The 144179-nt window shown below is 38.8% G+C and overlaps 4 protein-coding genes across 4 annotated transcripts; 2 read left to right on the plus strand and 2 right to left on the minus strand.

The window, feature by feature from the left end:
* The first annotated feature begins 35782 nt into the window (after positions 1 to 35782).
* Positions 35783 to 52317, plus strand: LOC131252996 (ras-related protein RABE1c). The gene is made up of 8 exons (XM_058253809.1): positions 35783 to 36061; positions 48985 to 49057; positions 49441 to 49541; positions 49965 to 50030; positions 50140 to 50237; positions 50752 to 50814; positions 50900 to 50992; positions 52025 to 52317. The coding sequence occupies exons 1-8, from the start codon at positions 35989 to 35991 to the stop codon at positions 52103 to 52105; spliced, it is 648 nt and encodes a 215-aa protein (XP_058109792.1). The 5' UTR covers positions 35783 to 35988; the 3' UTR covers positions 52106 to 52317.
* Positions 52318 to 64012: 11695 nt separating this feature from the next.
* Positions 64013 to 90025, plus strand: LOC131252997 (uncharacterized). The gene is made up of 8 exons (XM_058253811.1): positions 64013 to 65940; positions 67144 to 67370; positions 67461 to 67793; positions 75444 to 75690; positions 78771 to 78899; positions 78981 to 79196; positions 87412 to 87535; positions 89446 to 90025. Exons 1-8 carry the CDS (start codon positions 64360 to 64362, stop codon positions 89682 to 89684), a joined length of 3096 nt encoding a protein of 1031 aa, XP_058109794.1. The 5' UTR covers positions 64013 to 64359; the 3' UTR covers positions 89685 to 90025.
* A 9046-nt stretch (positions 90026 to 99071) lies between these two features.
* Positions 99072 to 99759, minus strand: LOC131252998 (zinc finger protein ZAT11-like). Its single transcript, XM_058253812.1, has one exon. The coding sequence runs from the start codon at positions 99669 to 99671 to the stop codon at positions 99183 to 99185; it is 489 nt and encodes a 162-aa protein (XP_058109795.1). The 5' UTR covers positions 99672 to 99759; the 3' UTR covers positions 99072 to 99182.
* Positions 99760 to 111178: 11419 nt separating this feature from the next.
* On the minus strand, positions 111179 to 111866 carry LOC131252999 (zinc finger protein ZAT11-like). The gene has a single exon (XM_058253813.1). The coding sequence runs from the start codon at positions 111776 to 111778 to the stop codon at positions 111290 to 111292; it is 489 nt and encodes a 162-aa protein (XP_058109796.1). The 5' UTR covers positions 111779 to 111866; the 3' UTR covers positions 111179 to 111289.
* Between the last annotated feature and the right edge of the window lie 32313 nt (positions 111867 to 144179).

The raw sequence follows: 144179 nt of genomic DNA on the forward strand, positions 1-144179 counted from the left end.
TCAGCTTTTTTTCAGATCGTTTTAGAGCACGATCCAAAAAAGGTGGACTATAATCTAGGAAACAGTGGTGATTGAACACCCTACCATTAAAAACTTCTTAGGGACCAAATCAATGTTAACGTAGGTTTAATTTGCCATCTAATTTGTTGATAAGTTTATATAAGCCCGGATGAAGGGAAAAAACAAATATCAACTTGATCTAAAACTTTTGTTGCCCATTAATGGTCAATCACTATTGTTTCCCATGGTGTGGTCCACTTGATAATTCGATTTGCTTCATTTTTTACATAATACCATAAAATGATATGGGAAAAGGGAAGGACATGGTGGATACAAAATACACATATCAAGGTGGCCACCATGGTCAAGGTCGCACGGTCATGGGTGAGGTCAGGGTCGCACCTAATCCGCTCCCTTGGTGCATCACATTGGTCTAGAGAAGAAAACTGGAAGTATTGACATGTGGAACTTTTGTGGACCCTATCATAATGTACATATAAGATCCACATAGTCCATCCATTTTTCCATACTATTATAGGGAATTGGACAAAAAATGAGGCAAATCCAAGGCTCAAGTAGGCCACACTACATAAACAGTGGGTATTGGACGCCTATTGTTGAAAACTTCTCGAGGTCAAAGTCCAAAAAGGCTCTGATCAAGCTGATATTTGTGTTTTCCCTTCATCTAGGTCTATAGGATCTTATGAAGAGGTTAGATGGAAAATAAACCTTACAGTGGACTTTAGGAAGGTTTCAACGGTAGTAGTTTAATCCCTGCTACTTTCTGTGGCGTGGTCCACTTGAGCTTTGGATATGCCTCATTTTTGGGCTCATGCTCTAAAATGATCTGTAAAAATTGATGGATGGTGTGGATCTAAAATATAAATCATCGACACCCTAATCCATAGCTCAAGTGGTAGACTGAGCGAAAGATACCTCGTTTCAACACTGAGGTCTTGGCATCGATCCCTGGTGGGGCTGGCTAATAGTGAAGTGTGAACTGACAGTGGGGTGTACTAACAAGCTAATAGAAAAAAAATAATAAATATATCATTGTAAGTTCAAACACTACAAGTCATGATGTGTAGCAGGCAATCTATTTGGGAGAGAGATATCTGGCGTATCTTGTTACCCGGAGTCATGGACGATGACGTGAAACAACGAGAAGCCATGGCACTTAATTTTCTTATGCCTTCAACATAGATGATCCGCACTCATTATAATTTTATTATACTTTAGTTGTGGTTTACCAGAGATTTAGATCAGCTTAATTTTTTGGATAACATCATTAAATGATCTACACAAAAAAATAAAATAAAATTGGATGGGCATTGTGGATATGAAACACATTTATCAAGGTGAGCCCACTAAAGGCCACACCAAATCTATTTGGATCTGCTTAATTTTTTGTAGGAAATCCGCGTCCAGCCATCCATCGATTCCGCTTCCAGATAACATTTTAGTAGAACTTACTCCTACGAAGTGACATCACTAAGTAATATGAGCCCCATTATGATGTATGGGTTGTATCTATACCGTCCATCCATTTGGAAAGATCATTTTAGAGCATGAGCCAACCTAACTAGCTCAACCGATCTCACTTGGGTTGGGCTTGCTTGGAGAATTCCCAACTTGAGGTGAGGTTGGGTTGGGTTAGGTTTCACGCTGTGAAAATCGACACCTGAGTATGGAGACTCTGATCCCAAATTCCTGGGTGTGAACCTACCAAAAATGCACGTGGGTGAGTTCTCACGTGCCCGAGTAGACCAGTTAATGTTCACCAATCAGAGTGGTTTTAAATCAAGGACATTAAAAGTTAAGTACAGATAATTAAGCCCAGAAACAGATGAATAGTATTTAAAATGTACAATTCCAAGAGTGGTGTCTATCCAAATGAGGATTATATAATCCACAATATACATACCCAAAATGATTAAAGTGTAAACTTTTCAATTTTGGCTCAATCCTCTAAAACATAATGACGGTGGTGTAATTCGATCTAAGCCTACCCCTCTTAGATCTCGAAAAAAACTGCATCAACAACGTCTCTTGGTTGATGTTTAAAACACTGTCCTAGGTGGGAGTGAGTAACTAACTCAGCGGTTTCATTAGTTATACGTTACACATGTTATTGACTCAAGTAGCACAGGTAATGATAAATCAGGTAAACAAACACTTCCTAAATACTCTTTTTAAATGCACGAATGAGATTATGAAATGATGCATGGGCCTTACAACCCTGCACTCCCTCACAAACGACTTCAATACCTATTTCACAAATACTAACACTCCCTCATTACGTGACTTCAATGCCAAACCCCAACAGCCTAATCTAGTGCAATGTGATTGATATGTATGATTAACCAAGTGATTATTAATCCTAGTTCATCCAGCGATAAAGTTAGGATACCAACATTATATCACGAGTCCTTATACAGATCACATGGCTCGTAACAGCACATAGTGACTCTTCACTAGTGTCCTTTGATTCAAATGTAAGTATCACCCGTTATATTTCACAAATCAATAATTCTAAATGTATCGCATGTTATCCAAAAGCATGAGAATAAAACCGGGATGGGTCGTCACCCAAACACTTTGTATAATCACACAGTTCTGAGGTGCGGGGTTGTCACATAAAACCAAATCACTACAAGAAATGGCTCGTCACCCAATTCTATTCACGTCCAAGTCGTTCGAACGATACTCTGACATGGAACCATCGGCTATGTAATTTGATAGGGGTTGTTCGAACAATAATTTATCACCTCAATTAGTGCTCACTGGTCATTACGGGGAGACTCGTCACCCTAGCATAGGTAGATAGCTCGGACACAGTGTCTCATACCACTATACTGGCTCATGAGTCTTAGTGGGATTGTATCGCACTAACAGTTATGAATGGACTCATCCACTGGGAACGTGATATCTTATATTCAAATTAGTCGTGTTATACAATATGAACATACATGATCGGTCGGCCTTTAGACTAATTTGATTGAACCGAGATAATCCTGACGCAATTAACATTTGGTGCAAGCATTTCGCGTAATCCAATTACTGTTGGTCATCCGTGTTCAACCCAGGTCGATCGAACAAGCTTAAGGTGACCGACTTAACTCGGGCCACCTCTTATTTCAGGTGGTTAGTCGACCGTCCTAATATCGTAAGTAATTTTAAACATCACTACGAATTAGCTATTCGTCATATAGTCATAGCGAGATTTCATATGAAGTATAAATTTAATGACACTACTACTTAGGCATCTCATCAAATATATGAGTATCAATATAAGCAACACACTCACTTGAGTATTTTATCAAACATGCAACCATCAATGAAACCACACATTTACCTAAGCATTTCATCAAACATATGAGCATTAATATAATAACACATTCAATCACTTTGGTATTTTATCACACATGTGAGCATCCATAAACAAGCAATAACACATTAAAAATCAATCGAAATGTGAACATCTTAGTATACACCAAGTTATCTAGAAATAATAAATCATTAACTAGGACCCTTAAGGGTCAATAAATGACAATCTAGGAATAATGATCTGCACCTTTAAGAAGGAATCTCCGATTTCGAGCTCTTATGGTTAGGGATTTGGGGGAAAATGATTCCTACACCAATTTCAAAGCAATTAGGTGAGATTCATGCAATTCAACTTAGAAAAACCTAGGTTGGAAAGTAGGGTTTATTTTTTATCTCTCGATCATGAGTGGGATAAATTACGCAGAAGAAAATAGTTAAGGCTAGGGCTTGATCAAAGGGAATTCATCAAGAACACTACAAGATTTTCCTCACAAGATCTCCCTCATTCTCTCATTCTCTATTTCTCTCTTTCTCTCTTTCTTTACGGGGCAAAGTTTGGATGAGAGCAAGGGTTTTCGTTATATTAGCCCTATGGGAGGGTATTTATAACCTTTGGGGTCCACTATGGGGTGTAGGGGTTGATTATCCATTGAGGATAGTTGACCCTAGTGAGGATCTACGTATGGATGCGATCGGCTCGCCATTTGGATGTGCCGATTGACGAGTATGATCAGAAGTCAGTTTGACGGTTGCCAATTGTCAATTAGGGATGTGGCTGTACAAATATGTGTGAGATATTAGCTTGGGTTGTTGTCCTAAATTTAGTCACGATCTAACCGCCCAAAAGCCACAACTTGGGTAAAGATCAGATACAAATAATTAACTTAAGTTCTTAATAGACTTTAAAGGTATTCACACATATCATACACTTACCTTACGAGTCCAAGTTGAGCGATTCGAGACAAGATCTCAACTTAATGTTCCGTAATGGATGCCAAGCCTGTTGAGACGAACGTCTTTCTATAGTCTCTTGTTTTATGGCCTACTAACGAGTAGTTTAGAGATTGTTCGGATAATCAGGGCATTTCTCAAATGAATTAGGTAGCGAGATTTCTCATGCGCAATGATTAGGGTTTGGATTAGCTAAGTTTATGGTGTAGCCTATTCACAATCACTGAAAATGACTATTTGATCCTAATCACTCTAAACTATTCGTTCTTAGGCTAAAAGGGTAATTGGGTCAGTTTGCTTTGTTAATTAAGATTTGACCCCTAGTTTTTCAACTTTTGGTAGGTCTTTATTTAGTTGTGATTGTCTTGATTAGTTAGTGATAGGTTGACTAGATTTGGGCCCTAGATGAACAAAACACGAGGCCAAATTCGATGTTTAAGTGATCGGGCAGATTCGTTGGCTCCCTATGGTTGATTGATCGGATTTGTGCGGTTCTTTATCGGTACCACCCACGTATAGACTCACCTCGAGTGTTAAGGGTCAGTCAGTGACAACGTGAGCTAATTATAATGAAAGTTTTCAACAGTTTCTGAAAATTGAAAATAGCAAAATTTTGGGACGTTACATTAGGGTTGGGGTACAAAAACCTTGGGTTAGGTTAAGGTTGAGCACCAACCTACCCGACTTTCAGCCCTGAGCTAGTATACACTTTGTGGGGGGTCAAATTTGTACATTAGTCACATTTACCCAAGTTAGAATGACTCGGTGACTCAGTTAGATGATATGTTTAGAAACACTAATAAATTGATTTAAACAAGTCAACAAGTTTAACAATGAATAGAATGACTCGGTGACTCATTTAGATGATATGTTTAGAAACAAGAATTAATTGATTTAAATGAGTCAACAAGTTTAGCAATGAATTTTTATAATTAATTTTTAAATTTTTTTTTAGTAGTCTAAGTATGAATAGGCATGAGGGGCATCCTTTCTACAAACTGAGCAACATGTGGGGAGAACATGTATGAAATCCACCCCATCCATCAGGTGCATTGGCTTATATTCACCATACAACTCAAAAAATTAAACTACTTAAAAACTCATGTAGGACACACTGTAGGGAAGAGTTGTGATGACCATTAGTGGAGTGTAGGGCTGTAACGCCCCAAAAATCGGGGGTCTAGCAGAAGCTCAAGTCCCGAGTTCCAACGCATCACTTATGCAATATAGATAATGATGATTAAATGTTGTCCATATTAGTATATTAAACATGAGTGAAATTATACTAAAGCAGCATATTATACTCCAGAGATAATTACGTTAAGCAAGCGGAAGACTGAGATAAGTATAAAATGTATAGAAGTGTTTCTCAATTCCCAGACTATAAATGTATTAATAGGCTGAATATATACATGTGTTGATCCAAAATTTACAAAATACATAATGTGAAAGTCCAACTAGATCATATAATCACTGTGATCCCATCGATCAGTACATGGTCTACATGGACCTGCCTGATAGCTGAACGTAGGAGAATTCCTCCTCCTCGTTTATGAATTCCAAATCAGCAGCACAGGCATCGTCACCACCTGCATCTACAACAAAGTTTGGTTGGTGTTTTAAAACACCGTCCTAGAGTGGGAGTGAGTGATCAACTCAGTGGAGCTATAAGGCAAAGGTTAACTTGTTATCAATTTAGTCAAGCAGCAATGATAAATCAGTACAACACTCATGTCCTAAGTACTATTGTTAATACAAGAATGATATGCTATAATGATACATGCCCTCGCCTGCACTCCCTCAGTGACACCATCTGACAGTCATATATGCTACTCTTATTGTGATCTTCCTCGCCAAAGGCACATGCAATGCAATGCATGCTTGTGTTAGCCGAGTTCTTAATTACGCTTATCCATACAACAGATTCGGGAAGCTAAGGTACTTCCTTTTATATCATTTATCCAAACAATGATTCATTTAGGGTCGTCAATCCTAGTTAATCACATACGATAGGCAAGTTATAGGGCAACATCACCCTTGATTTGAAAAGCAGTGGATAAGCAAGTTCAGGTCGTACAGGAGGCTCGTCACCTCGGCACATGCCTAGTTTATACTCGAGGTCACTACGGGAAGGCTCGTCACCTTAGTGTAAGCCGACAGCTCAAATACAATGTCCCATACCACCGTATTCGACTCACAAGTTTGGGTTGGTCACTGGTCACTACGAGGAGGCTCGTCACCCTAGCGTAGGCCGACAGCTCAACCACGATGTCCCATAACACCATGCCCGGCTCATGAGTCTTAGTGAATCAGTACCATGGTTGAAACGGGCTTTACATTGGTAAGTGGTATCTTAAATTCAAGCAGTAACGTCCATACATGGTAAACATACATTAGGCCAATCAGGTTATTTGACAAGTTCGATTGGTACGAGCGCACGCTGAATTAATCGACGTGTAGTGCATAAGCACTCCATGTGGCCTAACCACTGTCGATAATCGTCACGCGACCCAAATTCCTCGAATATATCCAGTGTAGCGAAACTAATTCGGTCACTCGATCAGAAACCGTCACCGATTGCCTGGACTACGTATTAGTCCCAATCATACTCAAATACAATAGGTATTCATATATGATAGTCAAAAATAATATTTAATAGTAAATTCAAATATAAATCTCATTAAGCATTTTAACAAACACATAGTGAGCATATTATCATACATATGTATTTCATCGTTAAATCACGTAGTAGAAAGGTAGATTACATGAAGGAAACTGTAACTATAGATAAGGTGATTGAGAATCCTATCTCAACACTCTTATTAAATGTAATACATCAAACCATTTCTCATTCAGGTATTTTATCAAACACTTAGACTACTCATTATTACATACATGAAGTAAATCAGTTATAACATATATTGGGGTAGATCCTTTCACAAAGGAGTTGTCATACGTGCAACGAATATGAATTCTAGATTAATAGTCATGAGAAGCATAAATCATAATTTCTTATTCATTCAAACATTTCAACAAACACATGGAATGCATTTTAGTGTTCAACTTAGTTTACACATACATGATATATCGAAAACGTCATAATTAAGACCACATGGTAGCAATCAAGTCAGACATAAATCATTGCTGACATTGAAAGCCTTGAAAACCATAACCTAAACATTTGTAGTCCGCACCTTTCGTCGATACGTTCATTACGAGCTTGGTTCGTACGTCACGTCATTGTTTATGGCATGACGACTACCTAAACATTGAAATAGGTTAGCTATTTCACCTATTTCTCTATTTGAATTTCTAAAACAGATTAGGGTTAGGATTTCTTATCCAAAAATGGAGTTGGATTTAACGATGTTGCGACACGAAAGAGGTGATTCGGTACGTGGAGTAGTGAGAATGAATCCCAGCAACAATCCACAGATCTCTCACACTTCTCTCCCTCTTTTCTCTCTTCTTTCTCCTGGGGTTAGAGAATTCGTATGTAGTGAGAGAGGGGTGTGTTAAGGTCCTTATATAGGCCCAGAACTGATGCCAATGTCCCCAGGGCTATGATATACTTAGGGTATAGCCAAAGGATGGCTGTTTTGGGCCAATGGAGCTCATCTGGAGGTCCATTGCTCGCATACGGTCTGAAAAAAGTTTCTTGACCATGGATCTGCGCCAGGTTAAGATTTCAGTCTGATCGGATTAGTGGATCGATCATGGAGGACCCGTTTCAGTTTAATAGTCATCGTCACTCGATTAGGGCCACAACTATACCAATGGGTGCAGGAAAATTTTCTTAATCCAAGGGTGTAGTTGGGTCAAAATTTGATGGTCTGAAATCTTAAATTTGGCCTACAAGCGAACGGCCCAATTCACTTAAGTTTGAGTTCATTTCCTGAGGATTTCGCGTTTCTTACACGCTTCGCTCCAGGCTCAAGTTGTGCATTTCTGGATACTATCTGGGTTTGATTCTCGCAGTGTCTGTCAAGCCCAATAAGGCAGTCATAACCTTATAGTTTTGTGGTAATCGGACTTTTGACGCACGGTCCTTGTCTGATACGGAGTTTCAATATGCTCCTGAGAGCAACTGGGTTTTGAGATTGATCTTAAGTTTCTAGGTAATGTTGGGTTTGTGATTCTAATGGTTTTGGGTCTTGCAATTCGTATAGATAGTGATTCAAGATAATTCACCGATTAATTTAATTTATTACTTAATTAATTTTTGTCTAATTTCTAAAGGATCCACTCATTAAGGATTTCTGCTTGAGGTGATACTCGAGTCTTTGTACGGATTTTTTCAAGATGTTACAGGGGCCCGCCGTTGTTCGTATATGCCTACAATTCACTCATCAAATGAAAATAACTGAGGTGAAATAAAGTACCAGAGATCACACTATTCTGAAAATCATGTGGGCTACACAGGTGAATTTAGAGGTTTTATGAATGATTTTACATTGTTTCCTTTATAAGGCCAGTGTGATTTTGGACCAGTATGATATTAGGATTAAGGCTAAATGTTAGGTGGCTCACTTGATGGACAACATGGATCTCATGCACACGAAAGTCATTCATCCCACAAAAATGATGGGCCATGCCCTCCCTTGTAAGTCATGGATTATATAGTCAAACCTACACGATCCTCGGCAATGGTTTGGTGATGTGGCAAGGTGTGATTGGTGAAGACTTATGACATCATAGATGGGTTGTACTTGAAGTTGTTTAATACTCTGATATGTTAAGTGCTCAAAGCTTGTTTGGTATTTCGAGGTGTTTTAGCTACATCCCAATCAAGACTACTATCTAAATGTCCAAGCAAGATAAGTATTCAATGACCATACATACTAACCCCCAGACAGAGCTAATTGAAGATGTGATTATTATGCCATCTCCATGAGACAGAAGGTTCTTGTAGTCCTAGCTGACTGTCTTATGTCCATTGCTTGGTAAGTAGCACATGAACTCAAAAAGTCAGTGCTCATTCAAACATTTAATTCATTTACATAAAATTACATATATATTTTCTCATATAATGTAATGACATAAAATCAACTATATAAGAGGTCTTAACACTCAAGAGAGTTATAAATAACGGCTACATGCCTAGACTTCTCGTTATATGACCATGAGCCTATGCCAGACAGACATAACCATGGGGAACTTGTCTTTCATGTTGCTATAGTCAAAAACAATTCTGTGATGCACCACATTGACAACATTATATTATTTAAATCAAAGATTGATACCTCTCATTAGTCGATAATGAAGAAAATCATAGATGACTTGTGAACACCTCATTGGCTGATCATTGATCTTTTTAGTGTTACTCTACTACGTGAAAAAGGTACAAATTCAATGGTCCATAACCGTCAACTTTCAGATAAGTCGTGGACATGGGCTTTAAGGGCCGTTGAAAATATTGATGTCGAAAACCAAATTCAACGGCTCAAACCGACTTAAGGGTGCACTTGAGGCATCAATTAAGAGTTTTGTCAAAGAAAAACAATTCATTGCTACATAACCGACGATAAAACCATTAATTATTTCTTCGTTTTGAGGGAAACATCAAATAAGATCGTCAACGAGAGACAAATTTGACAATAGAAGAAGTCGTTCTTGGCCCATTATTCAACGGCTCAAAACCGTTGTTCTAGGCTTTATTATTATTATTATTTTGTATTCGACGACAAATACTGTCGAATTGTTTTGGATATAGAAAAAAAAGAACTAAATTTTAATGAATTTGGAGCCTCTGGGCTATGGCTATGCCGTACATTTAATAAACATATCTTATATTATCTAAAATAAATATAGTCCACGAAACACGTGATCAACATATTGTATACAATCTAAAATCATTATAATCCATTATTTTTTATTTTCAAATCAAATAAAATACAATAAAATTAAAGTATATTTCAGTTATTCCAATCCAGACACATTTTATACAATTTATAAATAACTATAATCCAATGCATTCCAATTCCTCCCATTTATTTCCATTCAATCATAATATTTTGATTTCAAATGCATTTCATTTACTCCCATCCAAACACAATTAAGAGAGCTATTAACTCTCATCCACAATCCACCTAACACTTGATAAATATATTTTATACAATCTAAAATCACTATAAGTTACTATTTTTTCATTTTTAAATCAAATAAAATACAATACAATTAAAGTACACTTCATTTACTCTCATCCAAACACATTTTATTCAACGTACAAATAACTACAATTCAATGCATTTCAATTTCTCCCATTTATTTTGCATCCAATCAGAATATTTTTATTTCAAATGCATTCCATTTACTCCCATTCAAACACAATTAAGAAAGCCATTTAGCCATATCCACAATCTACCATACACTTAATAAACACATTTTATATAATCTAAAATCATTATAATCCATTATTTTTTCATTTTCAAATCAAATCAAATCAAATCAAATACAATACAATTAAAGTTCATTTCATTTACTCTCATCCAAACACATTTTATACAATTTAGAAAGAATTATAATCCAATACATTCCAATTCCTCCCATTTACTTCCATCCAATCAAAATATTTTGATATCAAATGCATTTCATTTACTCCCATCCAAGCATAATTACTAAAGTAATATTTTACTCGCAATTTATTTACCTCCAATTCTATTTTCCATTTACCTACATTTATAAGCTCCTAGACAAGCCTTAAAATGCAAGGTAAATGAATAATTTTTACCATTTCTAGGTGTTTGTTTTGAAAGGAATTATGGTTCGTAAATCACGAGTCAAATATACTTGTGAAAGAATGAGGTAAAGTAATATATAATAACTATATTTTTATCTTACAAAACTACCATTTTTAGGGTGATTTCAAGGTAAATTAAACAATATAATAAAATCATCATTACAGTCAAATGCATGTGACATAATAACCAAATTACAAAAGTAAATAATTATGGCCCATTTACAATCAGTTATGCTTCTAACAGGAAAATTAAACACGCCCTTAGTCCAATGATAAGAATGAGAATGCTCGAGTAATTACAATTTTATCATTTTCACAAATTAATTAATGTAATTTAATCCAAATAGTGCATCCAAATACAATCAAAAAAATAATTGATTTCACTGTAACTAGTTCATAGTAAAGGTTTTGAGTTTTATTTTTTTTAATTTGATCGAACTCTCCATAACCAATGGGATAATTGCCTACATACTAATCACTATGATAAGACCAAGTCATTGTATTTCATCATTTTCTTTTCCAGACATGCCTCCAGGTTTTGCAACAACCGATTCAAAGCTAGTTACAGTTGATGGCGATAGTGGATTTGCAGTGGAAGATATCAATCATCTTTCAGTGAGTGAATGAATGATAAGCACCATTATCATTCAGGCCATCAACGGAAGATAATTGACGTCATCAACTGCACATTTGCCATCAAAATAAACTGTAAGACGCGTAATTTTACATGATGAACAGTAAAAGAATAATGCAAACATTTTATATTTAGAGCATTAAGATCCTCAAGAATACGTCTCATTCTAGTCAAATATTCAATAAAAAGAATAACTCAAGTAAATAAAAATTCATGAACACAATGTTTCAATAAAAATAATAGAAAGATAAAATCATATGCACTTTTCCAATTACATTGAGTAGGATGTAGCTTGAATATGAGTCATTGATTGTCATTGGATCTTGACTGTTGCCACTGGTCTCATAATTTAACGTACTAGCTGCCCTGCGCGACGGGCCCCTCCACAGGTCACCGCGTACGGCATGAATCCCACCAAGATCGAACTGATATTTATGTTTTCCCTTCATATATATTTGTTTGACCCTATGAACAAGTTGCATAGGTAATATTATCACTAATGCTTTATAACTTATTATTAAGGCATAGACTACTATTTCAACTAGTTCATAGCGAGCGTTTTAGTTTTTTATTTTAATTGAAATTTTGACTAATAAGAGAGTTGCCTACTTACTTATCATCATTATAAGATCATGTCACAGTAGTTCATCTCTTTTTCCTATATGACAACATAAAATTGCATTCAAGTGTGAATAGTTCTATGATCTTGTCAACTAGTATTAATAATAGAGATACTAAATTTCAGTTATATGTTGTTTTGGATTGAAAAATAATTGAACAGCATAATTAAGCGAAGAATGAAATTTTAGTACATTTAGCTAATTCACTAGTGGATAATGTAATATAGAAGACCTTTTGATTTATATATAAGAAATATTTTTGATATGTATAGTAAAACAATTTGAGGTAAATGTTAAAAATAAAGTATAAAAAAAGATAGATTTTTTCATAATATGTAATTAGAATAAATTAGAAGTATTATGAAAATAAATTTATGAGGAGCACACTACGTTATAGCGTGGTATGGATACTTTGTAAGGCCCACCATGATGTATCTTTTATCCATGTCATGCATACATTTGTCCATCTCATTTAGGGCATGAGTCCAAAATTGAAGCATACCCATAGCTCAAGTGGAACACACCATATGAAACAATGAGGATAATGATGTCCACCATTGAAACTTTCCAAGGGTCCATTGTGATGTTTGTTTTCCATCCAACTTGTTCAAAAGGTTAAAAAGACATGGATAAAGGAAAAACAATGATATCCTCTTGATTCAAAAGTTCTGTGGCCCTGAAGAAGTTTCCAATGGTACGCATTCAATTCCCATTGTTTCCTGTGGTGTGGTCCACCTGAGCTTCGGATACTCTTCAATTTTGGTCCTGTGCTTTAAAATGAGCTGGAAAAATGTATAGATGTAACACCCCGAATTTTCGTTATTTTAGGTTTGCCAAAAATTCTTAATTTTTTTTATATAACTAGCCACGTCATCACTTACGGACCATTAACGCTCGAGGTGAGCATATACGTGGCTGGTACCGATATAGAACCGTACAAATAAGATTGATCAACCGCAGGAAACCAATAAACTCAACCGATCACTTGAACATCAAGTTTAGACTCATGATTATTCACATAGGGCCCAAATCTAACCGACCCATTGCTAACTAATCAAGACAATCATAACTAAATTAAAGATCTAACCGAAGTCGAGTCAGATAAGGCCCGGATCTTGACTAATAGACCAAATCAACCTCGTTACTCTTTTAGCCTAAAACCAACGGTTTAGAGTAATCATGACCAAATCTCTACTTTCACTAATTATAAATGGGCCACACTATGAACATAATTAATCGAAATCCTAATGATTGCCCACGAGAAATCTCAATATCTAATTCATTCTAAAAATGCCCCGATTTTTCGAATAAGCTCTAAACCACTCGTTAGGGGGGCCACTAGTTCCAAAACTATACAATAATATCCATCTTACTGTGCTCGACGTCCATCGTGGGAGTCAGACCTAAGTAGTGTCTAGAACTACTCAACTTGAGCCGGTGGACGAGTGTATAAGAAGTACAAATACCCTAAAGGAAGAATCTGGAACTTAAGTGAATTGGGTCATCCACTCTTATGCAAAGTTGAGAATTTTGAACCGTCGGTTTATGACTAAACTTCACATGTAGAGTAAGGATATTTTCCTACTCATATCCGTATAGCCGCGGCCCCAATCGACCATATGTGACCGTTGAACAGACTTTTAATCATATCTGTCGATCGGTGCATCCAAATGGCAGGCCGATCATATCCATACGTAGATCATCATTAAGGTTAACTATCTTACGGTGTATATTGATATGTACACCCTATAGTGGGCCCTAGAGGTTAGAAAGACCCTCCCATAGGGCTAGTATAGTAAAAACCTAGCCCTCAGGGCCATTTACACCAAATCTGATACCATATAAGGGCTTTATTTGGGCACCCCCTCCTCCCATACGAATTTCAACAAGAGAAAAAGGGAGAAAGGAAGAAGAGAAAGAGGAGAAAAGAGGAGAAAGAGAGAGGGAGAGCTTGGAAGCATGAAGGTTTGTGCACTTTCACCCTCTTATCTCCTCTATAGCAACATTGTCCTTTATTGATGTCGATTCGGTGACGATTGAATGTAAGTATTAAGTTATATTTGTAGGTTTAGGCCTTGTATTTAATTCCTTCAAATTCTTATAAGCTTGTATGCTTATTTAGGTTCTCGATGATCTTTCCCTAACGGCCAAACCTTATGAACTCCGTGAAATGGGGCGAAACATCATCATGTGCGGACTATTATCCTTAGGTGACTAAGTACCAATTTTAAGACAAATTTAATGATTGTGAATGTTAGAGTGATGTGCATGAGTGACTTAGGGAAACTCTAGCTAGGAACCTACACGTTAAGTTCACCAGCTTGCTTGCAATGATGAATTTTTGTTTAATTAGTCTTCAACATGTTTGGGCATAAAATTGGTGTTGCATGTTCTTCATCACATCTGATTTTTACATTATCTTCCCTATAGCATGTATGATTGTATTATTTCTTGTTATATTTTTGTACTATGAGAGAGGTGTTGTCCTTGGAATCTTAGGTAATCAGTAATCCAACACCACACACACACACATCTAACTTGTGATATTAAGAGTAGTTGTATTCATTTTAACAACATAAAATCTTATGCTAGATGTATTGTTCGCATGATTCTACCTATACTAGAAGATGAACTCATAATTACTAGAAGTGTTATTGAATGCAACCCATTTTTTACGTTGGTTAGAGAATCGAGATTTGTAAAGGTAATTCTGTTGGTTGGACCATCCTGTGACTAAACTGACAGATTTGGACGGATGCGAATGGGCGACAGTAGTGGGGCTACATGGGCTGCTTGTAACGCACGACATCGGTCGCAAGCAGCCCATGTAGTCCCACTAATGTTGCCCATTCGGGATCCACCCAAATCAGTCAGTCCAGTCACAGGATGGTCCCACCAATGGAACCACTTTCACAAATCTCGGTTCTCTGACCAATCCAGAAAATGGGTTGCATTCAATAACACTTCTAGCAATTATGAGTTCATCTTCTAGTACAGGTAAAATCATGCATACAATACGTCTAGCATAAGATTTTAAGTTGTTAAAATAAATACAACTACTCTTCATATCACAAGTTAGATGTGTATATGTGGTGTTGGATCACCTAAGAGTCCAAGGACAACACCTCTCTCATAGTACAAAAATACAACAAGAAATAATGCAATCATACATGGTATAGGGAAGATCATGCAAAAATTAGATGTGATGAAGAATATGCAACACCAATTTCATGCCCAAACATGTTGAAGACTAATTAAATAAAAATTCATCATTACAAGCAAGTTGGTGAACCTAATGTGTAGGTTCCTAGCTATAGTTTCCTTAAATCACTCATGCACATCACTTTAACATTCACAATTATTAAATTTATCCTAAAATTGGTACTTAGCTACCTAAGGATAATAGTCCGCACCTTATGATGTTTCGCCCCATTTCACGGAGTTCGTAAGGTTTGAGTGTTGGGGAAAGATTGTCGAGAACCTAAGTAAGCATACAAGCTTGTAAGAATTGAAAGAAATTAAACACAAGATTTAAACCTACAAACATAACTTAATACTCACCTTCAATCGTCGCCGAATTGATACCAATGAAGGGCAATGTTGCTATAGAGGAGATAAGAGGGTGAAGGTGCACAAACTCTCATGCTTGCAAGCTCTCCCTCTCTCTTTCTCCTCTTTTCTCCTCTTTCTCTTCTTCCTTTCTCCATTTTTCTTGTTGAAATTCGTATGGGAGGAGGGAGTGCCCAAATGAAGCCCTTATATAGTGCGAGACTTGGTGTAAATGGCCCCAAGGGCTAGGTTTTTGCTATAGTAGCCCTATGGGAGGGTCTTTCTAACCTCTAAGGCCCACTATAAGGTGTACATATTGATATACACTGTAGGATAGTTAGCCTTAATGATATCTACTTATGGATATGATCGGCCCGCCATTTGGATGCGCCGATTGACAAATATGATTAGAAGTCTGTTCAACAGTCACTGATAGTCGATCGGAGCAGCGACTATGCGGATATGAGCAGAGAAATATCATTACTCTACATGTGAAGTTTGGTCATAAACCGACAGTCTGAAATTCTCAACTTTGTATAAGAGTGGACGACCCAATTCACTTAAGTTTCAGTTTCTTCCTTTAGGGCATTTACACTTCTTATGCACTCGTCCATCGGCTCAAGTTGAGCGGTTTTGGACACTACCCAGGTCCGACTCTTGCGATGGACGTCGAGCCCAGTAAGACGGACATTATTCTATAGTTTTAGATCTAGTGGCCTCCTAACAAGTGGTATAGAGCTTGTTCGAAAAATCAGAGTATTTCTGGAATGAATTAGGTATTAAGATTTCTCATGGGCAATGATTATGGTTTGGATTAACTATGTTCATATTATGACCCATTTATAACTAGTGAAAGTGAAGATTTGGTCATGATTACTCTAAACCGTCGGTTTTAGGCTAAAAGAGTAACGGGGTTGATTTAGTCTATTAGTCAAGATCCGGGCCTTATCTAACTTAGCTTCGATTAGATCTTTAATTTAGTTATGATTGTCTTGATTAGTTAGCGATTGATCGGTTAGATTTGGGCCTTATGTGAATAAATCATGGGGCTAAACTTGATGTTCAAATGATCGGTTGGGTTCATTGGTTTCCTACGGTTGATCAATCTTTTAAAAATATTTTTTAAAGGATTTTTGCAAACCTAAAATAGCAAAAATTCAAGGTGTTATAATAGATGGTTTGGATAAAATATATAAATCACAATAAGGCCCATAGAGTATCCACACCACATTATAGGGTGGTGAGCTCCTCACTATATATTTCACGTCCCGTCATCATAGGCGAGGGAAGTACTCAATCTTCATTTGAGAGTCTATAGACCTGAGACCCAATCACACAAGGAATATATGTGGGGGGGGGGGGGGTGGGGTTCTTACTTACGCATAGCCGTAATTTAAATATTACTCGTCGCCCTTTAATTCGCACACCAACTTACATAAATCAGTGCATATTAAACTAAATTGCACCTCCTTTGTGACACTACGCATTAGTTCAGTAGTATACAAGTTGAAAATTCTCGTCAGATGTAAGACACACTCTGTTCCCCATGTATCATGTTTGATATTAAACTTGCAAAAAATGCTATAACTAAAACCAATTATTAACTATTACTAATGATAGAGTTGTTGAATTTCACTTATGTGTCGTTTTGGATTGAAGAGAAATTGAATTACACAATCAAGTGAAGAACAAAGTTTTAGTGTATTTAACTAATTTACTAATGGAAAATGCAATATCGAAGATCTTCTTATTCATATGGAAAGATTTTCAGTATTTGTAGTAAGTCAATTTAGGGTAAATATTATAAATAATGTATGAAAAATGTTAGATTTCTCAGTCCTAGTATGTAATTTAAATAAATTAGAGGTATCATTGTAGACACTCTATCCTGCGCGAGATAACCAATTGTAGTAAGATCCAAATCGTTGATGACTTCCTAAAGCTTGCATCTATCAACCCTTAAAAGCCCAAACTAAGCCCAAATCTAGGTCCCAAAATTAAGCCTAAAACTAAGCCCAATTTCAAGCCAAGTCTTAAACCTAAGCCCACTCCTAAGTTTAAGTCAAGAACTAAGCTAAATACAATCAAATTCGGGCTAAATGCAAACCAAATCCAAGTTAAATTCAACTTGAATTTAGGCCTAAAATACAAGCCCATACCTTGTAGGACCCACTTATAGTCTAAGTTCGATGTGTGCCTTTGATGAGAAAAATAGGAGTAATTCATGATGTGGACGGCATGATGTGCCACTCGCCATATGAATCGCCTCGAAAATTCATTGTGGGTTAGGTGAAGGAGGGAAAAAGCAAACCTCATCTTGGGAGTCCCCCTTGGGGTAAAATAACCCATTTTCCCCTGGTCTTTTCCAAAATTATGCCTTTTGCCATCTAATCCAACCAATCATAATGTGCTATGTGGCACACCCTTCTTAATAGCCAATCAAAACCCCTTAAGCCTCGATTTACCCCCAAACTTCACACAAATCACCACTATCCCACCATTTTCACTTATAAATATCCATTCACTTTTTCATTTCAACACACAATAATACCAAGATGAGAGGAAGGAGATGGCTCTTACTCACATCCAAGCCACTTTTCTAGCCTAGCCCAAAAGTCTAGCCCCTATCTAAGCCCTGACCTACCCTATCTAGCTCATCCAAACCATCCAAATCTTTTAACCTAATTTAGTCAATCTAAACCGCTCATCCAAAGCTTAGCTCATATTTAAGTTAATATACTCTATGTAAAAACCATCATCTAACCTATACGAGTCATCTCAACGATCTAGATTTTGTGGAGTAGGGTTGGGGTTGAAGATACCTGACCATCTCTTTTATGAAGAGTATCAGGTCTCTTCTTTCCTCTCCCACATCTCTGTTTTGACGGCCATCTAACGTTGTTCATTTACTACTTTCTTTACTTCGCTTATAATTAGTCACAACACTTATTTTCTCTTTAACTCCCCTGCTTCTTTAGTATGTTCAAGCGTATACTTTAGGGCTCACTAGTTTACCAAGGTCTCGCTACATAAAAAACTCAATAGGCTAGATCTTTCCTTTCTTACTATCATAAATAAGACATTAAATTTTCACCACTCTTACCAATTCTAGTGTATGCTTTGTGGCTTATCAATTTTCTAAATTTCCTCCATCAAAAACTCGATTTGACTGGATTTCGATCGCTTCTCTAAGTAGGTGAGTCTGGGTGGAGAGGTTTTTTTATTTTTATTTTATTTTATCGATCGCTAGAAATAGGCATTGTTGTAAGAACCTGAACTTTCCAATGCACAGGTATCGAAAGTCTGTAGGTTTTTAAAATTTTAAATTTTATACTTATATGTATGAAATTTCATAATGACGAATGCCTGATGCCGTAGAAAATCATGTACACAACCTTCATTTTTGGGAATTAGGTGGATTGACCTATATCATTTTTTAACATTGAAAGAAGTATGAGCAATTTAACTAAAGTGGTAATTTTGGTATAAAAAAATATGAAAATGCTCCTAAACATTATATCACAAATTTTAGTCTATCAGGTAGTCCGATTTCCAAACTATCCATAGGAATTATGTAGAATAGTTAGAAAAATAATCTTATATGGTCAAAACGGTAAGTCAATCACATGATCATAGTAAACTAGAACATAATACCTTTGTAGTCGTCAATTAAAAAAGGTAGCCGTGAAAGTAAACTGACCAAAATACTCATCATGTTGTTAAACCCTTAACCCATTGTTAAAATTCTATTTTAATGTGTGTTAATATGATTCCTAAAGTAACCTAACGGTTCACATCCACCTACACCTAGAATTGATAAATTAACTATTTTCGATGATCCGATCATGACCAAACTTTAGACTTAAGTTATCGGGCATATTTTAGCTGTACAAAATAAACCTCTATGTTTATAACATTTTGAAAATACCTAAACTAACAAAATAGTCATAGATTATTTATTTTATATTGCATAATTATGAAACTAATTTTACAAGATTCGAGATAATGGACTTTATTTAACGAAAGGCTTGGATGATACCATTCTTAACTCGATTTCGATGATTAATATGAGAACTTCACTTATTGCTCAAAAGACCCGTAGTTAGAAATATCATAATCTAATTCTAACTAAGGGATTAATTGGAAGATTGTGATGAGAGTAAACGGCTTACATAGTTGTGTTTGAATTGGAGTAAATGAAATGCATTTGAAATAAAAAGATTCTATTTGAATGAGAGTAAATAGGAGGAATTAGAATGCATTTGAATTTTTTAATATATTCACATGAATATATGTGATATCCCAAATCAGCTTTAATATCGTAACTTAGTGTACATATGCGATATTTAATAGAATTATGGTAGTAAGCCCATTAAAATATATACTTTAATTAGCCAAAAATGAGGAAATTTTGAGCCTCAGATAGGCCACAAACGAAACAATCACAAACAAGTAACTTGCCAACGTTTCTTTGCCCTTCCATTTAGATGACCATCCTTTGGATGGTTTGGATCATTCTTTTAGTGTGATTTTAGTGATGTAGCCGGTATATGGATTGTTTCGGAGTTTCATTAGTGTGACATGTGTATGTTGGAAATGTGCATAAAGACACATTTGTTTACATGTACGACTCTCCAATGGAGCCCCAAAAAAGCATTCATCCCATTTACTTCCAAATCTTCTCTTTTAGAGAGAATTTCATTTATATACACATTTACTTCCATTTCATTTTATTTACATGAATATACTTCCATCAAAACACATCTCAAATACCACTTACCTCAATTTATGCCCAATTCCACAACTTACCCTCCATTTACTCCCATCTAAACAGCTTATAAGAAACTTGAGCTTTAAGTAACTTGAAATGAGACATTGAGTTTATGCTTTTTCTGATATTGCATGGTGGGATAGAGTTTACCACGATACATGAGGAAGCTTGATAGATGTATAGAATTATGGCCAAGTCCTAGAGTGGGGTGATTAGGACCAACTTAAAAATCTACAACTAAACTACAATTGTCTAATTAATATAATTTACCAATTAAACTAAGAAAAATTAACACCAAGGCTTCCTAGCCAAAGTGGGTCCAATCGTAGCAAATAGAATGATAAATAAAGCCGTATTGCTACGGTTTTAGAAATCATATTGAGGATTTTCACAAACCCTAATTACAGATAGTCTGTGATATGGCGATCCTGAACCCTGATCGTGTTCAATCCTGATTCTAATCAGCTTTAGCTGTAACCATTGTTCCCAGAGGCCGATCTTTCATTGTCTATGGAGGCTATATTATGGGGTGGAGATGATGGCAGCAACGCTATCATCGGCCGTTGACTCGAATCGGACCCAAAGTTAATTGTAACGATGACCATTGATGACAACTGTAACCCTTTGACAATACAGATTAAAAATCTATCAACGTCTAATAGTCATGGCTGTTAACACAAACCCACATTCTATCTTGCGCAGTAGCGGCCGTCTCTTCTTATTCTCTTCTCCGTTTCTAATATCCCAATGGTAGAGGTATGAATCGTCATTATCATTGACAACCATTAATGACAACAACGAACCCATCTCGGAATGTAGAGGAAGAATGGAGAAGAGCATGGTCAGGGGTTGTCATGTGACAACTGATTTGGGTGACAGTGATGTCCATCATCCCCACATGAAATCTGGTGATGGTGTCGAGGGAGGAAGCCTGTATGGTGGTTGTTTTCTATCGAGATAATCTTTGTTAAGGCTGATGCATGGAGATGCAAATGATGGCTGTTAGGGTTCTCAACCATATCATAGAGCGGAGAGGCGGCTAAGGTTTGGCAGCAAACAGGCTTTGGTTGTTGGGCTTGTCTATTGGATCTAGTGCCTGGATTTCATATTGGATTTGCTTGTTTTTCCATCTTAGGCATGGTTTCCTAGCCTATTATAGGTTGATAACGGCCCGCTATGGGGCTGCTTACTATTTTCTACAGGCTGGTTTGGGTCTGTTTATTGGTTATTTGGAATGGGCTGAACCATGAGTCAGTTTCTAATATTTTTTGGTCCATTATTAGCAAATTATGGCCTGCTTTCGAGGGCTATCTGATGATCATATCCACACTTAAGTGTTTGGACTAAGTTTTGGGCCTTGATCTGGGTCACCTTCATACTCACTCTAGGCCCAAGTCATGAGTCCTAATGTTTTATTACTTCTTGGGACCTTTAGGGGTCCACTTTGGGTACTTGGTCTCATTGTCCAAAATGATGATCTAAACCATTGAATCAAAATACTTGGGCCATTTCAATACAAATGAAACCTAAATGAATTAATTGATAGTTAGAAGGCTACACTTATTAAATAGCGCTAGTAATTTAGTTAATATGGTTACATATATTATTTAGTTTAGATTTCACATGAACTAAAGCCATTATTCATTATTCCAGGCTTATATTAAGAAGTTAACCATTAAGAATTTAATCCAACCATCACTTTATAATATATTGGAGCCTATGGGCGGTCAACATCAACCATATTTTGGGCCAAATAAGAACTTTTGTAGAATGGTTTGTTGTAGGAAAGCCCATGTAGCAGTCCTTGAGTTTGGGAGTGGGGTTAGAGCTGGTTGTGTTAACCACCAAAGTTACCTCGTTTGGCAAAATATTTTTACTCTCATACTTTAGTATATGGAATTCAGTAGCCTTCCTTTATAAGATTGCATTAAGTCAAGTTCCTATCCATAGTGGATATTGGTCATAATAAAGAAGTGTCATCGTTTGTTAGGATCCAAGCAGGATAAAGTGTGTAATACCTCGAGCTTTTCACTACTCGAGTATTGAAAGTTCTCGAGTGTTACCATTAAATTTAACTTATAATGTGCATGTGTATAATACCAATTTAACCAATCCTAACCTTACATCTAAATGACCGTTGAGAATAATCTTCATCCATTGTTTAAGTCATCTGACCATTGATTTTAAGATAAAATTATCGTATATCCAAGTATTCTCACTTGTCCATCATAACCGACTGTTCAGTCAACTATTCACCACTGGCAAAGATATCTGACCGTCCACTTTGAGTTTGGACCACCCAATCATAGTAAACTACCTACCTGATCTTTGCATCCACTCGTATACGTATCGAATTAAGATTTTGATTATTGATCTTGTTCACCACCTATAAGTATACTTAACCTACCATCAGAACTACAATATGAGGAACTTACACATGTGAACGAGTCACTTGAATTTAACGGTATATTTGTTTTACCTCTTGATCACTCCAAAAACTCACCTGTGTTCATTCATTTATGAAACTGACCATATATCCACCTGCATACATGGTTAGAGTACTAATCATCAAGTTTTATTATTTTTAACATGTTATCTGACCATCCATTATGTTGTTTGATATATGTACCTTCACTTAATTATTTTGGAGAATAAATCTTTATTCATAATGATTTTGATACAAGTTATTTTGTAAAGATTGCTTAAAAATATGCTTCTAACCATGTAGAACCATTAGATTTCTAAAACTTTCACATCAACAATAATTACGAAAATACTATTAACATAGACCCTTGAATTCTAGATCACGTGATTCTCATGATCCGTTTGATGTGAAATTTTATACCATATTTATGTATCATAAATTAACCATACATGTCGAATTTCAACCATTGGATCATTGTAAAAGTGGCTCAATTGATAATTCAGCCCCTTAATAATTGATTTGGTGTCCATTGAATGAGGAAAGCTCGTGGGTAGTTGTAGTAAGATATTTTTCTTTATATGAACGACTTGAATTGTCCATCATATAGACCAAGTGTGAAATATGAAGTCCCCACTTTGGTAGGCTTTTCGCTGGATGCGAAGTTCTCCTTTTGAAGCTTACCAATTCTCTATAAACTTGGATCTTCTGATATACCCACTTTCCACCGTCCATCACAATTCAAACTTGGACCACACTTTGGCCTCATGTGACTAAAAGATCATACAAAATTTAGACCTCGATCTGTAATCCTACACCGTTGAATGTTGAAGCCAGTTTCTTTCTTTTGGCACAACAGGTGAAATTTCAGATTTAGACTCTTCGTACCTTGATCAACAATCAAACTCTGTCCAATCGTTCGCCTATCTTGACTGCACATCTTCCTCAAAATTGGATCCTGATCATTAAGCATGGACTGTTAATTGAGATCAAGTCTATTTTGAGCGTCCGCTAGGAGAACTTTCAAGATAAGCCCCCGATTAACTCCATATTCACAATCATGGCCTAACAGGACCCTCCAAAATTGATGAATGAAGTGGATCTCTCAAAACTCATCACAGTGGACCCCACTTGGCCACTGCAATCAAACTAGAAGTGGGTGGCTTTCGCAAGTGGGAATAAAGGAGTTTTCAAACTAGAAACTTTCTGTTTCCACTCCCGCCCGAGAAACACGAGTTCGAGGGGAACTTCTCCACTAAGAACTGTCAGTTTTGGGATCCTATATTGAATCCAAGCCGTCCAATCCTCCTTGAAGAATTTTTCGATGCTTCTTAACAAGAATAGGAGACAAGAGAAGTGAGATAATCCCGAGGCCTTTCAGTTTTTCCCAAAGCTAAGACGCACCTCACGAGCTTTCTTTCGCAACAACCATTGACTGAACCTGTTGGACCTTAGATTTTCAATGACCACAAGCCTTCATGCATCTATCTGAACCATCCATAACGATCACCTCAAAGGAAGATGTTCTGAAATGAAACCTGCCATTAAAATAACGGTTGTTTTCCTCATTTGAGTGCTGACCATCAATCACTAAAGTTGCTTTATTCCAAGATCAAATCCATACATTAGATGGCCATCTAAATGTCCCCATTTTCCTAGAGTACTAAGCTAAACCAATCAACCATCTACACCATGATTGATCGATGTTTCTCTTCACGCATGTCGAGTGCCCATGAGATACTTCCGCACGCTGCACAATTGGAGTCGGAAACTCTCTCCAATATGGAAACCTTGTCCAGAAACCCTATATAAATGCCTCTTTTATAGAATTTCCAGCCACAACAAAATCGAGAGAGAGAGAAAGAGAGAGAGAGATGTGGCGAGAGGAAACGATGTGGGTCCGATCACCGATTCACCAAGTCACAAGTGGTATTCAAGATTCAATTTTTTAGTAGATCTAAATCCTCAGCTTTAATCTGTAGTTGTTGATAGGAATTTAGTTGAGGTATTAAGCTTAAATTACATCTATAGATTGTAGGACTAAGTCGAACCGAGTTGACTCAGCAAGTGCATACGTTGGATTGTGGGTTTGTTTGGTTTAATAATAAACACTAAAACAATGTAAATGCTGTCTATATTCCATCTAAATTTAAGTTTTCTTATATAAGTGTAATAATAGGATAAAGATAAATTAAGATCCCAAAGTAGCTTTAGCTTAAGTTTTGACCTTAGCCGTCTATTGTATGTTGTGCTACAATCTAACAGTATAATCCATGTAATGTGATGATCTAACCATATGAATCATGTCAATTATACTAGAGTTAGGTACGATAAAGTGTGATCGAGTTTAAGAGGTGAGGGTTTTTCCTTTAAATTTTACAATAATTTGAGTTAATTATCTTATTCTTACATGCTTCGAATTTTATTATTGTGAATCATCACCTTATGCATGACTGCTACATAATTCTAATTATCACATTATTACCTTGTCACGTAAGTATAATGTTGAAAATCCTACTTCTAGCGATCGGTATGATATCGTGGATGTAATGCGTTTCAGGAAGCGACCTTCTTGGTCAACACGTAATCCCGTGGGTTGGGTAGTGGTGCACAATCGATGTAAGCAAATCGTCATGCGTGTTACATCATTTAGCGAGATTGGATGTGGCAAATAGTCATTTCATGAACAAATCGTGTCACGTAAATCTTCCAATCGCATTATTGTGTCGCCTTGAGATGTTCACATAAATCTACATTATCGTTGGACACACTGAAGAATCTCCATAGTATGGGATGCGGGGCGAGCCGAATATCTTTAAACTATTTCCGACATTGTGATGATTGCTGAGTGTGATTGACTGCATATACTTTGCTAGGCATGCATTTCATATAGAATGGTTACGCATACTGCTACCACTTGTATTTGTGGAGTATGAGATGTATTAGAATACTTCTTTTATTCTTATGAATCACTTTAATCATTGTAAACTTTAAAGGACAACTACCATAATGAGTAGGGCATTGACCCTCTCCAACTAGACAGATGTTGCCGGCAAATTACAACTTGATGTAATGGACGACGACCTTTCTGTGGAAGACAAGTTCGAATAGAGAAAAAGAATAGTGCACGATTACTTTTATTGATTTTCCGTTGCAAACTTTGATGATGTAATAAGCTCTCATTGAGAGGGCATTTGATGATTTGTTAAGTTCTTTTACTCTAATGGAATAATGAATATAGTTGATTTTATTCTCGTGAATGGTTACATTCATGAATGTAACTGGATGTGATTTAAAAAAATAATGTGTGATTTTGAAGCATCCAAGTTCTATATTATTAACACCTAAAATTCTCAAGTACGAGTATTTACTCGAGCCGTGAAAATTTGAGATGTTACAAAATGATTGGTGATGGTGATATAAGTGTGAGAGATTCATTTTACCCAAAGGTGATGAGCGTCTTAAATTTATTTTACAAGTATCAGTCAGCTTTATGTTCGGTAAAGCCTCTTGTATGTTGTAATTTCACCCAAAGAAGGAGTCGCGATGTTATGATGAGATTTTGCCAAAATTTATTGATTATGGCCTATCATCATTCTGAGTCATTTGATTGAAGGTCTCAATCAATCGAATGTTAATACATTATAATATTTGTGGTCACATTCATGTAGTAGTATGTGGGGATTTATTTATTTATTAATGTCAGTGTTCTGCTTTTATGTCCAACTATTATTGTTTCCAATGTTTCAAATTAATTCAATTTTATTCCTTTGCTTACTAGGTTAAACTATCCAAAATGGAAGTCATATGTTGAAATAGTCATAGGATGCATGGACTTGAATCTGGCCTTCGAGGAAGCCGAGCCTCCCATTCCATCTGACTCCGATACGGAATTAAAAGAAAAGACTTACTACAAGACCTGAACTAAGTCAAATAAGATGTGTCTCAAGATTGTAAAGAAATCGATTTCTAAGACCATACAGGATGTCATGCCCAACACCGAGAAAGCTAAAGAGTTCTTGATCGAAATAGGAAATCGATTCATGAAATCAGATAAAGCTAAGCTGAGTTTTCTCTTGTACAAGCTGACTCAAGCCACCTATAATAGTCAGGAAAATATCAGCGAGTACATCAATGGATTGTCTGATGTGGTGGCTAAAATCCGCACATTGGGCCTTAAGATTGAGAATGAATTTCTCATTTTTTTAAATTCTGAACTCCCTACCTCCACAGTTCGGTCAATTACAAGTCAACTATGACACCTTAAAGGAAAAGTGGACATTAAATGAAGTAATATCTCAGTGCGTTCAGGAGGAAGAGAGACTCAGAAGGTTGAACAAGACACGGAGTGCACACCTAGTGACATATGATCAAGGATGAAAGGGAAATAAGAAAATGAAGTGCAATTCAGGAAAGTGTTCTACAAGTCCTATGGGTGGCAATCAACCTAACTTCGAGAGAAAAATAAAAAATAAAAAGTGGGGTCCTAAAAATGAGTCTATCCACCAAGAGTCTATAGATATATCAGTTAAATTAGATTCAAAACAGACTAAAACTTGCTTCTCACTCTTAGAAACGAGACATTCTTTAAATTCTGCACAATCCTCTTTCTGATGACCAGGGTTCTTACAGAAGAAGCAGCCATTTTTAGGACCCCACTTTTTATTTTTTATTTTTCTCTCGAAGTTAGGTTGAGAAGCAAGTTTTAGTCTGTTTTGAATCTAATTTAACTGATATATCTATAGACTCTTGGTGGATAGACTCTAATGCAACTATTCACATATATAATTTCATGCAGTATATGCTCCAAAGCTAAACGTTAACTTTTGCAGAAAAATCAGTTTACACGAGAAACAACATTATAGTAAACGTGGAAGCTGTTGGAGTATGTGGGCTTACGTTATCGTCAGGATACTTTCCTGATCTAGTAGATACTGTTTGTGTACCTTTTATAAGGCACAATTTGGTTTCTGTTTCTTGTTTAGACAAATATGGTTATGAGTTTAAATTTAGAAATAAAAAATTAAGTATTTTCTATGATTCAGTTGTAATTGATTCTAGTACTTTAGTTAATAATCTTTATCAGCTAAATTTGAATGTTTCACATGTTTACAACATTAACTCATTATATGGAAACACTAAAGGCATAAAACGAAGTTTGGACTGTGAAAATTTCTCAATGCTATGGTATATGCGATTAGGCCACATTTCTCGTGAGAGATTAAAAAGGATTGTGTATAAAGAAATTCTTCACTCTCTATACTTCTCAGACTCAGGGGTTTATATAGGTTGCATTAAAGGTAAATAGACTAGAACCAGGAAAAAGGGTGCCACTGGGAACGTAGGACTCTTGGAAGTGATTCATACAAACATTTGAAGACCATTTCCCACAATATCTTGAAATGAGCAAAAATATTTTATCACTTTTATAGATGACTACTATCGTTACGGATACTTATACCTTATTAACAACAAATTAAATGCCTTGGATATATTTAATATCTATACGGCTGAAGTCGAAAATCAACTCAGTGAAAAGATCAAAGTTGTCATATCTGATCGTGGTGAAGAGTACTACGGAAGGTATGACAAATTTGGGCATAATCCAGGATCATTCGCTGGATACCTATAAGATCATGGGATCGTCGCCCAGTATACCATGCTTAGTACTCAAGAGCACAACGGTATTGCGGAAAGGTGTAATCATATCCTAAAGGACACAATGCAGTTTATGATTAGTAATTCAACGTTATCAGAATCTTTATAGGGGTGATGCATTGAAAGCAACTATGTGTATCTTAAATAGAGTCCTAAGTAAGGTTTTAATGAAAACTCCATAGAATTGTAAATAGGGTAAAAGCCTATTTTACAACACTTTCATATATGGGGTTGTCCAGCAGAAGCCAAACCATATTACCCACATGAAAGAAAGCTTGACCCTATAATGGTAAGTTACTTATTTATTGGATACCCAGAAAGATCCAAGGGATTCAAATTTTGTTGTACATACTATTTCATGATAGTTATTGAGATTACAAATGCTATGATTATTAAGAACACTAAAGATAGTGAGAACACGAACTTAATAAATATTATATATGAGGAAGAGCAGATTATGATTTCTACCACAATCATTTAAAGTAGTATGGTCGTCCATCCAGCAGCGGACCCTGAGATCCTTATGGATGACCATGCAAAGCCTCAAATACAACCCACTGATGAGGAAATAGAAAACCCAATTCAGAATAATGAGCCATTAAGATGATCATATAAAGAGAGAAGATCTGCGATTCCAGATGACTATATCGTCTATTTGCATGAGCATGAATTTAACTTTAGGGTTGAAAATGATCCTGTATCTTTTTCATAGGTCGAACAAAGTGTGAATTTTTCTCATTGGTTCGATGTTATGAATGATGTATTGATATTTATGAGGGACAACAAAGTCTATGACCTTATTGAATTGCCTAGAGGGATTAGGCAGATTGGTTACAAGTGGCTGTTCAAAATTAAACGGAACTTTAAGAACAATATTGAAATATATAAAGTCGGACTAGTTCTAAAGGGTTTTAGTAAGCGTGAGGGCATTGACTTTAATGAAACTTTCTCACTTGTCCAAGAAAGACTCCTTTAGGATCATTATGGCTTTTGTGACTCATATGAATTTAGAGCTACATCAAATGGACATGAAAATTGCTTTTCTCAGTGGAGATCTAAGTGAGAACGTATATATATTACAACCATAAAGTTTCAAAGCTAAATGCTCAAAACATCTAGTCTGCAAGCTTGAGAAGTCCATTTATGGGTTGAAACAGGTATCATAACAACGGTACTGAAAGTTTCATGAAGTTGTTTCCTCATATGGTTTCCTCATATGTTTCATTGAAAGCACTGCGGATTGAGTGTATATATGTGAAAGTCAGTGGGAGTAAATTTATTATTTTAGTCTTATATGTTGATGATATTTTGTTAGACAATAGTGATATTGGACTATTGTGCGAGACTAAGAAATTTCTATCTCCAAACTCTGAGATGAAAGATATTGGTGATGCATCATCCGTCACCGACATTCAGATTAATCGGGATATATCACGTGGACTGATTGGCCTGTCATAGAAGACATATATTGATAGGGTTCTCGAAAGCTTTAACATTAATGGTTATGCTCCTGGCCAAGCACCTGTTGTAAAAGATGACTGGTTTGGCCAATTTAAGTGTCATAAGAATGACCCAGAAAAGGACAAGACGAAGGATATTCCATATGCATTAGTAGTAGGGAGCATCATGTATGCTCAGGTCAATACACATTCAAATATTGCCTCCACGGTTGGAATGTTAGGCAGGTACCATAAAAATTCAGGAATGAATCATTGGATAGTTGTTAAGAAAGTGTTGCGCTACCTGCAAATGACAAAGAACTTCATACTCACATATATGAGATATGACCGTTTGGAGCTAGTTAGATTTACAGATGCAAATTTTGCAAGCTATCTCGACAGCAAAAAGACCACGTTAGGCTACATATTCATGATAGTTGGTGGAGTTGTATCACTGAAGAGTGTGAAACAATCGATCACAACGTCTTCCACTATGGAAGCAGAATATGTAACTTGTCATGAAGCCATGAGTCAAGCAATTTAGCTTTAGAGTTTTTCTTTGGTTTACGCGTTGCGTAGATGATCTTGCAACCATTGAAAATACATTATGATAGTTCAACCGCAATTAACTTCTCCAACAATAATAAGCATTCATCGAGGTCAAATCATATTATCATTAAGTACCTTATTGTGAAGGAGAGAGTTCAAACTTGTCAAGTATCTGTAGAACTCATCGGCAATAGGCAGATGATAACATATTCTCTCACTAAAGGCCTTTCTATCATGCTCGTTAAGGAACATATGACGTCTATGCGAGTTATAGATCCCAATGATGTATTTGAGTAGTGAGAGTTTTCATTTTTAATTCGATTATATACATACATTTTAGAGATCTCTTTTAGATGCATCGGTGATTTCGTTATTTAATTTATATCTCGCTTCTCATTCAGTGTGCACATTCAGTTTTGAGTAAGCAAGACTTTGATTTATGTTTTGGAGACACGTTTAGTAGGACCACTTGAAAATAGGCACGTATGATCACATTAGACGTGTAATCTTCATACCACACCTCAAATTCTTGATTCGTGTCATTAAGACTATTGGTATTCCTGACCGTGATTCGCCGCACTTCGAAAAATATAAATGTTGTGTTGACCATGATTCAGTATCAGCAGTTTTGATGGACTGGATCTGACAAGCGTTGCTCATAATTATCTAATGGTGCTGTTTTGAAATTTAGTAGGGCGTTCATTAAGAACTTTCAAAAGAAATGTATTTTATAAAATATTTTTAACAAATGAAATAAAATGTTTTCTTTTCTTTTGTATATCCATATAGCTCAAGTGGGAGAATATAAGACTCCATTAGGTGGGCCACACATGATCAACGGTTTAGATCTGACTATTGGATTATTTAGAATGAGTGATTTAGAGAGCCCCACTTCAGTTGTGATCGTTGCAAATAGGTTTGGGGCAGGATGCTTGAACCGTGGTCCTTATACATGGTTCTTAAGCTGGATATGAAAACCTATGGTGTTGTGACCCTAGAGGGGACAAGTGTGATGGGTAAGCTTCTCCTGCCATTTTTCATATAAATACATGTTTTGGTCCCCTCACCCACACATGAGAAAAAACCCTAGTCTCAATGAGAAGTTCTCTTAAGGGTGTAAGGTACAAAAGACTAATATCCTTTCTTGGTGATATTGCAGCATTGTGAATGTTTTCTCAATCAGGTATACCTTTAAGATTTTAACGTAGAATATTCATTATTGATGCATAGACAATCTGTTAATTCTGCAATATTATGATAATACAAAATGAGAAAAAATGACTATATATGTGCGCACGCACACACACACATATATATGTATGTGTGTTATTTTTAAATAAAATTATAGTTAAAAAAAATCAATTAAGATGATTAAAATTCTATATGTATATAAGTCATAAAACAATAGATTAATATTATCTTCGTTTCTCTTAAATCCTTCATTTTCGAGTATTCCCTATAAAAATTGATCATTCTCTAATAAATCTTCCATCATCTACTCAATTGTATCAATGGCAATGACCATCAATCTCTAATTTTAAATCATTCTCATATGATTTTTTTTTAAAGAATAAAACACATTTAAAAATATTTTAAATTTATTTTACCCAAGAAATTACTTTTTTTCCCCCTACCTTTTGAAATATATGAAGTTTTAAATGTTTAGTCAATTGTATGAGTTTTAAAATATGGGCTTGTAGTTCAATTTATATCAGCCTTGCCTGATGATGAATGACCAATTTGGCCCATAGGCATGGTTGAATTGTCGAGTGAGTCACCGTTCAATGAAAAGAATGAACAATTAAAGGTGATTGCAACCAATTTTCATTTAACATACACAGCTGTAATGATTTAATTGAATATTGGCCATGTTTCAATCACCTAAGTTGTTTATATACATGATAAAGATTTCTTGGATTATTCTATATCTTTAATTTATTTTGCTTTTTGCCTTATAGGGGTAGGCGTGGCCTTGCATAACACTAGGGCTTAGAGACCAAAGTTTGAGGAGGGCAGTACATAACATTGACAACCATAATGATAGACATGCTCACTAGCTTTTGTATATTTTAAAAGTTTACTAGCACGACAAATGCAAAGGAAGAATGCGTTGGCAAATATCAAATATCCTTATTAAATAATTTATATTTATTTATATTATCTATATTAAGGACATGACAAGCACGTGGAGATAAGAAGATTGAGAAAGATTCTGTTAGATGAAAAGTCCACGAGATAAAAGGGTGTGCGGGCTACATGCAAAGAAAATAGAGATTATGTAGACTATATGCAAAGAGAGTATTTATGTGCTCTCTTTTGTGGATAATGTTATCGGTAAAAATAGACTGACTAAAGAGAAGAGGTCAGCTCGGACATTTCTGCGGGACACGAGGTCAGCCAATGCTGGTCATGGCCAATAAGCTCCACAATGGGCTAGGAAGAGAGGACGGTTATCTACTACATATGAATGTAGATCGGCAAGTAAGCAAGTTGGCAGGTCGACCATCTACCCAATGACAGGGGGAGGCTCGTAGCTCATCTGAGTATCCAGGTCAGCCAAGACCATCTCAGACCCTCAGGACAGGTCGACAAACTACACACAAGAAAGGTCGACAGGCTATTCCCAGGAGAGGTCGACAGACTACACTCATGTCAGGTCGGATACTACCCCCAGGTTAGGCCAACAAATTACCCCCAGGACAGGTCAACAAACTACTCCCAGGAAAGGTCGTTAGACTACACCCAGGTCAGGTCGACAGACTAACCCCAGGAAAGGTCGACAGACTACACTTAGGTCAGGTCGACAAACTACCCTCAGGAAAGGTCAGCAGACACCCCTGGAAAAGGTCTGTAGACTACACCCAGGAAAGGTCGACAGACTACACTCAGGTCAGGTCGGCATACTACCCTTAGGTCTACCCCCATGTCAGGTTGCCAGACTACACCCAGGTTAAGTCGGCAGACTACACCCAGGTCAGGTAGACATACTACCCCCAGGTCAAGTCAGCCAAAAACCACCTCAACCTCATACTGTACATCTCCGCTGTTTCCGAATAAACAATCTTATCTAAGAAAGATCCGCCTGAGATCTTCTCTAAAGATCTCGGAGGATATTCGCGACACGCTCAGGATCCCGAGATCTTCACCAAGGATTTTGAGAGATTCCTCCACGTGTTCAGGATCCAAATCCCTCTACAGTACGTCCCTACTAAACAGGGAGATTCCTCTACGCCACCACCTCTCCTCAACTATAAATAGGAGCATCTCTAACAGTGAAAGGTACACAAACTATCTTACCCAAAACCCCTTAATACTACAAGACCCAGATTCCTAGCCAGGCTTTGGCATCAGAGCTCTAGCCAGGGTCTCCTTTGTCTTCTTACCGTGCAGGTACTCATAAGTCCAAAGAGGGTGGACCAGATTTTTGCATCAACAGAAAAAATCTAAGACATGGACTGTTTTTCACAGATAAAATTTGAGCCCCTGTTATTGGCCCACTTTTAAATTACCAATATACTCATGTCTTTAATCAAATGATTTTCATTTCCTTTAATTATTCAAAGCCAAATGCGGAGAAAAATGTCTCCATTGACATTATAAATAGCATTTATATAATGCCCAAAAAGAGGCCTCAATGGTCATAAGTGGGTCATACCTTTACATAAAATTCTGTATAAATTTGTAATTAACTTTAGTCATTCATTTCTTTGACAAATGTGTAAAATGCCATATGATTATCTCACCGAGCATTATGAGAGAGTTTGCCTATTAATCAATTGATAATAGGATCATATATCATCCAGTTTTTTTTTTTCATGTGCACTTGAGTAAGTCCACGTGGCATTACTTGAGAGTAGAGAGTGGATACAATTGCATGGTGACCACAACACTACATAGCTACTACATGGTGTTAGAATTCTTTCAAGCTCACATTGATGTATGTGTTTTATCCATGCCATTTATCTGTTTGCCCTCTCATTTTAGGGCATGAGCCCAAAATTAAAGCATATTCAAAGCTTAAATAGAGTGCATGAAAGTTGATGTTTGTGCTTTCCCTTCATGCAGGTTTGTATGATCTTGTGAATAGGTTGGATGACAAATAAGCATCACTGTGGATTGTACCAATGTTTCAACGGTGGACATCATTATCCCTAATATTTTTGGTGGTGTGGTTCACTCAAGCTTTAAATATGCCTTAAAATGAAATGGCAAAATGGATGAACGATGAGGAAAAAACACATGCATCACTCCGGTGCCCATAAAGTCCTGACATTACATAGTTATATGGTGTTAGGGTTGCTACACAATCCAAATTGCTTAGAGAGTTAAGGATGTGGATCATGTACTCCCTGGCCTTAGCCGATATCAGCATAGGCACGGCATGGTGGGATTCCATTCGTCAAGAAGCCATTATTAGAAGTAAGGCCAATGCAAAACATGTTTGAAAGTTACACGGTAGATTATGTATTTGGTATACCCCATTTGTTAGCTAATGAAATCCTACCATGTCATACAAGTGTTGACATCAGCAAAGCCATGGATTATGTAGCTAGGAACTAACCATACTCTGTTGGGCCAATATGTTATATATGCTTTTTGTGCATGACATCCATCCATTCTCGTGGCTCATTTTAAGGCATGAACATAAGACTGGAGCATATCTAAAGGTCAAGTGAACCTCTTCACCGAAAACAATGGGAAAAATGATGTCTCCGTGGAAACCTTTTTAAGATCTACTGTGTGATATTTATTGGCCATGTAACCTATTAATAAAGTCAAAAAGACCTCGAGGAAGGGAAAACACTGATATCAGCTTGATCCAAAACTTATGTATCTTAGGAAGCTTTCAACGATAAGCATTTTATTCCTATGCTGTGGTCTACTCAGGTTTCGGACACTTCAATTTTGGGCTCGTACCCAAGTGAGTCGGAATTAAAAAAAAAAAAGAAGAAAAAAACAGACATCCAGGATAAAAATACATACATCACGGTGGGCCCTACAGAGTAACATACCATATCTTTTCCTGCAGAACCCGCGTACGGTCGGCAGAGGTAATGGCAGTACCCAGTCGTCATCCAAGAGAGTCTAGATGCCCAAGACCCAATCATACAAGTAATACGCGTAGAGAGAAAGGAAGAAAGGGTCGTCGTACTCACGCGTAGTTGTAATTTAAATATATAGACATTGCCCTCCAATCCACGTATGTAAAAACGGTGCGTACGGAACTAAAGTGCTCCTCCCTCCCCTTCAACGCATCTTAGGTCGGACTGAGGAGATAACCGATCTAGGCCAGCTTTTCTTCTTTTCCTTTTCCTTCTTCCTTCTCTTCATGGCCGCTCCTCCTGCTAGGGCTCGAGCCGATTACGATTACCTCATCAAACTCCTCCTGATCGGCGACAGCGGTAAGCGATCCGATCTACAATCATTCCCATGATTCTTTTTCCCGATCACCATCTCTCTCTCTCTCTCCTTTTTTTTTTTTTTTTTTGATTGTTTTGCGGTAGGTGCATTTGATTGATCCGAGGATGAATGCATTTTTTCATGATGAAAGAAGGAAACTGATCCGAATTTTGTATGATTTGATTTGGAAAATAATGGTTTTGGTCTGATATTCTTTGCAAAGATGGAAAATCCACAGCTGAATCGAAACTACGAATGTAGAGATCTGAGTATGGTTTTGAGCGTATTTCGATAGATCACCGTTTAGGACTTCTTCTTTTGTGATTTATTTCAATTCTGATTGATTTGTGCTTCGATCTGTCAGATCTGTTGTAAGGACCGCTTGGATCTGCCTGATCTGCAATTGGTCAACTTGTGGTGCCATATGTTGACCGTCTGATGGATGAGTAACCTAGATGCATTAATTCTCCACCGTACATATGGCTATATGTGGTGATTGGAACCATAAAACAGCGGGTTCGATCATGGTAGGACGGCTGCAGGTGCGGTTCTGATCACCACACTAGATGGATAATGTAGATTGGGAGGAAGGAGAAATTGCGTTGAAGTTGCAAAACAATTAAGCAGTCCTTTAAAAAAAAATAAAAATTACAGAAGGCTTAAAAACTGATTTCTCTGACTCAAGGTTTGAATTTAGTTGAGCTGTACTTAATAGATTATGGTTGAATGACATTCATTTTGACTGTATTGGAGAAGATATACAATGCACTAATAAAGACTATATTGTATGTGATAGAGAAATCAATTTTAAATCTAACAATAGAAAGAGACGGGTAATTTGTGTTATATTCTTACAAGACGGCAGGCAAGGTTGAGATTTGAGAAATTCAAGAAGAATGGAAAAATTATAAATTTAGATGATGGGCAAATCTATGAATTTGTATGTGACCTACAATGGATATGTAATGATTCGCAATGACAAGAAGTGAACATAAAAATCAAATGTTTCAATTTGTGTTAAAAAATAGTATTTTTTATTTTTTTTTTGAAAGATACTGATTTTAAAAAGGACAAAAGGCAAAAAACAAGGAAAAACAACAGAAGGAAAAACAGAAAAATACTACTACAAGACAGCCAACGCTAAGGAGCACCCTCAATACAAATTTTGACCCTGAGAATCACCCAATGCTTAGAATTCTTCTAATGGCCAGTCTATGAATTTATACGTTACATACAATAGACATGTAACAATTCACAACAGTGTGTCTGAAATTTGAATGTGTTATATTCTCACAAGTGAGGGGGAAGAAATGGAGATGTGCCTTTGGGGTTTTATGTGATTGTTGTGTGCTACTCAAACTGAAAGGGAAATTTTATAGGATGGCTATAAGACCAGCCATGCTTTATGGGACAAAATTTTGGGCAGTTAAGGAACATGTTCATTGGATTAGTGTAGCTGAAATGAGAATGTTGAGATAAATGAGTGACAAGACAAGGAAGTATAGAACTAGAAATGAATACATTCGAGAGAATTTAGGAGTTGCACCAAAGTTAATAAGATAAGGGAAGGTAGACTTAAATGGTTTGGTGATGTGCAATGGAGACCAAGAACGCCACTGGCTAGGACTGAGTTGGCACAAGTTGAAGGCTCTAAAGGGGCAAGGGGAGGGCCCAAAAGGTCATGGGTGGAGGTAGTATTATAAAAGACTTGATGACCTATAATCTAACTGTAGTTATGATCCTTGATAGAGTGGAATGGCGGAAAAGGATTCATGTATCCAACCCCAATTAGTTGGTAGAATGCTTAGACCGATGATGATGATGTTTCTTACAAGATGACAACCAAGGTTTAGAAACTCAAGAAGAATAGAAAAATAATAAAATTACATAATGGGCAAATCTAGAAATTTATATATTACCTACAATGAACATCAAGGATTTAGTATCGATTTTGGAGTACGACTTATCTGGTACGTAAACCAGTACAACTCTCCGAAACCAAGTATGACTTATCATCCGAAACTGGATGAATCACTTCACCATTACAAAAATAAATAAATAACTTACAAAATGGTGGCGACTCTTCAGCCATGCAGATGGTATAGTTGTAAGGCCATGCAAACCATCCAGATCCCTGACCTTATTATGGTTGGCATATAACCTAAAAATTACATAGAGAAGATACTTTTTCAACATCTTCTTTTTAGTTCGAATTTGGACCAGTCAATAAGTCTCTATTTTTATTTTAACCATCCATTTGATAGTGCCATTAATGGATGGGTAGGATTGCTTAATTATCGTGATTAAAGATATGCTTCATCTACCATTACGATTTGGTTGGTTTGTATAGTTGGATGACTTGGACATCAATGCCACGTGTGATGTGAGGAGAATGAGTTGCCTCCATTTTCAAAGCGGTGCTTAAAGTAACATAGAAGAAACTCCATACCTTCTTTGATAAGCCAACTCACGAGAGAGGCTTGTTACCAAAGCGCCTTGACTTGCCCAAATACGGGGCAAGTTGGACCGAGTCAGGTTTTTTTTTTTTTTTTTTTTGGGGGGGGGGGGACCAGTAGAACTCATTCCAAGTCATATCAGATAATTTTTCGACAATGACGGACATGTAATAAAGATTCACGATGATGAGAAATAAACAATAATCAAATGTTTGAATTATAGTGAACCATTAAATGTCTGTTGTAGGTGACAAAAATCTGTAGATATACCTGTTGTAATTTTATGGGGCAATTCGTTCCAGTTCACACAGAAACCAGTACAACTCATTCCGAGTCATATCAGATAATTTTTCGACAATGACGGACATGTAATAATGATTCACGATGATGAGAAATAAACAATAATCAAATGTTTGAATTAGGTTTTGAAAAAGAATAAAATTACAACAGGTATGTCTACAGATTTTTGTCACCTACAACAGACATTTAATGGTTCACTATAATGGTAAGTTTGAATTTGTGTTATGTCCTTACAAGATGATAGACAAGGCTAAGAATTCAAGATGAAAAGAAAAATAACAAAATTAGATGATGGGAAAATCTACAAGTTTATATGTTACCTACAACGAAAATGTAACAGCCACTGTATCTAACGGCCCAATTTTTTTATAAAAGGAAAAAATCCTGAAAATTATTGGTAAACTAAAAATTTGAGGATCTCTAAAATGTATTCTTTTTGGTTTTTGGCATATATTTGATGGTGTAATGGGCCATTCTTTGGTAAGCATGCTATCTATCGGGAACAGCTTGACCTACTAAAAGGAATAGGGCCTAAAGATACAAAAATCAAGTCTGATTTGGTGGATTGGGGCCCTTTACATATAATACAACAAAAAGAAGATGGAATAATGAAAAAAAGGGCCCTTTCCATACAAATTCAACAAAAAGAAGATGGAAAAATGAAAAAAAGTGATGGTTTACTTCTTCAATATTTCCTAAAATTGTCCACCCCGTTCTGATTCATCGAATCCTACTCAAATTTGTGTTTTGATCCTCAAAATGTGACTTTATCTAGTTGATGACAATTAGTTTTTAAAGCTTCAGCCAACGTTGAAATGAAAGAAGAAGTGGAAAAACAAGATAAAATTTGATATTAAAATTTCCAAATGGGCCCTTTATGGCTGTGTTGACTTGTAACAGGTCGTAATGTGCCGATACGGTCCGTGTCAGCTGATACATGCCAATACAACCTTTTTTCATTTTAATTTTTATAATGGACTGATTCGCCCTTCATGTCACATGATGGGGGTGACTGGTTCCTTTATGCATCAGCCGATGAGAGTATGTAACTGTTTTTGAATACCATGTGGTGGTGCGAGGTGATATGAAGGCTTGTTACCTACCAATGATAGGGCCTTTGATAGGAATGATCGATGGGACAAGAGTTTTAAATTTTTGTAATGGACTGATTCACCCTTTATGTCACATAATGGGGGTTGCTGTTTCCTTTACGTTTCAGCCGATATGAGTAACTGTTTTTGAATACCATGTGGTGGTGTGAGGTGATATGAAGGCTTTTTTAACCTACCCTAGCATAGGGCCTTAGATAGGAATGATTGACGGAACAGGAGTTTTAAACATGATCCCAAATAGCTAGGAGAAAGGTGTTGTCTTTAGGCCCTTCAACTCTAATCAACCGTCTTCAATCTTTGTTGCCAATGACCAAAATGTCTCAAAATGCTTTCCATCATTTTATCTTTTATTGTGTCCACTCAGCTGCTTTGGAGGACCTCATTTAATTTTTATCCTTTCTTGTCATCTTATTCATCCATCTCAACATCCTTAGCAATACACTCCGCTCACGCTGCCTTCTTATTGCCCCAGCATTCTTTCCCATATAGCATATCTGGTTGAGTAGCTGTCTTATAAAATCTTCCAAAGTTTCATAGGCATGTGGTGATCACACAACGCTCTTGAGGCTATCTCCTCTTCATCAACCCTGCTGTAGTTTTATATCATCAATCTCCTCACCGTTTTCATTAATAGAGCCATGATAACCAAAACATCACTTCAAGAAATATCTTGGCCATCGATTTTGACTAATGCATTGCCTCTATATTGTTCTTACTTAAGTTGCATTCTAAATGTGGTTCTGCTAATTTTTAAGCCTCAAGAGTCTAGAGCCTTCCTCCAAAGCTCCAATTTAGCATTTGCCCCTTCTATTCTTGTCAACCAACGTTGTTATCTGCAATCAATATACACCGAAAGGACCTCATCCTGGACATTAGCAAATAATTAATCTATAACAAATTCAAAAAGGTAAGGGCTTTATGTTGACCCCTAATGAAGACCTAATGCTACTAAAAATTCATTCCTCTCTCTCTCTCATAGTGGTACCCTTGCATGGTGGCCTCTCTCTCTCTCTCTCTCTCTCTCTCTCTCTCGTAGTGGTACCCTTGCCGGTGGTACCCCACCAGTTCTTTATCCTATGCTTTTGTCATATCTATAAAAATCACGTGTAGGTTTTCCTTGTTATCTCCATACTTTTCCACCAATTGTTTAAGTAGAAAAATAGTTTTAATTGTTAATCTTCTTGGTTTAAAGGCAAACTGGTTTTCTGATATCCATTGTTCTTGTCTTAATCTTTGTTCCGCTGCCTTGCCCCATACCTTTATAGTGTGACTTATAAATTTGATCCCTTGGTCATTAGTGCAATTTTGTGAATCTCCTTTCTTCTTGTAAATAGGTGTAACAATGCTTCGCCTCACGCATTAAGCTTTTTTTTTTTTCTTGGAAGATTATTCAACATTTTTGTTGTCCGCAAAACTTATCGAAAAGACTAGTTAACTAAACCGATCTGATGTCTCTCTTTACCTCCCCCACTTCTATAGTTATATCCTTTGTTTTCATGGCGTTTCCTTTCCTCACGCTTCTTAAGGCTACCTTTACTTCCCTTACAAATATATGATAATACACATGTACTACCAACCCCCCAGCTTCAGTGGCCCCTTGTTTATCATCATTTACTCACATCTTCATTCACTTGTTAAGGCTACCTCTGCTTCCCAAACAATAATACACATGTACTGCCAAACCCCCCCGCCAAGCTTCAGATCCCACTGTCTATGATGCAGGGGCATTTTCACACTGGGCACGAGTGGGGTGGCCTGTGGGATGCAAGGGCACACTTGGGGTGGGCGGCCTGCAAAACCCATAGTTTTGGGGCCCGTGTGAGGCGAAACCCATGGATTTGGGGTCTACGAGGGGGCGAAATCCATGGATTTGAGGCTCACGAGGAGGGTTCGGCCGAGGACCTAACCTATGAATTTAGGGCCTAGGCATGAGATAAAGGGATTAATTTATCATGCTCTATCAGTTCAAACTTTTAGAGCAAGTGGTTAATTGTCCTGCATCAAATTGGTATCAGAGTGGAAGGTCTCGTGTTCGAGACTCCTCACCGGAGGTAATTAATGCGGGGGCATTTTCACACCAGGCTTGAGTGGGGTGGCCTTTGGGATGCAGGGGCACACTCGGGGTGGGCGGCCCGCAGAACCCATGGATTTGGGGGCTGTGTGAGGTGGAACCCATGAATTTGGGGCCTATGAGGGGGCGGAACCCATGGATTTGGGGCTCACGAGGAGGGTTCGGCTGAGGACCTAATCCATGGATTTGGGGCCTGGGCTATGAGATAAAGGGATTAATTCGCCATTCTCTATCAGTTCGAGCTTTTAAATCCAGTGGTTAATTGTCCTGCATCAGTCTATCATCATGGCCTCACCCCATCATCATTCTATTACATATGTAATTGGGCTCTTTATTTCTCCATCTTCTATGAAGACCTTCGATCCTCAACTTTGATGTATCTAATGTGTAATATGTTCAACTTCCCTTTTCCCTTTTGCTAGTTTGTAGATATCTTTTTTCCTTCTACAATGCTTAAGTTATCATACAATTTATAGCCTTGCTGCTTCCTTTTTATTATTTTTATATGCTTCGAGGCACTTCTCAAAAAGTCTAGAGCTTTTCTAAGTGCACGTGTGTGCTAAAGCTCATGTACACACCACACATGTGCCAACATGGCACCAATCCATCCATCAGGTGGGTCCGACCTTCTACACGTTTTCCCCAAAATAAATCTGGTTAGGTGGATGGATTAGAAAACTTCAGCCATGTTGATTCTCAGAACTGTGGCCCACATAACCAGTGGATCAACCTGATTCTTGGGCTAGGGCATTGATATAGTGGTTCCTTTCGAATGGATGGATTGGATCTCGGACCCATTGTGTTATGCTGGCACATTTGTGGCATGTACATGGGCTTTATTGCACATGTGTGTACACTTAGCAAAGCTCAAAATTTATATGCTTCTAGGCTTTCCACATTTCTACTTGTCATTCTTTATAATTGGACCTATTTTTGCTAATTGCCTTTTGTACCCCATCTCCCTTCCCCTTACAATGTTTATTTATGTATTCTTTCTTGCCTTTAGATTTCTCAACCATTTCTTTCAACACTCTTTTTATAGAGTAAGCCCTCTTTGTATTCACCAACTCCGTACTCTTACACGACAAATTCCCCACATTCCAAGTTGAGGTTCAAATTATCCTCCTACAGAATTGCTTTTTCACCCAAAAAGAGTCTGGTGTATAAATCCTTACCTACTTTCCATAACAATTGAGGATTTCTTTGGTGCATCGCTTATGGGAATGCTCTACCTAACCTTTGCACACTTTCACCACAACCGGGTTTACGAATTGTGGCGTGTTGCTTCCTGGGTAATGCCTTAAGACACCATACCTTCCACGACAACCAGGTTACAAACTGTGACACATCGTTTTCGGGGAACACTTGAGCTTGATCATGATTCAAAATGGCACATACACACATGTTTGATATTTTGGTTTCACAGTGTTGGCGCTGCCGCAAATTATGGTTGTGCTAAGCAAAATAGGGTCCACTGTGATGTGTGCATGATATCCACTATGATGTATGCATGACATCTACTCCGATCATTAAATGCACCCTCCTCATGTTTGGCCAGGAGTTCAAAATTGGGCTGATAAAAAACTGGCAGGCCACACCACTTGGAACAGTTGTGAAGGGAAGGGATACCTATCCACAAAAACCTTTCGGAATATGTGCGAGTCCCACTGCAGTGTCTATGTTCCATCCAATCCATTCATCAGACATGCCCTACCAAGATAGAGGGACATGCTAAAATCAGGTCATTTCAAAATTAATTTGGGCCACAACATATGAATTTAGAGGTTTTAGGCATGATTTTACATTGTTCCCTATTTTGTGGCCTGTCTAAATTTTGGATTGGCCAAATTTTTTGGCTTACAGTGAATAGGAGTGCTCGACATGATGACAGAGTGGATTTCATACACACATCATGGTGAGGCCCATACAACTCGACACTATGTTGGGGCTGATCTTTTGGATGGGTTGGACATTGTATACAAATGGCATTTTTGGGCGTATAAGTTCGTTGGATTGTAGAACAAATTTAAGGAAGCCATTTGTTTCAAATGCGGAGATGGGTGGAGGATTAGGATATAGGTTGATCATCGATTGGGTTGGAGACTGGCCTTCAGGAGTTTCCGAGACTAGCGGATCTTGCTCTAGACAGGGGCATATTGGTGTCTTGTTGCTTCTTGTCAGATGTGGGAGTTTGGTTCCCCCTGAGTGTAGAAGGCATCTAGCGGATGGGGACAATGGAGGAGCTTGCTCGGTAATTGGCTAAGCTCTAAGATGTTAGGCCGGGTTTTGGGGTGAGGTATGTTATGGTGTGTTCCAAGGCAAAAACTGGCTGATTTTCCATCGAATTGTCTCCTCGCTTGGTGAGTGAGAAGTGTGGGGCCACATTTGCTGTATGCACCTTCCAAAAATGCAGTCTGCGCTTGGCTAGCTGGCAGAAAACCGAGTTCTCACAATCGACAACCTGCAGAAAAGAGCAATAGCGTTCCTCGATTGTTTTATTATGTGGAACACAGAAGATGCAAGATACTTTCATGGCCAACATCTTCTCGTCTGATCGGGACGTCAGCATTACTACCATGTTTGAAGAAAAACCTTTTGAGTTGCTATTGCTGCACATGCATCCTTTTAAGGTTCAGTAGGCCAGCCCCGCATGCACCATCTTCAGCTTTTGCATGCTCCTTTACACGCAACGTATCCCAACCTGGCATGTGTAAGCCACATCTGAGTGGTAAAAATGCTGGGTCGCACCGTAAAGATGACTTTGTCCAAAAATCAGGCTGGTCAATTCATCAGGTAGGCAATCCTTTTTTCACCGTGGACAGTACAGAGGGCCTTGGCAATGTTTCATGTTCAATGTTGTTCACATGTGGTCTACCTGATTAATGGACCAACCTGAAGTTTGCACCAAGCCATCTCAATGATATGGCCTATCCCATGCAGTGCTGTCTCCAACGCGAGCCAGGTTGGCACATCTGCTGCATGTAAGGATGCACATGCAAGTGTGCATGTGGAGCTAGCAGACCTCAAAATCTTTATTTAGGTGATCAAGTGGAAGGGGCCAACACTAGAGAAATTGATGATATAAGCTTTGCTATATAGAAAACGACGTAATAGAAATCGGGTAGAGATAGTGGTAGATAAAGATTTAAAGGACAAAGTTGTAGATGTTAAGAGAGTAGGTGGTAGGATTTTATTAGTAAAACTTGTGTTAGGAGAGGAGATAATCAATCTCGTTTCAAAAAAGAGAGAGGAGATAATCAATCTTATTAGTGCATATGCGCTACGGGTAGGGTTAGGATAGAATCAAGAGACAATTTTGGAAGGAGGATACGGATGTATTAATGCAAGAAATTCCGAATGAAGAGGATATTTGTAGGAGGAGACTTAAATGGTCATGTTGGAAAAGAAAGTAGAATATATGAGAGGATATACATGGATGATATGGCTTTGGGAGAAGATATGAGAGGATATGCACGGAGGTTATGGCTTTGGGAGAAGATATGAGAGGATATACATGGAGGATATGGCTTTGGGAGAAGAAATGAGATGGAGAAGCTATCCTTGATTTCGTTGTGGCATACAATCTAGTTCTAGCAAACTCATACTTTAAAAAGAGAGATGAACGTTTAATAACTTTTAAAAGTGAGTCATATACAAGTCAAATAGTTTTTTTTTTTATGTACTTAGGAAGACAAAATGATCAATTTTTAAGGACAACAAGGTGATACCTGGAGAGAGTTTGACCGCATTACATAGGTTAATGGTTATTGATGTTTACATTAAGAAATGGAAGAATGGGAATGAAATCAATAGGTGTCGAAAGACTAGTTAGTGGAATTTAAAAGAAGAGAAAACAATGTTATTTATAAATAAATTGATGGAATAAAGAAAGTAGAATGTCGAAGAAAAAGTAAACATTATGTGGAATGAGATGGCTAAGTACATTAGGAAAGTGGGCAAAAGTTGTTTTAGGAGTATCTAAGAGGGAAAAACCATCATACAAGGAAACTTGATGGTGGAATGATGATGTACAGAAAGCTATTATGAGAAACGTGCATGTTTTAAGGCCTGCTAAGGGACTAGAAACAATGAAAATCTTGAACAATATAGAAATGGTAAAAAGATTGCTAAGAAAGTAGTAATTAAGGTTAAACTTAAGGCTTATGATGATCTTTACAATAGATTGGGGACAAAGAAGGTGAGAAAGTTGTCTTCAAACTCATAAAAATGACAGAGAGGAAGAGTAAGGACCTAGATCATGTTAGATGCATTAAGTGTGATGATCAGAGGTTACTAGTTAAGGACAATGAAATGAATAAAGGTGGAGAAACTATTTTTAGAACTTGTCAAGTGGCAATCACTTAGAGAGCTTAGAGATAGAAGGAACCTAATGCAGGGGTATTTTCACATGGGACTCGAGTGGGGTGGCCTGTGTGAAGCGAGGGCACACTCGGGGTGGGCGACTCATGTGAGGCGGGACCCATGTGAAGTGGGGCCTACGAGGGGGGTTCGACCGAGGGCCTGACCTGGGTTATGAGATAAAGGGATTGATTCTCTATACTTAATCAGTTTGAGCTTTTAGAGCAATTGGTTAGTTGTCCTGTGCCCACGGTGGTATCAAAGCAGGAGGTCTCGTGTTCGAGATTCCTCATCGTGGGTGATTAATGCAGGGGCATTTTCATACCAGGCTCGAGTGGGGTGGCTAGTGTGAAGTGGGGGCACACTCAAGGTGGGTGGCCCGTGTGAGGTGGGACCCAGGTCAGGTGGGGCCCATGAGGGGGGTTCGGCCGAGGGCCTGGCCCAGGCTATGAGATAAAAGGATTGATTCGCCAGGCTCTATTAGTTCGAGCTTTAAGAGCAAGTGGTTAGTTGTCTCGCGTCAGAACCATAAACTCAAATGATGTCGGAGTCCATAGATACTTTTGTAGGATTAGGATATGTGAAGTGAAAGAAAACTTGAGAATGGTGAAAACATGAAAGGCCCTTGGACTATATGGTATACCAATAGAGGTTTAAAAGCGTATGGGAAATACTGGGCTATTTTGGTTGACAAAATTGTTCAACAAGATTGTAAGATTGAAGAAAATTTTAGATGAATGGAAGAAAAGTACCGTTGTACCTATTTATAAGAATAAATGAGACATACAGAGTTGCACTTACCATTGTTGTCAAATGTGATCGCATATGCGCGTACTGTGGATCGAATCGCATATGCCATGATGGCATATGCGATCCTGGCAAGTATGCCATTGCATACTTTTGTATGCGATAAATATGCGATCGCATATGTGAGTATGCGATTGCATATTGCATATGTGATCGCATATTTCCTAATAATCAGAGTGGAAGCAATTTTTTATTTTTTATTTTTTCAATTTGGAGAACTTTTGCCTATAAATAGGACACTCATATCCCCTCCATTTTCACTATTCTCTACTCCAAAGCTCCAAATCTATTACTCTCTCTCTTACTCTAATCTCTCTACAATTACTTCAAGTATGTTTATTTTTTTATTTTATAAGTTGTGCTTACTCTTTGTAAATTAAGTTGTAAGTTATAACTTGTAAGTTGTTTCAAGTTATCCATTTATCAATAAAATTTCTTTGCTCAAAGTTTATAATAATTAGTTCTCTTTTAATGTAGCTTGATTGTTTTGTTAAAAATTATATAATATCATATAAGTAATTAAATATATAACTTAATGAAACACTCAAACTATAATGAAATAAGTAAAATAACTCAATCCAATCATGTGTACTAATTAGGCAAGTTTTTCCTATTTTTCTAGATTTTTTTTCATTTTTTTCATTTTTTATTATTTTATAAAAAATATGCCATGGCATATGCGATTCTGCGATCGCATATGCGAACAGCATATGCTGATCGCATACAATGGCATATGCGATTTGACAACATTGGCACTTACTATTATGGGATTAAACTTATGAACCATACTATGAAACTTTGGGAACCAATGATTGGGCAAAGACTAAGGCACGGGACAAATGCATTTGAAAATCAGTTTGGTTTCATGTTAGGGAGGTCCACCACTAAAGTTATTTTCCTATTAGACAATTAATGGAGAAACATAGGGAGAGTACCCCCATTAGTTGAGAGAAGGCTTACATGATGATGATGATGATGATGTTACCTCCCATGCCCCTAGAGCCACTGGATAAGAATTGTTGTATGTTACTAAGAAAAAAAATTGTATGGTAAACTCAGATGAACCCTTGCCACTTCCCTTTGTTTACTACTTCATGCTGGACTTAATCATCCCTTGGATGGGACCCACTATCGTCAAAATATAGTATTTGAGTTAGAAACACTGAAATTGTTATAGAACCTAGAAGTGAGGCTGAGGGACATATGTACGGCGGTACTAAATTCATCTCTAGTGTAAATAACGGGAATCGCTTTGGACAATTTTGCCCATGCAGTTGGTTAAGAGGGTAAACTTTTTATAAAAATGTAGTTGCTTGGCTGGGAACGATTGAGATTTTATCACACAAGGGACGACATAACTTGCACCCTCTTCCTTTCACTTCTTTTAGTTCTTATAGCCAGGTACTACTTCTCTTAATTAGATGCAAGAAGCATTTAATTAAGGGATACTATGAGATAAAGACTCTGTGGAGCCCACCTTGATGTCAGTGTGACATTTGCTATGTACATCTATTATGTTGGATAATGTTAGGATGCCAACTCAATAACTATGCGGGTCCGGGGCTCAAATGGGCTATTGCAAGGGAGACAGTGGAGCACACATGCGCGACATGCACCTTTGTGTAGCCCCACCGTCCCTCCACCTCTCTTTCCCCTCCGACTCTCTCTTTTCGGTTTTTGTATCTATCCCACCTTTCGCCATGTGTGTGTATGTGCCATACCCCTAGTGATTTGTGATGGCAATTCGATAAGTTTGTAATAAACCATAGGAAAGTGTATGTTACCAAAATCAGGGATTTTTATATGATTTACTTTTGCAGGTGTTGGTAAGAGTTGCCTTCTTTTGCGCTTCTCAGATGGATCCTTCACAACCAGCTTTATCACTACAATTGGGTGTGTAATCTTCAGTCCTAGATCTTTTACAACTAGTTTCTCTGCAGCGTGTTTGCCTAAACCCAAACATAGTCTAATTACTGAAAGTGGGGCCCAGGTCTCCACGAAATTATTTATTTGTTAATTGTTATTATTATCATTTTTAGTTTTTTGGTGGTAAGAAGCGCTGAAAACGAGGTTGGTTTTGTTTTGTCTGAGCGACAAAAAACCCATCTTGTTTGGGTGGCTTGTTCCCATGAATGAAAAAAGAAGAAGAAAAGATGTGAAGGTGTGGCCACGTTTTGCCAGTGAGCATGAGCTACCAAGTGTAATTTTTACTGAGTGTGAACAGGCCCTTAATTTTGCTTATGGTTTGCTGACCTCTTGCATCTTTCTGTATGCAGCATTGATTTTAAGATAAGAACCATTGAGCTTGATGGCAAACGTATCAAGCTGCAAATTTGGGATACAGCTGGTCAGGAGCGGTTCAGAACGATCACAACAGGTGGACTGCTTACTTCTCTAGAAGAAATATCAAGCTTACTTGGATCCTACTCTTCCAAGATGCATTAATGTGGCATATGCTTATGATCCAGGCTGTGCATTTGGGGGGCTCCTCCATGTGCATCTAGTGGCCTAAAAGTCTGCCTGGTCCCACTTGTCAGGTGGCCACACATGTACAGAAACATGGGTGTTTAAACAGGGTTGAACGAAGTCCACATTTTGACTTACATGTCCCCCACCCAATGACCAGACCAGCCTATTTGTTAAGAGCCTGGATCTCTCACATATTAACATCTTTGGGGAGAGAAATAAAAATAAAAATCCTAGTTGTAAGATGTTGGCCTTTCCCCGTGTTTTCGTCTTTTCACTGGCTAGAGAGTTGTCCTTTATTCATGATTTTTTTTTCTGAATCACTTGTCTGCAGCTTACTACCGAGGTGCCATGGGCATTCTGCTGGTTTATGATGTTACTGACGAGTCATCTTTTAACAGTATTCACTTCTTCCTCTTACCGTTTGAAGTTTAGACAGCCAGGCGTATCCTTTTTCTTGTTTTCCTTTCTCCTAATCTTCTTCAAGCTGACTCATCTTGCCTGTGTAGACATAAGAAACTGGATCAGGAACATTGAACAGCATGCGTCTGACAACGTCAACAAGATATTGGTGGGGAACAAGGCAGATATGGATGAAAGCAAGAGGGTGGGTTCTAATGGGCCTCACCTCACTGAAATATTTTCTCTATTTGAGGTTTGCTTGAATGCATCCAATAATACTTCGGGACTTTTTCATTGGAATCGGGTTCTTTTCAATGACCAAAATCGTTTAAGTAATAGGGCTCCCCTTGGATGGTGGATGCCTGAAAATTTTATCATATCGAATATTTCAACCCTTTGATTAGACAAAGCTCATGGTGACTGTCCATTTCCAAATCAAAGGAGCCAAGTTTCAAATGGTTGAAGCAATCCATCTTAAGAGATCTTAAGAGATTTTATTTGTTGTCTATTCACCATACAAGTTGAGGCTCATCGTATAAATGGTTTGGATCATTGGAAGACAATCCAAATTGAAATGATAAAGTGCCGACGTATCACATTGTGCTACGTCAGGACGTATTTGAACTAACCTCTATTTTCCCCCTTCTGTGCTTGTGAGTTTCCGTGTTTTTTAAAAATTTCTTCCTTCCCATTTAAATGAGAGTGGGCCTCTTTTACAGGCTGTGCCTACAGCGAAGGGGCAAGCTCTCGCTGATGAGTATGGCATCAAATTTTTTGAGACTGTAAGGATTATCATACATGCTGAAATTTCTTTGTTTGAAATAGCTAGCTCTTGCTTCTTATGCTGAAATTTTTTTCATGTTGCAGAGCGCAAAGACAAATTTGAATGTGGAGCAGGTTTTCTTTTCAATAGCAAGAGATATAAAGCAAAGGCTTGCGGAAACCGATTCCAAAGCTGAGGTATGTGTCCCCTTTTGGCCTTGAATATCATTTGCTTTTGCCCCTCTCTTTTCTTTGAGGAAATATACTTGTTGTCCAGCCTGAACTAGCAGTGTTTTAGTTTTGGACGGGCCTTCAGTACAGGTGCTCCCGCCTTTTGGTCATCTTGGCCATTCTTCTGATGGGTCCCACACTCCCACTAGGGATGACTGGTGCTGTGAAGAAGACCCCCTGTGTCAAGAAATCCTAGTCATCGGATTGTTGGCCTGCAACCAGGACTGTCAACGGGTACAACTTGTGGGTACCTGATGGACCTGACCCAATGTTAACCCGTCTGGATCCAATTTCTCAGACTTGCTTAGTAATCATGTCAGGTTTGGGTTTGCCATTTGGTGACTTAGTCCCAGTAGAAAAAGCAGGTCTAGTCATGCTCTGGTCCACCATCTTCGACCCCGATTAGAAATTGGGTTGGGTTGGGTCTAGTTAATTTTATATAGTAATATTATATTTTAAATATATATGAATTATTCTAGCAACTGAATGACGTTTTCCAATCCACAGCACCTCACATGTCTGTGCCATCCAATCTGTACATTTAAGTGGGCTGACCCAGTGAATGTCCTTATTTGACGTGGGCACCACCTGAACCTGACTTGAAACCAAGGTCCAAAGGCCTGACTGATACTTGAAACCCTATCATATCTGGGTCCAGCCTAAGGAGGAGGGGGAAAAAAACAAAACCCAGACCCAAAAGGACTCAACCCGGCAAGACCTGAATCTGATGAAACTGGGTCTGGGACACTAGGACCCAACCTGTTGATTTTCCCAACCTGTTGACAGCCCTACCTGCAACTCTTTTTGGTCCATTGCCCACATCCTCTGTGGCCCCCCTGGGATATATGAGCTGGATCGCTGAATGGTGGGCCCCACCTGTATGGAATGCGAGCCTGGATAAAAACCCCATTAGTTAAAGCCAAGCATCATATGATGCCACTTTTTCCCTTTCCCTTGTCTTCTTGAGCACTAAAGAATTGCATTGTCACATGGTTGCAGGCTCCAACAATTAAGATTAACAAACCAGACCAGGCAGCTGCTGACGGTAAAGCCCCTGAAAGATCCGCTTGCTGCGGGTAATCTGTAGCAAGAGAAGGGCAGTGCTAGAGATGACTCTGTTGGGAACTAATTGTTTGATTCCAGACAGTGATATGATGATGTTGGTGGGTCTTTTGTATTTTTTTTTTCTTCCTTTATCATTCTTTGGAACTACTTGTCTAGTGTGAAATTTTAGATTTGAGGAATTTATATTATATAATGATGATAACAGTCTTGTGCTTTGGATCACATAACCCTGAAGCTGATTGATGACCCAAAAATCAGTCGGATCTGCACTCTTTATGTTGAACGCTAGAAGCCTCTTTCTTCTTCTTTTCCTGTAGGTTGTTTTAGGGTATTTTTCAGCAGGGCTGCAACTTGGTTTCAGGTCAACCTGAACCCAACTGACCCAACCCGAGTACAGATCGGGTAGTCAGGGTCCTTGGGTTGGGTTAGCGTTCGAAAACACCCACTCGATTTGAATTGGGTTGGGTTGGGTTGACTAAAATTCAGGTCAGTTTGGGAATAATAACATGTATTTGGGTTAGGTTGAGTCAGTTTAGGCTGAGAGTAGAGGAATTCAGGTTGGAATTCGATTGGGGGTTGGGTCCTCTTCAGGTTGGGTCAGGGTTGGTTTGACCATCTACCCAACCCAACCCAACCCACCTGAGTTGTACCCATATTTTCCAGTGCATCTTTTCATCGCTAGCTACCATTTAGGAGTTTGGATGGAATCATGTCAAACACGGACACATGCACGCACACAGGGGCCACATGATAGCCTGCCAGATGAATGGTTGGAAATATACATGAGATGGTTTTGGAGGGTGAATCCCATCTATGGAGTAGCCCACCAGAACCGTTGGTTCTTATATGTGCACGCCGCTTAGCAAATTCTTCAAGGTAGGAAACAGAAGAAGAGATGGTAAGAATTGACAAACTGCATGGTTTGCTTGTCATGCAAACCAGGTAAACAGCAACTCTTTTGTGATATAAGGCAGCATGGCCCGCAACTGATTTCGAACAGTCTGGTTAATGGTGTTCGGGAAGAGGGATTTTCATCCTTGCCAAGTGACATGCAAGGCTACCTTCATCCTCACGTGGTAACATGCAAACCTAGGGGGAGAAATAAAAAACAAAAGAAAAGAAAAAGATTCTTCCTTTCTTAGGCTGCTTTTGGCTTTGGCCACCAAAAAAAAAAAAGAAAAAAAAAAAAGGAAAAAACAAAAAGGAGAAGAGATATTTTGTTATTTAAATGATTATTTCTCCATAGAATTTTTGATAGTCATGAAAATTATGCTCATTTGAATGAGAAAGTGCTTTCTCAACGTAACACAAAAGAGCCCTAGTTTGCCATTTAAAAAAAAATGCTATTTGTCCATCTTAATTACTTAATCTCATTCAAAATTATATATCATCATCACTATTCCAGGTCTTATGCCAATTAATTGCAGCTGGCTATGTGAATCTTGTCATAGCGTTTCATTCTATCAAGGGCCAACTATTTAGTTATACCCAGTGTTTTAAATATCGACGATATCAGTTGATATATCAGATGATATATCTTGTACCGCACTAGTGTGATACGAAATGCGTAAGTAGTGCGACATATTCCACATATTCAATTTTGTGAGCATTTTTAAATTTCAGTCCTTTTATTTTATATAAATCCTGTTAAATTAGTGTCAAATTATTACAAATACATGATTTTTTAATGTTTTGCATGAAAAATCATGGATTGAGAGCTTGAATTTTGAGATTTGGAGGAGATAGGCCGACTTGCAGAAAATTAAAAAAATCAAAATTTCTTAATTTCTTGCAAATTCTTTGCGATCTTTGTGTCCAAATATCAAATCAAACATGTACGTAACCTAATCAAATGATTCTTCTTTTACTTTTGAGTGTATTGCTTGTGTTTCCAAACGTCTTCTTATATTTGTAAATTAGATGAATAGACATTGAATATACTTGCATCAATTCAATTAGACAACGTATGTATTAGGACCCCAATATAAAGAAAATCTATTATGTGTACTTATTTTTCGCAATGTTTTAATTTATAAATATGTATTGATGTCTTTTTTAACAATTACCAAAGTTTTATTGAAAAATTCAACTAATTTCCAAATGTTTTAATTTATAAATATGTATTGATGTCTTTTTAACAATTACCAAAGTTTTATTGAAAAATTTGACTAATTTCTCAATGTTTCCCCATGTTTCCAACAATAGTAATACATTACACGATACAACCGATGTATCCTTTGTGATAACCGATACGTATCCGTATCCCAAGAATGTGATACATAATGCGATACTAATATTTCGAACATTGGTTATATCACTGGTCATCAAATCTTTTTTTTTTTTTAATCTCCACCAATGTACTTTTAGGGTGCTTTCTTTGCTCTTTAAACGCCTTCAACTTGTACCAACTTCCTCACCCTTTTAGAGCCTTCAACTTACACCAAGTTACTTTTAACTGGCACGATTCTTGGTTAAAATTATACGTGCCTATTGTATATTGATGTAATTGCTTAGAAGATATTGGAATGGCGTGATTTTAGGCTTGTTTAAAAAAGTTATTTGAATAAAATTTTAAACAAGAGAATTTTACATTGTTTCGATATCCTTTGATGCCCTAAAAATGCGCTACAAAATAAGTAAAAGAATAATAAGACTGCTTATACTATATCTGGATAACTAGAACTATGAGAAAACCTCGCTTAAAAAACCAAGTTGAGTTGGTTGTTGTTCAATTCTTCACGTAGAAGCCATGTTGATGGTTCGTCATTCATGCTATCATAATCGCATCCCTCCACACATGGTGGGTTGCAAATCTAGACTTTGCGGTTCATGAACACAATCTACATGTAGAAAATAATTTGATTGTAACACAGGCTGCATTAACCAGTCAATATACTTTTACTAGAGCCTGAAAAGGTTCTAGTGAAAGTTGATCAATTAGACATTGTTGGCATCCAAGAAACTTTGATTGGTGAAGAAAATTTTGCTGATGTTATTGGTCTAAGGGTGATATCTAGGTAAAGAACCTGGATATTGACCTAATAATTGAAAGTTGGCTTGGATAGGTGAGCTTGCAGGATTCTTTATATAATCTTGGGACCTTTGCAAAAACTAAAGATAGATGATGAATGGTCGCAGGACCATCTAACCACTATAAAAGCAAAGGGAATCTTATTACCCCTCTAACTCTAAGTTCAAAATGTCCCCCTCCAATTACGATCAATGGCTTATATTGTCTATAGGGTGAGCCAGATGGACAATGAGTATATCATCTCTCTTTCCTTATTTTCTCTATGGGGTTCTATTGTTTGGAGGAAGTGGGATAATAGGAGGGATACTTTCTAATTTTATAAGAGGATCGGGAGTGTAGATTAGTTAGAGTTAATCATCTCACCCTCCTTCTAATTGAATTTAAATGTGAGTTCCATTTTTTTTTTTAAATTTAAAAGTCAATTTTAAACCTCATAGGGAATTTATGTAAGAACTCTATTTAGTGGGCCTTACTGATCAACGGTCTGGATTGTCATTCAATTGGACTGGATGATTGAGTAAACCAGTGGACTCCACTTCAGGTGATGCGCTGCGCAGTCTATCTGCGCAGCTTTGCGTACTATGACTGGAATGCTATAGCTGTCTTACGCAGACAGGAATTTGAGTTGAACTACGATGCTGCAATGTGGAGCGTGGGAGAGAGAGTTGTGATGGGTTTCAAACTCTCTCTCTACAGATTCTATATAAAAGAGCTGGGTCTCCGATTCTACACCACAGTAGAAATTCGAGTCTCATCTTATGAATTACAGAAAGGGTGTGAAGGAGAGGAAGATCTTAAGCTCTATAGGAATACTGATATTCTTATCCGGCTTCCATGGCGGTGTCTCATTTAGGTATACTATCTAAACCCCTGAACGCCCTGACCCTTGCACAAACAGATCCATGGGCCTATTCCCCATATAGATTAAGTACCACAATTTAGGGATGGGTTAGAGAGAAAAATGTGGGGACCTACCCATTAGTGTTTACCCACATATGCTCATATCCAATATTTCTCACTTGATTACATTGTGGAATAGACACTATATAAATTGTGAATATAGCTCATCTCATGATAGTGGAAATTAATGATCGTGGTCATAAAAACTAGAGGTGTGGGATCAATTAGAATATTGTTGTCTTCTCATAGGTGTTGATAAGGTCACAAAGACCTAGATGAACATACCACACAAGTATCAGCTTGATCCAAAACTTTTGCAGCCCACGAGAAGTTTTTAATAATTGATTACCACTAATTCTTGTATGATGGTTCACCTGAGATTTAGATCTACTTCATTTTTGAGATCTTGTCCTAAAATGAGTTTTCAAAGCGAATGGACAAAGTGGATATAAGTCACATACTTCACAATAGGCCCCATGGTTAGGGATCCACCCACCTTAGTGGATCCGAGAATCCACTGAAGCCATGACCATGACCATGCATGGGGGAGATGATATGGGGATACGGATTCCCTATGGAAGCCTTTCGCATGAACTTTTTACGAAGGGAAGCTATATACCTTTTCCTTTTTTATTATCAAAGCCTTTACTTAGAATTTATAGCCATCGACTAACTACAGAGTCACTCAATTTGATTTGATTTGATTTATTTATTTATTTGATTTCCTAATGTTAAAAGCAATTCTATAAATTTTAGCTATGGATTTTGAACTTTACTCGATAATCAGCGACTCTAGTCAAGCAAGTATATCTGAATCGACATCCCACCCTCACATAAAGAAAGGAATTAAAAAAAGGAAAGAAAAAGGAATCAGGCGCTCAACCACAGCAGTTCACGTCGTGTAATTTCTATCATATAACACACTTTTGAATAATGAGGAAGTTTCAACGTTTCTCTTCCAATATAAATAAAGATACATTGAATAATAAGGCATTTGTGCCATCTAATGTTGCAGTTACATTCTAATGATTCAACCTATAAAAGTACAACTTCCATTCATTGGAAAAGCTGAAGATGAATCATTGATCCAGACTGCTCATTTGGTGGGCCTCAACTTAGATTACCCATGGATAAAATTAAAATCTTTCTAATAAAACTACCCCAATAATTCCAAACATGAAAGTATGTAAGCGATGATCCACATCCATCAACAGGAAATTAAACAATTGGATGCTTAGGATTGGTTGATCTGAGCGATTTTTTCGCTCATGGATGGTCCAAGCACGTGATCACCGGTTGGACGGTCCAGATCAACATTTCATTCATCGGACAGGTGCTGGGCCACACTCATCATGCGGCTGCTGTTAAGGAGGTTGTATGGACAAAAGATTTCAACCGTCAACCCTTCTAGAAGGCATTTGAAATTTCTAAACATGATTCAATCATCCCGTAGATGTCGTAGACGTGTAAGATATCACTACCGTTCATTTGTGGGTCAGATGATAGTTCTAGAATTTTTATTTTTTTTAAAAGGTCAGATTCCGAGGAAGAACCACGTCGTCAAACAGACTGTCGTGGCTGCTTTTAGAAATAGCACGTACGGGATGATCACATGCTTTCGTCTAGAACATGGTGATTTCGTACGTTTGAGCTGTGTGGGGCCCATCTGTGATGTGTGTGTGAAACGACAACCGTGCATCTGGTGCTCTTCCTTACGGTGACCGTACATCCCGAGAAAAATCACTATCAAAAACTCAGGTGGACGCACCCTGGAGAGCAATCCAGTTGCAATCGGGGAAGCGGATCAGGTGCGGCCTGGTCTTAGGATGAGGCTTGTGGGCCCCTCATATATTTGTTTATTCTATATCCACGCCGTTTATCCATTTTGCAAAATTATTTTTAGCCTGAGCTCAAAAATAAAGTAGACACAAATTTTAGGTGTACCATAACTAGAGTGGGACATCGAGTTAGAGGTGTGCATTTGTGACCCGATCCGACCCCATCCGCCCCATTCCCAACACAACCGACGGCCAAGATCGGGCCTGATCGGGTTGTGATTTTCAGATCCGATTTTTTTCGGATAGGGTCCGGATAGACCTCTATCCGGACCAATCCGACCCGGATATCCGAACCGAAGGGACCCGAACCGCACCGAACAGATCCGGACCGATAGCGTGCAATAGTATAAAATATTTTTTTTTATATATTTTATCCTAACTTTCTTAAAAATAGATAAACAATGTGGATAAAATACATAAATTGGATAAAATATGTTCCTCAGGTCATAAGGACCCAAATGGAGGGAAAAAATAAATATCAGCTTGATTGAAAACTTTTATGGCCAACAAAACGTTTTTAATGGTCAAAATGCATTCAACACTGTTTGTATAATGTGGTCCACTTGAGATTTCAATATACCTCAATTTTTTTTTCTAATAACTTAAAATTATTTATAAAAATAGATGGAGGGCATGGATGAAACACATACACCATGGTGGGGCCCACAGAGCACCGACGTTCGGTGGCAAGGAGAGTAGCCAGTCCATCTCCAGCCCGGCATCTAGCCTCCTCGAGCGTCGGGCGCTCCTCGAGCTCCGAGTTGTACGAATGGTTCAAAGGAGATCAAAGTTATATGACCCCACAGTGATGTATTTATTATATCTACGCCGTTCATATATGTTTAGAGATCGTTAAAAAGCATTATTCAAAAAATGAATAATATCCAAAGATTATTTGGACCACATCATAAATAGCAGTGTAGAATGATTTTCACTGTTAAACCATTCGTGTGGTCCACATCATAGTTAGATCTGGGCCTATTCCCCATATAGATTAAGTACCACAATTTAGGGATGGGTTAGAGAGAAAAATGTGGGGACCTACCCATTAGGGTTTACCCACATATGCTCATATCCAATATTTCTCACTTGATTACATTGTGGAATGGACACTATATAAATTGTGAATATAGCTCATCTCATGATAGTGGAAATTAATGATCGTGGTCATAAAAACTAGAGGTGTGGGATCAATTAGAATATTGTTGTCTTCTCATAGGTGTTGATAAGGTCACAAAGACCTAGATGAACATACCACACAAGTATCAGCTTGATCCAAAACTTTTGCAGCCCACGAGAAGTTTTTAATAATTGATTACCACTAATTCTTGTATGATGGTTCACCTGAGATTTAGATCTACTTCATTTTTGAGATCTTGTCCTAAAATGAGTTTTCAAAGCGAATGGACAAAGTGGATATAAGTCACATACTTCACAATAGGCCCCACGGTTAGGGATCCACCCACCTTAGTGGATCCGAGAATCCACTGAAGCCATGACCATGACCATGCATGGGGGAGATGATATGGGGATACGGATTCCCTACGGAAGCCTTTCGCATGAACTTTTTACGAAGGGAAGCTATATACCTTTTCCTTTTTTATTATCAAAGCCTTTACTTAGAATTTATAGCCATCGACTAACTACAGAGTCACTCAATTTGATTTGATTTGATTTATTTATTTATTTGATTTCCTAATGTTAAAAGCAATTCTATAAATTTTAGCTAACTATGGATTTTGAACTTTACTCGATAATCAGCGACTCTAGTCAAGCAAGTATATCTGAATCGACATCCCACCCTCACATAAAGAAAGGAATTAAAAAAAGGAAAGAAAAAGGAATCAGGCGCTCAACCACAGCAGTTCACGTCGTGTAATTTCTATCATATAACACACTTTTGAATAATGAGGAAGTTTCAACGTTTCTCTTCCAATATAAATAAAGATACATTGAATAATAAGGCATTTGTGCCATCTAATGTTGCAGTTACATTCTAATGATTCAACCTATAAAAGTACAACTTCCATTCATTGGAAAAGCTGAAGATGAATCATTGATCCAGACTGCTCATTTGGTGGGCCTCAACTTAGATTACCCATGGATAAAATTAAAATCTTTCTAATAAAACTACCCCAATAATTCCAAACATGAAAGTATGTAAGCGATGATCCACATCCATCAACAGGAAATTAAACAATTGGATGCTTAGGATTGGTTGATCTGAGCGATTTTTTCGCTCATGGATGGTCCAAGCACGTGATCACCGGTTGGACGGTCCAGATCAACATTTCATTCATCGGACAGGTGCTGGGCCACACTCATCATGCGGCTGCTGTTAAGGAGGTTGTATGGACAAAAGATTTCAACCGTCAACCCTTCTAGAAGGCATTTGAAATTTCTAAACATGATTCAATCATCCCGTAGATGTCGTAGACGTGTAAGATATCACTACCGTTCATTTGTGGGTCAGATGATAGTTCTAGAATTTTTATTTTTTTTAAAAGGTCAGATTCCGAGGAAGAACCACGTCGTCAAACAGACTGTCGTGGCTGCTTTTAGAAATAGCACGTACGGGATGATCACATGCTTTCGTCTAGAACATGGTGATTTCGTACGTTTGAGCTGTGTGGGGCCCATCTGTGATGTGTGTGTGAAACGACAACCGTGCATCTGGTGCTCTTCCTTACGGTGACCGTACATCCCGAGAAAAATCACTATCAAAAACTCAGGTGGACGCACCCTGGAGAGCAATCCAGTTGCAATCGGGGAAGCGGATCAGGTGCGGCCTGGTCTTAGGATGAGGCTTGTGGGCCCCTCATATATTTGTTTATTCTATATCCACGCCGTTTATCCATTTTGCAAAATTATTTTTAGCCTGAGCTCAAAAATAAAGTAGACCCAGCTCTACATCGAGTCGAGTTGGAACGAGTTAGGGCTAACCCAACTTGATTTGGTTTTGAAATAAGGCCGACCTGAAATCGACCCGACTCGGTACTAAGTCCAGCATGTCTGATCCAATCCGAGTTCGGGTCTGGCCTAGATTAATCTAGATCAAGTTCAATCCGATCAAAAGTACCGAGTCAGGTTGAGTTGGCACTAAATCAGATTAAGAGAGAGAGAGAGAGAGAGAGAGAGAGGGTGGTGGGTGGTTGCTGGGCTTGGAAGAGGAGGGAGGGGGGGAGGGAGTGGAGAGGAGAGAGAGAGGAGGAGGAGGAGGAGGGTGGTGATAATGGTGGGTGGCTGTCTAGCTTGGAAGAGGAGGATGGAGGGGGAGAGTTTGGGATCGGGTCAGGTGCGGTGAGTATGGTTAGAGATACTTAAAAATTATAATTTTTTAAATTATATATATACTCGAATTGGAGTTGAGTCGGGAGGAGGATGGAGGGGGAGAGTTTGGGATCGGGTCAGGTGCGGTGAGTATGGTTAGAGATACTTAAAAATTATAATTTTTTAAATTATATATATACTCGAATTGGAGTTGAGTCGGGTTTTGATCAAGTCAAATCTAATCGGATCGAGTTTCAAGTCGAGTCAGGCCGATTTACTAGATAACTCGAACTTGACTTGGTTTGAGTTCAAATTAAGCGAAACCTATTAAATTCAGACCGACTCACCCATTCGGTTTGGATCGAGTTAGACAAGTCGAGTCTTCCCGTGCTCAGCTCTAACCATAACATAAGAAACAATGGTGATTGATCACGCCACCATCAAAAACTTCCTAAAAGACCACCTTGGTAATGTTAATTTGTCTCTTGATAGGAACAAATAAACATAAACGAAGGCAAAAAAATAGAAGAAGCAAACGTAAGCTAAATCCAAAACTTTGGTGACTCATTAGGAAATTTAAAATGTCAATCACCATATTTCCTATGATATGGTTAACTTGAAATTTAAATCTGATTTATTCATATGCTAATGCTTTAAAATGAACTTAAAAATTAGATAGGTATTCTCATGGCTGAACCGTGTGGGGCCTGCAGAAATGTCTGTGACAAATCCACTCCATCCATCTGTTTTACAACACTAATAAGATAAGAATCCAAAAATCAGGCACGTCGAAAACTCTGTGGGCCATACCACATGATACAGTAGGGATTGAACACCTGCGGTGACAGGAGTTTTGCATCAGGGTGATATTTGTGAGTACAGTTTATCTGGTGGTAATAACCCTATGAACGGTTTGGATAGCTTATAAACATCATGGTGAGCTCCTCCCACTCTTTCATTTGTTGTAGCTCACCTGAGTTTTGAATTGCTTGATTTTCAAACATCTGTACAATTTTGGTCTTTCAAAACAGATGGACGGAGTGGATTTGTCATGGACATCTTCGTGGATCCCACATAGCCAATCCATTTCCCCATGGAGGCCTAATCAGCGGTTGACATGGCCAAGTTCACTTCCACAATCTGGAATGGTTTGAATTTAGGAGGGTCTCTTCATCCTTGAGGGGCGCAACTGATGAGCGGTTTGGATTACATAAAAAAATAATGTGGACCCCACATTCTATCCGAGAGTTTCTATGGAGGGTGTCCCTATATATCCTTTCGTGTGGCCCACCTGAAGTATAGATCAAGCTGCATGTTTGGATCTAGCCCCAAGCATTGGTAGGCCATCTAATGGACAGGTTTTATACTGGTCACACATCACGGTGGACCCCACACTAATCCAGCCGGCCAAACAGGCCCAGACATTTTGTGCAAGTGGCTCCATGATCAATACCATCCGTCCGTTGCGCCGGACCATGCCCTTGATAGGGTGATCATGAGATCAAGGGGATTGGATTTCTTAGATTGGTAGATCTTTTAATATCTACCGTACAAATGCGTCACTTGATACTTCGTTGGTGGAAGCTGCTTTTGATCCCAGCCGTTGAAGATGAATATTATGATTCTCGACGTACCCTGGCGTTTTTTATTTGTATCAATGGAGCATATAGTTCAGTGCCGTAGTGGATGGCCGTGCCCTAAAATTTGGAAAATCCTAGCCACTCATCTTGGCCCACTTTTCAGTTGAATGTGGACCCTTCATCTGTTTATCCCCTTAACCGTTTATTTGACTATTTGCAGCACAAATATTTTTTCTGTCCTAATCATCGACGCTTCACATTGGAAGATGAAAAACTATAGGAAGAGATAGCAATCAACGGTTCACATTCAATGGAAAAACGCCATCGATCGGATGGTCAGTATCATCTAGAAAAAAATTGGGCCATTGGTAATTTTATGATCATCCATATGTCCGATCGGGGCCCATCAATTACTTTTGATGAAATGTCCAAAAATCTCATTCTACGAATGTATGGTTCATTTAAGACATCCCATCAGACCTGATTCGAATGATGAATATGATCTTGCGTTGAGATTCAACGGATCAGATCTTCACATGGGCCCATGGACTCAGTAATGCATGTCCGAGTGAGGCGACCTAAATGCATGATCTGATGATCCAACCGTCCGTGTAGTTGTCCCTGCAATAGATGGGCCATGATGAAAAAAGTCAACCCAATTGATGATGCTGACCGTCCGATTGGTAGTGCTCGAACCAATGGTTGAAATAAAGCGGACAAGTCAATGGTCCACATCCAACGGCTAGAATTCTGGGAATAATACGTCACACCCGCGTGACCTTTTGGACCCAAATCCATCCAAAACTTTTGGTCATGTGGCAATGTGGGTCCCACCTATGCAGATAATTCCTCCCTAAGAACAACTTGGATACTCTGGCAGTGTGATGGATGATACACATGCACTTACATATCGCTTATAAATTGCACACGTGGCATAAAGTTGTTTAAAATTAAACCGTCCAACTTATGGGTCCAAGTTTACTTGTATTATAGACAAAAAAATATCATTATTCAATTATTTGACCATCGGATTGATGAAAGTTTATTGGACGGTTAAAATGAGAATCATTGGATTGTCCTGTTTCAACCAGCATGTGTGCGAGAATCGAATGTTATGGTGGTTTAAATGATTTTTATTTTTGGACTATAACTTATTTACAGTTATTTACTCAATTTAGTCGGTTTAACTCGAGTTAATTTAAGCCACGTATGCATTATCTGAGTGCCTGCGTATCAAGTGTCATACGCAGCCGGAGTATCAAACATCTCCCTTTCCTTCCTCTTCTCAAGAGAGACTGCATAAAGAGCTCTGAGTCTCTGACTCGGCGATCCGAAATACCTTCCGAAGAATCGCCCGTTCCGCCGCGAATTAGGGTTAGGGTTTCTGCAAATCTCCTCCTTTCTCCCACAATCTCTGCCTTCTCTCACTCCTCATTTACATAAGTACCCTCATGTCCTACAAAAATTACCAATCCTCATCCCCTTCTTCTTCATTTGCTCCTTCAACTGCTGTACAGGGGTAAAAATGGAAAACATCAATTAATTTCATTTCCCCCCTTTTCTCTCCCATTTTTCTGCCTCTACAATCAGAAATTCAACAGAAAAAACCTAAAAATCTGAAGAAAATTACAGTTCCTGAAATCCGTTCCAATGGCCTGGTTCCGATCCGCTTCGAAAATCGCGAAACTCGCCATCCGGCGCAATTTAGCGCAGTCCGCCTCATCGTACTCCACCGCGCCACGGAGAATTACCCCGGCACCGTGGCCACTGTCGCACCATCGCCAGCTCCATTCGACGGTCCTGCGCCCGAAGGCGCAGGCCTCCACCGCCCCAGTCCCACGCCCTGTCCCACTCTCCCGCCTCACTGACAGCTTCCTTGATGGAACCAGCAGTGTCTATCTCGAAGAGCTGCAGCGGGCCTGGGAAGCAGACCCCGACAGCGTCGATGAGTCGTGGGACAACTTCTTCCGGAACTTCGTTGGGCAGGCTGCTACATCGCCCGGCATTTCTGGGCAGACGATCCAAGAGAGCATGCGGCTGCTGCTCCTCGTGCGGGCGTACCAGGTCAATGGTCACATGAAGGCCAAGCTCGATCCGTTGGGGTTGGAGGAGCGTGAGATCCCCGATGATCTTGATCTTGCTCTCTACGGGTTCACGGAGGCGGATCTTGACCGTGAATTCTTTCTCGGGGTGTGGCGGATGGCTGGGTTCTTGTCTGAGAACCGACCCGTTCAAACCCTTCGGGCCATCCTCAACCGCCTCGAGCAGGCATATTGTGGGACAATTGGGTATGAGTATATGCACATTGCTGATCGCGAGAAGTGCAATTGGTTGAGGGACAAGATTGAGACGGTGATTCCGAGGAAGTACAATTACGAGCGTCGGGAGGTCATCTTGGATAGGCTCATCTGGAGCACGCATTTTGAGAACTTCTTGGCCACGAAATGGACAGCTGCAAAGCGGTTTGGGCTCGAAGGTGCAGAGACGTTGATTCCTGGGATGAAGGAGATGTTTGACCGGTCAGCTGATCTTGGTGTCCAAAGCATCGTGATTGGGATGTCGCATAGAGGGAGATTGAATGTGTTGGGTAATGTTGTGAGGAAGCCATTGCGTCAGATCTTCAGTGAGTTTAGTGGCGGGACCAAGCCGGTCGATGGGGAAGTTGGGTTGTATACGGGGACGGGTGATGTGAAGTACCATCTGGGCACTTCTTATGATCGGCCCACTAGGGGTGGGAATAGGATACATTTGTCGTTGGTGGCGAACCCAAGTCACTTGGAGGCCGTTGATCCAGTTGTGGTCGGTAAGACTCGGGCAAAGCAGTATTACTCAAATGATGTAGATAGGACGAAGAATCTGGCCGTCTTGATTCACGGTGATGGAAGTTTTGCGGGCCAGGGTGTCGTGTACGAGACCTTGCATCTGAGTGCACTTCCGAATTATACGACCGGTGGGACGATCCACATGGTTGTTAACAACCAAGTGGCATTCACGACCGACCCAAGGGCTGGGAGATCTTCGCAGTATTGTACTGATGTAGCTAAGGCCTTGAACGCGCCGATCTTCCATGTGAATGGTGATGATATGGAAGCAGTGGTCCATGTTTGTGAGCTTGCAGCTGAGTGGCGGCAGACGTTCCATTCAGATGTGGTGGTTGACATAGTGTGTTACCGTCGGTTTGGGCACAACGAAATTGACGAGCCGTCTTTCACGCAACCGAAAATGTATCAGGTGTGTGCTACTCCTGTTATCATATCTGCGTTTTGAGCTATTTTCTCAAAGAAACATGACGTGAGCATACCATGCACCTGTTTATTTTGCTCGTCATACATAGTTGAAGATTTGTCAGCAGCGTGTCATATATACTTGAGAGCTTGATTTATATGCCATCGAATTATTAGAGGCATTCTAGTTCTAAATGCTGGCCCTGGATATTGATCAGTCTTGGTTTGACATGGTTTACATGTTACCAGTTCCCAGAAGAGTCAATATCTCCATTAGCTAAACCCGACTGACATGGTTTACGTGCTACTGGTTCCCAGAAGAGTCAATATCTCCATTAGCTAAACCCTTTTTGATCCTGCCTTTGTACCTTTTATTTATTTATTTATTTATTTTTGGTACACAATCAATGGAGGCCTCCCTGACATATGTTGCAACGTCTTCAACAGCATGCTCTTACTTTGTCTTTCCCTTCTTTTTGATCCCCAGTTTCTAGGGGGAAAGAAAGACGAAATACAATCTACATGCCCACCTACATGTTGACAGATGTGCCAGTATGGCATTCGTGTACCACTGGCAAGTTGTGAGTCAGGTGGCCCACTTTGTTGATGGCCCAGCCTGGTCAGGATGGTCTCTTCATTAGGTTCAACATGCACAGAATCTTACAACTGGACTATTTTTTTCTATCTAGTGGAACCCATGTGGTGCATGGCTTGGATGTGCAAATGTGTTCATTTTGAAAGGAGATATTGTATTTTGCCATCTAGTTCCTTAGTAAAGCATTATCGAGCAATACTATTTCCTTGCTGCCAACATTCTGTTGTTTACTTGTTTAAAGTATCATGCAATACAATAATAATAGATGTTCGACCCGAACTATGTGAAAGTGTATGTATTACTGATATGGCACCAAATTGGGAATAATTTATAGTATGTGGATGATGCTTCATGTGTACCAATGGTACATTCTGATACATATTGTTATCACCACAGACTTGACCCACCTATTTGGCATCTGATACATATAATCAGAAAAAAAAAACTGATACAAGCCATACATACGTGCTCCATTACTGGGATTGAAACTGTCATTGCATTTGGACTTGCATGTCTATGCTATCTGGTGGTTTTTTCATCCTTGTTTTTCCAGTTTGTTGTTAGTACGATTACTGTGGACATGTAACTTCTCTAACCTGCATTAGACATTAACAGGTCATTCGAAATCATCCGCGTGCTATTGACATTTATGAAAACCAACTTCAAGAATCAGGGCAGATCACGAAGGAAGAAATCGAAAAGATGCACAACAAAGTGAATTCCATTCTCAATGAGGAGTTTATGAACAGCAAAGATTATGTTCCAAGAAGAAGGGATTGGCTTTCGGCTTATTGGACTGGATTTAAATCCCCTGAGCAGCTCTCGCGTGTTCGAAATACCGGGTATGATTACTTTGCTCGCTTGATTTCATTTCCTTGTGCATACCTCTTCTTTCCAGGCTTTCCTATTGTAAGTACGATGTCATTCTACAGGGTGAAACCAGAGATACTGAAAAATGTTGGTAAAGCTATCACGACTTTTCCAGAAAATTTCAAGCCTCACAGAGCAGTCAAGAAGATTTTTGAGCAGCGTGCTCAGATGATCGAAACCGGGGAGGGCATTGACTGGGCAGTTGGTGAAGCACTTGCTTTTGCTACACTGCTAGTGGAAGGTAACCATGTTAGGCTGAGTGGTCAGGATGTTGAAAGAGGCACATTTAGTCATCGACATGCCGTGGTTCATGATCAGGAAACTGGGGAGCAGTACTGCCCGCTTGATCATCTTATCAGCAACCAAGATGAAGAAATGTTTACTGTCAGCAACAGGTGCGTAAATAAGCCTCTCTAAGAAAAGCATGTGGTAGGATTGCACAAGTTCAAACATTCTTTGGTCTTGTTCTATGGAAAATTTGCCGGGTTTACGAGTTTGCATCCAACACTTATCTAAAAGGACACATATTCCTATCAACATTTTTTACAAGCTAGCTTTCCATATTTTTTTCATGGGCCCTTTGCTCAGTCCCTTTTGAAAGTTCAATCCCCTGTTTTCACATGGAGACTTAATTCGCATTCATGCTTCCCTACATATTTGATACCAAACATCTTTTCAAGCATATTTTTTGAGTATTGAGTGCTGTCCATAAAATTGATAATAAAACAATAAACCTTTGTATCTATCCACATAAATGAACAAAAGTAGGGAAGAGAACTTTGATGTTGGATTTTGACAATCAAGAAATATAATGGGATTCAGGGTTCTGGTGGTCATTAAGATTTAAGAATGGGAAGAAATAATCAAATTGAATTCATGGATTTGCATAGGTTGGTTTGTGGTTATTGGAATCCAGTATCATTACTCTATGGAAACTCCTCTGTGTCTGCTCAACCTGCTTCTTCTCCCTCAAGGAGTTACTGATGGTATTTTCATAGTGAGGCAAGACTGGCCCCAATCCTCTGAAGAAGCACATGTTGATATGATTTAGAAAAGGTAACCAGCCTTGGAAGAATGATGCTTTTTCCTGGTCAAGTCATAACACCGAATCCCTTTGAATGTATAAAGCATTCAAGAAAGTTCAACTCTGTGATGCAGGCTTGGCTCGAACATATCGGGCACACAAAATATGCACACAAGCTGGTTCTTGGAATTTTCTTTTACGTGGCATCTCATTTTTGATGACATGATCAGAAAAAAATATTTGGAATCACGTTGAAGATGATTTGTAATAAAAATCTATCATCAGCAGGTGATATGGTATTGATGAGTAAATGGTACTACTATTTGAAACATAGTGATGGAAGCTCTGAATGAAGGAAAAAAAGAACAGAAAAGAAAATAAAAAGAAGAAGGCTCTGAAAAATATGTATTAGTCAAGTGTCCTTGGGCTTGCCTTCAAATTAGGGATAGGTTCCACACTCTGTAGTTTGTTTCCTTTATGTAATTAAAGATTTCAGCCATCAATAGGAAAGCCATTAAAAAAAACTATCAAAAGGAAATAAGGAAAGAAAAAAGAAACTCCATATTGTCAGGGAGTACGTGCGATGGTTCAAATATCATCCGACGCCAAGTTGAATCCACCCTAAAGGAAGACGATTTGGGGGCCGGATTCAAAGAAGAGGCCCAAACCAGGTGAGTCCCTTTGGACTAGTTCAGATTCCTTTTGATTCAGCCAAGCCACATGATATGTCTTGTCTGTATTGTGATATGCAATGTGTGACTCATATGCCTTGGTGAAATGCACAGTGTGGCTCATCTCGGCTGAGTTGTGCAGGAATCATGTTCTGTGAGGGCGTGTTTGTTTTAGGCTTTACCGTGGTATGGTAACGCACCATTGTAATGATGACTTGTTAGACAAGAGCTTAGGGGTGAGTTGACTAAATGGACTGGGTGTTTGGATTCATTAGTAATTTTCCAAGGGGTTGTTACGCAGTGAGGACGCGGATTTCCTGCGAAAGGCTTTTGCGGGAACTTCCTTCCAACGGGAAGCTAGGTGGGGCTCACTGTGACGTTTGTGAGAAATCCACCTTGTCCATCTGTTTTGCCAGATCATGTTAGGACATTGGCCCAAAAATGGGGTAGATCCAAAACTCCAGTGAGCCGCACGGCAGGAAATAGTGTGGATTGAACATCCACTATTGAAACATTCGTGCGACCACAAAAGTTTTGGATTAGGCTAATATTTTTGTGTTTTTAGTTCATCCCAGTAGTCATGACCTTATGAACGGTATGGATTGCATATAAACATCACGGTGGAGCCAGGGAGGTTTCAACGGTAGGCATTTCCCTACCCACTTTTTCTTGTTGTGCGGCCCACTTGAGTTTTGGACTTGCCTCATTTCCGGGCCTATATCCTACATGATGTGGCAAAATGTATGGACAGGTGGATATCTCACAAGCATCACAGTGGGCCCCACCCAGCTTCCTGTCACAGGGTGATCCTGCAAAAGCCTTTGCGTCCTGGTTTTTCAGACCTCATAAATAGCTTGTAAAATGCAGGATTTTGGTTGAGATTTTCCTTCATCCAAATGCGTGGTATATGCCATCATTACGTAATGACCAGTATTTCTTGGGAGATTGACCAAAACAAACATAGCCTAAAGTTGTGGACTGACTCTAACAAGGTTGAGGTATTGGACATAAGATCTACGATATGGCTACTTTTGTCTAATTTGAAGTATCTGGATATCGTAACCTTTTGGTGTGGAGCAAATGGTGAAGTTGACAGTTGGTGATTGGGAGAATTGGGACACGCGTAGGCGCTTTGGATGGTACTTCGTCATTAAGGCTTTGTTAAGGACCAATTCAATGAATAAAAGTAGCTGTGTCTTGGTGTTTTACTCTTCTAGTGTTCTGTTGTTCGAGTTGGAAGATGCTTCCCCAAAGGAATATCATTCAAAGTGGGGTGGAGACTGGGTTAGATTTCGGAGGATCGGTGGTGTGGTAGCAGGCTTCTACGTCAGATCTTCCCTCTTCTGTACAAGATGGCTTTGGATAAGGAAGTACTGATGGCACAATGCTTTTCATTGGTGGGTGTGGAGCCAGTTTAGGATCCCTGCCTTTGTAGGGACCGTAGAGAGGTGGAACTAATGAAGTTCATCAACTTGTAGGAGTTTGGTCTCGTCGAGGAACACGAGATCGTTGGAGATATAATCTGGATCTTTAGGAGATTCTCTCTGAAATCGGTTTACAAATACTAATCTTGGGATGAAAGTAGCATTGAAAGTCCCCCATTGCCTTTATTTGGTCCTATTTGGGATGACGAGCGTCCTTGTGATCGGTTGGTTGGTGTGGAAAGATAAATTCTTAATGGTTGATTAAATCAACTAAAGGAGATGATGATCAAAATTGGATGCATTATGTGTTAAAAAAAATGAAGAAATAGTGGACCACTTGTCCATTCAATGTGATTTTATGTTAGATAGCTGGAGAGGAATTTTTGTAGGGCCTGCTATAGGGTTATTGTCTGCATTGGTTCATTTGAACATAGGCCTTTTGCAGGTGCTTGTTGGAAAAGTTATTTCCCTAGTTGTAAAGATTGCCGTTTGGTCCCTAGTTGTGAAGATTGCTTCTTTTGGTCCAATTTTTCCGGTTCCCTTTATTAATTTTTTTTTTGAACGATGAATCAATTTATTAGGCAAAGCTGATGTAGGACGGTCTAAACTATAATGCATTTGTGAGCACAAAAATGATCCAGCGAAATAAACTAAGCAAATCAATTGAAACATTCGCATTCCTCATCATAGTAAAGATAATAATAAAGGGAACATGCAATGGTTGCGGACCATCATCACAATCCTGCGGTACCCTATTCAAATCATGCGTGGATTGGATCCGACGAGGGATGGGACCTCCTGATCTTGCATGGTTTCAATCCGACAATCAATGCAGCTTCTCTAGTCCAGGAAATCAAAGGATTTCTGGAATAGGGATGGTTGGAAAGTTTGAGAGAGGGTTGGGATCAATTCTCAGATTTTCAGGGTCAATAGCAATAAAAAAAAAAAAAAGAAGAAAAAAGACTAGGCATAGAAAGAGAATAAGAAGGTTGGAGGGCTAGAAATAGAAGTTAGAAGAAGAGAAGAGATTAGAGGAAGAGAAGAACTTACCATAGAGAGAAAGGGAAAGGAGGCACCAAGCTTTCATTAAAAAACATTATTAGGTTTAGGGTAGAAATCATTCTATTTATAAAATTTGGATTTAAAAAAAAAAGACTAAACTACCCCTATAACAAAAGGAAAAAAAAAACATGCAAAACAAAGCTTTCTAAAATAATAATAATAAAAAAAATCATGCGTAATAGATCTGTCTTCTAACTTATTCTACACGTGTGTCCTCCTAATGTGGGCCTTCAATTAATCCAAGGACACGTGTAAGGTCTTTAAAATCATCCTTAGTTGTGCTATTAACCAGGTCTTCAAAATCATCCTTAGTTGTGCAATTAACTAGATCTTCAAAATCATCCTTGGTTGTACCATGAACCATTATTGAGCCATAAAGATGCATTCGTCGATCGCCTTCGTCTTTGATAAACTTTGAAGGGTCTGATGTCTTCATCAAAAGCTAAAAAAGAAAACGTAACAGAAAGAAACAAACACAAACAAAACAAAGAAAGCAAACAGAAACATAACAAAACTAAAAATACAATAAACCAGCCCCATTGCTGGAACACCTAGACTCGAACGAAAGAGCCTAATCTCTAAACAACCTTAAAACCCTATAAAAAACCCCGTTGAAGCAATGCTCGAGTTCCGAAAGCATCAATTGTTCCTCTCATACCCAATGGCCCAGAGGGCTGCAAGGAGACTTACTCTCCATCTCTTTCTGCCCAATAGTCTTCCGTCTCTCACGTGCCTAGAGTAGAAGAGATCTTCATGGATAGATCCATCGGCCTTGACCAAATATCCCACGCGAAAGAATAATGGATGAAAAGGTGGTTGACCGATTCGACATGCTGCTAGCGTAATGGGCAGGCGTTAGTTAGAGGCATTCCTCTTTTCCAGAGATTGTCCATTGTGAGAATGCGATTCTTTCCAACCAGCCAAGCAAAGGCTGCGACTTTAGGAGGGGCCCTGTAGAGCCAGATTGAACTTGAAGGACAACACCTAGCAGGAAGGGAATAAGAAGCAAGAGCCTTCTAGAATGATCGCACCGAAAAAGTCCTCAAACTAGAAAACCTCCAAATCAACGAATCCTCCAAGCCAGGGGATGGAAAAAAGCCCTGTAATCCAGACGAGAGGGCAGTTAGGTCATTCATTTCAGGGTCTAGCAGGTTTCTCCTAAGAGGGGGAGACCAAACCCCATTAATCTCCTCCCCCGAGAAATAGGCAACCACAAAGACGTCAAAATCTGGGCAGGGAGCAGCTAAGGCAGGGAAGTCCGAGCTAAGGGAGGAGTCCCCACACCACTTATCAACCCAAAATCTAATAGATTCCCCGTTACCCATAACAAATCTCAAATTATTCAATACTTTTGTAGCAATTCTAGCAATTGCTCTCCAAACAGGGAAGGATGATGTGGTCCATCTACCACTAGAATCCACTCCATACTTGGCACCGATTATCGACCTCCAGAGATTAGAATCTCCCTAGCTAAACCTCTAGACCCATTTACCGAGCATGGCCTTGTTGACCGGATCCAATCTCTTAATGCTTGCTCCCCCATCACAAAGGGGAGTGTAGACTTCCTTCCAATTGAGAAGAGGAAATTTCCTATTAGAACATCCTCCCTGCTAAAGAAACTCCCAACGGAGTTTATCAATCCAAAGGATGACAGATTTAGGACAATGAAACAAGGACATGTAATATATGCGCAAATTGGATAGAGAAGCTTTAATCAATGTTTTTTGCCACCCAACAAGAGAAGGTTGCTATTCCAAGGGAGAGCCTCCTGTCCATGCGCTCTAGGCTCTTATCCCACAGATATAGGGAAGGCTTCCTCACATAGAGAGGACCGAGATAGGTGGTTGGAAAGCTTCCCACTCCACACCCGAACAGCCCAACTAAGCAAGAAGTCTCCTCCAATTGCAAGTTGACACCCTAAGAATTCACTCTTAGACAGATTCACCCTCAAACTTGAAACCAGCTCAAACCAACGGATAGTCATGCACATAAAATCTACCATAAATTTCTCCGCTTCATAAAAGATTAAGGTATCATCAGCAAATTAGATGTGACAAATGGGTTGGGAGAAATTTTCCACCTTAAAATCCCTATAGAGGCCAACCCCTTGACCCCTGGATAACATGCAACTGAGGGCCTTTGACACAATAACAAATAAGAGTGGAGAAAGAGGAATTTCTAGATATTTATAGGCTAGCCCCAAACCCGCTTCTCTCTGTGGCCGACTGTTACTCCTTCCAGGGTAATGTCGTGGTCTGGACTCCTCCCTGCAGGAGAAATCTGCATGACTGGGAAGTTGACTCTTATGTGAGCCTTCTTCAGTGGATAGAGAACTGCCACCCTGATCCGGATCAGCAAGATAAGCTCGTGTGGTCCCTTGACAGCAAGGGGCTGTTCTCGGTTAAATCTTTGTACCGTTTTCTCGATAAGAAGACAAATTTCAGAGGAGGCGCTTACTGCGAAGGTCTGGAAATACAAGGTTCCTCCAAAGATCGCTGTCTTTGGGTGGCTGGTTGGAAAGAGAAAAGTGCTCACTAGCGATAAGCTGAGGAAAAGAGGAATGATATTAACGAATATTTGCTTCTGCTGCCTATCAAACGAAGAAATGACAGACCACCTGTTCGTGCATTGCCCTTACTTCAATACGGTCTGGTCGACCATCCTGTCCAATTTATACATTTCCTGGTCCTTCCCTAATTCGACAAACAGCGTCCTTGCGGCGTGGCACGGAGTCTCCCTGGGAAAGAACAGATCCGCAGCCTGGAGAACCACTCTTCTTGCTGCTTGGTGGGCCATCTGGGAAGAAAGAAATTGTCGCTGTTTTAGAGACGAGTCCCATTCTGTCGTCTATGTGTTCAAGAGAATCCAGCATTTCCTCTCTGATTGGGCCTGCAATTCTGCAAACATCAGCCACATTTCTCTTCCTACCGGCATCCACCTTAGCGTCACATAGCTTCGCTTTGTTTTGTGCTCTCTGCTACTGGGCTATCCTTTGTTTCTTTTTGTTTTTAGTTTTTTTTCCTTTACTGTTTTGTTGTGCTCTGTTTGTTTTTCTTTGTTTTTTGGCAGTTCTCAGTTCGCTATCTGAGCAGTCTGTTTTCTTCCTTTTTTATTTATTTATTATTATTTTAATGAATCTTTGTTGCCTTTCAAAAAAAAAAAAAAGAGTGGAGAAAGAAGATCGCCCCGTCGGAGGCCCCGAGAAGCTTGGAAGAAACCAAAAGGCGATCCATTAATAAGGACAGAGAATCTTGCAGTGGAGATGCAGGAATGGATCTAAGTCCTCCATTTTTCCCCAAAACCCATTTTGATCATCACGTACTCCATAAAAAAAACCCTATCTATATGGTCATAAACCTTTTCAAGATCAATCCTACAAACCACTCAATCTGGTAATCCAGTTCCCCTTGCTTACTCCATTTATAAAAATGTGTTAGTGTAAATGTTTTGAACCCCATTCTATGTTTGAAACTGATCCTAGTTACACGAGCAACTCATTCTACTGTGCACCGTCTTGTGCAGGAATCCATTATCTGAGTCTCCATTATAATTAATAAAGGTTTTTGACCCTTCCAGTGGCATCTCTTTCACTGATTACCTGTATGATATGTGAATCGGAGAAGTATCACAGGAGAGTACAATATTATCCTCCTAGAGGATGGTATTATGTATTCTTGGAATGAAAACTAATTATAGTGTTTTGTTTTTGATAGTTGAACTTGTAATTGTTTTTCCTTTTAGTTTTTTGTGAGATGGTTAAACCTGTAATTGTGCTTTGTGACATTTTCCTTCTCTTCATAAAGTGAGCACTATGGTTTAGTACAACTCTAAAATGATATGCACATTGGTTGTTTTGAGCTACAGTTCTCTGTCAGAGTTTGCTGTCCTTGGATTCGAGTTGGGTTATTCAATGGAAAATCCAAATTCATTGATTGTGTGGGAAGCTCAGTTTGGAGATTTTTCAAATGGTGCTCAAGTGATGTTTGATCAGTTTTTGAGTAGTGGGGAGTCAAAGTGGCTGCGCCAAACTGGGCTTGTTGTGCTACTTCCTCATGGTTATGATGGTCAGGGCCCTGAACATTCAAGTGCTAGGTTGGAGCGTTTCCTTCAGGTATTTTTTTGCAGTTACTTTTGTTAATTATTGCCTTGGATTATGTTATTTTTCATTAAACCAGGAATATGTTTGTACATACTCACTTAATGTGTTATTGCTTCGTCAATAACTGTTCTGCTGTTGTTTCAATCTTCTAACGATACTTGAAGTTGCATGTTTTGGGCAGAGAGGAGGATATGAAAGTGCTTTTCTTCTAACTTATATTAAATATTTTGAATATTTACCTCTAATATGGAAGTAGAAAGTGTCCTGGTATTGTATTGAAACTTGAAAGAGCTGTAAAATCCAGCGTGCATTTATGGTACCTAATTTTATTCCCCTCCATATTGAAACATTTTTCATTTCTGGAAATATATACCATGATATTTCCTTGTGCTATATGCATGCTTAATGTTTCTGTTCTTTCTATAATTCTGTCCCTACCCCCCCCTCCCCCCCTTGAAGGCCTCTATACTCAGCATTACTATGATTTGGTTCTGAGGAGGCCTTTATACACATTCTTGTTCCTAATATGACTATCGGGAAGCTGTACAAAGTTGTCGTTTTGCTCTTTGATTTATCCTTCAGTTTTGTCACTAATTTCTACAAATGGCTGATAGACTTCTGTACTCTAGAAGTATTTATATTAACAAAGGCTTCCAGTCTAGACCCAGAAGATGAACACCTTGGGTCAGACTGTTGAATATCTTCTCAAAATATCATCATAATCTGTTTGGACAGGGGATCATCTGGCTCCGTTTCTTCCAGCTTGGGCAGAACATCTGAGGTGATTGTGATGACTTGACCACACGAATTTCAGACATTTGTGAAATTTGGACGTGATGGTCCCAAATTGTGTAGCCATGGCCTTCCTAGCAACATGCTGAAGGATGGGTCAATGTCCCATGGAACTCCATCTTGTGGATGGCAGGCCTGGTTTTCAGCTTCATTTGGGCAGTGCCAGCCACATCCCTTTTCTAGTTGTCATAGGCCTTCACTTTGGTCGAAGACGGTTTCACTCTTTCTTAGGCACGGACAGCATTCGGACTGCAATCTTCACGTCATGAGCCTGATGAGTCGATCAATTCCTCTACCCCACTTGTTGCCCTTCAATTTGTTTCACTATTCCCACCTCTTGGCAGATTATGCATTAGCTTGGGTCTCATGAAGGTGGTAGTTTTAGGCTCCCAAGTTGTTCAGACTGAATAACCCATCACCGAAAAGAGCTATTTGGCTCTTTGCTCATGTTATGATAATGTGTTTTTTAATAATGTCGATTGTATGTCTTGTTTGCCTGAAATTAACTGTCAGTTGGAACAGATTAAAGGGCAACACAGCAGTCACACATCAGGTTGTCATTCTCTTGTCCGGCATTGAGTCATGAGATCTCTCCAGCTGCCTGCTGTGACTACTGGATCCGCCAGTTTGAATTTACCTGCATGTTCAGCTCGTAAATTCCATCATTCATAATAATAAAAATAAAAAATAAAAAAATCCGTCATTTTTAATTGTCTGTCGAGTTGCTTTGAGTGTTTGGCCATGTTGAGCTCCATATAATTTTCCCCTGATGATCCACTAGTTTGAATTTACCTGCATGTTCAGCTCCTAAATTCCATCATTCGTAATCATAAAAAAAAAAAAATAAAAAAAAATCTGTCATTTTTAATTGTCTGTTGAGTTGCTTTGAATGTTTGGCCATGTTGAGCTCCATATAATTTTCCCCTGATGAAACATGCATATTTTTTGCAAATGAAAATGAATTGAGGACTCAAAAATTGGTTATTTATAACATCACTTTCTACATGGGACAGCGTATAGACTAGAAAAGATCCTTTAAAGCAGTGATTTCAATCATTAGACCCCACCCCCCCTTCTTTTTCCTTTTCTCTTTAGGTGTCTTTTCTCTATCATATTTGAATGTTTTAGGCTGATTGATTGGCCCGGCCAATCACTAAGGCCAGAACAATTTTCTTCTCCTGATCTGACCTCCTGCCCTCAGTAGATAATTAAATCCTGTGCTATTTCAAGCTCTCCAGCAAAAAATGAGTACTAGTTTGCATTTTATCAACAGACCCAAGTGGACATGATTTGCGTTAGCTGCAAGTTGCTGCAACATGTTTTATCCTTCTATTAGGAACAGAAATTTTATCAGAAACTAGAGGGGAGTTGAAAGGGGATTGAATCCCCATGAGACATCAATGAGCAGACAGCTCCTTCCATTGCAAGCAAAGCAGGCAGGTTTTCCAAGCAGAAAAGTGAGATTTTTTCCTCTTCATTATATCGTCCCTGAGCTCATTTCATGCAAATGTTTAACTTCCATGGTTTATGATCTTTACTATTTAACCATGCATGAAGATTTCTCATATCACCTTTGGCTCAGAAATTTCTGCAAGTCTGGGAACAGTCTGATCCCTTCCCTTGGGCTTTTGTTTCTGTGTCACATGTGTCCTTTGCCTTGACACTCTGGAAAATTCTGCTATAATTTTGTCCTTGTCATCCAGAGAGCGCCACCGATACTGAAGCAGCTTGAAGACCTGTCCAACTGACTGTCCAAAACTTGAGCTTCCACACGTTGTTAGTCAACGTTTTCACCAAGAAGCGATTTTTATTTTTAAGATTTTGGCAGACATGTTCAAGATCCAAACCGATCATCAGGTAGGCCCTATTCTGAAAATAACATCGATTTGACCATCCTAGCCATTCTACTGGGAGACTCTTGCAGAAAGAAAATGGATGGTTATAGAAAACGTCAAACAGATTTCTCTGCTTGTGCATTCTTAAACAAACACACACAAATATCCTCCCCACCATTGAGGATTATTCAATCAATATATGTGCATTTTGAGATATGGCCGATCCAAGGTAGGGCCCACTTGCTGACAAGTTCAAATCTCATACATATTAGCCACGTGTAAGAAAAGCAAGTCACTAATTAGTTAAGCAGAAAAAATGATTTTCATGTCTGTCTCCTAGTAGTCACAGATATTCATATGAGCCTGTAATTATCCTCTCATTTTGTAGGCTTGTATGCTCCATGAAAATGCTTTTCTCTAGAACAGTTTCGTTCAGACTAACATGCTTAACAATTGATGATGCAGATGAGTGATGACAATCCTTATGTCATTCCTGAGATGGATCCAACTCTTCGCACACAGATCCAGGAATGCAATTGGCAGGTTGTTAATGTCACAACCCCTGCAAACTATTTCCATGTTCTTCGTCGCCAGGTGACTACCAAATGATGCTTGCATCTGTTCAATTTCAGATGAATTTCAATTTAATCACCCCGCGGTTTCTCTTGTTTCTAGATTCACAGGGAATTCCGTAAACCGCTGATCGTGATGGCTCCTAAGAATTTGCTTCGGCACAAGGACTGCAAGTCAAACCTATCTGAATTCGATGACGTCCAAGGTCATCCCGGATTTGACAAGCAAGGGACCCGGTTCAAACGGCTTATAAAGGACCAGAATGACCACTCTGATCTTGAGGAGGGTATCAGGCGCCTGGTTTTGTGCTCTGGAAAGGTACAAATACATGCTTCATTTTGTAAAATTTGATGAAAAGTATTTATAACATAACAAAGAAAAAATTAAAAGAAAAAGATGATAAGTGCAAAGGCTACTTGTAACCAGTGTTCGAAATATCGGTATCATGTAACTTATCGCATCCTTGGGATATAGATACGTACCAGTTATCACACGGGATATATTGTTCGTATTGGGAAATTTATTGCACTTTTGGAGAAACATTGGGAAAATGGTTGAAATTTGCAATGAAACTTCAGGGATTGTTAAAAAAGATATTAATACATACTTTTAAATCATAACATCTCAAAAAAGAAGTGTACATAATAGGTTTCTTTTATATCGGGTCCTAAGATATGTGTTGTCTTGAAAGACTAAAAGGAAGGGATTGTTGGGAGTGGTTGTGTTGGCCAACATAGTCACAAGAGCTGACGATCGCCGCTGATGACAATGAGCGTGGACGATTGCCGCTGATGACGATGAGCATGGACGATCAAAGAAAGGAATACGGAGCTGACAATGGCAGATCTGAAAGTCTGCCTACCATAGATCTGCTGGAATCAGGGAAAGGGCTCACAACGATCGACAAAGAAACAAAAAAGGGGAATACGATAGATGACTGGATTTAGATAGGGAGGAAAAAACGGGATTGATGGAAAAGGAGCCACAGATTGACTCCCTTCCAACCCTCTTCGTAAAGGGCTACCCTGCAGGTTGGTTTCCCTTAAATCTTGAAAAGGTTTTTGGGAGAGCAGGGGCGGTGATGGATGTGATTATGCCTAGAGACAGAGGCATTGGTCAGTACCGGGGCTTTGCTCTCATCAGGATGAGCTCAGAAGATGAATTGTCTCGGGCAGTATCGATGCTGCATGGCCAGAGTTTCGGGGGGCAGAAACTGCTCATGCAGAGAGCAAGGTTTGGGCCGGATAGGAACGTAAGCAAGATAGTGGCTTTAGCAACATTGGGAAATCTGACTATTCCGGATTCAATTCCTGTCAATCCTGCAATCCACACAGCTTCGACCAACTCATATGGGGATGCGTTGGTGAACCCGCTTCATGCCATACGACATAACCACAAACCGGCTGGATCAGATACGCGGATAGAGACGACTTCCTCAAAGGATGGAATACAGACCCCATTCACAATCTGTATAGAGAAAGAAGATTTGCAAAAAGCGAAAGAGAATCTAAAGGACACGGTCATAATCACGGCTCGCGAGGACGCTTCCATCTCTCAAATTAGCGCCTGGATTGATGAATGTACAAGAATCCGGCCATCCATGTATACCCTGCGTCCAATAGGGTATAATGAAATTTGGGTGAAAGGTGGCCCGGGAGTGAACCTCGAACCTCTCATCATGGCGGGTGCGATCCACAGGGAAGGTCCGGTGATGGGTGTAAAAAGTTGGAGCGAGTTCTTCGCATTTGGTATGGAGGATTCCTGGATCCTTATATGGGGAATTCCCCTGGAATTTTGGAATGACGAATTTTTCATCGCTGTCGCAGCGACTCTGGGAACGCTGATAAAGCTTGATCTGAAGACGAAGCTTGGCATCGAAATGGGGGTGATCAGAATCCAGGTTCGAAGAAGGAAAGGTTTCCAACTCCCAAATCACATCATAGTTTGCGTAGACAACAGGGAGATCCACCTTCCAATCCAAGGGGAAGTCCCGAACTCCCCCCTTCCACGATGGGGAGACTAATGGTGATGCAGAGAGCCCCCGCAGACGTCGGCGAATATCAGCGATGAAGGGAGGAAGGTGTACATACCCGGCACTCTTGCAGGCTGCAGAGCACCGAATCACTACAGCGAGAGCAACCATCAACATTTTGTCAGTGGGTCAACACAGGTACATCCACGTGGCGACATCTCGGTTCAGCGTCGACCTCTTGGTATGGAGCATGTCAGTGCGATGGGCTCGAGAGATCAGCATGACAGGAGCTCCGATATTCTGATGGCTCGAGATGGACTCCATGACACCATGACGGGCTTTTGTGAGACACGTGGTGGAGCGCCTCATCATTCCCTATCTCGAGATATCCTTCTCGACGGTTTGCAGGGCCCACACGAGTTACGTGTTGGAAGATCCGATCAGTGCGGCACATGTCACGACGATCTCGGTCAGTGGCGGAAGGAGATTTCGACATATGTATCTGCAGGAAATAACCTCGCCTCGACTAACGCAGCTTGACTACACTCCACACAAGATTCAAGGAAGCGTGGCGATTTGTCTTCTCCTGTACGGAGGAGACTAGGATCCGATCCTTCTTCTGATCCGGGTTTTGAGTCCAACCCGAGGATCTTGGCGGATCTGGGTACGGATCCAATACTGATCTCTGGATCACTTATCGATTCGCAGCTTCGGATAACGTTGGAATCTGACGCTATTGATCTTAACCTTACACCTGTCCCATATCGGAAGATCATGTGTCGAATCGCGCCTCCACCCAGCCAACTGGACAACGGGGTTTCTCATATCACGCTGCCATTCGACGACATGTTCCAAAAGATGGGCCCTCGTCACCTTCCTAACGACAGTCATTCAAGGCACTCTATGCAAGAAGCCATGGATCTACACTTGTAAGTCATATCGTTCGAAGACCCAGCTGAATATCATCCGCTCGAAGAAGAGACGTCCTCCCATATGAAATCCCCAACTACTTCAGCGAATCCCCAGACTGACCGCTTCTCATCTTCCTATTTCGGATCCGATCCTAACCTCCTATCCCTATTCCAAGACACATTAGGTGAAGAAGTCCTCGTCGCGGAACCCCTCCAAACCAGAGTGGGGAACTCTATCGTGACCGGAACTCACAATAACAACCTGTTAGATGACGAACAGAGGGCAATCTTAGTTAAGAAGATTCACAGGAAGCGGTGGATTCGTGATGCGATGGGGCATATCAGGAGATTCTTAGGACTGCTATTTGGTGATTGTCCGGAGGATTTTATAGCCCTATTTCAATGTGTCGAAGCTCGCGATAGGCCCCTTGATCCTATGCGATCTCCGCGCAAACGAGCTCCAAGGACAGGCACCAACAGAGAGCTACAACGTCTAGCAATGTCTTCAGGAGGATCTGTCAGTACTAATTTCGAAGAAGGTAAAAAGGGAGCACGAGGCAGTTCAGTTCTCAGATGAAGATGGTCTCCTGGAATGTGCAGGGTGTGGGGTCAAAGCAAAAAAGAAGACTTATCAAAAATTCCTGTAGCAGACGCAATCCCCAGATAATATGCCTTCAGGAGACCAAAGTGCAAAACTTTGATGATCGGCTGATGAAGACTCCGTGGAACGCTGCAGACGCTCAATGGGTGGCCAAGATGGCGATGGGCGGCTCAGGGGGCATCCTGCTGGCGTGGAAATTTGCGCATTGGACGCTTCAGAAGAGTTGGGTCGAGACATTTTCGGTCACAGCTATACTCAAAAACAACACTACGGCTGTTTCCTTCCTTTTCTGTTCGGTCTACGGCCCGACATCCAAGTCTTAGAGGGAAGATTTCTGGCAGGAATTGTCCGATGGCAGAGCAAGCTTCGAGGGTCCTGTATGCTTTGCAAGGGATTTCAACACGATCAGGTTTGCTAGAGAAAAGTCGAATGAGTTCAAATTTAAGCCCGATATGGTTCGCTTTTCCCACTGGATTGAAGACAACAGGCTGATTGATTTTCCTCTTCTCGGGTCCCGTTTCACTTGGACTAATGGAAGGCTTTTTCCGATCCTATCCAGATTGGCTCGATCCATCCTTTCTACTGATTGGGTGGACATCATGCCTCTCTGTTCTCAGTCTATTCTCCTCAGGTCTACTTTCGATCACTGGCCGCTGCTCATCTTTGGAGGAGGTAGACTGGGGACCAAAGCCTTTTAGATTTGATGTTTCTTGGCTCCATGTTGCAGGCTTTAGGTCTATGGTGGCTGAATGGTGGAAGGAATTTCAACCTCTCGGTTTTGCTGGCTATAAATTATGTCAAAAGCTTAAGCTCTTGAAAGTAAAACTCAAGCAGTGGAACCAAGGGGAACGATGCAAAAGAGAAATGGAGATGGATTCAATCCTTGCGGATCTGCAACAAATTGATGCTCGTGCTGAAGACAATTCGATGACAATGGAGACTCTATCAAAGAGAATTAGTCTCATCCAATCCCTCTCGGCCAAAGTCCTGGAGAACGAAATTTCGTGGAGACAAAAAGCCCAATCCAAATGGATCAAGGAAGGAGACAGAAACACAAAATACTTCCACAGTATAGCTAGTATGCATGCTAGGGCCAACAGAATCAACAGTATAGTGATCGACGGCGAGCGGATCGACGATAGCGATCAGATCACTCACGAAGCTATATCTTTTTTCGAAATGCTTCTTCACAGTGATGGCTGGACCAGACCTTGGCTGGATAATCTCTCCTTTCAGAATATCAGTGAAGCAAACGCCGCGATCCTGGAATCCCCGTTCTCTCTGGAAGAAGTCAAGAAGGCTGTCAGTGCCTTAGTGGGCGATAAAGCCCCGGGCCCAGATGGATATCCAATCCAATTTTACCAAGATTGTTGGGAGTTTCTACAGGATGATGTGATGGCCTTCATCAATGAATTTCATGCCAGAGGGAGATTATCTAACAACATGGGGGCAAACTTCATTCCCTTGATTCCTAATTTCTCAGGAGCATCAGCGCTCAACAAATTCAGACCAATCAGCCTTATTGGAAGTCCATACAAAATCCTGGCTAAGGTTCTTGCTACTCGGTTACAGAAGGTTATCGGGTCGATCATCGCTCCAAATCAATGTGCTTTTATACCAGGTAGATAGATAATCGACGGAGCCCTAATAGCTAATGAATGTCTCCACTCCAGCCATCGATCGAAGAAGAAACACATATTTTGCAACTTGGACATAGAGAAGGCATACGATCATGTTGATTGAGATTTCCTCCAATACATGTTGAAGCGAATGGGCTTCGGGGAGACTTGGAGAAAATGGATACAGGAATGCATCAGTTTGGCCCGATTCTCAATTCTCCTAAACGGATCACCGAAAGGCTTTTTCAAAAGTTCCTGTGGTCTTAAGCAAGGAGACCCTCTGTCCCCATTCCTCTTCCTGATCGTCGGTGAGGCTCTGTCTAGTATGCTCCATAAAGGCCAGGCGGAAGGTATCCTTCGGGGAGTGCAGGTGCAAGGGATGCACAATCCGATCTCTCACGTGCAGTTTGTGGATGACATTCTTATCTTCTCTGAAGCAGATATAGAATTGGTGAACAACGTACAAACCGCAATTAGATGTTTCGAAGCGGTTGCTGGCCTAAAGGTGGATATGCACAAATCCAAAATTTACGGGGTCAATATGTATAGCAACGAAGTTAACGATTTTGCAGAAGTGATGGGCTGCTCCTCGGCATCCTTCCCGACAACATTTGTTGGCCTTCCCCTTTGCATCGGCCGTCCCAAGAAGCACCAATGGGATAAGGTCATCCACAGATTTCAACATCATCTGGCTGCATGGAAATGTCGATACCTGTCGATTGGAGGGCGGCTTACTCTGATCAAGGCAACCCTTTCTAACCTGCCCACATACTTCATGTCCCTGTTTCGATGCCTAGCTGAGGTGCGAAAAACCATCGATTCTCTTAGACGCAACTTCCTTTGGCGCGGCAAGGAAGACAGGAAAAGCTTTAATCTCATGGATTGGAAACAGGTTTGCAGACACATTAAAGATGGAGGAGCTGGAATAAAGGACTTAAAAACGATGAATCGTGCCCTTTTTGGGAAATGGGTTTGGAGGCTTGGCACTGAGAAAGACAGTTTGTGGAACAAAATTATTAAATGCAAGTATTGGAGCTCGGATGGTGGCTGATGGACAAAAAATTCCACCCTATATAGGGCTTCAACTATCTGGAAAGGCATCATGTGTATGAAGAATGAAGTCCTTCAAAAGATTGGGTTTGAAGTAGGCAACGGTGAGAACATATATTTCTGGACTGATATCTGGTTAGGGGATACTCCTTTGAAAGACGAGTTTCCCATCATATTCCGGTTAGCTGCGAAGAAAGACAGCTCCATTGCTGAAAACTACTCTATAGAAGCAGATAGAGTGGGTATGGATCATTCAATGCCGAAGGAACTTAGAGGATTGGGAAATAGACGAATATGCGAAGTTGCTTCACTTCATACAATAGGCCCACCCAAATCAGATGAACCGCGACAACCTGATTTGGAAGGCTGATTCCTCCTCAACCTTTTCAGTCAGGTCGTTATATAATCAGCTTCTTCTCAAGCCCAGTAACACTATCTCTCATGGCCTTCACTTCGTATGGAAGTACCCAGTTCCCCCGAAGTGACAGGTCTTTGGGTGGCTGGCAGGGAACAGGAAAATCCTAATTGTGGATAATCTTAGAAAAAAAGGAATGACCCAGTTTGCATGAGCTGCTTGAAGGCGGAAGAAACAGTGGAGCATTTGCTCATCCACTGCCCGTTTGTCTCCACCATTTGGTCAGATATCTGTTCTTCCTTCAAAATGAGTTGGTGTTTTCCCAAAGATGTGGACATCTCACTGAAAGCTTGGCACGGCGTCAGATTAGGCTTCTCGAAAACCCGGCTATGGCGGATGGCGATTCTTGCCACATGGTGGTCTGTGTGGACAGAAAGAAATAACCGATGCTTCCGAAACAAATCGAAACCGTCTCACGTTGTGGGTTCCAATGTCAAATGTCTTATTGCTGAATGGGCCTCCCATGCCGATGTTCTTAAAAATGTAGATTTACTCTTTTTGGGGCCTAGTTAATCTCTGCTCCCTCAGCAGATTCCAACTCTTTTGTATGCCCGTTTCTTTCTTAATACAACCGGTTATCTTTCAAAAAAAAAAAAGATGTGTTGTCTAACTGAACTAGTGCAACTATATTCAAATTGAATGGAAAACATTTAGAGTGTATGTGATAATCATTTCATCAAACACTCCTAAATACTTCGAAATTGGTCTCAATTGACAGTTGGTTGATGGGAAATTTCAAAAAAATTAATATTTTAATAAAATATTTTTATTAATTTTTACTTAAAAATGATTTTATTTTATGAAAATTGACAAGAACTTAACAAATCAGTAGATCAGCCCTCATAAATACTTGATTTTTTATTTTTTATTTTTTTTATTTATTTTTTATTTTTTATTTTTTGTGGAGTGCAACATTGCAAGCAATTTGGGAGAAATTTTGAAATTTCTCCAAATTAGACCACCTACCCTCAAAATTTGAAATTAGTGTATGTGATGATCATTTCATCAAATACTCCTAAACACTTCAAAATTAATGTCAATTGACAGCCAGTTGAAGGAAAATTTTGAAAAAAAAGAGGAGAACATGAAGAACTAATGGATTTATAACCATTTGACATTGATTTAACATAATTTCAATAAAAAAAGGGGATCGAAAATTGAAAATGCTCACCGGATCGAACAATTGGGATATATCGGCACTACCTATGCATTTCGTATCGCACAGGTAGGTTATGAGATATATCGTGGGATATATTGGCTAATATCATCGATATTTAAGGGTGTGTTTGATTTTCCAAATCCCCGGTAAATACATTGCAAATGGGGTAATAATTATTTCCTTGAGTAATTACGGCAGTGATACCGATGCTTGATTTGACTCTTACTTTTTTTAGCGCTAAAACCGAAGATGCTGTCAAATATGTGGGGCCTACTGTGATGTAGGTGGCTTATCCACACCGTCCATCTGTAATTCCAGATGAATTTAGGGCATGACCAAAGAGATGAGGCGCATCCAAAGCTCAAGTGGACCACACCACAGGATTTAGGAAATCAAACACCTACCTTTGAAAACTTCTTGGGGCCCTGTTTCCTTTGGTGTGGGCCACTTGAGTGTTGGATCTGCCTCTTTTTTTGGCTCATGCCTCAAAATGTTACGCTAAAATGGATGGACGGCGCATATACTTCATATATATCACGGTGGGGCCCAAATATTTAGACCAGTCCTTTTGGACTGGTTTTCCAAGCAGAAATACAAGTGCATTTTCAAACAGGGTAGAAGAGTAATAATTACTTGTTTGCAGGGTATTTACATTGGATTTGGAAAATCAAACAGGCCCTAAGACATTGCTTGTAACAGTAGGACTTTTCTCACCCCATGTGTGCAAATCTAGGCCATTTATCAGGTGGCCTCCATCATGTGTGCGCTGATCAATTGAGTCTGTTGTTGTATTTATCATTTTGCAGGTTTATTATGAGATTGACGAAGAACGGAAGAAGGGCGATGCAAAGGATGTTGCTATATGCAGAGTCGAGCAACTTTGCCCCTTCCCGTATGACCTTATCCAGCGAGAGCTGAAACGATATCCAAGTAAGTGACACGATAGACTCTCCCGAGAAGCTCATACAAAATGCTGTGCCCACCCAAGCTGCATGTGCATGGACATGTCCCCTCCTTGATACAAATATCATTGCATGGACCCACTTGTAGACCTTATGCATTTCTAATTGGTGGTTAACCTGGGGTCAGATCCATACAACCCCTAGGGTAGGGGTGCAAATGGTTTTGGACCAGGATTTTGAACCAACAGGGCTGGGGCTTCTTTGATTTTCGCCTGGTTCAGGCCTCCTGCACTTACCACCCCCAGGCACAGGGCTCAACCATCATTATAGGCCCCAATGTTGTCAAAATCGTTATTATATTGCAAACCGTAGTACAGTCGACTAGTATCCGATCGCAGATTGAAGGAAAAATTGTAAGAGTTCTTCAGATTTTCTTCAAAATTGAAAAAATCTAGAAAAAAAAATTCCTTTGTTTTTCATCTTTTGGAAATTTACCTTAAAAAACGCACAGCAGTCCTTTAATAAATTTATGTTCTTTTTTGTATCTTTCTTGAGTCTAGAATCATATTGGAAAAGGCAGCATTTGATTCCATTGACCAACGAGAAAGATATCTTGATTTCTTGTTTTGAGTTTTTTAATATTAAAATCTCCAAATCCTCTCCCTCACTTAAAAAAGGGTAAAGAAGAACCCTTCAGAAAAGAAGAATAAGAAGAAGAATAAAAGAAGATTTTTTTAAAAAGTAATTTTGGGCCCCATTTATGAAGTCCATGATAATCGTACAACTCAATACATTAGTTGTAAGTAATTTTTGTAGGATGATTTTATGGTTCACATGGATTTGCTATTTGTGGCTGCGATTTGCATCATATATCATACGAATCGATATGATAGTTGTACTATTCAATACAATAGTTGTATTCAATTTGCTATTTGTGGCTGTGATTTGCATCATATATCGTACGATTTTGACAACCTTGATCAGGGCGAATGATCTGTTGGTGTGGACCCGGCCCATTTGCACCCCTAGTCTGCTCATAGGATTATATGAATTGATCTAATATAAAGATGGCAAGCTTCTTGAAACAATAGTGAAGGACAGAAAATCTGAGAACTTGGCACACACAACAGCACCACAAGAATGCACAGTGCAATAAATTCTCTCCACAATGAGAGGGAGCTCTGACATGAACCTGGACAAGTGGGGCCCATGTTTCAGTGATCCTGACTGTTGTACTGATGGGCCTCATTGTGGATGGATGATGCAGGGATGAACGTGATGAGGTCGAATCCACGAAGCTTCTCTGGACTCCTCACATAGACTTCTCGAATCCACGAGAAAAAAGCAAGAAAATAGAAATATTATTCATGAAAATTCGTAAGAATTAAACTACAACTAAAACTCCCTAAAATTCTTAACTTACTGTAAATAGCAAAATCCTAACTCTAATAAAAATTCTATTTCTAATAAAACTCTTCTAAAACCTAATTTCTAAAAATAAAAATTCCAAATAAACTTTTGCTAGAAGAGTCCTACTAGCATAATTACAAGTTATTTCTAAAAAGGAAGAAAATCTGAAACTCTAAAAATAGGAAAATATTAAAAAATTCAGAATTACTAAAAATAGTATTTTTTTTTCATTATAAAAATTCGTTTTTGAGCTGAAAGCACGTGTTTTCAGACGAAACGGACAGATGTGACCCACTTTGTGGGTCAGTTCACCTCAGATGGCCCGTTTCAGCAAAGATTGATAGGTTGTGCGCCCTGTAATAATACCTAGATCAAAAGTTACGGTCAATTTACGGTCCACCTTCTTTTGGCCCAACCATGCTAGGAACGTATCTATGACACCTACGTCAATGCAGGAAAGATCTCCCTAGTAGGACAATCTTGCCATCTCATGACAGATGCTGATTTAAGTGATGTTGTTTGTTACAGAGGCAGAGGTCGTCTGGTGTCAGGAAGAACCCATGAACATGGGTGGGTACACTTACATTGCTCCTCGCCTCTGCACTGCCATGAAGGCACTGGGCAGAGGGACCATGGACGACATCAAATACGTGGGGCGGGCACCATCTGCTGCCACGGCCACTGGTTTCTATTCAGTCCACTTGCAAGAGCAAACGGATCTTATTCAGAAGGCGATACAGCGGGACCCCATCAACCCTTCAACTTGAATACCCCTCATGCATGGAGGCGACGACAAGCCGTTCTAAAGAAATAATGACGTGGGTTCCATGTGCTGCTGTTGCCCCTTCACTTTGTAGGGAGGTTGAAGTGGTGAATCTTCTCTTCATTCTGTGACATTTTTGCCCTCATCAAAACTTCATGGTGTGCGTATTATTATATGGGCGTTTGGCTTGCAGTTCGCAGCCAACCTAATGTGTATGAATTGGGTAGTCCTTTTTGAGTGTATGCATTTTTGGTGGGCTCCACAGACTGATGACCTAAGACAATGTAGGGCGGAGAAATGGCCTCCTATCTTTGCAAATTGTTCATAGGGCTGCTTTTTGTAAAATCTATGCATCTTATCTGGTTTCTGTCCATAAATTATCACAGGATGGGTCCCACACATGACAGGGAATGCTCTTGCACCTTAGGGTGGCGTAGGGGCCTGCCCGTGCCAGCTTTGTCTATGAATCTGTCTTGTTTTCGGCTCGGTCTCCGCCAAACCTTCTATTTCTGGTAATTAATTGGGCTTGCAAGTTGGAGTGGCCGAAGACGACGTCAAATCTGGCCTTTTTTCAACACTGTTGCCTGTTGGTATTTGAGTGGTGGGCCAATGCAGTGCTGGATTCCTCATCCAACGGTTCATGGGCTGGGCTGGGTTGTGGTGGGTTTCTACTGGGTTCCACAGTTCATGGATTAGGAGGGTGTACCTACCACAATCAATCTTAAAAGTGCCATTGCGGGTTTTTTAGGGGGCATTTGGATTGTAAGTTACACACGTTATTTATGCCTCAGTTTGCTTATCTTGATTTCTACTTATTAAACTGAAGTGATTAAGTAACTTTACATTAAAAAAAAGTTACTTATAATTGATCATAAACTAAATTCATATATCTCATTTATGTTATCTACTGCAATAAGTGGAAAAAGTAAATTATTAGGAGGGATCTAAATGGGCCCTTATTGACTGTGTTTTAATGTACTACACTGCCAAATGTGTCATCTGTGTCATGAACCACTTTAATCTTCAAATGCCTTACATGTGCCATATGGTCACTGTTGTCTATCCTCAAGTGCTTTCATGCACAACAAGTGTGTCAATGTGTGATATATGGACCGCCATCATATGCTCCACGTGCAAATGTCTATTTAAATGCCCTATGTTCAAATATGCTATATGTGCCATGATTTATCTTAAAGCATCATACATATGCTAGTACTGTCCATTGTCAAGCGTGACAACATGTCACATGGTCCAATGTGTCATATGTGTAACATGTGCCACCTTCATCTTTAAGCACTCTATGTGCAAATGTTCGACAGGTGCTATTGTGTCACATATGCCCCCATCCATCTTTAAGCGCTCTACATGCACCATGCCCAACATGTGTTACCATCATTTTTAAGCACTTCGCACGTATGACATATTTAGCATATGCCACCATCCATCTTCAAGCATTCCCACTACTAGTATCCCACATGGTCCAATGTGACACATGCCACGGATCATCTTTAGCACACACATATATCACCTTCCTTCAAGTAAAATAATAATATTCTTTGTCTTTTTCCATACAACAAAATTTAATATAATAAGCATTTTTAAAAGGAATTTTTTGTTGAAAAACAATCAAAGAAATGAATTTTCATTTCTCATTATTTTCTAGAAATGACCTTTCCTAAAAAACACCATTTTCTCCAAAAAAAATTTGTGCAAGAATCTTGAGAGGCCTTTACAGTATTTCTTCCTAATCTTCTCTAATATCTTCTCTTCTCAATATTTTTATTTTAATCTTATGCTTGGGTTTCATTTATGAGAATAACAATCTCCTTTATAGAATAAGATATTCATTTCACTGCTATGGTCTTGTGTATAGCTTGCTTTATTTGATTTGGACATGGTCACAAAACAACAATTAAGACTCAACTAAATCATGGTTGAAAAATTCAAAAACTTGACTTGAGTCAATGTTCATCAAAGTTGGGTGACTCGAACACTCAACCTAACTCAACTTGAAGACACGATGGATATATATTAAGATTATTATTATTATTATTATTTTCATGTTATGGTAAAAAAATATTTAAAACAATGACATGCATATAATAAGTATTAAAACATTAGAAATAAAATAACAAAGTTGAGTGTATCGTGTTAGATGGAGCTCTACGTTAATAGATTGACTTTGGGGTCTGATTTCCTTCTCTAGTATTTTTAATTTTTATTAAAGACACCCTTCACATGGTTATTGACTCGGTCCAAATCATTGCAAACTGCATTGGGTGGACCAAGTTAATGAGTTGACTCGATGAGTCTCCCCGAGCTAGGGCCAAGTTGGCTCCACTGAGTTTCAAGTGCCAATTAGTTTTAAGCTAGGTGAATGTGACAGGGCATGACTACCACCCCAAGCAGTGGTGGCTTTGGTACTACAAATTGTAGAAAGAGACTATATTGACTGCGAATAGTAGAAATGAGTAGTCCCACCATTAAAATCATTCAAATTGTGTGGGTCCGTTGTGGCATGCATATTTTATATAATCCGCTCATCTGATACACTACACACACGCACACACCCATGCACTCACACCACAATGGGATTTCACCACAATGGGTACTCGAATCCATGATCTCGTGTTGAAACTCTTGTGGGCCACCACGGTGGTATTTTAGCACATTATAAGACTCATATGGCCAAAATATGTGAATTTTGAGTTTTTAGGCATTATTTTACACTATTTCTTATGGTGTGGCCCACTAAAGCCTTGAATTGGACTGTTTTTTATTATCCATGATGAAAATTTGTTTGCACACCTTATGGATGGGGCGGACCTGATGCACATTCTCCCCCATGTCATGCTCAGTTAGTTGTAGGCATGCGTCCACATGATTTTAGCTAGATTTGGGGTTCCAACCCATGGCTGCATGTGGGTGTGTAAAAAATAAAAAAAATATATTTATTTGTGGTCCGACAGTTTAAAATTTTTAGTGAGCAATTGAGACATGGGAGGAAACCAAGAAGCCGATAGTAAATCCTAAAACACCTATAAAATGTTAGACCATTATTTATTTTAATGTAGATTAACTTTTATTTATCTTATTTCAAATAAAAGAATGTCCATCTTTCAAATAAAGAATGCGCTGCGCTGATGAGTACATTATCTGTCACTTATAGTTACAGTTCGCAAACTAGGTGAGTTAACTTGGGACTTTGGTCTCAACTCAGCCCCATCACTAACTCGGACCGGGTTTTCCAAGTTACAGCCTAACCTGGTTGCCTAGACCAAGTCACAAGGGGTTTAGTGAGTCTTTAGGGAAATATATACAATTTTTAAAAGATAGATGATGACGATGAGAGAGAAGTTCTTTCGTTTTTTTTTTTTTTTTTTTAATTTTTTTAAATTTTAATTTTTAAATTTTTTTAAAAATTTATTTATAATAATAAAAAATAATAATATTTTTTTTTTTTTTTTTTTTTTCAGTTTTATTTTATTATTGGCTGTTTTTTATTTTAAGATTAATATTAATTAAGATCAAGAAGAAGAAGAAAAAGTCCCCCTTTTTAGATTTTTTAATTATTATAGTTTTTTTTTTTTTTTTTTTTTTAAGTTTTTTAAAGATTCAAATTCAAACTAGCGACCGTTGGAGTCTTAGGTTGACCCGGACCTGGCGACCAACCGAGTCTCAAGCTGAACCCAAGTGGTCAAACTATGCTAACAGTGAAGTTATAAGCGGGACAGCTATCAAAAGTGACCCTTGATGAGTGGTCCAAATCACTTCTTCAACCCTCAATATCACATATTGAATGTGGATTCCTAATAATCTCTTCAATCCTCTGCATATCTTAGTGAATGTGATAAAAATATCTCATAATGGATGGCACCTGTTGGGTACTAGTGCCACAAATAACTACAATCTTTCATAAGATTTTCTGATGAGAATATATAATTACACAGGCCTGTTTGGTTGCCAATTAAAAATAAGTTCATCTCATTTTAGTCAATGGCAATTATACATAAGAAATCATGATTGTTGGTTATTATGATTATTTGTAATCCTTACCAAAAAAGAAATATTAAAATAAGATAGGCTTACTTTTAATTGGCATCCAATCAGACCCTTATGCAGTTTGGCACTTAATAATGAGCTCATCGTATTTTAGTTAACAATAATTACGTATAAGATATTTTGGTAAGGATTAAAATAATCTTGAAAACCCATAATTTATATAAGAGGTCCCTAGTCCAACCATTTGGATCATGAGCTACGGTCCACCCAGAAGATAACTTCATCCAACCCGTCTGATAGGTTGGCCCGACCAGAAGGATTGCTTTAAGAAAAAATAAGTCACATCCACTCATTGAATGGACCACGCTTGTATTTTGCTATTTATCAATGGTAAAAATTGTTTTCTATGGTCTGGCCCATCTAATAATTAGATAGAACTGATTTTTGTACTAGGTGATTCTCATCATGGGGCCAATGTATTAGAACGGTCGGATGTTGCATTCAGTTAATAGGTGAGTAGTTATCCACTAGGGTGATGATAACTTGTGGTCCAACCAGTTTAACTTGATACTTCTCTTTTGTATAAACCATGATCTCTAATACCTAGTCACTGAGATCAACTCATTTTTAAGTGGCAACCAAACGAGCCTTAACAAATCATATAATTTACAATAATAGCTACTTTTATAGCATCACTTGTTTATTTATTTATTTATTTATTTATTGTCTGATGATACCAAAGGTGAAAGAGATGATCAGATGCAATGGGCTGTATCATAAGTTATGATGCCACCATTTTTCCTGCCAGCATGTCATATATTTAGAATATCCTGACCATACAAAAGGTGGGCCACACAATGATGATCACTTTAGATAAAAATCAGGCCAATCTAGCCATACAGTGGGACACAACATATCAACGGACATCTAACTGTATGACATGCAGTGAAGTGGTGTTTCCTACCCAATGTTGATTGGCCTGATTTTCACATCAGATGATCCCATGATGGGGGCCCACTTTTTGTACAGATAGGATATTCACCCCCACTTTTAGACGGTGGGACACATTCAACTTGCCTGTGGCCTATATATAAACCAATCCGGACCATCTGAGCCATTGATTCGCTCTCCCAAGTTCAGACTTCTTTAGGCTAGGTTTGGGCTGAGACCCTAGTCCATGGGTCTGACCCAGCCTGAGTTTTAGGCCTGATAATTATTTGAGCTGTACCTAGGCTTGACCAGTATTCAGATGGTTCGAACCCAATTTAGCCGGGGCTGAGCCTAGGACTTAGGTCCTTAGGTCATGGGCTGGATTTGGGCATGCTTTGAACCAGTTTGGCCCACTTCCAAACCTGTTATTCTTCTCCTCACCAAAAGAAAACTTAGGTTTTAATGGTGAAAATGAAGTTCTACATCTTTGAGGAATACCAACAAAAAGGAAAACCATTTCCTCTCTCTTTCTATTGTTTCCCAATCAGAAGAAAAGTCTTATAAGAGAAAAACAAACCTGTTTTATGATTTGTAGTATGAACAAACATGCCCTATTGATGAGGCGAAGTAAGAACGTGAAAGACACTTTATGTGTGATATTTACGTTAGAGGATAGATCTTTTACAAAATTTTATAGAAAAAGCTTCTTTTCAATGCTTTTATTCACCTGCATGGAAATGTGATTCGCCTGCATGTAAATGCTATTTAACTATCTTTTTGTTACCTATAGATACGATTCAAACCATGAGCGAGGGATCTACTAAGGGTGCCTAAAAGTCAATTTCATATAATCATTAGGTGGGCGACACCAAAGAAAATAGCAGGCAATCATATGAAAGTTTCCAAATTCAAATGATAGCCCATGTGATAGTTGGATTGGCCTTATACTTGGGGCTTATTTTCTTGGTGGGGCAATCTTTCTAGATGAGTTAGATTACTTATACAAAACATGATGGGTCCAACAAGCAAAGTTGTAGAAAAATTCTACTCTACAAAACATTGTAGAGTACACTGGGAATCCGGTAATTACCCTATTCGGTAGGTGGTACATATGTTTTATATAAGTCATCCATCTATTCTTCTAGCTCATTTTATGGCATGAGTTAAAAGGGACTATTAGGTGAGACCTCAAATCCACTGAGGTGGGTGGGACCGCTAATCGTGTGGTCCACTATGATGTATGTGACTATATCCACCCCTCATCTTAGGGCATGATGGAAAAAAAATGAAGCAAATCCAAATCTTAGGTGGACATAAAATAGGAAACATTGGTAATATTTAAGGGTGCACATCGAACCGGTAGAATCGTGGAACCGGATCGGAACCGACCAAACGGTCCGGTTTGATCCAGTTTTAAAGTGCATCGGTTCCGGTTCCAAAAATTAAAGAATCATTTAGTTCGGTTCGGTTCCATTTTGGAATATGTAAAATCGAACCAAACCGTGATTCGAACTGTGGATCCGAACTGTGAATCCAAACCGTGGATTCGATTTGTGGAACCGAACATGGAACCGAACCTAGAACCGTGAATTTACAATATATTTTAGTTGTATATTTGACTCATAATTTATGGTTTACAATGCACCTTTTGATTGTTTTTATAAATGTATTTTTTCACACCATATACAATATTTAAACCATTCATCAAATGGATCATAACGCGAAAGGACATGGACTAAATTATAAAATAGAACATGCAATTGGTCTGGATTATAAAAAGTCCAGAACCGTGGAACTGATCCGGAACCGAACTGGTTTTCATGGTCCGGTTCTAAGGTGCAAACGGTCCAGTTCCGGTTCTGAAAATCCTAGAACTATAAGTAATGGTTCAGTTCTAATTTCACCCCAGAATCAGATCAAACCGAACTGTGTGCACCCCTAGTAATATTAGATTATTAAAAACTTTTCATGGGGTACAAAAGTGTTGGATTAAGCTGATATTTGTATGGTCTCTGACCTTATTAACCGGTTGGATGGCAAATAAACGTTCAGGCGGCCCCCATGAAGTTTTTAATGGTGGGGATTCAATTACTAATGTTTCCTATGGCATGGTGTAAATAAGATTTGGATCTGTTTCATTTTTCGGATCATGCTCTAAAATGAGCTTTCAGAATGGTTGGATGGTATAGATTTAAGGCACACACATCAATATGAGCCCTACAATCAGGGGTCCCACCCACCTAGGTGGATCCGGGGTCTTACCTAATCACCTCCATTCGATAATGAGGTAGATCATATCTTAGGTGGATCACACCACATGATAGTAATGATTGAACGTGACCGTTAAAATTTTTTTGAGGGCCACGGTAGTTTTGTATCAAGATGATATTTGGGTTTTCTCCGCGTAAATGGTGGCGCCTATAGAGCATCTACCAGCACCGACTTACCTATCGATTCTGAGCCCAGGACACCAGGGCCCTACAGGATAAGGGACGTGGTTTGGCCAGTGACGCTGCCGCTAGCTACGTAGCCAGTGGTCGGTGCTCTGTGGGCCCCACCATGATCTATGTATTTTATCCACGCCGTTCATCCATTTTTTCACGTTATTTTAATAATTATCCTATAAATGACTCTGATAAAAATCTCAGGTGGACCACACCGTGAGAAAACATTAGTGATTGAATGTCTACCATTAAAAACATCCTATGGCCCACTGTAATGTTTATTTGACATCCAACCTGTAGATTAGGTCATACAGACCTGGATTAAGTTAAAAAACAAATATCAGCCTGGTCCAAAACTTTTGTAGCCCGAGAAGTTTTTAACGGTGAGAGTTCAATCAACATTGTGTGGCCCATTTGAGATTTTAATCTAACTCATTTTTGAGTTCAAGCCATAAAATTATCTGAAAAAATAGATGGACGGGACAGATGACACACATACATCATGTTAGGGCCCACAGAGCACCGACCACTGACCATTGGCGGTAGCAGGGTGAGTAGCCAATCCGTTTCTGAGGATGGGCTCGGATTGCGTGGCGTACAACACAGCACCAACATTGCTACACGCGGAAAAGCTCCATGGGCCATCATGATGCGCGTGTTTTATCCACGCCGTCCATCCATGTTTCAAGATAACTTTAGGGAATGAGCCAAAAAAGGAGGCAGATCCAAAGCTCAAGTGGAACACACCGAGGGAAGCAGTGTGGATTGAATGCCTACCGTCCAAAACTTCTTGGGGCCACGTAAGTTTTGGATCAAGCTTATATTTCTGTTTTCCATTCATCTAGATCTTTGTGACCCAATGAACAGGTTGGATGGAAAAATAAACACCATGGTAAGCCTTAAGAAGGTTTCAACGGTAACCGTCACTATCCCACTGATTGTTGTGGTGTGGTCTACTTGAGCTTTGGATCTGCCTACTTTTTGGGCTCATTTCCTAAAGTTATCTTGAAACATGGATGGACGGCGTGGATAATACGTCATGGTGGGGCGCACAGATCTTTCCACGCATACACCCATAGTCAGATCTTTCCACGCATACACACTACCATAGTCGGTGCTGTGTTCTACACTGCAGAATCCAAGTCCATTCATCCTCTACAAGTTACCTCTTCTTCTGCTCTTTCCTTGTCAAAATTCCATGAAGTACTCCACAAGACGTGTCCAACGCAATTCATGTAAAACCAACATTCGTGCTAGTGTCACACGTGAGCATGAGATCCAAGCCATCCATCACTTGGGTCCCATGTAAATCCCCTTGCTTAAGAAAAACTGGCCTATTGGTTTTCGATCCATCCATTTTTTTCTTCAATTGTGGTCCGTTTGCTGATTTAACCAGCCTGATTTTTGTGGCAGATGCTAAAACAATGTGCCACACGGTGGTATGTACACGTACTCACTTGTACACGTGTGGCCTTAAAAAGCTCATTTCCATGTGCTAGCTGCACCTTCATGGTAAAGCAAAAAATGTGCTAACAAAGGTAAATAGCTTTATTTACCCAAAAACATCAATACACCTTCCTCCTCTCTCTCTCAAATTAAGTTAGGTTGCGTTTGGTTGCACCAAATTCAATTGAATTTTATGATATTTCATGATTAACCAATCTAATTTCGTGCAAAATATCATGATATCTGGTGCAACCAAATACACCCATAATAAAAAACCACACATTAAAAATGTAATTAAGCTGAGATAAAAGATGAGAGTCACATCTCAGCTTAGTTACTTGATATCTGAGTTATTGTGATATGGGTCTTTCTAGTTATGTGATGTCTGAGCTTCTATATTCATATATGAATAATCCAACGGCTTATATTCGTTAATAAGCCTCATATATACGCCATAATAATTGGTTTTTGATTGAAATATGGCCATAAAATGGTGATTTTCAGCTAATAAATAAAATATCCCAACACATTTCTCAAAATAAGACAATTTTGTAACTTCTCACTCAAAATTTCCACGTGTATAAGATGAAAATGATATATAGATTCATATGAATATCTACAAACTAAAATTGAATTAAAAGAATACAAACAAAAAAACTAATATAACTCGTGTATCATAATCAATGGACCAAAGAAATCTTCCCACCCAAAACACCCGACATGATATTCGATTCATTCTCATCAGGAGTTAGGTTCAAGTCCAATGAGAAAATTCGCCTACTATTCGATCTCTTCACAACAGGTTGCACTTCAGAGAATCCCTCTATCGTATTTCTATGGCGCCTCATATGCCCACCTAAGGCCTGACCGATCGCGAACTCCAGTCCACATATAGAACACTCATGAACTTTAGGCTTTTGCAAGTTCTGCATCCGGCCATGATGATCGTCGAGGAGCCGCGGCTTCTTATGACTAGCACGATGACCCCCAAGAGCTTGAAATGAAGGGAATTGACGATTACACGTCTTGCACTCGAAGACGCGGCTCAACGGCTGAGATTCCCGCTCCGTCTCGTTTCCACGAGCAAGCAACATAAGAAAATTGGCAGTGCGGATGCTCTCCATCTCTCCGTCCATGTCCATCTCTCTGTCGTCCCTCATGTGCTTCATAGCGTACAAACTTGAATAAAGAAGATAAAGCAGGTGATGATGATGATGAACAACTTTCAAGAACAGAACTACAAGAACTTCAAGAACTTCAAGAGCTTGAAGTTGTATTAGAGAACAACTAACCCTAGAACAACCCTAGAAACTCTTAAACTGGAAGGAATGAATAAAAGGTTGCTTGTTTGATGAAAACACACATATACTAGAAGTATCCTACTTGAGAATGGATGTTAGTAAGAATATGAGACTCCTTTTTATAAGGTTTTGCTTGCAAGTAACCCAGTTGTGATAGACTTTGAAAATGACTTAAATGCCCTTGCGGAAGGATATTTTATGGAGTCGGCTAACGTGGGTGATTTTGTAATATTTCAATAAAACAACAGGCATTGACTAGCAGCCATACTATTACGTAAGCGTGTACGCGTGGTCAGGTGAATATCCACGAATGAGTCGTGACTCGGTGAGGATGTCAGTGAGCTTCCTTGAAGCTTCGGGAGTCTGCTTTTCCGTGTTTCTAGAACTTTCCTTGATAGTGTAGTGTGAAAAGGAGTGTTTGATCTTTGATGTGGGGTTGCGAGTCAGCGACACGGGCGAGTGACACAACGGCTGGATTACTTAACACGGGGGGAAAAGTGGGCCCCACGTTTTTCTTTTTTTCGTGGTTGAGACGCGGTTCGAGAAGGTTACTCGCAGCCGCGAGTCGGCACGTGCTGAATAGTGAAGCGTGTGGGGTCGTTTGGGTGGCTTGATGAAATTGAGCTGGTTCAGTTGATGGGTGGGCCCGGATTATGTTGAAGAGGTTTGTTTGTGTTTTTTTCTGTGGCACGCGTGTGGAGATATTTGTACACATACACGTGTAAATACTAAAGACGTGTGAGATCTGAGCTTTCTATAATTTTGTAAATAATGTTTAGAACTTCTGAAAAAAGAATCAGATTGTTTAAATGTTCAGGTGGGCCACAATGTACGGATTAAATTGATCAGTTACAACGTTTTTTAAGCAATTCATTTGTTTTGATGTGATTTGGCCCACCTGAGTTGCATGAATTTTAAGGAAGAAGATTCAAACAGTATATCACACCTGATTGAAAGCTCAGATCTCACACACGTGTGGATGTGCACACATCATATGCGTGTGAAATTAGCTAACTTTCGTTTCGTGTTTGAATGAGTGAACATCCTCATAAGTAGATAGGCTAGATACTTGGGCTAAGAAATATCGAGGCTGCCTGATGAACGATCCAGATCTCATATACATGTGCAAAATCAGCACGTGTAAGGCGCTTGTGTTTGGTGCAAAGGCGTCGTTGCAAAGATCATTACTGGGATCCATGTAGTCAATAGCATATTCCTCTCTTCACATTCGGTGGCTTTGGAGTTCTTTAAAGAATAATATTCAATGCCATGCCAGAGCATGGAATATGATGCAGATTGATACATTCATCCTACACTTGGCATGCATGTAACTCAGGTGAAATGGTCCACATATATGGATCACCGTTGATTTTATTATAATATAACTGATCACATCATCCTTACCGTCCAACTAGTGTTCATAACTCAAATAGTCAATGGCTTTTCTTTCTTAGAATTCATTTATTAACCACTTAAAAAATGGTGAAAACAGTCCTATTGATTTATTTCAATGGTGAAAAACCTATTTCCCACAATTTTAACGGTATGGATTGATATTTAAGAAAAAAGAAAAGGGATCTCAGCATGTGAATGTCTACGAGATTCCATGATACGTCATGTACGGTATGATTCTCCTGTAGTTTTTTCTGAGAAACATGGGCTGTATATGTCAGGTAGTTAGGAATGAGAGATGAGAAAGTGGTTTAGATACTTCAATCACGGAAGTTAGTTTAACTACGCTTGCTGATTCTCGACGCGTGTAGAACCGTACACATACACGCTCGGCCATACGTGTAAATATGAAACACGTATATGAGATCTGAGCTGTCCATAAAGTTGGAAATCATGCTGGGATCGTTGGCCTAAAAATAGAAAATCTTACTCTTAAAGTGGACAACGGCAAAAAAGTAAATTGACGGTTACAAAAATCCTTTTCTAGGTATCATTTGTGTTGAGGTGGTGTGGCCCACCTGAGGTCTGAAGTGGCAGATCTACACAGTGCAGATCTTCTGATTGAAAGTATGAATTACATACACGTGTCGCAGTGTGATATATGCGCCCGCGTGTGAATATGGACGGCGCCCACACGCGTGTGTGTTAGTATACCTCTTGTTTCACATGATCAGTGGCAGATTTCCGTTAGTGAGACTCGCTTTATGAGAAGTTTCGTGTTGAGTGGTTTGGATAATTCATTAGAATTTTTAATTTATACACGCTTCGCATGCTTCTTAGGTTTGCCAATCCCACACGCTTGCATGGTCCCATCTACGTGCTGTTGATTGGTAAAAATCCAAACCGTCCGTCAAATTCATCCCACCAAATAGATTCCCCAACCCATAAATCATAGTATTTTCTATGCTATATTGACCACAATGAATGATAGAAATGGACGGTTAGGGGAGCTTGTTTTAGTCATCCATCTTTTTGGTACAAAGTGACCCACTGGATAAAGGGTAAATGGCTAATTTAGAAATCAGGGCTTCTAAACAGAGGGGCCCATCTGATGGATTGATCGGATCCCACGAAGATATGCTATCTTGGCACGTGTGGTGGTGTATGGATGGGCTGGGTGATACTTACGTGTGTGATTAGCGAAGCCAATGTTGTTATAGGAGGAGACGTGACCATGTGAAAAGGTGGGAAATGGATTCTCACTAACAAGTGTGCATTACTTTATATAGCTTGATTACATTGAATTATTGAACATTAGTCTTCTAAGGTGCCCCGCAGCCATGCCTCATTCTGTGTCCTGCCCTAATTTCTGCTGAGAGGTGTGGTGATCAACTATTGGAATTATGGACTTATATATATATATATATATATATATATATATATATATATATATATATATATATATATATATATATATAATTAGCTTATACTATGGATAGCCCAACCATAAAGTATATGTTCACTGTTAGCCACCCCTAAGAGGGATTCGATGCCATGACCTCAGTGTTGAAACGAGTTATCTTCCCTCAATCTGCTACCTGAGCTATGGACCAAGGTGTAATTATAGACATATATAGTGGGCCTTGGAGTAAACAAAACTAATTGAATGATTGTAAAGGCTGGATTTGTAAGTCGCTAGGATAGCTCATGTGGTTGGAAGTTATATGGGGCCACCAAGTTATGGGTGAAAATTTCACCAGTTCATTAGTTTCTCCAACTTATATTAGGACATGATATAAAAAATGAGGCAAATTCAAAACATAAGTGATCACATTAAGGGGGCGTTTGGTGCATGGTATTAGATGGGATTAAGTGGGTTGGAATTGCATTTGCCTCGTGCCAATTCCACTCAATGTTTTGGAGGAATGGAAAAGCTTGGAATTAGATTAGATGGAATTGCATTTGGTCCCATGCGAATTCCACTCAATGTTAGCAAGTTGTGCAGGTCCCACCATGATGTGTGAGCTATATCCACACCGTCTACCCATTTTTTGAGATCATTTTAGAGCATGGGCCAAAAAATCAGGTAGACGTAAAGCTCAAGTGGACCTCACCATAGAAAGCAGCGGGGATTGAATACCTACCGTTGAAAACTTCTTTGGGGCCACATAAGTTTTGGATCCACCTCATTTTTAGGCCCATGCCATAAAATGTGGTTACAAAACAAATGAACGGTTTGGATATAACACATGTGTTATTTTCAATAGTTTCAAATGATGGTGGATATATCCATTCAATGTACCACCGTATTACAAACATAGCATCGAATTAAGCTTATCCCATCTTAACATGGGACAATCCCTACCATATGTAATAATTACATTTTTTAAATCCCATCCCACCTAATCCTTCCCAATACCATGAGGCAAACACCCCATTAAGGGAATTGCCCGCAATGTTTATATGCCATGCTTTAGCTTGTTCCAAAACTCTATCCGTATGGGTTTAGATGGTGGGCGCTTCATCCCATTATTTTTTGGAGTGTGGTTCACTTGAGTTTTAGATCTACTTCATTTTTTGGAATCATGTCTTGAAATAAGCTCCAGAAATTGATGAATAGAGTTAATTTCCGTAGATACCCTAAACGTTCGTACTTTTCTTTTTTTTTTTTTTTTTTTTTTTTTTTTTTTTTAACACACGCCCCCACACACTCACGTTAGTGGAATTTCACCACCTATGGGTACTCGAACCCTTAACCGGGATTAAGGACCCCGTTCGTACTTAGCTTCTGATGGCAAGAGCTTCAAGCAACTGGTGTACGGATTCCTAAATGGACGGCTAAGACAAGGAAAGAACCCATTTGATTCTTCGACCATGTCCCATCAACAATAGATCCCAATAGATGTGCCATACAATCACCTTAGGGTGGAGATTGGCGCGGAACACAATTTAGGGTACACCCTCAGGGTAGCGAACTGCTCCTTAAGGAGAGTCATGTTTATCGGGTTATGTAATGTCTAATCATACATAAAAACTCTGCTTATAAACCTTGCCTACACTCCAATGTGTGTATGCGCCCATCCCAACCGTCCATTCGGTGGACCATTACTTTTGCCCCAAGCAATTCGAACCAATTTCCTCAATTCTTTTGGTGGTCACTTGGGAGGGTCAGGAACAACTCATCAGTTTCATTTCCACACTACGACCCATCAAATGGACGGTCATGATCAATGAAATCTGGAGCATTGGTGGGTAGATCTCAGTGTATAATTTATACGTAACTTCCTTACCCTTTCTTTATTAAAACTGATTGTGTGATTAGTTATTTAATAATGTGATACCATAACTATTTTATTCTGATAAGAATTCTAATGGTTTTTTGTCCTTTTCTAACGTATATCTAATAACTCCACACGCATATGGAACTTCCATCCGTACACAGGCACACGTGCCAATATGGCACATGAATGTGAGATTCGATCTCTCTATCAGGTGGGCCACATCATAGAAAGAAAGGAGCGGTTGAAAAAATTGTTCTATCCGTCAGCTTTCTTTGTATAGTGTGTCCCACATGAGGAATGAAATGAGCTGATTTTTGAGGCAGAAGATCTAAGAATTATTTCCAACCAGATGGAAAGCTCGGATCTTGCACTCATGTTTCATGGTAGCACGTGTGCGTGCGTGTGGATGGATAGCCGTCCACACGCGTGTGTGGAATTCGCAACCCATGCTGTTAAGGTACTCACTGGCCAGTAGCACCTAGACGTTTCCGTGGAAGTCAGGTAGACAAGTCAATGTAAGACTTTTAAAGTGTTTCTCTTTTGATTGGCTTCAACTGGGTCAACAATACTTTTCAGTAGAGGGCTTGTTCCAAAGATCTGCACCGTTGATAAGGTAGGATTGACCGTTGATCTGATGACTGTCGTCACGGATGGACCATTTCCTGAGGATCTGCTTGATTGGATAATCCCAAACCATTTAGCTAGTGCCCTGCAAATAGACGGTTAAGAGAAGATAATTGTTTGGTGCACATTCGATACGGAGAATGCATATATTGGATAGCAAGGATCTTCCAACCTGGACTAAGTTTGGGGCGTGGTCCATCTGATGTGGCCACCATCTGATCAATGGTCTGGATTACCAAAACGGGTTCCGGGGATCTGCGTATCTGTAAAACTAGGGACAATGGTTCAGATATCCCTGCTGTTGATCTGACGTATGTGCAGCAACGATGCTCCATTCCCTTCAAGATTATTCTAGATGGGACAATTCAAACCCTTGGATTTAGACTCTGATTTCATGCTGAACTTGCGAGCAGAGAGTCGGTGCGCTGTGGGCCTACCATGATGTATGTGTTCTATCCAGGCCGTCCATCAAATTTTCCAGATCATTTTAGGCCATAAACCAAAAAATGAGGCAGATCCAAATCTTAGGTGGACCACAAGACAGGAAAAGGTGCTGATTGAACGCGGACTTTTACAATCTTCTTGCGGGCCACAAAAGTTTTGGATCAAGCTAATTTTTATGGTTTACTTTCATCCAGGTTTGGTGTGACCTTATCAACAGGTTGGATGTCAAATAAACATTACAGCGGGTCCTAGGAAGTTTTTAACGGTGAGAGTTCAATCACCACTGTTTTCCTGCGGTGTGGTCCACCTAAGATTTGGATCGGCCTCATTTTTGGACTCACAATCTAAAATGATATAAAAAAATGAATGGACAGCGTGGATTAAACACATACATCATGGTTAGGCCCACAGAGCACCCACATCGCTACTGGCATGATACTAATCACATCTCAACATGTTCAAAAATCGCCAGCAGTCATAAGCCAACTGTAGGAGACTTCGGCTCCAAACAATGGATTGACTGCGGTTGCGTCTTTCCAGAAGAAACGAATACTTAGCTTTTTAATTTTTATTTTTGGCTATGGTCGCGTGCAGTTAAAGGCATCTCACCTATGACGGAAGTCGTCGTTGTAGTCGTTGTTGTTGTTGTTATTGTTGTTGGTGTTGTTTGTTAATGGATGTATGTGAACTGTTTTTCACATACAGCCATTTCATTCATTCCAACGTGTTTGGTGCTTAGAATCTGTCCAGACGTTTAAGTCACATATTGGTACGATCACCATCAACTTATCGGGTGGGCCACGCTAGTGCGCTGAGTCATAGCATCAGCCGTCCAATGTATTGACGTCGAGTGAATTTTCCTGACTTTCATTTCACCCTCTGCCTACTTTTGGTTTTAACGGGGTTATTCTACACAAGTGATATAGGTCGGCAGGAGAGCAATTTCTTTTAACTGAATCATAGAGTTAGACGCGGATTGTTTAGTGCGGCCGTCGCAACCTTTTACCGGTGGCATGAAAACTACGTGGGCCCACTATGATATATGTGTTATATCCATGACGGTTAATCTCTCTCTCTCTCTCTCTCTCTCTCTCTCTCTCTCTCTATATATATATATATATATATATATATATATATATATATATATTGGGGGTAATTCCTACGAAACTTGTGTGAAGTTTGTCGAGAGCTCATCATATGTGATGTGAATTCAGAATTTTAACAGTCCACATGAAGCAATGCCTCATGAAACCTTCCGGGCCTATTTTTTTAATTTGATAAAAAACTTTGGTGCGGTCATGGAAAATGAAAACAGCTTCCTCCTTTAATTTGCATCTCTCTTTTCTATGGCCCACTAAAATTTTAGATCAGGATGAAAATTTATCTTTTGGAGTTTTAACACGTGCAAATGTACGAATGTGCATAGGTGAGCATGACTATATATCTAAATATATATATATATATATATATATATATATATATATATATATATATATATATATATATATATATATAGTCATGCTCACTTAGGCACCTACGCACGTGCGCACCTTTGCACACGTGCCTTGGGTGTCTTCCAACGGTCCATGTGATACAAATCTAGTGTACATGATAACCCCACATGAAAATTTTCTTCATTTATTTGCATTTCACTCCGATCTAAAATTATGGTGGGCCATCAGCAAAGAGAAATTAGGCAAATTAAGGTTAGAGGAACATGTATTTAATTTTCCATGGCCCATAAAAGTTTTAGATCAAAGTAAAACTTGGGTGAGGATTCTCACGAGGTCTCTTCTACATGAACGTCTCGATCTTTCGATCTCACATCACGTATGATGGTCTTAAACAGTTTCTTCCATATGCTACGTCTCTCTATAAATATATATATATATATATATATATATATAGTATATATACTACACATATAGATATATATAGAATATAATGCTCAACCATATGTAAAGGTCTAGCGTGATGCGGCAAGTATCCTCTTGTTTCCTTGCCAAGCCCAACTTTCACAGACAAATACAAAACATTCATAGTGTACATGATAACAAGGATAACAGCTTTTCGTATCATTCTACTTTGCATATCTCTTTGCCATGGTACACTAAAAGTTTTGGATCATGTGATAAAATCAGTCGGCTAATGAGGTTTCACAGGGCGTACTACCAATCATGGTGGACCTTTTAGATTTTATGCCCATGACATAAGTGTGCAGAAGTGTGCGGTTGGTGGAGCAATCCTCTCATACTCTACCTCTCTCTCTCTCTCTCTCTCTCTCTCTATATATATATATATATATATATATATATATAGTTTAAGTAGGCTACAACATAAGAAACATTGAGAATTGAATATTAACCATTGAAATTTTCTAAGAGCCATAAAAGATAAAAGTTTTGGATCAAGCTGATATTTGTGTTTTCCCTTTGCCCACGTCCAGAGTAGGTTGGACACGACAAATAAACACCACATTGGGCATAGGAAGGTTGTAACGGTGGATGTCCCCGCTTTGCTGTAGTATGCTCTACTTGAGATTTGGATATGCCATGCCCTAAAATGTGCCGGAGAATGTACGGATGGTGATGCAACACATATATCACAATGGGCCCCACAGTCTCCACACCATAGTAAACGGTGGTGAGCACCTCACTAGACAATTTGCATTTGAATAAGTGGTGCAAAGATGGAAGATGATGCGGTTTGGAGCCAAGTGTACTTATATGAGATCTAGACCGTTCATCATGTGGGACCCACCATGAATATGTAAGTAAATCAGGTAAATTCATTTTGGACTGCACATCTATGTGAAAAATGAAACTGTCCATATTCAACCTGTCTCAACTTTGGGTGTCTTGGATACTTACTCTTGCTCGGGTGGCATACTCTCAGGAGTTTCAACACCCGATCAAGGGTTCAAGTATCCGTAGGTGGTGAAATCCAACTTAGGCCTGAGTATGTGGGGGGGTGTGTGTGCGTGTGTAAAAAAAAATAATAATAATAATAATAAAACTTTGGTTGTCTTCATGAAATGATCCACCTTATAAATGATCTAGGTGTTATACTCATGTCTCCTGTTCGCACGTGTGCATGTATCTATCATTATGCTTGAAAATTAGAATGTGGTTTTGTTACAAATCACATCTTACTAACATGTAGCATTTTATAAATGCAAAACCATCCATATGGTTTAAATCATGGGCCAATGAGGTAGTAGCATGTTTTACTAATAAGCTTTTTCAGAATTTGTTGATGAACTATTTTATCTGTGTGATCTGAATAAAGATGGCAATTGTAGTTTCATTTTACTCTTCATTCTCTTCGAGGAGATTAAATCCATCTTCCACAGAGATGGAGTAGACAGTCGATCATGCATAGCCAATGGGAAGAGCTCTAACAGCTAGTGGATGGACAAGGATATGATTTTCTCCACCATTCTGTTGATGCAGAAATCTGATTAGCTCCTTCTGAACCTGCTTACCTACACATTTTTTCCCATGACTCACGTTATATCTTTGAATCTTGGCCATGTATGATAACCATGTGCGAAACTGATAGTTGGAAGAAAGTGTCAGTCCGAAATCAATGGCAAAATTAGATGGTTAACTTTATTTGGCCGTTGTGACCTTGGACTAAGCTTCATTATCGGCAATGATATGTACAGTCAAGATTAGCATACGCACATGGGACTAGCATTGTGGATGAGCTGTCATAGTTTGGCAAATTGTAGGAAATGTACATTCAGTCAATTGCATTATGATAGATTGTTGAGAATTTTCTTATGGAGGTTGAATCAAATAATATATTTGTTTTTGAAATTTTAATGAAAATTTAAACATCCAATTTTTCTTTCAAAAATAATTTTGAATTATATATATATATATATTAAATGTGGTTTTCATTTGTCACACATCACTTAGAAATGGGAGATTTCTTGAATTTATAAATTATACTTTTGATACCTTACTTAGAAAAGAGGCAAAGAGAGAGAGAGAGAGAGAGAGAGAGAGAGAGAGAGCTTAGGGCACTGGAACACACTCACATGCGTGCTAATTAGACGATGTGAAGTTTGAAAAAGTCAGTTAAAATCCGCCCCATCTATATAAACATATAAACCAGGCCTCCCATATCAATATTGGGAGATTTTTGGATTTCGATATTTTTTTATATTTTTAATTATAAATTAATAACTAATTTTAATTTTAAATAACACAAGTCATGAGGGATATCAAAAGACATTTTATATGAAGTTATGACATTTTAGAAATTCAAAAATATGCATGTTAATTATACAATGTGTGATTAAGATTTCAACTGCAAATGCCACTCCATCATTGATTCTCTTTTAGAAAAAAAAAAAACCTATAACCGACTGACTCTCTCTCTCTCTCTCCAAAGCAGAAGTTCTTACTAAATTGCAGCATCTGCCAAAGTTATTTTGGCAAATAAAAAGCCACATGGGATCCAAAACTCAAGTAGGCTACACCATAGGAAACAATTGAGATGGATAGCCACCATTAGTTTTGTGTAGGCCATACTGTGGCATTTATATGCCATTCAATCTATTTATTTGATGTGCTAATAATAAAAGAATTAGCAAAAAGTCTCATTATTCTTTAACCATAGTTGAGCTATACTACATAAATTCAAAAATTGTAGGTAAAAGTTTATAAGTTGGCTCACTTGACAGCTGGATCAGCCTGAAATTTTGAATAAAGGCCAAACAAGATATAGCTTACTTGACAGATGGTATGGATTTTATGCACGCTTAGTCATTTAACTCATATTAGTGAAAGAAACTACCTAAAGTACCCAGGCGATGTACTAAAGTCTTTTCTAACTGTCCTTATCTCTTATCTTCCTTTATCTACGTATGCCATGCACCCTAATAAATATAAAAATGAATTAGTATACTTTCAAAGGTTTTTGCGTTAAAATCAAAAGAATTTCACGATGGAATTACATTTAGAACTTCTAAGATTTTGAATATCTCATGATATGATCATGGTAATATTTCATGACTTTCCCACAAATATCATGAAAATTTAAAATTCTCGGCATGATTTGACACAATGGTCCAGTGTGCAATTTTCCTATCACATGAGCCAAATCATTTTATTTTGCAAAGACATAAAATGTCATGAGGGGATGTAGGCGGAGCCCATGGATAGGTGATCCAGGCCGTTGATCTGGTGCCCATGGTAGATGAGGGATGCCCCCAAAATTATTTTGAGTTGAAGGATCCCGGCACACTCAGTGGCATGTTTCCAATCCGTGGCTTTTTGTCATCTTTTTGTTATTAACCATCTATTTTCCAGGACAGTGATCGAAACGGTTAGGATTATTGACTTCAATCCAAAGGTCCATGTTGTCCATCAGAATAACGGTCCAGATCACTGGATCTGGATCCCACCTGTTGGCCAGGAGAGCGTATACAATTCTTCCAGAAAGAGAGAACGTTTCTGTTTGTCGCGATGAACCTGTGATATACTGCGACTAACCTCCGTACAAATTGCTTTCGTAGTTGAATCTGGATCGTCCATATAGTGGGCCATGCTGCTAAAAATATACCACTGTGCTAGTAAATGATACATACAAACAGCGTGGCCACCCGCTGTTTTGGAACCAAAATTTCCACGTGTATAAGATGAAAATGATATATAGATTCATATGAATATCTACAAACTAAAATTGAATTAAAAGAATACAAACAAAAAAACTAATATAACTCGTGTATCATAATCAATGGACCAAAGAAATCTTCCCACCCAAAACACCCGACATGATATTCGATTCATTCTCATCAGGAGTTAGGTTCAAGTCCAATGAGAAAATTCGCCTACTATTCGATCTCTTCACAACAGGTTGCACTTCAGAGAATCCCTCTATCGTATTTCTATGGCGCCTCATATGCCCACCTAAGGCCTGACCGATCGCGAACTCCAGTCCACATATAGAACACTCATGAACTTTAGGCTTTTGCAAGTTCTGCATCCGGCCATGATGATCGTCGAGGAGCCGCGGCTTCTTATGACTAGCACGATGACCCCCAAGAGCTTGAAATGAAGGGAATTGACGATTACACGTCTTGCACTCGAAGACGCGGCTCAACGGCTGAGATTCCCGCTCCGTCTCGTTTCCACGAGCAAGCAACATAAGAAAATTGGCAGTGCGGATGCTCTCCATCTCTCCGTCCATGTCCATCTCTCTGTCGTCCCTCATGTGCTTCATAGCGTACAAACTTGAATAAAGAAGATAAAGCAGGTGATGATGATGATGAACAACTTTCAAGAACAGAACTACAAGAACTTCAAGAACTTCAAGAGCTTGAAGTTGTATTAGAGAACAACTAACCCTAGAACAACCCTAGAAACTCTTAAACTGGAAGGAATGAATAAAAGGTTGCTTGTTTGATGAAAACACACATATACTAGAAGTATCCTACTTGAGAATGGATGTTAGTAAGAATATGAGACTCCTTTTTATAAGGTTTTGCTTGCAAGTAACCCAGTTGTGATAGACTTTGAAAATGACTTAAATGCCCTTGCGGAAGGATATTTTATGGAGTCGGCTAACGTGGGTGATTTTGTAATATTTCAATAAAACAACAGGCATTGACTAGCAGCCATACTATTACGTAAGCGTGTACGCGTGGTCAGGTGAATATCCACGAATGAGTCGTGACTCGGTGAGGATGTCAGTGAGCTTCCTTGAAGCTTCGGGAGTCTGCTTTTCCGTGTTTCTAGAACTTTCCTTGATAGTGTAGTGTGAAAAGGAGTGTTTGATCTTTGATGTGGGGTCGCGAGTCAGCGACACGGGCGAGTGTCACAACGGCTGGATTACTTAACACGGGGGGAAAAGTGGGCCCCACGTTGTTCTTTTTTTCGTGGTTGAGACGCGGTTCGAGAAGGTTACTCGCAGCCGCGAGTCGGCACGTGCTGAATAGTGAAGCGTGTGGGGTCGTTTGGGTGGCTTGATGAAATTGAGCTGGTTCAGTTGATGGGTGGGCCCGGATTATGTTGAAGAGGTTTGTTTGTGTTTTTTTCTGTGGCACGCGTGTGGAGATATTTGTACACATACACGTGTAAATACTAAAGACGTGTGAGATCTGAGCTTTCTATAATTTTGTAAATAATGTTTAGAACTTCTGAAAAAAGAATCAGATTGTTTAAATGTTCAGGTGGGCCACAATGTACGGATTAAATTGATCAGTTACAACGTTTTTTAAGCAATTCATTTGTTTTGATGTGATTTGGCCCACCTGAGTTGCATGAATTTTAAGGAAGAAGATTCAAACAGTATATCACACCTGATTGAAAGCTCAGATCTCACACACGTGTGGATGTGCACACATCATATGCGTGTGAAATTAGCTAACTTTCGTTTCGTGTTTGAATGAGTGAACATCCTCATAAGTAGATAGGCTAGATACTTGGGCTAAGAAATATCGAAGCTGCCTGATGAACGATCCAGATCTCATATACATGTGCGAAATCAGCACGTGTAAGGCGCTTGTGTTTGGTGCAAAGGCGTCGTTGCAAAGATCATTACTGGGATCGGTGTAGTCAATAGCATATTCCTCTCTTCACATTCGGTGGCTTTGGAGTTCTTTAAAGAATAATATTCAATGCCATGCCAGAGCATGGAATATGATGCAGATTGACACATTCATCCTACACTTGGCATGCATGTAACTCAGGTGAAATGGTCCACATACATGGATCACCGTTGATTTTATTATAATATAACTGATCACATCATCCTTACCGTCCAACTAGTGTTCATAACTCAAATAGTCAATAACTTTTCTTTCTTAGAAGTCATTTATTAACCACTTAAAAAATGGTGAAAACAGTCCTATTGATTTATTTCAATGGTGAAAAACCTATTTCTCACAATTTTAACGGTATGGATTGATATTTAAGAAAAAATAAAGGGATCTCAGCATGTAAATGTCTACGAGATTTCATGATACGTCATGTACGGTATGATTCTCCTGTAGTTTTTTCTAAGAAACATGGGCTGTACATGTCAGGTAGTTAGGAATGAGAGATGAGAAAGTGGTTTAGATACTTCAATCACGGAAGTTAGTTTAACTATGCTTGCTGATTCTCGACGCGTGTAGAGCCGTACACATACACGCTCGGCCATACGTGTAAATATGAAACACGTATATGAGATCTGAACCGTCCATAAAGTTGGAAATCATGCTGGGATCGTTGGCCTAAAAATAGAAAATCTTACTCTTAAAGTGGACCACGGCAAACAAGGAAATTGACGGTTACAAAAATCCTTTTCTGGGTATCATTTGTGTTGAGGTGGTGTGGCCCACCTGAGGTCTGAAGTGGCAGATCCACACAGTGCAGATCTTCTGATTGAAAGTATGAATTACATACACGTGTCGCAGTGTGATATATGCGCCCGCGTGTGAATATGGACGGCGCCCACACGCGTGTGTGTTAGTATACCTCTTGTTTCACATGATCAGTGGCAGATTTCCGTTAGTGAGACTCGCTTTATGAGAAGTTTCGTGTTGAGTGGTTTGGATAATTCATTAGAATTTTTAATTTATACACGCTTCGCATGCTTCTTAGGTTTGCCAATCCCACACGCTTGCATGGTCCCATCTACGTGCTGTTGATTGGTAAAAATCCAAACCGTCCGTCAAATTCATCCCACCAAATAGATTCCCCAACCCATAAATCATAGTAGTTTCCTTGCTATATTGACCACAATGAATGATAGAAATGGACGGTTAGGGGAGCTTGTTTTAGTCATCCATCTTTTTGGTACAAAGTGACCCACTGAATGAAGGGTAAATGGCTAATTCAGAGATCAGGGCTTCTAAACAGAGGGGCCCATCTGATGGATTGATCGGATCTCACGAAGATATGCTATCTTGGCACGTGTGGTGGTGTATGGATGGGCTGGGTGATACTTACGTGTGTGATTAGCGAAGCCAACGTTGTTAGAGGAGGAGACGTGACCATGTGGAAAGGTGGGAAATGGATTCTCACTAACAAGTGTGCATTACTTTATATAGCTTGATTAAATTGAATTATTGAACATTAGTCTTCTAAGGTACCCCGCAGCCATGCCTCATTCTGTGTCCTGCCCTAATTTCTGCTGAGAGGTGTGGTGATCAACTATTGGAATTATGGACTTATATATATATATATATATATATATATATATATATATATATATATATATAGAGATATATATATATATATATTGTCGATGATGGTAGGTCTTTTGCATAGTTGGTCGTATAGGCTTGGCTAGGCTACCTTTAAGAGGGATTCGGTGCCATGACCTCAGTGTTGAAACGAGGTATCTTCCCTCAATCTGCTACTTGAGCTATGGACCAAGGTGTAATTATAGACATATATAGTGGGCCTTGGAGTAAACAAAACTAGTTGAATGATCATAAAGGCCGGATTTGTAAGTTGCTAGGATAGCTCACGTGGTTGGAAGTTATATAGGGCCACCAAGTTATGGGTGAAAATTTCACCAGTTCATTAGTTTCTCCAACTTATATTAGGACATGATATAAAAAATGAGCAAATTCAAAACATAAGTGATCAAATTAAGGGGGCGTTTGGTGCATGGTATTAGATGGGATTAAGTGGGATGGAATTGCATTTGCCTCGTGCCAATTCCACTCAATGTTCTGGAAGAATGGAAGAGCTTGGAATTAGATTAGATGGGATTGCATTGGGTCCCGTGCTAATTCCACTCAATGTTAGCAAGTTGTGTAGGTCCCACCATGATGTGTGGGCTATATCCACACCGTCTACCCATTTTTTGAGATCATTTTAGAGCATGGCCCAAAAAATCAGGTAGACGTAAAGCTCAAGTGGACCTCACCATAGAAAGTAGCGGGGATTGAATACCTACCTTTGAAAACTTCTATGGGGCCACATAAGTTTTGGATCCGCCTCATTTTTAGGCCCATGCCATAAAATGTGGTTACAAAACAAATGAACGGTTTGGATATAACACATATGTGTTATTTTCAATAGTTTCAAATGATGGTGGGTATATCCATTCAATGTACCACCGTATTACAAACATAGCATCGAATTAAGCTTATCCCATCTTAACATGTGACAATCCCTACCATATGTAATAATTACATTTTTTAAATCCCATCCCACCTAATCCTTCCCAATACCATGAGGCAAACACCCCATTAAGGGAATTGCCCGCAATGTTTATATGCCATGCTTTAGCTTGATCCAAAACTCTATCCGTGTGGGTTGAGATGGTAGGCGCTTCATCCCATTATTTTTTGGAGTGTGGCTCACTTGAGTTTTAGATCTGCTTCATTTTTTTGAAATCATGTCTTGACATAAGCTCCAGAAATTGATGAGTAGAGTTAATTCCCGTTAATACCCTGAACGTTCGTACTTAGCCCTTTTTTTTTTTTTTTAACACACGCCCCCACACACTCACGCTAGTGGAATTTCACCACCTATGGGTACTCGAACCCTTAACCGGGATTAAGGACCCCGTTCGTACTTAGCTTGTGATGGCAAGAGCTTCAAGCAACTGGTGTACGGATTCCTAAATGGACGGCTAAGACAAGGAAAGAACCCATTTGATTCTTCGACCATGTCCCATCAATAATAGATCCTAATAGATGTGCCATACAATCACCTTAGGGTGGAGATTGGCGCGGAACACAATTTAGGGTACACCCTCAGGGTAGCGAACTACTCCTTAAGGAGAGTCATGTTTATCGGGTTATGTAATGTCTAATCACACTCCAATATGTGTGTGCGCCCATCCCGACCGTCCATTCGGTGGACCATTACTTTTGCCCCAAGCAATTCCAACCAATTTACCCAATTGTTTTGGTGGTCACTTGGGAGGGTCAGGAACAACTCATCAGTTTCATTTCCACACTACGACCCATCAAATGGACGGTCGTGATCAATGAAATCTGCAGCATTGGTGGGTAGATCTCAGTATATAATTTATACGTAACTTCCTTACCCTTTCTTTATTAAAACTGATTGTGTGATTAGTTATTTAATAATGTGATACCATAACTATTTTATTCTGATAAGAATTCTAATGGTTTTTTGTCCTTTTCTAACGTATATCTAATAACTCCACACGCATATGGAACTTCCATCCGCACACAGGCACACGTGCCAATATGGCACATGAGTGTGAGATTCGATCTCTCCATCAGGTGGGCCACATCATAGAAAGAAAGGAGCGGTTGAAAAAATTGTTCCATCCGTCAGCTTTCTTTGTATAGTGTGTCCCACATGAGGAATGAAATGAGCTGATTTTTGAGGCAGAAGATCTAAGAATTATTTCCAACGAGATGGAAAGCTCGGATCTTGCACTCATGTTTCATGGTAGCACGTGTGCGTGCGTGTGGATGGATAGCCGTCCACACGCGTGTGTGGAATTCGCAACCCATGCTGTTAAGGTACTCACTGGCCAGTAGCACCTAGACGTTTCCGTGGAAGTCAGGTAGACAAGTCAATGTAAGACTTTTAAAGTGTTTCTCTTTTGATTGGCTTCAACTGGGTCAACAATACTTTTCAGTAGAGGGCTTGTTCCAAAGATCTTCACCGTTGATAAGGTAGGATTGACCGTTGATCTGATGACTGTCGTCACGGATGGACCATTTCCTGAGGATCTGCTTGATTGGATAATCCCAAACCATTTAGCTAGTGCCCTGCAAATAGACGGTTAAGAGAAGATAATTGCTTGGTGCACAATCGATACGGAGAATGCATATATTGGATAGAAAGGATCTTCCAACCTGGACTAAGTTTGGGGCGTGGTCCATCTGATGTGGCCACCATCTGATCGATGGTCTGGATTACCAAAACGGGTTCCGGGGATCTGCGTATCGGTAAAACTAGGGACAATGGTTCAGATATCCCTGCTGTTGATCTGACGTATGTGCAGCAACGATGCTCCATTCCCTTCAAGATTATTCTAGATGGGACAATTCAAACCCTTGTATTTAGACTCTGATTTCATGCTGAACTTGCGAGCAGAGAGTCGGTGCGCTGTGGGCCTACCATGATGTATGTGTTCTATCCAGGCCGTCCATCAAATTTTCCAGATCATTTTAGGCCATAAACCAAAAAATGAGGCAGATCCAAATCTTAGGTGGACCACAAGACAGGAAAAGGTGCTGATTGAACGCGGACTTTTACAATCTTCTTGCGGGCCACAAAAGTTTTGGATCAAGCTAATTTTTATGGTTTACTTTCATCCAGGTTTGGTGTAACCTTATCAACAGGTTGGATGTCAAATAAACATTACAGTTGGCCCTAGGAAGTTTTTAACGGTGAAAGTTCAATCACCACTGTTTTCCTGTGGTGTGGTCCACCTAAGATTTGGATCGGCCTCATTTTTGGAATCACAACCTAAAATGATATAAAAAAATGATTGGACAGCGTGGATTAAACACATACATCATGGTTAGGTCCACAGAGCACCCACATCGCTACTGGCATGATACTAATCACATCTCAACATGTTCAAAAATCGCCAGCAGTCATAAGCCAACTGTAGGAGACTTCGGCTCCAAACAATGGATTGACTGCGGTTGCGTCTTTCCAGAAGAAACGAATACTTAGCTTTTTAATTTTTATTTTTGGCTATGGTCGCGTGCAGTTAAAGGCATCTCACCTATGACGGAAGTCGTCGTTGTAGTCGTTGTTATTGTTGTTATTGTTGTTGGTGTTGTTTGTTAATGGATGTATGTGAACTGTTTTTCACATACAGCCATTTCATTCATTCCAACGTGTTTGGTGCTTAGAATCTGTCCAGACGTTTAAGTCACATATTGGTACGATCACCATCAACTTATCGGGTGGGCCACGCTAGTGCGCTGAGTCATAGCATCAGCCGTCCAATGTATTGACGTCGAGTGAATTTTCCTGACTTTCATTTCACCCTCTGCCTACTTTTGGTTTTAACGGGGTTATTCTACACAAGTGATATAGGTCGGCAGGAGAGCAATTTCTTTTAACTGAATCATAGAGTAAGACGCGGATTGTTTAGTGCGGCCGTCGCAACCTTTTACCAGTGGCATGAAAACTACGTGGGCCCACTATGATATATGTGTTATATCCATGACGGTTAATCTCTCTCTCTCTCTCTCTCTCTCTCTCTCTCTATATATATATATATATATATATATATATTGGGGGTAATTCCTATGAAACTTGTGTGAAGTTTGTCGAGAACTCATCATATGTGATGTGAATTCAGAATTTGAACAGTCCACATGAAGCAATGCCTCATGAAACCTTCTGGGCCTATTTTTTTAATTTGATAAAAAACTTTGGTGGGGTCATGGAAAATGAAAACAGCTTCCTCCTTTAATTTGCATCTCTCTTTTCTATGGCCCACTAAAATTTTAGATCAGGATGAAAATTTATCTTTTGGAGTTTTATGGAATGCAAAGGTGCGCACGTACATAGGTGAGCATGACTATATATATATATATATATATATATATATATATATATATATATATATATATATATATATATATATATATATATAGAGTCATGCTCCCCTGCGCACCTACGCACGTGCGCACCTTTGCACACGTGCCTTGGGTGTCTAATCTGAACGGTCCATGTGATGCGTAATCCCATGAAACCTCACATGAAAAATTTTCACCCCGATGTAAAATTATGGTGGGCCATAACAAAGAGAAATGCAAATCAAGGGAGGAAACTGTTTTCATTTTCCATGGCCCATAAAAGTTTTAGATCAAAGTAAAACTTGGGTCTAGGGGGTTTCACGAGGTGCTGCTTTACATGAACGGTTCAGATTATGGATCCACATCACGTATGATGGGTTCTCAAAAAAGTTCGTACATGGTACGTACGAACTGGTTCGCAGGTGAGCGTTTATATATATATATATATATATATATATATATATATATATATATATATATATATATATATATATATATATATAATGCTCATCTATGTAAGGTCTACGTGATGCGGTACCCCTTGAAACCTTGCAAGCCCAACTTTCAGCCAAGTACAAAACTCTAGTGTACATGATAAAAGGAAACAGTTTTCTTCATTTATTTGCATTTCTCTTTGCTATGGTACACTAGAGTTTTGGATCAGGTTAAAAATTAGGCTAATGAGGTTTCAAGGGGTACTGCATCATGTGGGCCTTTTAGATTTTATGCCCATGACATGTGTGCAAAGGTGCATTGGTGGGCAATCCTCTCTCTCTCTCTCTCTCTCTCTCTCTCTCTCTCTCTCTCTCTATATATATATATATATATATATATATATATAGTTTAAGTAGGCTACAGCATAAGAAACATTGAGAATTGAATATCAACCATTGAAATTTTCTAAGAGCCATAAAAGATAAAAGTTTTGGATCAAGCTGATATTTGTGTTTTCCCTTTGCCCACGTCCAGAGTAGGTTGGACGACACGACAAATAAACACCACATTGGGCATAGGAAGGTTGTAACGGTGGATGTCCCCGCTTTTGCTGTAGTATGCTCTACTTGAGATTTGGATATGCCATGCCCTAAAATGTGCCAGAGAATGTACGGATGGTGATGCAACACATATATTACAATGGGCCCCACAGTCTCCACACCATAGTAAACGGTGGTGAGCACCTCACTAGACAATTTGCATTTGAATAAGTGGTGCAAAGATGGAAGATGATGCGGTTTGGAGCCAAGTGTACTTATATGAGATCTAGACCGTTCATCATGTGGGACCCACCATGAATATGTAAGTAAATCAGGTAAATTCATTTTGGACTGCACATCTATGTGAAAAATGAAACTGTCCATATTCAACCTGTCTCAACTTTGGGTGTCTTGGATACTTACTCTTGCTCGGGTGGCATACTCTCAGGAGTTTCAACACCCGATCAAGGGTTCAAGTATCCGTAGGTGGTGAAATCCAACTTAGGCCTGAGTATGTGGGGGTGTGTGTGCGTGTGTAAAAAAAAATAATAATAATAATAATAAAACTTTGGTTGTCTTCATGAAATGATCCACCTTATAAATGATCTAGGTGTTATACTCATGTCTCCTGTTGGCACGTGTGTATGTATCTATCATTATGCTTGAAAATTAGAATGTGGTTTTGTTACAAATCACATCTTACTAACATGTAGCATTTTATAAATGCAAAACCATCCATATGGTTTAAATCATGGGCCAATGAGGTAGTAGCATGTTTTACTAATAAGCTTTTTCAGAATTTGTTGATGAACTATTTTATCCGTGTGATCTGAATAAAGATGGCAATTGTAGTTTCATTTCACTCTTCATTCTCTTCGAGGAGATTAAATCCATCTTCCACAGAGATGGAGTAGACAGTCGATCATGCATAGCCAATGGGAAGAGCTCTAACAGCTAGTGGATGGAAAAGGATATGATTTTCTCCACCATTCTGTTGATGTAGAAATCTGGTTAGCCCCTTCTGAACCTGCTTACCTACACATTTTTTCCCATGACTCACGTTATATCTTTGAATCTTGGCCATGTATGATAACCATGTGCGAAACTGATAGTTGGAAGAAAGTGTCAGTCCGAAATCAATGGCAAAATTAGATGGTTAACTTTGTGACCTTGGACTAAGCTTCATTATCGGCAATGATATGTACAGTCAAGATTGGCATACGCACATGGGACTAGCATTGTGGATGAGCTGTCATAGTTTGGCAAATTGTAGGAAATGTACATTCAGTCAATTGCATTATGATAGATTGTTGAGAATTTTCTTATGGAGGTTGAATCAAATAATAAATTTGTTTTTGAAATTTTAATGAAAATTTAAACATCCAATTTTTCTTTCAAAAATAATTTTGAATTATATATATATATATATTAAATGTGGTTTTCATTTGTCACACAACACTTAGAAATGGGAGATTTCTTGAATTTATAAACTATACTTTTGATACCTTACTTAGAAAAGAGGCAAAAAGAGAGAGAGAGAGAGAGACAGAGAGAGAGAGAGAGAGCTTAGGGCACTGGAACACACTCACATGCGTGCTCATTAGACGATGTGAAGTTTGAAAAAGTCAGTTAAAATCCGCCCCATCTATTTAAACATATAAACCAGGCCTCCCATGTCCATATCAATATTGGGAGATTTTTGGATTTCGATATTTATTTATCTTAATATTATCGAAAATATCTTGATGAAAACAAAATATTTAATTTTTTAATTATAAATTAATAACTAATTTTAATTTTAAATAACACAAGTCATGAGGGATATCAAAAGACATTTTATATGAAGTTATGACATTTTAGAATTTCAAAAATATGCATATTATACAATGTGTGGTTAAGATTTCAACTGCAAATGCCACTCGATGATTGATTCTCTTTTAGAAAAAAAAAAAAAAACCTAGAACCGACTGACTCTCTCTCTCCAAAGCTGAAGTTCTTACTAAATTGCAAAGTTATTTTGGCAAATATAAAGCCACATGGGATCCAAAACTCAAGTAGGCTACACCATAGGAAACAATTGAGATGGACAGCCACCATTAGTTTTGTGTAGGCCATACTGTGGCATTTATATGCCATTCAATCTATTTATTTGATGTGCTAATAATAAAAGAATTAGCAAAAAGTCTCATTATTCTTTAACCATAGTTGAGCTATACTACATAAATTCAAAAATTGTAGGTAAAAGTTTATAAGTTAGCTCACTTGACAGCTGGATCAGCCTGAAATTTTGAATAAAGGCCAAACAAGATATAGCTTACTTGACAGATGGTATGGATTTTATGCACGCTTAGTCATTTAACTCATATTAGTGAAAGAAACTACCTAAAGTACCCAGGCGATGTACTAAAGTCTTTTCTAACTGTCCTTATCTCTTATCTTCCTTTATCTACGTATGCCATGCACCCTAATAAATATAAAAATGAATTAGTATACTTTCAAAGGTTTTTGCGTTAAAATCAAAAGAATTTCACGATGGAATTACATTTAGAACTTCTAAGATTTTGAATATCTCATGATATGATCATGGTAATATTTCATGACTTTCCCACAAATACAATGAAATTTTAAAATTCTCGGCATGATTTGACACAATGGTCCAGTGTGCAATTTTCCTATCACATGAGCCAAATCATTTTATTTTGCAAAGACATAAAATGTCATGAGGGGATGTAGGCGGAGCCCATGGATAGGTGATCCAGGCCGTTGATCTGGTGCCCATGGTAGATGAGGGATGCCCCAAAAATTATTTTGAGTCGAAGGATCCCGGCACACTCAGTGGCATGTTTCCAATCCGTGGCTTTTTGTCATCTTTTTGTTATTAACCATCTATTTTCCAGGACAGTGATCGAAACGGTTAGGATTATTGACTTCAATCGGGAAGATTTTGGGGCTTCACATGTCCATGTTGTCCATCAGAATAACGGTCCAGATCACTGGATCTGGATCCCACCTGTTTGCCAGGAGAGCATATACAATTCTTCCAGAAAGAGAGAACGTTTCTGTTTGTCGCGATGAACCTTTGATATACTGCGACAAACCTCCGTACAAATTGCTTTCGTAATTGAATCTGGATCGTCCATATAGTGGGCCATACAAACAGCGTGGCCACCCGCTGTTTTGGAACCAATTAAAAATCGGGTCTAGTCGAGTTTGGGTGGGGTCCACCAACTTCGACCTGATTAACCGTTTTATTTAGCCATATATATTGTGAAGAGCCCATTTACACCGTACATGTGTAAAGTGGTGAGCAATCTAATTCATCCATTGGGTTGGGCCAATTTTCTAATATTGCCTCTGTTGAAATGGAAATGACGTGAACTTAGATCGAGTCTGGGAAAACGAGACAAACTCGATCAAACTGGATACGGGCATTTAAGGACCAGACTCGAATCCGAACAGTTTCAAGCCTTCGAACCGTTTTACGAATCAGAAATGATAGTTAATGAAAGTAGAAGTGTTAAAAAAGAGGAGAGCAGTTGAGTTTGACGAGAACGTTTCTTCAGTCCTGTTTCTAGAAGTTGGAACTGTGACTTTAGAATCTCAGAGGACTTAAGAGAGAGAGAGATAGAGAGAGAGAGAGAGAGATAATGGTATACGGTGTAGCGTGCGTGGCAGCACCTATCACATACGTAACCATTAGTATTTCTTCCATGCGCCTTCAAAGAGTTCACACACGTCCAACCATTTATGTTGAAATATTTGCCCATTTTGAAATCATACAAGAAATGTATATTGCTTATCGTGTGTATGGTTGAAATATTTGCCCATTTTGAAATCATACAAGAAATGTATATTGCTTATCGTGTGTAAGCATAGCAGGGTGTTTGATGCACTTCATTTAACCTGAATGGAAAGGGCAACCTGGAACACACAGGGAAAAATAATAGCTCCGCGGCCCTTTGTTATATGAGAAAAAGAAAGAAAAAGATTTAAAAAAAACTTAAAAAGAAGAAGAAAAAATGTAAAAAGATAAAAACTACTTTATTAAAAAAAATAAACAATAAGAGAAAGAGAAAAATACTTTTATAGACCTACCACATGGGTTAGGGTACAGATTAGGTGCTACTTGAGTAACAGTTGAGGGGTGTTAACCTTACTTTAGGGCTCACCTTGATTATATATTGTATGTTGACTCTGTTCATACATTTTCACAGCCCATTTTATGGCATGGTACTGAAAATTAAGCATATCTAAATCTCAGGTGGACCACAACACAAGAAATAATGATGATTGAACACTCACTATTAAGTAGATTTGTAATGTTTAGTTGATATTCAACCCATTGATAAGGTCAAACAGAAATTGATGAAGGGAAAATATAAAGATTAATTTGATCTAAAACTTTTATGGCATACAAAAACCTTTTAATGGTTATTCACCACTTTTTCTAGTGGCGTGGTCCACAAGAGATTTGGATCTGCTTAAGTTTTGGGACAACGTTCTTAAATGAGCTGAAAAAATAGATGGACAGCATGCGTATGAAACACATTCATCAAGGTGGGCCCCATAGGGTAAGGGGAACACCCATTAAGCTGTCACCTAGGTAACCACTAATGATCAACTCCCATGGGCATGGACATGTCATAATTGTATTCCTTAACTATTTCAACGGATCATTTAATGGACATAGTTACTATGAAGAGTATTGACTGTAAACACCTAGATCCATAGCTCAACTGGCAGACTGAGTGGAGATACCTCGTTTCAACACTTGAGGTCTTGATATCGAGCCCTAGCGGGGGTGGCTAACATGGAGTGTGTGTATTGACATGGGCGTGTACTAACAAGCTAACCCAAACAAAAAAAAGAAGAAGAGTATTGACTGTGAATAATAGAGATCAAACATATGTATCACGTGTATAAGGTAGATATACCAATGTCTATGTGGCGAGCATCAAATGAAAATGTTCTCTCGTATAATTAGTTTTACTAGAGTGAAGAACTTTATATTTGGAAGTACATGTAAAGAAATTTAACAGTCAATTTCAAGTGAGGATTATTACAATATTAATGTAATGGAAAAGTACGTATTACTATTATGATTTCACCATCATAAAACCAAACACGACAATAATTAGTCAAATATAAATGTTTTCAAGAGACAAGTAAATGAACTTGTAATTATTATGTTTTTCAATTGTATTACTGTAAAAATCTTGAATCAAAATTTGTATATTAGTGTATAGATATGATGAGTTGACATTGAAGTAATGAAAAAGTATCATCATTATAATTTTAGTATAAAGCAAACATGATAATCCTCATAACAAAATGAAAATATTTCTAGGAGATAAGGAATTTATAATAATTGTAGTTTCTATTACAATACCACAGTAATTTTTAATCTAAACATATCTTAAAATAAATGAAAGTATTTTAGGAATTTAGAGTTGTGAAGCTTGGAGATGGGCAATTCAAAATTTACCCATGAAAAGACATTTAACAACTTAGATTTAACCACTCTCTCTCTCTCTCTCTCATTATCTTTAACCAGGGGTTATTGTAGATACCCCATCTAAAATAAGATTAAACTACTCTTCAACTTCAACTAAGTTTTGATCAAAACATATCCATGTGAGTTGATACCCATCGGATGACCATATGAGTTGGCAGGATACGCTTTAGGCAGGTCTCAATAATAACTAGTGGATCAAATTGATAGTTCACTGAATCAACCCAATTCAATTCTAATAAACTATCTGGACATTTAAAGACCTAAAAATTTGTTGCAATAATTAAATTGTCTCCATCCAATCCAAAATGCCTTGAAAATCTAGATGGATTGAATAGAAAAGGTCATTGGCAGGACTTGAAAATAATCAACATACTAGATTGATAGGTGTATAAGTTGATGAAATCATATGTTAGCCTATCGTCTAGGCCACTCGAAAACTTCAACCACACAAAATTTTGATCAAACCACATTTTGCAGACTCGAAAGGCACCGAAAATTTAAGCAAGTCGAGTTGAAAGGGTTCCTAACACCCACCTCCCCTCCCAATCATTGAACCAGATCAACCAACGCCTAGGTCTAGTAAAAAATAAATCGTGACCACACATCCAACCCCTGAACCTCCTGTAAAAAAAGACAAAATAGACAATAGATACCTAAAGTACCAATTGTTCAAAGCAGCTCCTTCACTGATGAAAATGATTGCCTAACCCAAAAGAAACTGCACTGGTATAACTATAACCCTACAACTGGTACCTGAGGTATTGGTTGAAGACCTATTTAAAACCACATAGCAAAAAGTGATACAAGGGCATAAGTAGAGAGAGAGAGAGAGAGAGAGAGAGAGAGAGGCTAGTTGGGAACAAATTTATGTGCATATGAGGGGCTCTCGATTCGACATGATGCTTGCACATACCAAATCTGCCAAAGTCTCTAGAAGATTAAAAAACACATATCTACTCCATCACCCTACCCAAATCAAGAACCAAAAGAGATTCTTGGTAAAAGAAACTATTGTAGTCAAATAGTAAGGTTAGAATTGGGGACACATAACCATCCCTTTATAAAAGAAGGGTGTCTGATTTTCCATTTTCCTTCTCACGTCTGATATAAACATGCAGTCTAATTCACACATATCAACAACATCACATGCACACCCACACACGCATTTTTATTTCATTGTTGTACTTCTTCCTCCTCTTTACATTTTCTTTTATTTTTTTATTGTGCATACCTTGAGTCTTAAAACTTTACGAAGTATAGCCTAATGTAACAGTGCTGAAATCCTATTGAATCTCTAAAAAATGTTCAATCTTATAATCAAACATGATGTGAGCACAAAATGGTGCCTAATACCTTTCTTTTTTTATCACCATGCCCTTATCTAAAATATGCAGTCCCAAATTAACCATTAAAGTCACTTGAGTTGGAAAATTCTAGTGATTTTCCAACTCCGAAAGCGAAATCGCAGTATCTCGTTGACTATGGATTTGAAGGCTTATTTTGATGGGTGACAACTTCAAATTAAAGCTTATTTACATTTAATTAATATTATATTTCTAATCACTTTAAATACATTGAATAAAGAGAAAGAAGCTGAGGGATTAGATGCCACCGCGTCCCACACACAGAGGGATACATTCATAGTTAAGGAATCTCTAATAATGCTAATATAGTCTAATAAAAGAGTACTATGTGCTCATGGTATAAATAAAGTCTATAATAAAAATGAAAAAACGTTATTTTAACTAAAATATTTTTTACTTTTTATTACAAGTCTACCTCACGTGTGATGCTTTTTTACCGATCTATGCTAAAGTTGTTAGGAGAAAGATATCCATTCTCAACCACACTTACAATAACATCGAAATTAAAAGAAAGTAGAAAAAAAAAGAGGTAAACCACAACATGGATATTTACATAATTTTCTTTAAGCATTTACATAATTTTCTTTAGGTATGTCCACGGATTTACACCAATCCACTATACTTAAAGGCAAAAATGAATAACCAACTCTTAATACATCGATGACTCTTTCTCTCATAACAAAATATATATTATTCAAAATGAATTAGGGTTTACATAAAATTCTATGTGAAATTATGAAATTATCTTCTAAACTAGAGATATATTTCCAAACTGCAAGCAAAGAGTTACTGCTACTACAATCCCAACAAGCTCAAAGTGAAACTTGACCCATGAAAATGCTGGCTAGATAAATAATACACTTATAATGATCAGGGTTCTTAGATCCTTAACAAAAGAATATTCTTATGGCTCTTATCATAGTCAGTTCATTTCTACACCTATCCTCTTTCTCTCTCCATCTATATAGCTTACCTATTCATGCGTGTAGCATACCTCCTAGTAATATCTTTTTTTTATCCTTTTCATTGTCTTTGGCTTTTCTAATCAATTCTACTAAGGTGGCACAAATCAAGTGAAGTATTATTTAGTCATACAAGTTTCACATAAATAAATGAGTGTAATTGCATATTATGATTGCTCACATCTTTCTCGTGCAGTGGAATTGCTTGGTGGGACCACAAAATGCCACCTGTCACAACTTTCCAACTACTCATCATGGATGTGGTCCACATATCAAATCTTGCACGCATGTTACATATGTGAAGAGTCTGGAATTAGTCAACCTTCTTTTTGTTACACTCGATTATTTTGGAAATGTGGAAGGGTTTATGAGATTGACGGTCTGGATCACCATTCCATGGGTCCACTTTTACAGAAGCAGCATAGATATGCCCCAAAATGATTCCTTAGAGGGATGATTTATAGGATGCGAATTAGGGAGGGGTTTGGCTAGTGACACTGCCACTAGCTAGGTGGTTAGTGGTCGGTGCTATATGGACCCCGCCATGATGTATTTGTTTTGTCCAAGCCGTCCATCCATTTTGAAAGATACTTTTAGGGCTTTTCCATTTTGAAAGATAATTTTAGGGCTTTATCCCAAAAATGAGGTAGATCTAAATCTCAGGTGGACCACACTATGGGAAAACAGTAGTGATTGAATTTCCACCATTAAAAACCTTCTAGGGCCCATTGTAATGGTTATTTGACATATAACCCGTTGATTAGGTCATACAAACTTGGATGAAGTGAAAAAATATATATCAGCTTGATCCAAAAACTTTTGTAGCCCCCAAGAAGTTTTTAATAGTGGGCGTTCAATCAACATTGTGCGGTCCACTTGAGATTTGGATCAACCTCATTTTTGGTCTCATATCATAAAATAATCTGGAAGAATGGTTGAACGGTATGGATGAAACACATACATCATGGTGGAGCCCACATAGCATCAACCACTAGCCATTGGCTAGTGGCAGGGTCAATAGCCAATCCATTTTCATGGATTCAGTATTACCCTTGCCTGTCCTCGAGTTGGGAACATGTGGGGACTTTATGGGGCCCACCATGATTTATGGGTTTATTTACACTGTTCGTCCATTTTTCTAATTCATATCACTAGATAAGCCCAAAAATGAGGTAAATTCAAGGCTCAAGTGGGACCGTGGATCATACAGTAGGATTAAAGGCCTACCACTAAAAACTCAATGAGAGCTGAAGAAATTATAGAATATAGTGATATTTATGTTTTGCCTTCATCTAGGTTTATATGGCCTCATGAATGGGTTGGATGGCAGATAAAAATCAAGGTGGGCCCCTGGAAGGTTTCATTGGAGGGCGTCATTATCATTTGTACTGGGGCACGGATTGGGTACTACTTGCACCAGAACCTAGCTAGAGACGGACGGTCCTATCAAGGACTCGTGGGGCCCACAATGATATATGTGTTGAGGGTCGAATATTTCATATTAGACCCTAATTATTACCTAATTTTATGAATATGATAATGCTTAACTCCCTATTTTAATCATGTTTATGTTAAAAGGTGAATTTAGGAACTTGGACTGAAAATGGTACTAAAAGCATGGATTTAATGCACAGAAGTCACCAAGGTAAGGGACGAACCCCAGTGGACTGAGATCGAAGAATTTACAAGCTAGAGATCCGAGAAAATCAAGCCATTCACATTAAAGAGGCCTGAAAATCGTCTAGAATGTAAGATCACAGGGTTCCCACCATCCGTTCGGCTCAAAACTTTACATCTGGCTTGAGGATCCTAAATTAACAGTACACATCGAATTTCAGTCATTAGATCCTTGTAGAAGTGGCCCAACAGACAGATCAGCCACCAAATCTCTGATTTGGGCCCCACTTGATATCTGTATACACTTCAATTTTGGTTTCAACCTCTTAAATGAGGTGGCAAAACGAATGGACGAAGCGCATGTCTCATATACATCACAATGGACCCCATTTAAGGGCGCACATGTGCACGGTGTGCACGTAACAGCCGAGCACCACAACCCATAAAATCAGTCAGCATGCGCTGACCGATACTTTTTTTAAAAATTTTTCAAAACCCACAGCGAGCTGACAATGTCCACCCGGTTGATCTTAATGGGCCTCACCCATCCACCATTTGGATGATCTGGACCGTCCACTGCGTCTAGGAGGTGGGGGACAACCTTGGTCATGGTGACCTTTTGGTCCCATGCACACGTACACACGTGGATCGCCAAAAAATGCAGGATGAATGGTGAATTATTTTGATATAGTGGACCGTGCCAAAACTCGACCAAAACCAATCCTTTCCAACTGAGATTTCGCTAGGAATCTAATGAGCGGGGTGAATTTTTCAGAAAGAATTTTCGCACCCTACACACGTCCGATTTTCCTGGACGTTGCGGGGTATTGTGGGCCACTGTTTGTGGTCAAATGGGTGATCCAAACCGTTTAGAACCTTCAGAGGGAGAGGGGGGTCTTTACCCCAACCATAGAGAAAAATTCATTTTTTCGACGCTCCTCTTACTAAAAGCGGGATCCAAACACAAGCTGGTGCGTTTCTTGCGTTTTCTGCTGCGCAACTGACTCCACCACTGACTTTTTCAGACACCATCCTTGCTGGTTATATAAAGAAGAGAGAGCAATGTGAGGGGCTATCCAAGTAGCCGTGGAGGCAAAGGAGCGAGAGAGAGAGCGGGAAGAGCACGGGTTGAGCAGAGTTTTTCTTACTTCCTCTTTAGTTTTTCATTCTTCTTCCATTAATGTTTTTAGAGGTTTTCAATTTAATCATGTTCGTGATTAGCTGAACCTCTTAGCCAGGGCTAAGAGGTTAAGCTTGTAATGTGACGGGTGATTTTCTATAGTTTTGATTCATATTTATTGAACTCTCTTTTAATTCTATTTTGATTATGAGATATACTTTCAGTTTTTAATGGTTTATTGTGACTTAAATTACAGTAGATCTGCAATAACTTTGAGTATGTTCCTTTCATTATGAGATTGTGATTTTAGGAGGTCCTGTTGTTTGCCATCGTCTCCTGGGCATGGTTGGATGATGGAACCCTTCCTAAAGTTCATAACTCTCTTAGATTGAATGTGGATTGATTAAATTATGTTGTTTGCTTTATCTCATGGGCATGGTTTTGTAATGGAATCAATTCTAATTCTCATACCTCTCATCCCTTGGAAACTAGATCGAAGGAAGTTCAGCTATGGATTTTAATGAATTATCTTCTAACTGGATGAAGATGGGACTATAAATCTAGTTGTGTTTATGAATCAAGCATAGATCTCCTTGATTGCTACAAGTAGATCCTTGGCACCCTAGTTTCTCACCTTTGAATTTTACAAATTTTAGTTAAAGTGTTTCACCATTATTCTCTTAATTCTTCCTCATTTAGATTACATCTTCGCCTAGTTCCAGTTTAAGTTACTTTCAAATTACGTACAAGGTTCAGTCCCTATAGATTTGACCTCGGTCTTACCGAGATTATTACTACATCGCGACCTTATACTTGGGGTGGTTAACAATATCTGTTTTATCTAAGCCCTCTATACAGTTTGAAATATCATTTTATAACACAATTCCAAAAATGAGTTAGATCAAAATCTTGATTGGATCACACCATAGGAAGCAGAGATGACGATGACCACACCGTTGAAACCTTCCTAGGGTCCACCTTGATGTTTATTTGCCATCCAAGCTGTTCATAAGATCATATAAACCTTGATGAAGGTAAAATATAAATATCAACTTGATCCAAAACTTGTGGCCTCGTGAGGTTTTTAGCTGTAAGCATTTAATCCTCATTGTTTTTTGTGGTGTGGTCGACTCTAACATTCGATCTGAATCATTTTTGGCCTTATCACTTGAAATGATTTGTCAAAATGGATGGACTGCGTGGATAAAACATGCACATTATGATGGGCCCCACAGAGCTCTTATTAGGGCTGTCTGTCACTAGCTATGGTGGGGAAATACCCAATCCCCACCCTTGTACTCTGTGGTCCACTTTAGATTTCCTTCAGGTGATAATATTACGAAGGATTACTAATATTCTCATCATCATTAGGTACGGTTCAAGGCATCTCCTTGTGGAAAAATTCTTACCTTTGATCAGTGAACATTTTATTGTTGCTGAATTTTAACTATATACTAGTTTCATAATTTTCGTACACTAGACTATACCAATTAGCTGGTTAGAGTCATAGCTAATCATCATTATGGATATCCCACTACCCATATGTTTTGGATTTAAGGTACATGCCCTGTATATGGTAGGAAACCACTTCAGCAGTGTAATTGTGGTCTAAGTGTCTCAATTTTTTAACATGGCACTAACCTAACAATCCTAACGTCTCATTGGCAACCATCAATTTGACAGTTCAAATGAAAATGGTGAGCCATTCGAAAGTCAATGGGCAAAATCCGAATGTTAGGATTATCTAATTATCTGACGTTATGATTTCGCTCAATCAAAGCGCATAAATGGATTGGATTGTCATAGTTGGGTAGATTGTGACAAATGCACGTTGTGGTACATTGAGATGCACCCTATCATGTGTGTAAGTAATTTTATTAGATCATACAATATAAAAGACCATTTTTAAGGTAATGGTTGCATTTTTAAATCTTATTTCTAATGTGATAGTTACATTTTTAGATCTTTTTTTACTAAGCGAACAACCAACCAACTTATGATATTATTAGAAATAATATTAATCAAAATAAATTTAAAGAATTATTAGAAAATGTTTACACCTATGTCCATGTAGCCCAATAAGATACTCTTAGTATCAGCGCTAAATAGGAATGACGGATAAAATCTCACTTATGCCTTAAGAAAATTTCTCAAACCCGTTTCTTTTAGTGAATCGTCACCTATCAAAATTAGAACTATATGTATGTTTGTAATCGAGCAAAGAAAGATAATATGAGAAAGATATATGACCATCACATGAGTGGCACATGTGGTCAAGTAGTATGCTCAACAAGATTATAAAGCTCCACCGATATCAAAAATATTTTGCAATCCAGATATGCACGGTAAGGTCGTCTCACACAATCATACCGAAAAGGAAAATTTTTCGAAAATGATCGGTACTTTCACAAAGACTACAGAGGATTAAGAAACAAATTCTTCTAAAATTAGAAGGAGATCAGGGGAAGTTATGAGGAATCTGAGTCTTATTGGGATATAGTCTTGTTATCTTCGAGGATAAAATATGAACTAGTAAAGAAACCTCGACACAGTCACCGATTTTTCCAATTTGTATAAACAATACTTGATGAAGAGTTTGAGGTAACACCTTTACCAACATACACAATCTCTCTCACTCTCTCTCACAGTGCAATACTGCCTATCGCAGTTTTATCCTTAGGTCCTCCACTTCTATCAAACCCTTCCCACAACAAGTTTAGAGCTTAACATAGCTTAGATTCATTATTGTCCAATATCACCTTTATGGTATGCTCTAAGAGTAGTCTAAATATCTATGATCTTCGTCATTGAATTTCCAATCAACAAAGTTCATACTTAGAAGATTACACCAGTCACATCTTACATACTATCCAGCTCGATTGTTTGTGCATATGAATAGTTGTAAGTAATTATCTTTTATTTTCTCTACTTGGTTTATTTTTCTTCATTGATCATACTGATCTTAATTCCAAATTAATAAAATCGGCAATTGACCTATACTGTTAATCTTATTCATCCATTATTGCATTATTGGAAAAGTTGAGAACCATGGTCACTATTAAAAGAAAAGTCTTTAGGTCAAGCTAAAAAGATCCTATTAAATGACTAATCCTCTCCTTTTAAATCGTGTAATCATTGTAACATTGTAAGTTCGACAATTAGGTCAATCTTCATAGGTCTGATCTTGTGGCTTACTTGACGCCTGGAGTCGTAAGCATTCAATCGAACTTGAGTTGAGTATGACTCTAGCACACCAAACGGTATCCTAATTGCACACATTTACAAAATATGGGTCGTTCATTTATATATGTAGTCTCGTATCTAATTGAACAATAACATTATTTTTTGACACGCTCGGTAGGATAATGGTATGTTATTTTTCACGTTTCTCAGTAAAATAATACGGTAGATAAATTTTTAAAAAAGCTACTTCTATCCATAAATTTATAGGAGAGCCATAAGACAGAACATCAACTCGAACCCGTTGACTTGAATATAAGATCTTCTTCTCAACCAACCCTAGGAGATGTCGTGAATCACATTATTTGTTTGAGAGGAGATCTATGACAGATCGTAAAGAGAAACATTGCCTAAGCAAAGATGTTTACTAAAGTTCTCAAAAAGCTTCTTTAAGAAACTTTCAATGACAATAAATCTTCAACTTGCTAACAGTTCCCCGGTGGAACTAAAGGCGGAACGACCGACTGAACCCCCCACATGGGTCAATTGGGACAAACACCAAGGTTATCCTATACCAACTCCACTAGTGGCAAGGAGAAATGACTGAAACGGCCAACTAGAATTTGTAGATTCCCAAAACATTTATATTCTTGCAGGGGGGGTTCATGTCAGCGTTGACCAGCTTAGGGAGCAACCACCCATGCTGTAAAATTACTATCCTAGCCCGAATACTCAGGGGGTACCTCCCATGGTACTGGCCATTTAACACGTTACTAGAGGACAAAGATACCTAGGGAGCGTCCTTTTATCCATCCACCTCCAACGGCCAGAAACCCAGCAACATAAAGGCAATATTCGACACAGCCATAGTGACCTCTCGACTGGGATGATATCATAGGACTCATCCATGAATACTATGCTCATCCAAGCGGTCGATGAGTTGTCTGACGAATCTATCGAAAACCTTAATGTAGAGCGGGTCGCGGACACTTTCATGTCCAAGATGGACCAGAGAAGGTCCAATCGCAGGTGGAAGTGATCCGGACCATCAGAACCTTAAAGCAAGCGTATCTCGAAAACTAGAATGAGTTATTCAATATGCCATATATGATTTTGGAGTACGCGAGATACACTTGTTTTAAGGTTCTAACTGTCTGAATCACTTCCATCTCCGATTGGACCTTCTCTGGTCATCTTAGACATGAAAGTATTCGCGACCCACTTACATCATTACCCCAACTGAGTGGATCAATATTTTGAGTTGCTCGGGGTTTAGGGTTTTTTAGGTCATCCTTTTCTTTGGAGAGGGTGAATTAACAACGATTGATTACATCGGTCGGTTCATCATACAATGTGGTGAGGTATCGACGTATGACTTTCTGAGGCTCAGGTTACTCAATAATTCTCTAATAAGAGCAGCCTTTACTTTTTATATAAATCTTCCTCCAAAATTGATTCAAACCTACCTCGAGATAGAGGAGAGATTCTATATGCAATTTCACCAAACTAAGCCTTAGGTCTCCATGGTTGATTTGTCTAGGCTTCGCCAGTTACCTAGCGAATCGGCTAAGCAGTTTATTGTCCGGTTCAAAGGTGCTAAGTACCAATGCCCACTAATTCTACCTGAGACTAAATTTGTCAAACTCACTCTAGACGGCATAGACTTTGAGCTTCATAAGAAATTCAAATGCATGTACTTCGACGACTTATTCAAATTATTAAAAAGTGTCACTACGAGAGGAAATGTCATGCCTCGGAATTCGACACCTGAGTATGGAGAGTCCGATCCCGAGTTCCCGGGTATGAACTTAATAAAAATACATGTGAACGAGTTTCGACGTACTTACATAAACCAGTTAATATTCAATCATGATCAATAATCGAATTAGCTTTAAGTCGGCGGTGTTAAAAGTTAAGCAGAGATAATTAAATCTATAATTATGGGGTTAAGATCCAAAAGGTACAATCCAAAAATAGCGTCCGCCCAAATAAGAACTATACAAGCCACAATATATTCAATATGCACAAGATATACAACTACCAAAAGAATGGAAGAAAATAAAGATCTATTGAGGTGCCCCAAGCACAACACCATCCAGTTTATTCTTGAGTCATCGACATACATTAAATAGAAGGCGTCAGGAGCCAACATAGTGAATAAGTGTCCCCAAGATTTTACTCGGGACATTTTAGTTATAAACAAATTCATATACGTATATTGTTAGTAAGTGTGTTGTCTCTAATGCACAGATACTAAGCATGTTATACCAAATCCGGTTAATGAAAACACATAATAGCAAACAATTTTCTAAGTTTGGTGAATTAAATTAATGTATGTCATTATGTACAAAACATGTCTCAAGTATGTAATAAGGGTCGTTCGAATAGTACTTTATTCTTTAACAGTCAGCTAGGAACCCAATAACGCTCAGGGTTGTTCGAATACTACTTTGGTCTTTAATAATCAGTCAAACACTCGATAACGCCCATCTAAGAATTTGGATCGTTCAAATAGTAATTTGATCTTTAATAGTTAGTCAAGCACTCGATAATGCAAGGGTTGTCCAAACAATAATCTGACCATTAAGAGTCATCTAGGGACCCAATAACGCCCATGTAAGAATGAGGGTTATTTAAACAATACTCTGGCCTTTAACAGTCAGTCAGGCATCCGATAACGCACATGTCAAGTATGCATGATTAACTCAATTTTTAATATTTCATTTACATACAATAATATTGGCGAAGTTAGGATACCACTATTATATTATGAGTCGATAAATAGATCATATGACTCATTGCAGCATGATGTGGCTTGTTGTTAATGTCCCTTTGTTCAATTTTTTGAATCATCACCCATATATCCAATTTATATAATTATTCCAAAGATAAAGACTCATCACCCCAAAACAATTAAAAAAGGTAAGGGCTCATCAACTAAAACTAAATCAATGCGAAAAAGGCTTATCATTGAATTTATATAACAACATGGTAGACTCGTCACCTATATTGGTACTCATTGGTCACTACGAGAGGTTCATTACCCAGCATAGGCCAACAACTTAAACACGGTGTCCCATACCACCATGCCCGACCCATAAGTCTTTAGTAGGTTCGTATTGCACTAACAATTATGAATGGACTAACATACAATGGAAACATTGGTATCTCAGATTCTATAGGGTGTTATTCAATCATCAAGCATAAGAATGATTATCTTTCCATTAGATTGATCCGATCAACTACGGAGAACTCCGACAAAACCAACATTGGGTATAAAATAACCTATGCAGTTCCAATTATTGTCAGTCATCCGTGTTCTGCCATAGTCGACCTAAACAGCCTATAATGACCAACCAAAGGCAGGTCATCCACTTACTCAAACAATTATCAAATCTTAATCTACAACAATGATAATGTATATAATTTAGTGCGTGATACTCAAACAGTTATCAAAGCTTAATCCACAACAATAATAATGTATATCGACATCTAGTATATGATACTCAAACAGTTATCAGAGCTTAATCCACAACAATAATAATGTATATCATCCATTACATAATTAATTTTAAGCATGAAGCAGTATAATACCACACCATGGTAGCCAATTAGTTATATGTGCAAACCCTTGGTCAACGATTTCAACATATCCCTATAAATGCAACATAAGTAATATAAAAGGGTTCTAAAATCAAAGTTTCATATCATTCGGGCATTTCATATGATTTTAGGCGAGATTAGTTTCAAATTAGTCAATTAAACTCAGCGGTTGTTTCTGGAATGTGCCAGAGACCCTTTCAGCTTGCCCCATTTATATCTTTGGTGTTTCTTGGGTTGGCCATAAACAATTTTATCAAAGAAATTCACGATTATAGTCTTCGAAAGTCTAAATAATTTGTCAAGATTTGATTTATTAGGTTTCAGATTTATCAATCAAGCCCATTGATTGCTTCCGAGACATGCCAAGGGTCCAACACACTTGATTGATTTAAATTTTCAACGGTTTATAAATTGTTCAAGAATGATTTGATCAAAGCCTAACTAAAGCTTAAAAATTAGTTTTTCTTCATTTCGGTTGAGGTGTCCACAAGTTTCTGGAGGCAATATAAAATCTTCTACGGTGTAGCCCAACTGAGGTTTTCAGTTTGGCTTATCTTTAGCATATATTGTGAACATAAGAAATTATCAGTTATCACCTGATGATGAACGGTGAGGTTTCGCATATTGTAATATACAATATGGTGAGCCCCGAGAAGCTTGATGGGTTGATAGACTATTCCTATCCCATGGACACTTAGAAAAAAAATAATAATAATAATAAAGAAGAGATGCTCCATTGCTCACAGAGGTGATAATGTAATAATTTTCTCCCTCTATAGCTATCTCCTGCACCAGATCCATACTAACCACCGGGTGGGCCACACCGTGAGCGTGCTATTAGTACAATTATTAAGTGGGCCCATCATTGTTGACCGTCCAATTTTTCCTCCCTCCACGTGCATTGCACGTGTCATTACTATCTTCTTTTTTTAAAATACCTATTATCAATCCACAAGTCAAGAGGGTGAGTGCATGTAATAGACGTGTAACACGTGCAGGATGATACAAAATCTAAAGTCGTTCACCTTGATTGGCCCATCACCTATGATTTTCTCCTGTTCTCACTGAATGGGAACCGTTGCTGATTTGTCTTTAAGTGTTTGTCTTCATGCAACTGATTAAGAGTCTAGGACCGTCCAAACCGTTGTGATTTTGGATCCAGCCATTCACCATTGGAAATGCCTGATGAACGGTTTCCATTTATCCATTAGTGCCACTTATACGGTGAAGATAGATAGGCATTTGGTGGAGTTTGTTAGTACATGTATAAAAGGATAACTGTTAAGGCTAGCCCTCTGTTTCTTGTAATTGCAAGCGCCTCCTCTCATTTTAGGTAATTCATTCTTTATACCAAATAACAAAATACCCTGTTGTTAGGAGGGTTTTTTTTTTGGGGTGCTTGTGGGGCCCACCTTATGTACAAATTGGCATGTAGCCCGTCCGGAAGGGTCGATAAAAGTTGATCGGCTTGATTTTTGAAGTGTTCCATTTTCATGATGGAGTGATTGCAAATGCATGCATTATACTAAGCTCACATGACTACAACTAATTGCCTATAAGATAGTGGTAAAATAGGTAATTGTTCAAAGATGTCGGTGGTGTTATTTTTCTACACGAGTCGAACCAAGTCGAGCTTGGCACAGCTCGGCTTGGCTCGACTTTGCTAGTAGCTAACCCTAGTTCAAACTCGGCTCAGCTCAGTCCCTGAGCCTATCTAGCTAGCTTGGCATGGTTCAATTAGCAGCTTGGGCTAATTCAAGCCGAGTACAAGCAGGTGCGACAATTTTTCAAACACATAGGATGCATCTTTAATTTCTTACAAAATGCAAAATAATAACAACACTTTACAAGTATTTCATTAAATACTTGGCGAGCAACATCAAAATCAAGATATGAGGGTAGTCACACTTCATTGAGTTATTTCATTAAACACTCGACAAGCAACTTCAATATCAAAATAACAATCTTTTATGTCATGCAATATGAGTCAATACAAGTTAAGGTTCAATCTGAATCGGGTCGAGCTCCAGCAAACTCGAACTCAGCTTAAAATTTTTTCCACCTTAAAAAACTTGCTCAACATGATCTGAATCCAATTTCAAGAGGTGAGTCGAGCTTCTCCGAGTCGAGTCGTGCGAGCTGACCAAGCTAAGTCGACTTGTATACAACGCTAGTTATTTCCTTTCATGGCGGTTTTAGAAAGAACATTGGAAATATAAAGGAGTTGAATGTGAGATTCGAAAACAAATGGGGGTATTTGCAGTTATATCAAAGTCAAAAACGTACACTTGTACTTTGGCCTGGCTACTAGAATTTCCACGTGCCAAACAAATTATTCACTCATGCCAAAGCCGCCCATGTGTACGGCGTCCAGATTCAGTAAGTGGGCCCAAGGCCAACATGGCCCGTTGAAAATGCGTGTTGAATGTGGACTATTGGTCATTTTCTAAGTCAATTTTTCTCATGATCGGTGGCTTGGTCTGTTCTTTGTATTTGGGCTATCTAATGAACGGCTCAGATCTCACACACGTGTAACAAAGCTTGTGTGTTTCTAAAGAGTGTTAGAGCTCAGATGAGCTTAGATCATCTAATTTTAGCCGTCCAATTCATGGACACCGTTAGAATAGTTAAGATAATCTGGTCAATAGTTACATTCACGGTGGACCACGAGTTTAATAGCATCGATTATACAAATGCACGCAATAGAAGGTTCTACGGTGATTATGACACATATTACACGTTTGATGCGGTTTTTAGTAACATATTTCCTTTCAATTGCACTGACTTGTGCTGCTCTTGTAGAATTTTGAGCTAGACTTTTACAATCATTCCTCACCGTTCGATAGACTGTGGCCACAAAATCCTTGGTGTACGTGGGGGGGCCCATACATTGTAACCACTGGCTATTTTCTTTTGAGGAATGAATGGATACAATGGATTTATTCTAAGTTATGATACAGCTATTTTTTTCATGCCAATGAATCCAATGAACTGTATTTCCATTTCATCATTGAATGCCCCTCCTATGATTTATTCTTTCCTCTAATTTTTAAACAATTGCTTCAAATTTATCAAAATATCAAAATCCAATTGAAATGGTTTTTAGAAGACCGTAGCTTTGACATATATTTTATTTGGTGGGGCTCAAAACAAAGTCTAAGCATTGGGTAACCTAAAGGGTTTCAAAATTCTCATTTCGAATCAAAATTAGGGTTTTGTCAACAAATTCCTACCTAGATGAGGATTGTGTTAGTCAGCTCTTATGTAACATAAGTCTCTTATGTGACATAAGGTTGAATACGATCGATCTACTTTCAAATATATTTTATATAACTTTATTTTCAATAGCGGCATGTAATCCAATCAAATCTCATCATATTAAGACTTTATAAGTTTGAACCTTATCTAATTCAGTTCCGTCATAAGTATATAAAAATACCCTAAGTAAAAGGCTTTTAAATTTTATTAAAATTATACCTAATATATTATTAACCATTACAAAAGTAGATTTTAGCAAACTTAGATTATAAGATTCCATACCAAAATATATTGAAATCAAACCCTAAAGTTATAAAATGCACATAAATTAATTATTTAAACCACTCTAAAATTTATTAATTTCTACTACATTATTTAAATAAATTTGTATATTGAATTAGCACGACAAGTCTCTATTTTATTAAAGACAATTTGGATTTATTTTCATTAAATAAAATGATAGAATTATTTAAAATTAAAAAAATATCCAAAATCTCATTAACTTGATATTAATTTTATCTATAAAATATAAATGCTCTTGTAAGGCTAATAAATCATATCACATCCAATTCATGAAAATAGTAGGCCACACCAAATCAAGGTAAAGGAAGTCAAAATCAGAGGACAATCGATAATACAAGTCAAGTATAGTGGGTGGCCCACCTAATAGTGGGTCAACCTGTTTCTGAGCCGTTCATCACGCTGTGGTCCATCTTTTTTTAGGACAGCTTACACATCGTACACATTTCAAAGATGGGTGAGAAAGAAATAAATGTACGGCTGAAAACAATTTCTTCGACCGTACTTGTCGTAGGTTTGAAGGCAATGACCAGATGGCTAAGTTCATATGCTTCAACTGTACTTTAAAACATTTTCCACAACTGGATTGACTTTGAATGGCAGCTGATCAACCACATGTACGGTGGACGGTTGATCTACGGTACTCATGGTTTCTAGACGTCTTGAACACGTCTCATTCTCGGCCGACGCGGATTGCCTGTGTCCATCGCACATGAAGTTCCTGTACTCAGAAGCTGTGTGGGGGCCCACATACATGCCAGTGATAAATCCACTCCATTCATCAGTTTTGAAAGACCACAATAAGTCAGGAAATTAAGAATAAGGCTATAAAAAAAACTCATGTGATCCACACCACATGAAACCGTGGGAACACAAATTTCCACTGTTGAAACCTTTCTGGAGCTGACCATGATGTTTATATTCTATCCAAACCGTTCATAGGGTTATTACCACTCAGATAAATTGTAGGCACAAATATCACCTTGATACAAAACTTCTGTAGCCCCCACAGTTTCCAATGGTGGCCATTCAATCCCTGTTATTTCATGTAGTGTGGCCCACATGAGCTTTGAATCTTCCTGATGTTTGGATTCCTATCTTATTGTTGTATTGTAAAACCGATGGACGGAGTGGATTTGTCACGGGCATCTCTATGGGCACCACACAGCTTCTCACTGCAAGAACTTCCTCAGCCCAATCCACGGCAATTTCTTGGTATGAAAATCTCCTATGCGGATTCATTAGATAGTGACCCCTCCACTACTGAGTTCGGTACTGTCCACTCCAACGATGTTTGTGTTTTATCGGTGCCGTCCATTCAGTGCCGTCCACCCAAAATGGATGGACAGCACTAATACCAAGAACTTGGTACTGGAGGGGTCACCACCGAATCTCGGTCTGGGAATTTCTCACAAGATTTTCATACGTGATGTTTTTCTTGTCATAGTATTAGAAATTTTCGGTAAAAATAAAATATTAAAAATATCTATTATAGATTAATAAATCACTTAAAAATTTTAAAACTTAAGTAAAAATGAATTTAGTTAAATAATCGTCTATGTTTTTCTTGTCATAATATTAGAAATTTTCAGTAAAAATAAAATATTAAAAATATCTATTATCGATTAATAAATCACTTTAAAATTTTAATACTGAAGTAAAAATGAATTTAGTTAAATAATCGTCTATCTGTATTGAAAGCATGGGAAATACTACCAAAGCTCACCAAATACACCAAATTTCTCTCACCTAAGGTTGTGTTTGGATGTTGGGCCCATATGGTAATGCATCGTATATATTAATAAAATACAACACCGAAGTCGATCCGATCCAAATAGCGCCACGTGGTACGCTGGCTACCCGAGTACGTTGCCAGCCCAGTTTCTCGAGATGACACGTCTTGTAAAACATTATTATAATGCAGGCGTCTATCCAGTACAATGATACCACTGCACCACCATAGCAGACGGAAAGGGGAAAAAAATCCTAAGATTTCCGAGCAATTCCGCGGACCATCATTTACCATCTACTCTCTCTTCTCATCTTTCTCATCTCTCTGGTTGTCTCAGGCGAATCCCACCCTCTTCCCCTCACTCCTCCTGTCGTGCATCTCTCCAAATACCTCCACCACCGCCTCCGACTGGAATCGATTGAATAGGAATCGAGGAACATCCTTACTGTCGCCGTTCCTCTCGCCTTCTTCCCTGCAGACATTACAGGTGGGTGATTTTGCAATTACAGGTAATAAACAACCTAATGATTCGATTATTCTATCATATCTTAAACATATAGTTGCAGAGATATGTCCATATTGATTGCGAACCTTTCTTCAAGTCAAACTATGTCCGCTGTTTTTATGTAGCAAGTTTGCATTATGTTTCTTCCACCATCTATGTCGGTTAGCAGCAGTTGTACTATTGTCTGTTACTTCCAGTCAGATTGTTTGGATTTTTTTGAAAGATAGACGATCCTTTTTTTGTGGTTTTTTTTTTTCTTGTTGTGAACAGGAATCATGGTACATATCTGTCTGGTTGTTCTCTGCTCTCCACCACTAGATATGTTTCACAAGGAAATCATCCTATTGACATTTTTACATGTTCTTTTATTGAGGGCATTATTATATGTCATAGTGCGACCACTTCATGTGACGACATCTACGATCTGGTTGGTTATTGATGAACCATAACGGTTGTGGCTTGGAGGCATAATTGAAATTTGGTCCATTGAAATCTGGACCGTCCTATCTGGATTGATACCGATCTAACTGATTATACCGAATATATCCAGGATATATAAATCAGGTGGACTGTTGGGGTTTTACTTATGTCATCATGGTAGGGCCCACATTGACTTTGGATAGGAAATACATCATGTGAGGGCTAGATGTCTGTATACAATTTTCCTCTCACAGCCCACATTAATTCCAGACCCATGTCATACTTGGGAAGCAATGCGGCTGATGACCACTCCATTTCCAGACACTGATTTCGGAAACCATGGGAAGAGTGCAATACGAGTGCACTCTTATCCAAACATTGTGAGTGGTTTGCAATTTGCAGAAGCATTACCGTCGCAGGACCACTAATATATTGATAGGACAGTTTTACTTCCCTATACAATACTATACGCGATTCCAAACATGCCCTAAATAGATTGGGTGCTACACAATACAACTTTTAAAGTGTGTAATTTCTCCTGGCCCATCGTGATTTTTTGTGTAGATCTACACCGTTCATCAAATTTCTCTAGATAATTTTAGAGTATT

Source organism: Magnolia sinica, chromosome 8, assembly GCF_029962835.1.
Source record: "Magnolia sinica isolate HGM2019 chromosome 8, MsV1, whole genome shotgun sequence".
Classification (NCBI taxonomy): domain Eukaryota; kingdom Viridiplantae; phylum Streptophyta; class Magnoliopsida; order Magnoliales; family Magnoliaceae; genus Magnolia; species Magnolia sinica.

Excerpts from the sequence above, each read along its gene's own strand:
- LOC131252996 (XM_058253809.1), top strand. The coding sequence starts at position 35,989 with ATGGCCGCTCCTCCTGCTAGGGCTCGAGCCGATTACGATTACCTCATC. Across the intron at positions 49,542-49,964 it reads GTTCAGAACGATCACAACAG|CTTACTACCGAGGTGCCATG; the intron begins GTGGACTGCTTA and ends ACTTGTCTGCAG. Across the intron at positions 50,993-52,024 it reads AAACCGATTCCAAAGCTGAG|GCTCCAACAATTAAGATTAA; the intron begins GTATGTGTCCCC and ends ACATGGTTGCAG.
- LOC131252997 (XM_058253811.1), top strand. The coding sequence starts at position 64,360 with ATGGCCTGGTTCCGATCCGCTTCGAAAATCGCGAAACTCGCCATCCGG. Across the intron at positions 78,900-78,980 it reads TCCATGTTCTTCGTCGCCAG|ATTCACAGGGAATTCCGTAA; the intron begins GTGACTACCAAA and ends TCTTGTTTCTAG. Across the intron at positions 87,536-89,445 it reads AGAGCTGAAACGATATCCAA|AGGCAGAGGTCGTCTGGTGT; the intron begins GTAAGTGACACG and ends TGTTTGTTACAG.
- LOC131252998 (XM_058253812.1), bottom strand. The coding sequence starts at position 99,671 with ATGAAGCACATGAGGGACGACAGAGAGATGGACATGGACGGAGAGATG.
- LOC131252999 (XM_058253813.1), bottom strand. The coding sequence starts at position 111,778 with ATGAAGCACATGAGGGACGACAGAGAGATGGACATGGACGGAGAGATG.